This window comes from Capra hircus, chromosome 23 (genome assembly GCF_001704415.2).
Source record: "Capra hircus breed San Clemente chromosome 23, ASM170441v1, whole genome shotgun sequence".
NCBI lineage: Eukaryota > Metazoa > Chordata > Mammalia > Artiodactyla > Bovidae > Capra > Capra hircus.
This window is the reverse complement of record NC_030830.1, coordinates 23643598-23787776: the sequence shown is the minus strand read 5'-3', so window position 1 is coordinate 23787776 and position 144179 is coordinate 23643598. Positions and strand designations below refer to the sequence as shown.

General features: G+C 44.5%; 1 protein-coding gene across 1 annotated transcript; it reads right to left on the bottom strand.

The window, feature by feature from the left end:
• Nucleotides 27832-93834, bottom strand: ELOVL5 (ELOVL fatty acid elongase 5). Its single transcript, NM_001285628.1, is given in 8 exon segments — nucleotides 27832-29713; nucleotides 30989-31123; nucleotides 33370-33494; nucleotides 35303-35474; nucleotides 36215-36292; nucleotides 50651-50838; nucleotides 53937-54002; nucleotides 93715-93834. Coding segments are annotated over 7 exon segments (900 nt in total). The 5' UTR covers nucleotides 53995-54002; nucleotides 93715-93834; the 3' UTR covers nucleotides 27832-29569.

Sequence of the window (144179 nt, the reverse complement as noted above, 5' to 3'; positions counted from 1 at the left end):
ATTGTTTCTGGGGAAGCAAGAAGCAAAAATGTACTTTCAACCCAAACAGAAATCAGACTTTTTTTTTTCCATCTTTTTCGATCTGCCTCATACCACCCACCCCTAGCTCTCCATCTTCTGCCTCCACCTCCACTCCTCTTACTAAAATCATCTCCATTAGGTTCGCAGAACAGTGGCTTGTTTGGGAGAACCTGGTGAGATAAACTTTTGATTATATCTAAAGTCCAGTGATGAAAATGCAGAGGCAGGTGAAGTCAATATTAAATTATAAATCTACAAAATACTTAAAAAAAATCTAACTTCATTCTGTAGTTTGTTTTTGTTAAGTTATCCTTTACTAATGTTTTTTATTTTTTTCCTTTGCCTCACCACGAGGCCCACAGGATCCTAGTTCCCAGACAAGGGATCAAACCCGGGCCCTTGGCAGTGAGACTGTATATCCCTAATCACTGTACTGCTGGGAAATTCCCTTTACTAATCTTAAAAAAAAAAAAAAAATTCTCAGAATGGGAACTAGGATTTTCTGTCATGGAGTTCAAAATCAAAAAAGATCATCTTTCAGATAAATTTTCTTAAGAGAAGACTCTACACATAAATAGAAAAAAAATTCTCAGAATGGGAACTAGGATTTTCTGTCATGGAGTTCAAAATCAAAAAAGATCATCTTTCAGATAAATTTTCTTAAGAGAAGACTCTACACACAAATAGTTACATTTTGGGAATGTTCATACCTACAACATGAAAGCACACTCTATGTGAGTAATGAACAGTTCCTAATATCAACTTACTGGATAAAATGTATTGTTTCTTTATTTTATTTTTAAAGACTCTGGTGATCAGTAAGAAAACCAAAAATGATATTTGAGGTTGAATGCAACGAAAAATGGATACATTTGGTGATCTTGCTAACATCAGCTGTTGTGTTTTAAAGTTGTGCTGAGTCCTGTGATGGTGGTTCTTCATATGTAATGATTAAAATTTTAAATAAACAGAATTTGCCCTTGTATGCACTAAAGCAGAGTTTAAATAAAGCCTGAATCTGACAGGAAATCTTATTACTCATCCTTTACAAGGTTCCAAGGAGTCAAATCAAAAGAGGGATTTCTCAGTTTCTTTAGTATGGCTCATGCAAGTGATAACTGGCACCTAAGATGTAAAGAACACAGTGTTAAGCTCTGAAATACAAATGACTTTAGGCAGAAGCACAGATGGGTGGGAAGAAAGGAGACAGAGTTTTTTTTCCCCATGAACATACTGTCCCCCAAAGCTACCTTTTGTACAGTTTATTTTTAAGGTCACATCGACAGGATGATTGTTAAGACTTTGATGAAAAAGTTTGAGGCAGCCAGTGTGAAATGCTGGGATGAAGCATCAGTGGTGAAACCATATTTGAGACAAATAGAGGTCACTGAACAGAGAAAGATAAATATTATATGATTTCATATGTGGAATCTAAAAAAACAAAAAGCCATGACAAAACAGACTCAGATACAGAGAACAAACTAGTGGCTGCCAGAGGGGAAGTGGGTGGGGACAGGAGCAAAATAGGATGAAGAGGGACACACTTTCGCTTGTAAAACAAATAAATCACAGGGATGTAACACCCTGTGGGGAACATAGTCAGTAACACTGCAGTAACTTTGTATGGTGATGGATGGTTACTAAACCTAGCCTGGTGATCAATGCGTCATGCATATAGGTGTCAAATTACTATGGTGCGCACCCGAAACTAATAATGTACATTATACTGCAATTAGAAAAATAAAAAAGCAGAACTTGAAATCTCAAAAATAAAATGAAATGAAGTTTAAAAAGAATGTCATTGAAGTTTGGCATCTCTTCTATTTGCCCTCTCTCTCACAAAACAGTGACTCTGCTCACATGTTGGAGAAAAGGAAATATTCAGTGCAAGTGCATTGATCTTCATGTCCTATGTGAATGAAGAGAATGTTGCAATAGTGTGTTGGCACTTTCCATCTTGGGTACCTTGCACTGTATTTGTATTTACCAAGTTCAACACACACAGGCAAACACCAACCTCCCTACTCTGCCAGTAAACCCAAAATAAATACGTAAACAAATCTAAAATAAATAAATCTTATCTGCTTGAAGTGATGTCTTCAATAGTTCTCACTGCTCTCAGCATTCAGTCTGGTCTGGTGAGGCATATGCAGCTCTGCAGCAGCCAACCCCTGGACCCCCACACCCATCATCTCCTCCCTCCCCAATCCACCCCCCGTGCCTCTGTGATACTGACTCTCAGGTCCTGGAACCTGCACCCTCCCCCTCATGCCTCCAAGGTTTTATTTTTCCTGCTCCCTTTACCTCCATGTCTGCCTAACACTGACCCATCCCTCCACCTTTAGCTCAATGTCATCTCCTCCTGAGAGTCTTCCTGGACTATCTCTTTGCTCAAATCAGGATTGGTACCTCACCAGTATGTTCCCATACATGCTCTACTACAGTGCTGCTGCTAACTCGCTGCAGTCGTGTCCAACTCTGTGCATCCCCAGAGACGGCAGCCCACCAGGCTCCCCCGTCCCTGGGATTCTCCAGGCAAGAACACTGGAGTGGGTTGCCATTTCTTTCTCCAGTGCATAAAAGTGAAAAGTGTTAGACGGAATCAAGAGTCTGCCTTCCCTGCTTACAGTTTCTTTTATAGTAGCAAAAATTCCTATCTCAAGCAAATGTCTGCTGTACATTTGATGAGTGAATTTTTTTTAATATTTGTTTATTTGGCTGCTCTAGATCTTAGTTATCCACTCTAGTGGTCTTGCCTGGAGAATCCCAGGGACGGGGGAGCCTGGTAGGCTGCCATCTCTGGGGTCGCACAGAGTTGGACACGACTGAAGTGACTTAGCAGCAGCAGCAGATCTTAGCTGCAGGATATGAGATCTAGTCCCCTGACTAAGGGCGGAACCCAGCCCCCTGCATTGGGAGCCAACAGTCTTAACCACAAGACCACCAGGAAAATCCCAGTGAATGAATTGTTTAATCAGGGTTTGTTGCTCATCTTGTTTGTAGCCCACCTTTGCTCATTCACTTATGTGCCTAGATGCTGCTGCTACTGCTGCTGCTGCTGCTGAGTTGCTTCAGTCGTGTCCGACTCTGTGTGACCCCATAGGTGGCAGCCCACCAGGCTTCCCCGTCCCTGGGAATCTCCAGGCAAGAACCCTGGAGTGGGTTGCCATTTCCTTCTCCAACGCATGAAAGTGAAAAGTGAAAGTAAAGCCGCTCAGTTGTGTCTGACTTGCAGCGACCCCCTGGACTGCAACCTACGAGGCTCCTCTGTCCATGGGATTTTCCAGGCAAGGATAGTGGAGTGGGGTGAGGTCAAATCAATCTTACATAGTCTGCTTGATTAAAAATTTTTTCCTGATAGTCATTTGGCAACCTGAAAATTAGTAGGGGAAGTAATGATAGTTACTGACAAACTGCCTTTGTTTATCTGTGAATCAGTTATTTAACCTGTGAATTGAATGCTTTAAATTATTCTACTTGGGATAATAATACCTAAAACGATGAAGATGCACATTAATTATGGGTGTACACTAAATCTCCTCTTTTGTTCCAATTGCAACTCCAAAATTTATCTTCTTCCCAACTCTGCCTACCCTGAATAAACACACACACACACACACACATGCGTCCCCTAGAGCCATCTTACCAGCTTTGGTTTTTATTAGAGTCCCTTATGACAGATGTTACCGCAGTTCCAGAGTCATAATGAATCTTGTAAAAGGAAGTTATAGAAAATGATGAAAAAAAGACCCACTCAGTTGGCATATGAAGCTTCCCTTTGACTTCTTCAAACAACAAGAAACCAAGAGTGAAAATCGTCAAAGAAGATAAAACTTGGAATATTCTCCCAACCCCATTAAGTCCTTCACACCCAGTTATGTGGATCTGAGTACAAAGTCAGTTCTGCAAGTCAGCTGTTAATAGAGAAGAGTTATTTTAGAAAGATCATCCCAGGAAGCTTATTTACACTCTCTTTGAAGTAATGATTCCAATGAACTCTTGAACTGGAGACTTGAAGTCCCTAATTTTGCCTGTCACTTGGAAAAGTATTACTCTCAATAACTTTCTATGTAATTTATTGGAGAGCAACTTAAGTGGATGACAATATTATTAGCTGGATTTTTGACCTGTTTCGGTAAACACCAGATAAAACGCTTTAAGGGTGGCGTTTCAAAGTCTAATTAGACAACATTAAAAATCAAGGTCTCAATAGCAAGTATAGTTCTTATTTCCAAACAGACATGAAGGACTGTTAGAACATTTTAGCCAACAATTCTGTGTTTCAGAAAATGAGGTTATAGATATGGCATAGTATTCGGCATAGAAATTTTTTCCACGGGTGTAATAACCGTTATTAGGGACTTCACTGGTGGTCTAGTGGCTAAAACTCCAGACTCCCAGGGAATTAGATCTCCCATGCTGTAACTAAAGATCCTCTGTGCAGCAACTAAGATGCTGTGCAGCTGGCTCCAAGGTCGCTTATACAGAAGATAATGTACCCAAGTCATTCACCACTCCAACCTTTCTGCAACATCTTCCCTGTTGCCAGAACTCTGATTTTGTTCAAGGGTGGCCCAGACCCCAGATAGCTTAGTGAAGGTCTCCAAAGGTCTCTCATCCTCAAGCAGAAACCCTTGAGAGCCAGTCACTACTTCTGTCTCCTTCTGTCCTCACTGGTGACTGGTTCAGGCAAGGACAAGTACTGCAGCTCTAACCAATGGGGGTGGTCAGTTGAGAGACTTCTGGGAAAGAACATGTTGTCATGTCTGCATGCAATGCCATGGGGATGAGAAAGCTGAACTGATGGGTGGAATGGCTGTATAGATATTTAGACGAGTCATCTGGGTCATAGCTGATGAGTTGGTGATGTAGCTGAGTTGCTTAATCAACCTTGGAACCCCGCTACCTCTTGAATCCTTGCTATGCGAGGTAAAAACTTTTGTCTTATGTTTTGAATCAGAGACCAAAAATATCTTACTGTAGCTTATGCCTGCTCCCAGGAGAAGCAAGGAGGAAAGCCCCAGCTTTAGAGTCACGAGGACTTGGTTTCCACTCTCACTTCCTATAAGTTGTTACTGAGGAACAAATTATCTCAAAAGTTAGTGACTTAAAAACACCAACCATGTATTATCTTTGGCAAATTTGCAAGTGGCTTGGATGGACAGCTCTGGTTTAGATTGCCTCCTCTTGTGAGACCACAAAACACAGGGACAGGAGTTTTTATTGTAGTTTCCACAAGAAGGAACAGCCAGCTAAGGTAAACAGGCTTACCTGTGACATGCCCTACATACCAGTCCTGATTCAGGGTGAGAGAAGAATACACAAAGGCGTGAACACCCAAGAGGTGAGGATTATCTGGACCGTCCTGGAGGCTGGTTAGTCACCACATGTTTCAGAAGTAGATAAACCTCTGCATCTCAGTTTCTTCAGCTGAAAAAGATGGTAATAATGTATTAGTCACACTTCTTGGTTGCAAGCGTTAGAAGATGACTCTGCCTTACTTAGGCAAAAGGGGGAATTTATTGGATGAATTTGGGGCAACTCACATAATAGAAAGGAGGCTCACATACTGAGGCTCGTAAAATGCACAGAAATCAAGGGAGGTCTGGTAACAAGCAGTATCAAGCAAAACTGAAGCCTCAGGATATGTTTGGTTGGGAAACTGGGATTGACATCATCTCCACTGCACCCTGGGCGTTGGCATCAGAGCTGAATTCTCAGCATCACCCCTGCTGCTCTGGGCTTCCCAGGTGGTGCTAATGATAAAGAACCCTCCTGCCAATCAGGAGACATAAGAGATGCAGCTTCCATCCCTGGATTAGGAAGATCCCTCGGAGGAGAGCATGCCACCTGTATTCTTGCCTGGAGAATCCCTATGGACAGAGGAGCCTGGTGGGCTACAGTCCATGGGGTCATAATGAGTCAGATGTGACTGAAGCGACTTAGCCCGCTGCCGCTCTGAGTAACTCTCAACTGCTTCTGTGTCCAGAAAGTTCCACAGTACAGGGACTTCCTGTCCCCTCTGCTTTCAAGAATTCAACAAATATCCACCACCAAGATCAGCCTCCTGGGATTCTCATTAAACAAGAGTATGCGTCTTTGGGAAACTAAGAGTGATCGGTATTGTTGGTTATTCAACTGAAGGGGGAAAGCAGGCACAGAATGGGTTTAGAGATTTCATGTTTAGAGTGATCTCATCTTAGACCCTGAAGCATCTTGGCAACATTTCCAGACACACTGATTGTTTCTAATCACACCCTCATCCCACCCCTGCTTTCATATATGTATGCAAAGTTTAAATTGCTGAGCTTGATGGCGAAGGACAGAGAAGCCTGGCGTGCTGCAGTCCTTGGAGTTGCAAAGAGTTAGACATGACTGAGCGGCTAAACAACAACAGCAATGTGAATCCTATCTGCCCTCTGATCTGGTTGCCCTGTGACCACAGTTGGAGGCAAGAGAACAAACTGTGACCAACTGAGGAAAGTAAGGGGAAGGTTTCCTGTCCAAATTGCAGCTGGGCCCCGAGGAGCCTTGACATGAACCACGATTAACCTCGCTGTCGAGTGGTGGTGCTTTCTCTTGTTATCATCTTTGCTTCTGTCTCAGTTTGAGTTGTCAGGGCACGACAAGACGCCTCTTCCCAGAGAGCTTTGTTGGTTGTTGGCATGGCTCTTCCTGTTTGGACCCAATTCTTTTGTTCAGAGTGTTTCCTGCCTTGGGTCTGAAGGCACTGAGGCTGTCATATTTAACTTGTCAGGGACTCTCAAGATCAGCGCACCTGAGAATCACCAAGTGGTGGTGGTTTAGTCGCTCAGTCATGTCTGACTCTTGTGACCCTGTGGACCATAGGCCGCCAGGCTCCTCTGTCCCTGGAATTTCCCAGGCAAGACTACTGAAGTGGGTTGCCATTTCCTTCTCCAGGGGATCTTCTCAACTCAGGGATCAAATCTGGGTCTCCTGCATTTCAGGTGGATTCTTTACTGGCTGAACCTCCAGGGAATCATCAAGAGGGCTTGCTAAACATAGATTGCTGGGCCCCGTCCCCAGAGTCTCTGACTCAAGAGGTCCGGGGTGGGGCCTAAGAATGTGTACTGTTAGTAAGAGGCCAAGTGGGGCTGATGCAGCCCATCTGGGGTGCACTTTGAAAACCGCTGACTGGGGTGACCTGACGCTGGTGCTGGACTGCTTTGTAAGCTTCTTATACTCTCCCCAGTAATTAATTGCCTTTCATAAAGAAAGCCAACACAACACTCACAGAGCAAAATTCTATGAGACTCCGAGATAAATATTGAAACCTGATTTCAGTTAAAAAGACATTTGACTACATGGAACAGAAACTTGACCACAGAAGCTTAAGCCGGTAGCAGCTTCTTATTTTCTCACATTCTCCAATAGGCCAGAAGCTGTCCAAAGCTGTTGAGATGATTCCACATGATCAGGGGCTCAGGCTCTTGCTAACTTTCTTCTCTGCCACCCTTGGTAAATGGCTATTGACCTCATGGTCACAAGATGGCTGCTGGAACTCCAGGTATTGCCTCTATACTCTAGGCTGGAAGAAGATGAAAGATAAAGAGGATATGCATGTGGGAGATTTTCTGGCAGTCTCTCTATAGACTGTTCCCATCTCATCGGCTGGAACTGTGTCTATGGTCACATTTAACTTCAAAGGAGCTTGAGAAATCAAATAGTTTTAGTTCAATACTTGTTGAGCCCAATAAAATGAGGAAAAAAAGGTAATCAGCAGTCTGTTTCAGCATTCACTTGCTTGACTCCCAAAGGATCCCACACTGTGTATTCAGGCCAATTCCACATACTGAGTTAAACCAATTATGCAATAGCTGAAGGGCCAAAGCGGGGTATCCCTATATGAGAATTTCTCATTGCAGGTAAACAGGTGTGATATGAAAGGGTAAACTGGCTAGATATGAAAGGGTTAGAACTGGTTTCTTTTTACAAGTTTTATTATGCTTATGCATATATTAATTTTCCAAGACAAGGCTAAACATGTTGGGCTTCCCAAACTATTTGACAGCAGAAGCTTTAAACAATTTTCCTAGAGTATCTCCCTGAACTAATTTCCGTGGGTCTTTTGCCAGGAAACCGTGATCTATACAGTATCAATGGTAGGTTTATTTTTAGAGCCTGCCTATGCAGAAGAAAGTGAAAAGGAACTAAGAAGCCTCTTGATGAAAGTGAAAGATGAGAGTGAAAAAGTTGGCTTAAAGCTCAACATTCAGAAAATGAAGATCATGGCATCTGGTCCCATCACTTCATGGCAAATAGATGGGGAAACAGTGGAAAGAGTGTCAGACTTTATTTTTTTTTTTGGTCCCCAAATCACTGTAGATGGTGACTGCAGCCATGAAATTAAAAGACGCTTACTCCTTGGAAGGAAAGTTATGACCAACCTAGATAGCATATTAAAAAGCAGAGACATTACTTTGCCAACAAAGGTCTGTCTAGTCAAGGCTATGGTTTTTCCAGTAGTCATGTATGGATGTGAGAGTTGGACCATAAAGAATGCTGATTATTGAAGAATTGATGCTTTTGAACTGTGGTGTTGGAGAAGACTCTTGAGAGTCCCTTGGACTGCAAGGAGATCCAACCAGTCCATTCTGACAGAGATCAGCCCTGGATTTTCTTTGGAAGGAATGATGCTGAAGCTGAAACTCTAATACTTTGGCCACCTGATGTGAAGAGCTGACTCATTGGAAAAGACCCTGATGCTGGGAAAGATTGAGGGCAGGAGGAGAAGGGGACAACAGAGGATGAGATGGTTGGATGGTATCAACGACTCGATGGACATGGGTTTGGGTGGACCCTGGGAGTTGGTGATGGACAGGGAGGCCTGGCGTGCTGCGATTCATGGGGTCGCAAAGAGTCAGACACGACTGAGCGACTGAACTGGACTGAACTGATGCAGAAGAAGCAAGTATGCTCTTCTTGAACCAGTGGAATAGTCTTATTTTTTCTAAGGGGAAGGAAATGAAAACACGAGCAGTTGGTGTGTCAGGACGTGGGATGTGGTATTGGTCTGGAAACTGCGTGAATTTGACAAGGGCTTGCCCGCACTGAAGTTCCCGCTCTTATGTGCAGAATGGGATCTGTAGGCTGTCACTAGGCTGCATCCCAACAAACTAAAAATCTGCAACTTCACAGCTCTCAGAAACATTAGGGAGGGATGTCTAGATAAATCTTTGCTAATGGGAGATGGAGGCTTAAGAAAGAAAAAGGCTTAAGAGAGAAAAGCCTTTTAAAAGTCAATAATAGTTTTAAGAGAAAAAAATACCTTACTGAGTGTGAAGGATGGCAAATGTTTCCCATGGCTGCCTAAAAATCACCAGAAACTTCGTGGCTTAAAAACAACAACAAGGAAATTCCCTTGTGGTCCAGTGGCTAAGACTCTGCACACCCAGTGCAGTGGGCCTAGGTTTCATCCCTGGTCAGGGAATTAGATCCCACATGCTTAGCTCAGCCAAATAAATACAATAAATTTAAAAATAATAACAAACTTAATTATCTTCTAGTCCTGGAGGTCATAGCTCTGACATGGGTCTTACAGGACTCAGCAAAGTTGTCAGCAAGATAGTGTCCCTTTCTGGAGGCCCTGGAAGAGAATTCACTTTGTGCATTTTCCAGTTTCTAAAGGCTGCCCACATTCCTTGGCTTGTGGCTCCCTTCCTCCATTTTCAAAACCAGCAACACTGCATCTCAGTGACTATGCTCTCTGTCACATCTTCCTCTCTGACCACAACTGGGAGAGGGTCTTCCCTTTTAAAGAACTGTGTGATTACTACATGTGTCTAGGTTGGGCCCAGCGAGACACTCCAGGATTACTCCCCCTCTCAAGGTCCCTCACTTAACCACATCTGCTGAGTCCCCTTTGCCATGTAAGGTAAAGCATTACAAGTTCAGGGATGAGTGTGTGGACATTTTTGGGAGTTGGCGGGGGGTGGGCATTATTCTGCCTACCACATGGATGAAATCTATTGTTTACAGAAGTATATGGGTTGAGAAACTAAAGGAGGTCACAAAAAATTGAAATTAGGCTTAATTTGTGGGGTACAAAGAGGAAGGGAGAGTTGATGTGAAAAAAAAAATCCAAGAAAGAAGATAAGTTACATTAATAAAAATAGGGTAATGCTAGTTAACAGTGTTAGAAGCATTGAACAGAGGGGAGGCTTAGTGTAAGATTACCTTTCCTCTGCTGTGAATCACCCTTTCACAAAACGGAACTAAATATCTTAAAGTCACCCCATTTACAAAGCAAGCCTGTATTATTAATAGCATTAAGTTAGTCTTACAGAGCCTTGCTTGGCTTTTAGGGGTGGAAGGTCACTGAGGAGGGTCTGAAGTCATCACAGAGCCCCAGACAGCATTTGAAAGAACTTTTAGGAAACCAGGGAGATGAGGGCAGCCTTGACTGTGTTTAGTGGCTTCAGGCTGTGGAATGGAAAGGTACCTGGCATTTACTTCCAAGCTGAGAGTGGGCTTATGACTAAGGGTGGCTGACATGTCAGTCCATCAAGGATCAGTAAAATGGGAAGAACTGAACTCTAATAGAGGGATCCGAGTGCAGGGTGTACAAGGAGGCTAGCTCAGCCTTGGCACTGTTGGCATTTGGGACTGTGCTGTAGGAAGGTTGGCTGCGTCCTTGCATTCTACCCATCTGATGCTAGCAGCACCCTTTCCTCAGGTTGTCATAATCAAAAATGTCCCCAGGCATTGCCAAATGTCCCTCGGGGGGGAACAGTGCCCTAGTGGAGAACCACTGGCGTAGACTGGGAAAGGAAGTGGTAAGCCAGTAGGTGATGCCCAAGAGCCTGCATATGCACAATGAAACACTGTTGCTGTTGTTCAGTCGCTCAGTCATGTCCCACTCTCTGTGACCCCATGGACTGCCACCCACCAGGCTCCTCTGTCCTTGTAATTTTCCAGGCAAGAAGACTGGAGTGGATTGCCTTGTCCTCCTCCAGGGGATCTTCCCAATCCAAGGATCAAATTCGCATCTCCTGCATTAGCAGGCAGATTCTTTACCCTTGAGCCACCAGGGAAGCCTACAGTGAAATATTACTCAGCCGTAAAAAAAGAATAAAATAATGCCATTTGTAGCAACATGAATAGACCTAGAGATGATCATACTCATCGAAGTAAGCCAGACAGAGAAAGACAAATATCATCTGACATTACTTACTTGTAGAATCTAAGAGAAAGGGTACAAATGAACTTATCTACTAAACAGAAATAGATTTACAGATATAGAAAATAAACTTACGGTTACCAGAGGGTAAGTGGGGAGTAATAAACTGGAATATTGGGATTGACTTATATACATTACTATATATAAAAGTAGCTAACTAATAAGGACCTACTGTATAGCCCAGGGAACTCTACTCAATACCCTGTAAAGGTCTATATGGGAACATAATCTAAAAAGTGGATCTCTATCTATACATGCATAACTTACTCACTTTGCTGTACACCTGTAACACAACAGTGGAAATCAACTCTACCCTGAATAAAAGATTTTTTTAAAATACACATTTAGAGAACTTAGGCTGACGGTGCACTCTGTGAGGGAGCCTTTCCCAGGACCTCTGGCTGGAGCCCGTGGGCTGGTAGGAGCCTCCAGGGGCATCCAGCTGGTGTGCGTACTGGTCTCTAAGTTGGCCTGCAGGTCAGGAGAGCTCAGGATCATTTGTTCAGGGGCGGCACTCTGGCTGTTGTTCATTTGTTATGGAAGCACAGGTTTCAAAAGGCAACTCACCTGGGCAGGTGACAGGCTTGTTTGCAGTATAAGCAGCTTGTGAGCTATTATCTTATTCTACTTCATCTAGGCTAAATGCCACCCCCTTCTGACCCCAGGTTTGTAGAGGTGGGAGAGGAGGACAGTGGAGGCTCTAAATGGAAGCCTCTAGATGGGCTACCTCAAGCTGACACAGATGAGTTTGTCAAGATCAAAAAGAATGCATCCTTGGTGGGTGAATTAGAAGAGTGTCCCTCTGGGCTGGTCAGGAGCAGGGCTAGGAGACCACCTGGTGGTATATGATCAGCCCTGACCCCTCTCAGCGGAGGGCCCAGCCAACAGCTGCCCCATCGTGGGGAAGCCAAGCTCCACCTCCCACTGCATCCCACATGTCCCAGGAGACTGACCTTCACATGTGAAAACCTCGGGACTCAGGATGCGACACTGGGGAGCCTCCAACCAGGAGAGACCTCAACTGTATACCAGCAGAATTAGAATTTCACACAACACATGGTCAGAAATGAAGGCAATGATTCTGTAGGAGTGAGTGAAAGGTAGTTTAGAAATAAGGAAAGGGCTAGAAGAGGCTGTCCATTTATAACTTTAGGACTAGGTGATGAGGAGGCTGCAGAGGTGAGTGAAAGTGGTGCACTTAAAACAATTAACTAATTTGTTTTAATTGAAGACTAATTATTTCACAATATTGTGGTGGTTTTTGCCACACGCTGACATGAATCAGCCACGGGTGCTCATGTGTCCCCATCTCGATCCTCCCTCTCACCTCCCTCCCCATCCCATCCCTCAGGGTTGTCCCAGTGCACCGGCTTTATTGCCCTGTTTCATGCATCAAACTTGGACTGGTCATCTGTTTCACATATGGTAATATACATGTTTCAATGCTAGTCTCTGAAATCATCCCACCCTCGCCTTCTCCCACAGAGTCCAAAAGTCTGTGCGTTATGTCTCTTTTGCTGTCTCGCATATAGGGTTGTTGTTACCATCTTTCTAAATTCCATATATATGCGTTAATATACTGTATTGGTGTTTTTCTTTCTGACTTACTACACTCTGTATAATACGGTGCACTTTTATGAGTGAGGGCAGACCACTGAGGGTGCTCCTGCGTTTCAAGTTCCGATGGTCCGAGTTTAAGAGATGCTGTTCCCCAAAGCTACCCATGGTCTGCTGTGTGCATTCTGTGAATTTCCTTCGATGAGCCTGGAAAACCAGGAGTGCTAATCCTCTTCTTGGATGAGTGAGGTATCATTCTGACGAAGGTCCGGAGAAAGACATTCTAAATCAAGAAAACTCTCAGTAAGTGCAGGGGCTTCCCGGTGTTATAGATGGAGACTCAGAAGCACAGTCAGGCCAGCTGCCAACACTTGTAGGGCCTGGGGTAAGAGAGGACAAAGGTTCTTTATAAGACAAACAGAGGAGACAGAGGGAGAAGGTGGGGAGGCCAGAGGCTAGAGCGATGCAACCACAACCCAAGGAAAGCTGGCAGCCATCGGGAACTGATTGAGCAAGAAAGAATTCTCCCCTGGAGACAGCAGCAGAGGCAGCACTGCCCTGCTGACTCCAGACTTCTGACCCCAGCAGTGGGAGAGGCTGCTTTCTATGGTTTCAAGTCACCACATTTGTAGTAATTTGTCATGACAGCCCCAGGAAATCAGGGCTCATTGCAATAATCATTAATCACGTTGAGCATTTCTTTGGCCTGTTATGTGCCAGGCACTCTGCTAAAGAGAGATTTTCTTAAACCAGCATTATCTCATTTAAGCCTCATAAGATATGTGCTTTTATTATCCCCATTTTACAGATGAGGAAAGTGAGGTTCAAACAGGCAAAGTAGCTTGCCAAAGGCTGCATGGCTTATAAGCTAGGTTTGGACCCAGTTCTGACTGACTCCCAAGTCGTCCTTTAAGCATTCGGGGAAGCCTCCTTGCCTGGTTCATCCAGCTGTCCTGGAGACAGCGCCCTCGTCTGGTGGCTCCTGTTGAGTGTCACATATTCTCCACCCGCGCTGCCACCCCCCGCCCCGCAACTCCGTACTTAAAAAGAGGCCCAATTCTTTAGCACCCTCTCCCCGAACCCTAACCCTCTCCCGAAGCTCTTTGTTGCCACCCCAAAGTGCGGTGTAAATTACAGCCAACTATTATGCTAAATCACGGGAACACCATTTCCTGTTATAAACAAACATTTAAGGCACACACATAGCTCTTTGTACCTCTTTAACTTCTAGGTCATTGGGGTTTATTCGCAGATGTTGCCAAGATGAATCAGAGATCTGGAGGAACTAGCTTTCCTTGGAGAAGGACAGCTGTCAGGATGGTTTCTTGTGAGTTTCTTTTTGTTGATTTTGAATTCATGCGAAGACTATCTGTATGTCCCAGGAGACACAGTTAGTTTAGACAAGTTTATTTTCTTAAGGCTTAAAATATGTTCTTTGAGCTCGCTATGCTATCAGAACGTCAACACTGGACACTGCTGATGCCATGATTTAGAAGGCATTTCTTTCCTTTTCTGCTTTTGCCCTATCTTTTGGGAATTAGAGTTTTTCCCTCTATCAGCTGATGACCCCAATAACTGTGTGTGTGTATGAGTGTGTATATGTGAGTGTATGTGTATATATATGTATGTTTGTGTAAGTATGTGTGAGAATGTGTCTTGAGTGTGTATGTATGAGTGTGTATATGTGGTGGTGGTGGTGTTTGGGGGAAGGGGATCTGGATAAACTGGCCATTTTTATTTTGTTGCCTTTTCTTTCTTTTCTTTCACCCAAAGCTACCCCATTTTACAGGTGGAAACATTGAATCTTGGTGAACCAAAAGAGTTTTCTCCCAGATGACACCTCCAGACAGACTTCATTACAAACGCTGTGCTTATCCTCGCAGGAAGCCTTCCGTTTAGTGACAGTGAGAGCTGTTGTACAATGAGTTTTGAGGTTAATTTTAAAGTAAGTCATGTGCCCCTCCTGGTGCTCTGACCCAAATATGAGGCAGAGACTCTAAGCCGTGCACAGAGGAAACTGCAATCCATCAGGAGGCCCCACAGGAGCAGTTTGCTTGATTACGGGAATGCGAGCCTTGGTCTCAACCTCTGCAAGGCTCCATCCTTTGGGATTCCTGTGGTGTCCAGTTAGGGCCCTGCCTGGGGAACAGTGCAGAGGGGACCCCAGTCAGAGCTAGGCCCAGAGACTGACCCTGGGTTATTTCTGTACCCAGATACCCAGAGCCATAAAGAAATGCTCGCCTAACCTCTTCTATGCTCACCAACAATGTCTTCTTGAAGCATTTGAGGGGCTGAGGGTGAGAGGGAAGGACAGAGCCAGGGTTGCCCACAATCTTTAAGCCGACCAGGAGATGAGATGCGTTAGTGCAGACAGAGGGCTCTGGTTTCGTAAAATGAAAGCTTACCCTTGATCCCACCTTTCTGAACCTTTTTTTGAGGCTCTTGTACACAATCACCAGCCCCAGGACCTTCCATCCTCTTTTGCTTCTCTAAACTGAAGCCTGCTTCCAGGAAAGCATCTGATAAATTCACTTGCATCAAGCAGGATGTTTTTGTGCAGTTGCTAAGTCAAGTCTGACTGTGACCCCATGAACTGCAGCATGCCAGGCTTCCCTGTCCTTCACTATCTCCTGGAGTTTGCTCAAACTCATGTCCATTGAGTCAGTGATGCCATCCAACCATCTTATCCTCTGTTGCCCCTTTCTCCTCTTGCCCTAAATCCTTCCCAGCATCAGGGTCTATTCTAATGATCTGGTTCTTCACATCAGGTGGCCAATGTATTGAAGTTTCAGCTTCAGCATCAGTCCTTGCAATGAATATTCAGGGTTGATTTCCTTTAGTATTGACTGGTTTGATCTCCTTGCAGTCCAAGGGACTCTCAAGAGTCTTCTCCACTGCCACAATTCAAAAACATCAATTCTTCAGCCCTCAGCCATCTTTTATGGTCCAAATCTCACATCTGTACATGATTACTGGAAAAACCATAGCTTTCACTTTGTTGGCAAAGTGGTATCTCTGCTTTTAAATACACTGTCTCGGTTTGTAATAGTCTTTCTTCCAAGGAACAAGTGTCTTTAAATTTCATGGTTGCAGTCACCAACTCCAGTAATTTTGGAGCCCAAGAAAATAACATCTGCCACTGTTTCCACTTTTCCCCCATCTATTTGCCATGAAATGATGGGAGTAGATGCCATAATCTTAGTTTTTGAATGCTGAGTTTTAAGCCAGCTTTTTCACTCTCTTCTTTCTTTCACCCTCATAAAGAAGCTCTTTAGTTTCTCTTTATTTTCTGCCATAAGAGTGGTATCATCAGCGTACCTGAGGTTATCGATATTTCTCCCAGCAATCTTGATTCCAGCTTGTGATTCATCCAGCCATTTTGCATGGTTTTCCCTGCATATAAATCAAGTAAGCAGTGTGTTGATATATAGCTTTGACATACTCCTTTCCCAATTTTGCGCTAGTCAGTTGTTCCATATAAGACTCTAACTGTTGCTTCTTGACCTGCATACAGGTTTCTCAAGAGGTAGGTAAGGTGGTCTGGTATTCCCATCTCTAAGAATTTTCCAGTTTATTGTGATCCACACAGTCAAAGGATTTAGTGTAAACAATGAAGCAGAAGTAGATTTTTTGTGTGTGTGTGTGGAATTCCTTTGCTTTTTCCATGATCCAACTGATGTTGGCCATTTGATCTCTGATTCCTCTGTCTTTTCTAAATCCAACTTGTACATCTGTAAGTTTTTGGTTCATGTATTGTTGAAACCTAGCTTGAAGGATTTTCAGCATTACCTTGTTAGTATGTGAAATGAACACAATTGTATGGTAGTTTGAACATTCTTTGGCATTGATTTTCTTTGGGGTGGAATGAAAACTAACATTTTCCAGTTATGTGGCCACTGCTGAGTTTTCCAAATTTGCTGGCATAGAGTGCAGCACCTTAACAGTATCATCTTTTAGGATTTGAAATAACTCACTTGGAATTTCATCACCTCTACTATGCTTGTTCATTGTAACGCTTCCTAAGGCCCACCTGACTTCACCCTCCAGGATGTTTGGCTCTAGGTGAGTGATCATACCATCATGATTATCCAGATCACCAAGACTTTTTTGTATAGTTCTCCTGTGTATTATTGCCACCCTCGAGCAGAATGAACAGCTGTTTTCTTCTGGAGAACATTTGCTTTGGGAAGATTTCAAGCAAAAGTGATGGGTCTCTGTGCAACTTGAGAGAAGTTAGATAAGAAGGAAGGGACCTGCCTGGGGGCAGCCAGGGCTGGGGGGAGGAGGGAAGGTAGGCAGAAATGTGGGCAGGAAAGCAGGGCAGATGGAGAAACCAAACAGGTCAAGGGAAGATGGGGAAAGAATAAAGGCAGGAAATTTGAGGGTGCTGGTGTCAAGTGGTGGTGGCTTGACCAGTTGGCCTACCTGTGACCCTGAAGCTGAGTGTTGGCTAAGTAGAACTACAAAGCAATTCACTCCTTATTTGTTGAGATGGCCAAGAATCTCTCAGAAGAGATGTTCAGAACCAGGCTGGCTGAGAACTAATACTGCCAGATGGTACAGCAGCCACAATATTTACTGTGAGGCCCACGCTGTTTGGGAAGAGGCTGAACTTACATTCCTGCCGCAGACCTTGGTGGGTCCTGCCTCCTCTGCCGTTGGCCTCCGTGTCACCGAGTGACTCACGGCTTATCTCTGCAGGGATTTATCTCTCTGAACCAGCCTCCCCTCTGGCATTCCAGTGAGAGATCCCTTATGTTGCAAGAAGCCCTGACTGCATTTCTGGGAAAATGGCCCTGTCTTACTTTCCATGTAATGTGAGGAGTTGAGACTCAAAAATAATCTTGTGAGGTGAACAGAAAAGCAAGCATGCTGTTTATACATGGGGAAACTGCGAAGGACCGTCATGTCCCAGGTTTTCAGGAACCTGGACCTTGAACTCGGGTCTTTCTAACACAGTAGGGACTGTCAGTTCGCTGGAAATTATCTAATGACTCATGCAAGATCAAATAGTTTCTTGCTGCCTCTAAAATCAAGATGTTTTTCTATAAAATCACAATTTAAACATCAAAAGAAGCATCCTCAAGGGGAAGGAGGATTTCTCCCCCCCACCCCACCCTTCACCCTTTTTTTTTGTTGCAAAGCACTCATTTTAGTTAGATACTTTGAATCTCTGGGTGATAGACTGATTCTGTCAAAAAAAATTTAATGACTTTCTCATTTTACAAATAATGTTTATTGCAGAAACTCTGGAAATTTTAGAAAAACACCAAGGGGAAGATAAAAATCACCTGCAATTTCCCATTCAGGTGTAATTGTTATAACAATGATAACAGTATAATTGCTGTTGACATTTTGATATCCTGTCTTTTTTCAGGCACCTAGAACCATCTTTTAAGAAACTGAAAAAAATGTGGTATAAACTGATTAATAACTTGCTTTTTCATTTATCATTTCCATGACCATTTTTCTCACGTGATTCAGTTTTTCTCAAAGCACGTTTGATCCACTGCATACTATCCTATGAATGATGCACCTAATTCATTTAGCCCATTGGAGGGACTTTTAGATTGTTACTTTTTTTTTTAAACTTCCACAATGGACATCCTTGATCTTATAAAAATCTAGTGATGTTTTCACCCAGTGATTTGTGAGTGTTGGTTTGCAAAAAATTTTAAATGGGGGCGGATAGAGAGACAGGTATTAGGCATTAGCTTGACTTTTGTCGGTTGGCGAGGGAGAGAAGTGAGGCCACTGCTTTTGAGTGTCTCCTCTGCAAAGGGCCCCTTTCTGGTGTGCTCTCACTTCTACTCCCTAACGTGGCCTTCACACTATTCATCATGTCAGACTCCTCCGTAGCTGCCACTGCTTTCAGCTGTCAGCCCCTGCTCCCCCTGGTCCCTGCCTCGTGGGGATGACTCTCATCACAGCCCTCCTGGTCTCGCCGGCTGTTGATGAATGTTTTCTGTGTCTCAACTCAGTGCTTGAAAAATTATTTCCAAGAGCAGCACGTCCTTGAGGCATCCTTGTCACGGTATCTGAAGTCAGGTGCACAAAACTCTTCGGCAAATCACTGTATGGTTGGTTTTCCTATGGGTGCAGCCCGCTGCCCTGCCAGAGCCACTCTGGCAAGTGGCGGGAAGCCCGGGGGTAATTAACAGCGCGTGACCTTGGGGTTTCCTCTCATTCTCTCGCTGGACCAGGCTAACATCTTCTTCTCATCAGGCACTATTAGTTGGTGAGTTCTAATAACAACAACAACTGGGTTGATCATTATTTCCAAGTTATAATTCAAGAAACAGATGAAGAGAGGTCATAAAATCAAATAAGGCCTAACTGAGCACCTTTTAGGAGAAGGCAATGGCACCCCACTCCAGTACTCTTGCCTAGAAAATCCCATGGACGGAGGAGCCTGGTAGGCTGCAGTCCATGGGGTCGCGACACAACTGAGTGACTTCACTTTCACTTTTCCTTTTCATGCACTGGAGAAGGAAATGGCAACCCACTCCAGTGTTCTTGCCTGGAGAATCCCAGGGATGGCAGAGCCTGGTGGGGTGCTGTCTATGGGGTCTCACAGAGTCGGACTCGATTGAAGTGACTTAGCAGCAGCGTCAGAGCACCTTCTAAAATGAAAAAAAAAAAAAAGAATCTCTTGGGTTGCAGGCTTCTAAAAATAGTTTCCAGTGCCGTCCTTCACCTTCACAATTATTTTTGTCTTCACTTCTAAATCTGAACAGCACAGAGCAGCAGAATTTATACATTAAGTTCATAAGAGAACAGACAGCTCATTTATTCTTAACAGTGGTGGGATTTGACTGTTTACCATATATTTGATTCCGAAATACATTTGGGCCCACTTTGCTGAGATGACATAGATATCTTATTGATAACCACAATGCCTTTCTTTTCCTGAACTTTCTTTTTGCGTTTGTTTAGCTCAGGGACCTCCCCCTTTATTTACCTTTATTTATTTTAAAATTTAATTTTTTAATTGAAGGATAATTGCTTTACAGAATTTTATAGTTTTCTGTCAATCATCAACAAGAATCAGCCATAGGTACACCCATGTCCCCCCACTCCTGAACCTCCCTCTCGTCTCCCTCCCCATTCCACCCCTCTAGGGTGTTACAGAGCCCCGTTTGAGTTCCCTGAGTCATACAGCAATTCCCATTGGCTATCTATTTTGCATATGGTATTGTAAGTTCCCATGATGGTTTCTCCATACATCTCATCCTCTCCCTCCCCCTCTCCCCACCGTGTCCATAGGTTGGTTCTCTATGTTTCTCCATTGCTGCCCTGCAAATAAATTAATCAGTGCGATCTTTCTAGATTCCATACATACGTGTTAGTGCCTTAAAAAAATTTTTTTATTGAAATACAGTTGATTTACAATGTCATGTTAGTTTCAGGTATATAACATAGTGGTTCAGTTACACATATACATAAATATAGACATTCTTCTTTTACATTCTCTTCCAGGATGGTGTCCTTCTTGTGAAGGACAAGATGACTACAGCCCCCCACCCCACTCAGAGATGGTGTGAGCGACCTTCATGCTAATCATCTCCTGTCCATTCATTCACAAAGTCATTTATTCAAACATCTGAGACTCTCCTATGTGCCAGGCAAGAGAAAAAGCCCTCAGTCTTCTAGGTGGGAGACAAAATAAATACATAACAATGAAACTCTTACAAGGGAAAATAAAGCCAAGTTAAGAGACAGGCCTGTGTGAGGAGGGTCTGGGGGAGGTATTTTAGAGCTGCTACTTAGGGAAGGGCACTCCCCTGGTGGCTTAGTGGTAAAGAATCTGCCTGCCAATGCTGGAGACCTGGGTTTGATCCCTGGGTTGGAAAGATTTTCTGGAGAAGAGATGGCTACCTACTCCAGTATTCTTGCCTGGAAAGTCCCATGGACAGAGAAGCCTGGTGGGCTACAGTCCATGGGGCCGAAGAGAGTCAGATACGACTGAGCAACTCAACAACTACTGCTTAGAGAAGGCCTCCAAATTTAGGGAAGTGGCATTTAAGGTGGCAAGATCATGTCACAGAAATAGCTTATCTGGATGAAGAAGCAAGGACGAGGCCTCAAAAAGGTAAGGGCTCTGAGAGGGAACTGGAGAAGAGGAGTGTGGCTGAAGACCTGAGCAAGAGTGTGGCGGGAGGCCTGAGGGAGTTTGGCAGGTCAGGGAGATCCTACAGGCCATGGGAAAGATCTAGGTTTTTATTGTTGGTGAGCAATTGTTTCGAGGTAGCCCTGAGGCAGGGGGAAGCTGGTGATCCTGAGGGGACCTTGGTCAGCTCTACCATGCTGTATTCCAAATGCCATTCACTGCACACTCTGGAGTCCCTGAACCCAGTGGTGACCACCTTGAGTTCCAACAAGCTGGGAGCATTTAGTGAGTTTTTTTTTTTTTAATTGACCTGTATAGTTGATTTACAATGTTGTTACTTTCTAGCGTACTGCAAAGTGATCCAGTTAAACATATACGTGTATCTATTCTTTTCCAGATCCTTTTCCATTATGTTATTACAAGGTATTAAATAAAGTTTCCTGTGCTATACAGAAAGTCCTTCTTATCTGTTTTATGGATAGTAATGTGTATCTGCTAACCCCAACCTCCTAATTTACCCTCCCCCACCTCTTTTCCTTCCTGATAAACAAGTATTTCTCACAGTTCTGGAAGCTGGAAGTCTGAGATCAGGTGCCAGCACGGTTAGGTTCTGGTGAGACCCTCTCTTTGGGGCTGCAGGCTGCCAACTTCTCCTAGCATCCCCATGTGACGGAAAGCAGAGAAGCGAGCTCTCCTGTGACTCTTAGAAGGGCAGTACTCCCATAAATGGGGATTCCACCCTCAGGACCTCATCTTATCTTAATCGCCTCCCAAAGCCCATCTCCTAAAACCGTCACATGGGGTAGAGGGAATAGGGTTTCAACATATGCATTTTTGGGGGTCACACATTCAGTCCATGACACATGATGTAATGTAAACTCAGATCGAATTGGCTTGAAAGCCTGTTTTTCTTACTGTACATCATGTTGTCCAGTCCTTTCTGAGTCCTCCGTTCATTCATCAAAACACTGAACGTTTGTTGTGTCTGTTGCTACGCTAGGCACATAGCAGGGATTAGACACAAGAAACAGTCAGTTCCTCCCCTCAAGTGTCTTACAATCAAATGGGCTGTTCAGAATCCATATTGCATCTCCCAGAAAGGAATGAGATTATAACATAGCCTCTACCACCCATACACGCACCCACACTCCCACACACCATTTGAGATTTTCTGAAATGGAGATTGTTTTATTCTTCTCATTAAAGGATGCTGGCAGCTGCCAGGCAGCATGAGCCACTGCCAGGCATGAAAATCACCCATTGCCCCATTTGTCCTCAGATGACATTGGTACTAACATTCAGTGGGATGTTGCTTAAATTTGGATCCTTGTCACTTAAAAAAGTCTTCTAAGAGCTCATCATATGGTGCAGGGCTGAAATGATAAGGTATCAGTGTGGAAGCCTGCCAATCACGTGGAGAGCAGCAGGAACCCTGGGTGCTCAAGGAAGTGTCAGAGCCCAGCATGGGGCTCACTCACCCTCTGCAGAGAGCCACCGTTCAGGTGGAGGACAGACAGCTCTATCAAGACCTTCCAGATGGCTTCTGAGAGAATGTGGGAAACTTCCAGTGATCTCTTATTTAGCTCATGAAAATAAGAACCACCAATTTAAACACATAGGCAGACACCCCAATATCCTTCCATATGCCTCAACACCATCTCAAGTATAATAGCAATCGAGATATTCTCAGGGTCAGTACCCCGCTTGTGTCCTTCAGAACAGTCACGATAATATGTAATTATTCGGTTTGCTTGTTTTCGTCTTTCTTCCAAAATGAGGTTATCTTTTCATTGCTGTTTCCCCAGCAACTGGCAAAATGCCCGGAGCAGAGCTAGATCGTCAGTAAGGGTGGGGGGAAGGGCATATTTCTGAGACGGCATTTACTTATTCAGTTCAGTTCAGTCGCTCAGTCGTGTCCGACTCTTTGTGACCCCATGAATCGCAGCACGCCAGGCCTCCCTGTCCATCACCATCTCCCGGAGTTCACTCAGACCCATGTCCATCGAGTCCGTGATGCCATCCAGCCATCTCATCCAGTGACCAAAGCAATTTGGAACGGTCTTCAGTGTCTGAGAAACTGACTCAAAAGTTTTATAGTAATGCTGATGAAATAAGTGCTGTATTGATATCTAAGTAAATATATGCTATTGTCAGTTCTTTAAAAAACAGTAATAATGCAAAATGTGATTTTTTTTCTGACAAAAATTTTTATTAAAATTTATAGGTATGATTTGGTATTATCTTTTAGAACTTGGCAGTTTTCTTTACTCAATGGCATCACAGAAGGAAGAAATATACATAATAAGCGTAAATCAGATAGTTTTAAATCAGATAGTTTAATATTTGGGGATCTTTGTACAATTCTCCCAGAATCTCTAATCCATTAAGTGAAACCTCTCACTAGACAATGTGTATGTTCCGAATAATTTAAAATCACACCAATGTAGCATGGAGCTAAACTATCACCCTGGTTGGAAGGGAAGCAGCCAGCATGGGAGTAACGCAGCTGTAATCCTGTGCTTTAGGAGCTGGTCTGAGGGGCTGCCTTCTGGGCAGCTCCTTGCAGGGTGAGTGCATCAGCTTGGAACAGGTGGGTCCATTAGAGCTCTGATGTCATGCTTACCCGGGCAGGTCACGGATGCTCTCTGGGTCTGAGCTTCCTCATTGTAAAGCGGGGATGATAGATGCCAGTACCTGACATGAGGAGGAAAGCATGTGTGTCTCATGCTTGGTGGACACAAGGTACAGGGGGCAAGTTTCAGCTGGTTGGTGCTGCTGTGACACCACCGCAGACCAGCAGGGTTAGGACAGCAAACGTTTCTTGCTGGCAGTTCTGAGGCTGGAAAGACTGAGACCAAGGTGCAGATTTGGTTATCTTCTCCCTATAACCTCACCTGGCATAAGGGATGCTCAAGCTCTCTGGGCCTCTTTCCTTTATAAAAGGCGCTCATCCCAATCACAAGGGGTCCACCCTTATTCCCAATCCCACTGCCTTAGGTTTCAACACAGGACTTTACAGGGACACAGACATGCAGATCACAGCGGTGCTCCCTCACCTGACTCCCTTCTAGAACACCTGAACCACGCTGTGCGCCTTCAGTGATTTGAAGCATCAGACGGGAAGAGAAACTGATGCATCTACAACCGCACTCCCTTTCTGGCGCTTTTATTCCATCGGTGCGTCTTTTCTTTTTTAATCTGAACTTTGTACTTTCCTCTTCTCCTGCCTCTGCATCTTCAGAAACCTCATCACTGATGCCACTGCAGGTCTTGGGACACAAGACACGTGCGCTTCGATCTTGGGTCAGTGTGGACACTTGGCAGGTACTTGAATCCTTGACCTCCTTTCATAAAGGGCCACATTTAAACCACTGCCCATCTATTCTTTTCTGTACTGAGATATATTTAAAACATACTGTAAGTTCTTTCTCAAATATATTCTCCAAACATCAGGCCCATGACCTAAGTTTTCAGACTCTAAAGCCCTGTCTTTGGTTTGGAGGAATTCTTCAGAAGGTCCGAGTCCTCTTTGAGTCTGCTCCCTCTTATGATTCCCTTCAGGTTTTTTTTTTTTTTTTAATATTTATTTATTTGGCTGCAGTGGGTCTTAGTTGTATATGTTTTTTTTTTTTAAAGTTGTGGCATGTGGGATCTAGCTCCCTGACCAGGGATTGAACCTGGGCCCCCTGCATTGAGAGCACAGAGTCTTAGCCACTGGACCACCGGGGAAGTCCCATGCATGACTCCCTTCATTTTATGACATAAGTGCCAGTTCTTGTTGTAATCACCCTCTTGTTCCTCCTTAGCTCTGCTCGAAAGGGAGAAGAGGAGGTGGGCATCTGGGCAAGAGGCATGGCTACCGATGGTTCTTTTAAGGCTAATTACTAGGAAGGAAGGAAGGCGTAATTCCAGAGAAAGAGCCCTGGGAACTCTGAGTAACATTCTGCACATTTATCAATGGGAACACCCAAATTACACTCTCCTCCCACTTTACCTCTTATTTTAAAAATAAGCTGTTTCTCCCACACATGCAATAGTTCTGTGAAATGTGTTGTGTCTCTCCGTACTTGTTTCCTGAACTTGCAATGCTGTCTCCCTAGCAACTTTCAGCCACCATCTACTGAAAGCCAGGTCATCTCTGAAGACTTGGATTGGACGAGCTCTTCTTAATCACCTTGCTAAAAAGATTCTCTCTCCTGGGTCTCTCACGGCTCCTGTCAACATCATGCTCCCAGCACAAACCATCCTGTGCGGGAGTCATCTGTGTGTATGTTTGATCCCAGTCTAGAAACGGCTCCTCTGGGGACTGACGTTTCTCACACATCCCTGTTTGCCCAATACCCCTCAGTCCTCTGCACTAGGTGTTCTCCCAGTGAACCAGATGGTCAACACAAAACACACACACGGGAGACACAGGGGATGGCGAGCACTGGGCAGAAGGGTTTGGATGATCTGAGAGAGTGGATGCCCACTGACCACCACAATTGGCTCTCTGTCACCACTGCATCACCAGTCACGGGGGCCCACTCTGCCTGTTCCTACAACTTCCAAGCCGTCTTCATAAGCTGGGTGCAACATCTCACACAAACTATGGCGAAAGTCAGCCTGGGAACTTTCTCGCTTTGCCATAAATATGTTGGGAAAGAGAGAAAATGAAGCTCATAAAAACGTCAAGGACGACACAGATGAGTTTTAAATCTACGCCTGGAATGAGAATTAGTGAGAGCAGAGAGCAAACTGAGGCAAACACTATTCTGCTGCCATCTCCACTGAGGGCACTATTCTCCAAATTGATGCTGAAGAGGAGAAGCTATTAGTATTTGAAATCCTGGACTGATAACGGAAGAGTGTGAGACATCTGTTTAAAATCAGTTCGTATGAAAGATACCCATGTCTGTGGATGGATCACAGAACTACCAGCAGGGCTCTGCAGGAATGATGCGACAGACCAGACACCATGAACCTGCCGTTTCCCCAAGAGGGAATAAAGCAGATTCCAGAAATTCCACAATAGTAGTGTAATGTAAAACTCGGACAAAATTTGGAATAATACAGTCGTACTCCCAACAATTGCTGGTTTCTTTTCAACTTTTATAAATTAAAAAAAATACTTTTTATTTGGCTGCATCAGATCTTCATTGTGGGCATGCAGACCTCTTGGGATCTTCCTATACCAGGGATTGAACCCACGTTCCCTGCATTGTAAGACAGATTCTTTACCACTGAGCCACCAGGGAAGTTCACTTTTCAGCTCTTTGGATTCAACAAAGTATCCTACCCAAGAACTTCCTCTCCTTTTTGATAGGATTGTTAGAGCAACTAGTCAAGGAACGAACAGTAAAACAACAGCTAATCTTTAGAGACCAGTGGTATGGCCTGAAGGTAATAGATAACACAGAGTTCATGCTTTGCTGGATGTGGCTCCAAGAACTGTGTATACTTTGTTCATCTATTTAACCCTTGTAATGAGCCTGTAAGGTAGGTACTGACTTTATCCCAATCGGGTAGATGGGAACACTGAGGCCAAGTTAAAGCAATCTGCCTAAAGGTCATACAGATAGGATTGCAACCAGGCAGTGCGGCCTCCAAGCTGTGCTTCCCACGCTAGGCTACACTGCCTTTCCTGTAAATGGCAAGGCTGCTCAGAAGGGTAACTGGGAATCCTCCCTTTTCCATACGGGTGTGTGAACTTGCCCTTCCATTTCCATACAGATGACAGAAAAGGGTGGAAACCATCTGGAAGAGGGTGACTTTCTGGTTGCTAAAGTTGGAGATACTATTGAGCATCATAGGCATCAGAGCACAGCCTGACACAGAAAGGGAGCTTGCAGCTAAAGTTGCGTAAATTGCAGGGCAGATGTTCAAAACATCTTAATCATCAGTTCATCACCACACCAACAGACTAGGGCAGCCACAACCACCAGTGAGCTGGAGGTGACCATGGTATGTCAACAGGGTATTCGGAGAGCCCTACTGCGGTCTTTGTCACCAGCCAGCCTCCTCAGTGACAGATAAACTATGCTGATTTCCATCAGTCTGGTTTTGATGTCTTCAATTTGTTCTGGACTCAGAGGGGAAGGACAAGGATGTAAGTAATCATTACCACCAAACCCCAATAGTCCTCTGCACTTTTCAAATGATATCCCCAATACTAAATTCAGTTTCTGATGACATCTTGAAGGTGATATTGACAAACCAGAACACACTCAAAGCCAGGGTCAGGCCTGCACTAGTAACCGCGTGGTATGAAGTGGAGGAAGGGACTCTCCTTACTTCTATGATGGGTATGGATGGACTCAGTAAGTCAGACTGGGGAAGGTGTGGGGAGTGGGGGTGTGTGGCGTGGGGCAGGACCTGGGACATGAAATGGTCTTTGGCAAAGAAAGTGACAGAGGTGGGCCCTTGTTACTCTAAAATGGGGGTCACAGAACTACAGCCACAGGTCTTCTGTTTTGCAAATAAAGTTCTACTGGAACATGGCTAGGGCCCACTATTTACATATTATCTGTGTAATTACTTGTGTAATAGGCTGCTTTTGAGCTCTACAAAAGGTGGTTGAGCAGTGTGGTCTGCAAAGCCTAAGACAGGTAGTAGCTGGCTCTTTCCAGAAAGGATGTGCAGACTTCTGGTCTAGATCTAGGAAAGTAATTCTAACAGCTTGGGGAAAGGAAGGGGGAGGGGAAGGGAGGGAAGAAAAACGAGTGGGCTCAGAGCTGGGGTCTTCAGTATGGAAACCAGGGAAGGCTTAGAGAAAGGAACTGGGATGCAGCCGCCACCATGCCTAACAATGTGGGGATCCCTCCTAATGTGAGCTGAGCCACAGTATAACCTTCCAAACTGAATTATTTACATCATTTCTTTGGGTGACTTCCTAGATGGTGAAGAAAGCAGGCTTTTCTCCAGTCTTTCAGAATTAGCAGCATATTTACAATGTAAATCCAAGCACAGGTAATCAAAAATGTTTTAATGATTAATTTTAGACATTATTTAACATTGTGGGTATATCCAGATGAGCTTAAGCACACTTTGACAGCACACTATTGAATGTTATAGTTTTTGTGTTGAAATATGTAAAGACATTCTCAAACTAGTACCTAGGAAGACATACATTTACAAATATACACGTTCTAGATTTGATAAGGTAAATGTAAACAGATGCCGTGACTCCTTCCAAACAGAAAACCCACAAGACTAATTAAGAGAACCCAACTGGCTCCCTGTAATATGAATGTGCAAAATTAAAGCATGATAAACTGATATTTACATAAATATCAACCCATTCATTTATACATTGTCAATGACCTTCTCAGATGTGTCACGAGTGGTTCAACGAATGTATTTTTCCTCCAGTGGAGAAGGTATTCAGAGGCTAAATTCCAACACTTTAAAATGACACACACACAAAACAGTCTTTTTCTGTTTGACCACTGCTTCTAGGGTATGAGACATGATTTTATGATAAGCAGTCTTATTTTTAAACAAGCATTTCTAAACAAATCTTTAGAGTTGGAGCAGGAGAAAAAAAACCTTACAGGTGCTATTAGATTCACATTAACCAAACCATCTCTACTCAGTTCTCTAGTTTTCTCATGCTGCAGCTATCTGTTTAATTTTACCTTGAAGTTTTTCTAAGGTCCTTCCCACCCCACCCTTCCCCATTCATTATGGTAAGCTAGGCACATTTTCAAAGGACATTTGTGTCAAAACAGATAGATAGCAGTAGAGAAATCAATCCAAATTTGGACCCTGGCAACCAGTTCCCCCACTGCTCATCTATGGGCCTCTGTCAAATGGCTAACTATTCAGTCATGTCTCTTGAAAAGTATATATCTTCTCTAAGTGGAAAGCAAAATGGGCTTTGTTTCTTGTATAAAAACACTTACACTTCTGAAATTTAAAACGGCCTACTCATCCTACACACTTCCTGAAATCTTGAAGACAAAGAATATATATTTAAGTTTCAAGACTGCTTTAGCTCCTCCCTCCCTTTTTACATTATTAATAGTGGCACTCAAAATAAAAAAATAAGATCTGTTAAAAAGTTAAACTGACTGTTCCACTAGATCTGAACCTGCCTGATTTAAAGCCAACATTACAAAAACTGAAGGTGCCGATTTCACACGGACAAGTCACCTGAAGTCCTGTGTCACACGTTAAGTTTCATAAATCATGGTTGTTGATTTTTCTGAACGGAGCTATTAGAAATGAATAAAAACTTGAAACATACCCTAATTGAACTAATAAGCTTTGGGCCCCGCTTTTTCAATTTTAAGGCATGTGTGTTTCTCTACTTTAACAACATTATACAAATTTACAATCACATGCATGATCTACAGTTAAAAAAAAAAAAGTTTGGATTACAGTGTTATTAAATTGTGAATCACAATTCAGCACCTATCATGTTATAACTAATAAGGCAACAGCAGTGTCGTGTACTACAATAACACGCCCTCCACAGTCTAGCGCAGGGGTCGGTGAGAGCCCAGAAATGTTAAAAAATCTTATGCCTACTTGGATAATCTGTCTACGTTTTCTAGGGGTTTGGAACTGATGGAAGAGGTCCTACGTGAGTCACACTATTGTAGGCTGACTAGTTACAGCAGCTGTTAACGAGCATCGGGCACAACTCAGATGTGCTTACAATCAGACGATGTGGTTCAGAGACTGCCAGCCCTCGGACCTCAGTCCTTCCGCTGCTTCCTCGGCTTCACATTGTTCTCCAGGGAAGAGAAGCTGCTGGTGTGGCCATTCACGGCGGCCACGGAGCCGTTCTGGTGGTCCTTTTGGTGCTCTCTCCTCCGGGAGATGCCCTTCTTGTTGTAGGTCTGCAACACATAAGGGCAGATGGGAGCCACGGCGGGGGTGGGGGTGGGGCCCGGCCACATCCCTAATGCCAGGGCTAGAGCCTCTGGGGACCAGTGCTACTGTATTAAGAAGCAGTGTCTGTGCTCAAGTGATCTGGAAAATGTTTTGGGTCTTTTTTTTGCCACTGGTTTCAATCATTCTTTCATTTTCTGAGGCTCAGCCTGGGTATGTTCACTGAGTCATAGGTGGAGGTATGGCTGTTATTTGACAATTAGACTGAAAATACAAGTTACACTTCACTTGGCTCTGCCCTGCTGTCTCCTGCTGTCACTCACATCCTCTGCCTTCAAAACTGTCTCATGGCTTTAGCAACTGTCTTGGTCTTTTACTTACGAAAGCACTCTGCCATGAATGGCAGTCAAAACAGGTGTGACTTCAGCTTCGCTGGGCCCCATCTTTTCTTTAACCTCCCCTGTCATTGCCCTGAAGTGCAGCATGAGCTACCAGCCAGGCAGGAGGAAGATGCAACCCAGAGCCGCCACCCCAGGTATGTCTGGGAAAAGGTGTCTGTCTGGGGGGGGCGCAGGGAGGCGCAAGTGTGCTGGGCAGCCCCCGCCCTGGCATGGAGGGGGGTTGGTGCTGCTGCATGTGATCTGGCTTTCCTGCCTCTGCTCAGAGCCTCTTATTTTGCTCCTGCCCAGCCCCTGTGCCTGCCCGGAGCCAGGCCCAGCTCACGGAGCAGGGACACACAAGACGCAGGGGTAATGGGAAGTAGGAGAGTCAACAGTGACCACACAAGGTCAGGCTCCCCCAAGGCATCAGCCCTAAACAAACCCTTCCGTGAGCAGAAATCTACACCACATCATACACTTGGGAACGATCTGCGCCCCCAAACCTGAGCAGTGGGGAGAGGAAGTGTAAGGAAACTGGGAAAAAGGGCTGATTTCTATCTGTAGCTGGGGACTGTAATGGAAAATTCTTCAGATGTTTAATTTAGCCCTGGCGTTTAGGGCAGTGGGGCTGAGAGACTGAGATTGAGACTCACCTATGCCATGTCTGCAGCAGCCCCAGGGAAGCAGAACGGGACAGCTCTGCTTTCCCACAGGGACCTGGAGCTGCTTGTGCCAAAGCCCCAGAACTCCAAGGTCTGGCCACACTTCAGCACCTTCCACAGTGGCAGTGACCCCACCTCCACCCTGCTCCCGCCAAGGCAGGGGCTCCTCAATAAAGGAATGAACGAGGGCCTTGGCTGCAAGGACCCCAAATCCCAATCACCACCGAAGAGTGAGATTTACCTGAATGTAGAAGTTTGTGAAGAGGGCGATCAGAGAAATCATGTATCCAATCTGGAAATACAACCAACCGAGAGGGAAGGTGCACGGCCAGATGACCCCACAGCTGGTCTGGATGATGGTCAGCACAAACTGAAGCTGGGTGGGGAGGAGACATAGCTGAATATGCGGTCATGGCCCACGGTCAAGGCGTCTGCCAAATGGGTGCTCTACCCTGCACCCCCGAGTTTGGGAATGAACACTTACTAACCTTTCTGTAGGTACAGAGGCCATTTCAAAATCATGAGGCATATGCTAAATGTATCTCAAACCTCTTACGCATCTGTGTTTATCTTATGTACACACTCCTCCCTTTCCAACTGCTGCAGTCACCTTCTCTAAAGCTCGGGGAATAGCCAGCAAGGCTTTCATTGTATATTTGGAAGTTCTGGGAGTAGATTTACAACATACACACATCAAAATCCTTATGCTGTACACTGCAAACTTATACAGTATTATACATGAATTAGCTCTCAATGAAGCTGGAAGGAAGGAAAAAAGAGAAAGCGTTTTAAAAAACCCAACACACACTTCAGGAATACAGTACAGGAGATGCAACAGTACTTTTTGTTTATTCTTCATACAGGAAAGATAGGCATGGAGTGTATGTTTAGAGGGACCAGGAACCTCACTGCAGGATGTGCAATCCCATGGGGCTCTTTCCCCATCCTTATCCGAGGACCTTCTGATCTGGTGAAGGCTGAGGTTGGGAGACAGACTTACTCTCTTCCTAGGATATAATACTAATTCCATAGATTATTTGTGACAGGTACATCTTGAGAAGCAGGGAAATGGCGAGACGGGGTTAAGATAAGGGACAGCTGCTGGACGGGCATCTTTAAGGAGTGAGTGGAGGATGAGGCCCCGCCCACGGGATTTCGGGCCACCTCTCAGTGTTTCTATGTAGGGAACTGTTTTTTGTTGTTGTTGTTGCTGTTGTAACTATAAGTGGTGCATAGAATACATACAGGGAAACTGGGGGCAATCTTCCACCTCAAAGGGCAGAGGTCAACAGGAGACCAGCTCTCCAGCCTGCTCTACATTTGGCTTCAGAAGAACCACACTACGTGCAGCAAGTCAACCCTGGCATCACTTCTCATGTGTAATGAGGAGGCTGAAGAACAGTGACCCTTCCTCACAAGTGGGTGAGGCAACATAAGAAGGATCGTCCGGCAGCCGGCAAAGAGGTGCTAATGAAACACCAAACACAGAAGCAGCTCAGAAGGTCTTCTTAAATCTTTTTTCCCCAGATAGTTATTTTTCAATATTGAAGAATCACAACTGACTCAGAGGATCTAAATCAGCTTAGTTTCCTTAGAAAAGAATGTGTTAAGAAGGCAAGACCAGGGCTAAGAATTTAGTATCTAATGTCAACAAGTCAGCAAGCCCTGGCCTATCGCCTCCGCATCCTCCTCTATAAAGTAGGGATAATAACATAAAATCAGGCTACTGGAACAATCCCTATAAAACTGCTCGCTTGACATGAGCACGTGGTAAGCTCAAGGAATGTCAGCATTTGAACAGTAGTGATAGTATTATTAATCAGTTTATGAAAGAAATCACAAGGGGAGAGGAAAATGCTCTATAGTATACTGACATGGAGAAGGAAATGGCAACCCACTACAGTACTCTTGCTTGGAGAATCCCATGGAGGGAGGAGCCTGGTAGGCTACAGTCCATGGGGTCACAAAGAATCGGACATGACTGACAACCAAGGAAAGCTTTTACAAGGACGGTGAGAAATAACCACCAAGTGCAAACAGCTGCTGGGACATGGGCCCAGGAAGGGGGCTGCCACCCGGGGCACCGCAGTGCCATCCCTGCCACCATACAGGCTGAGACGTCGCTCGACACCTGCATCCTGGGCTCATCTGGCGGGCTACAGTCCATAGGGTCGCAAAGAGTCGGACATGACTGAAGCGACTTAGCACACCCTGGACCTGGGCTCCTCCCAGCAAATCCTGGCACTCCTGGAAACACAGGTACGCAGACTGCACCTTGGATTTGGATTATAATTAGAAAACACGGACACACATGGATGTTCTGTGCACAAACTAAGAAGAAAGGGCTGAACTTAACAGTCTGAGGATTAGGTTTAGTCTTTGTTCCCCAATTCAACTAGCTGCCTGCCCACCAGCGTGTTGTCTCCATTGACTGAAATGGATGGAATTCCCCGCTCTGCTCACTTCAAGGTGTTTAACTGGATCAAGAGAGGGAGGATGGGAAAGGCACCTCTCAGGAGCTAGTCAACAACACTGACGCCAGGAGGGCAGCAAGGGCAGCCCAGGAAGAGCTCGGTGTCTCCCAGGTGGCGAGTCCTGCCAGAAAGAGGCTGCACTACTCACCAGCTGCCCCTGCGTGATGTACTTCTTCCACCAGAGGTACGGCCGCATGGACGGGATGGACGACAGACCATAGTACGAGTACATGAGGACGTGGATGAAGCTGTTAAGTGTGGCGCCAAAGTAAGCTGTAGGAAAAGAGGGAATTGGCGAGGAGGATGCATCACTGTTCTGTATGTGATGGGTAACAAAACCCAAGATTCTTTTTAAATTCAAAAATTAAAAAAAAATGTTTTTGAACAGGTAAACACTGCAGCAGCAAGCTGGCACTGCATGGGCGTGTGACCAGAAGTCAATTGCCATCCGGTCAGGCAGACGTCAAGAGGCTTTAAGCCCAGGGTCAGTTACCAGGTGGGCATCCAACCAGGAGTCAGGAACCACCCACCCCACTCTGGCATCTAAAGGCTTTGCTGCCAGGCCCCCAACCACTCCCAGAGGATGCTGCCCAAGTGCCTCTGATATTGCACTGAAGCCTAAGGAAAGACAGCCGCAAAGGGTGGGAAGCTCAAAGCTGGCCGTCTCTACACATTTGCTGAGGTCTGGGGAGGAGGGCTGTGGTGCAGAGGCCATATATTCTTATCAGTAAGAGAGAGTCTAGAGCCCAGTTCCTTAGAGATGAGAGACCCATTATTTACACCACAATTTGTCATTTCCAGTAGAATCACCTGGTCTTTTTTTAGACTCTCTGTCCTCTGCCCCCATAGCCAGCAACCAAGCAAAGCAACCAGCTTTCTCCTCCCTCTGTGGTCAGGCTGGGCTATGACAGTAACCGGGTGTATGACCTTTGACGAGTCACATCCATTCTCTGGTTGTTTCTCATTTGTCATTCTGAGGGATCTGACATTTAAAGCCTTCTTCCATTGGGGGCTTTCCAGGTAGCTCGGACAGTAAAAGAATCTGTCTGCAATGCAGGAGACCTGGGTTCAATCCCTGGGCCAGGAAGATCGCCCTGGGAAAGGGAACGGCTACCTGCTCCAGTATTCTTGCCTGGGAAACTCCATGGACAGAGGAACCTGGCAGGCTACAGTCCTTGGGGTTACAAAGAGTTGGATAAAACTGGGTGACTAACACACTTTAAAATGTGGGCAGGTGCCGTTTCTATTAGAAAGGTACGTCAGATAACCTGCAGCCAGGGGGCATGAGCTCTACTAACCCTGCTACTGTCTCAGGGTTCTCCCAAAGTGGAAGGAGCTGTACTTGGAAAGCCCTTGCTGGTTCTAGATTCCTCTGACTGTGAGCATCCTGGTGGGCCAAGTTAATCCAGGGTGGTGCTATCCTGGGGGGAACACGTGAGCAGACCGAGAGGATCAAGCTTGTTGGTGATGGATATGAGGAACTCTGACTGGGACTTATTAGCCCTCCTGGGCTGAACCCGACAGGGACAACCTAATTCATGGGACACTTCCAGACCACAAGCTTTGCACATCCTGCTTAGAAAATTTACTTCAAATGGTGGTACTTGTCCCAGAAGCTGCCCAGCTAAACACGCTTCAGGAACGTGAGGGTCACTATGTCAGAGGCTGTGCAGACGCCCTGAAGTACTGCAGGGAAAGCTTGTTCCCTGGAGCCCACTCCTTGGCGCGATTCCATCTTCCTGGTCTGTCCCTGCCAGTCAAACACCTTCCAAATGGGTACAGAAACAAGGATGAACAAGCTGGAACAGAGAATTCTGTCCAGATTTGTTCAAGTGCCCCAGGCTGGGAATCTGGTTTTTCCCTTATCCTGCCACATCAGCACAGGATGTACCCCAAACCAGAGAAAGGATCTGTCAGCCTGCTGGGTGCACAGGCCACGCAGACTGTCATTAAAGGCAATCTGGACATCACGGTCAAAGGCCTGACCTAGAAACCTGCAGAAGCAGCACCTTTCCTCTCAAAGCCTTAGTTTCAACTCAGCCTCTCTGCTCACACCTGTCCCCAAAGACGTTCAGACTCACAGTGGCCGCAGGGGACCCAGTTCATCACGAACCACCAGATGTTGAGCATGCTGGCGTGGTGGTACACGTGCAGGACCGTGATCTGGTGGTTGTTCTTGCGGAGGATGAAGAAGAAGGTGTCCATGAACTCGATGAGCTTGGAGAAGTAGTACCACCAGAGCACACGGATGATCTAGGACGAAGGGGCCGTCAGCGTCTCCCGCCGGGTTGTGCACCCACCCCGGGACCTCACCGCCCCACTAGCCCCACTGAAGCTGGCCTCTCTGCAGGGCCCTTGACCAGAACACCGGGGGGCTGGGGTGGGGTTGTGAAGGGCAAGCTCTACAGGGCTTCATGCCCTTCACGACTCTTTAACAAATCCCTGTAGGCTGCCTGTTCCCTCTGGAGCCATCGGAGGAGGAAAACCACGAGAAAGGCACGTCCGATTTCAGGGGCTGGCGTGGCGCAGGTGGCAGGATACACGGCAGAGCGGGAAAGAAATCTGGACGTCCAGTGCTGTGCTGTGCCCAGTGAAAGGCCATACAGGGGGCTCTGAGGAAATGACTGCCAGGCTGAGGGTAGACTGCAGCCTTTTATTAACAACAAAACCCTGAAAAATACTCCAGTGTGGAAGCTGGATCACACTCAGAGGTGATGACTAAAGACATCATCTGATGAACCTGTTCATGGAAACAGAGAGCAAATACTGGCAAGGGCATGCACTCTGTCTTCCCCGGAAGTTGTTAACAGGACTCACTTTTGCAGACAGGGAGACTTTAGTTTCCCTCCTATACTTTCCAGGCTGCTTAATTTCCCTGACCATGGGCACACACCGCTTTTAAAATTCTTTTTAAAGAATGTCCACAGGGATTACCTGGACGGCCATCTTGTCTCCTGTACAATTTCTTTATTAAGAAAACAAAGAGCCAGTACCTTCATGTCCGCTTCTCCTCCACTGCGTGTGCCCTGACAGAAGAAGTTGTACTGGCCTTCCCATACTCCCGTCACTAACTGGGGAAAAAAGGAAAAGAGAGGAAAAGCCAGTCACCAACAAAATCAGAACCAGGAAACGCCCTATTCAATTAGACTTCATCGTTTGAGAATCCATGCAGACTGTGGGCTGTGCAGAGTCAAGGGTGCTCTGGGCAAGAAAACCGTGATGACAGGGGGAGTTCAAAAGCCTAGGGACTCAATTTCCTGAAGGGCGGGCCCAGAGCCACTGCAGCCGCCTCTACAGGCCCTGCTTGGCCACGCTGCCTTTCTTCAGAACCCTCCGTCACAAGCACCTCCCCAGTCCTGAGGCCCGAGGAATCCAAACATGTGTGGGCTCCTGCTCTGATCCGATCAGAGTCCTGCCCTGCCACGGCCTCGGGGGAAACCACTTGGCTTTCTCAAACCTGAATGCGTAGGTCCAGAATGAAGTTAAGGACACGTCGAAAGGCAGATGGATAGGCATCCAGCAGGTCTGGGGTGGGGCCCAAGAATTCCTATTTCTCGTAGGTTCCCAGGTGAACCTGAGGCTGGTCTAGAGCCCTCACTTAGAGAACCACTGCTGCCAGCTTGGGGCAACTGAGTCCAGCCTCAGCCTCTTCACTGTTTTCTGTGTCACCTGCAGATCCACAGATCAGACCTCTGAGAACTGAGCTGTGCCCACAATGCAGAATTCATCTGCGGCAGAGTGGGCACTGCGGTGCCACAGAGGACCCTGATGTGGGGGGCAAAGTGCAGGGTCGCCAGCTCTCCGTGGGGGCCACAGCTGCCACACCAGGTCAACCTGCTGGGGAAGACCTAAGGACCTGTTCCAGAGGGAAGGTGTGATCTGAGCCCCTGTGCATGTCCACACTGTCTACCCACTGCATCCCAGCCAGACAGACACCCACGAGATCTGCCTCTTTCTCCACGTAGACTGCAGCTCACCACCTCCTTCTGAAGCTTTGGCGTCCTCAAGTGTTCCTGGTGGCCCTCCCTCTGGTGGTCAGCGGGGTAGAGGAGGAGAAATCAGAGGTGGTCTACCTCATGCCTGAGCTCATCCGTAGATCCCACACGAGGAACCGGCCCCTGGGCCTCAGTGTGTGGTTCGTGGCCTGTTTCCAGCCCAGATGCATGAGCATCACAAGGGAACTCAAGCGACATGCAAATGCCATGGCCCCAGCTGGACTGTCAGAATCAAAACCCCAGAGAATCTAACACTGCGGTTTATAAAGTGTGGTTCCCACCCAACAGCAACCTCTCCCAGGAGCACCCAGGAATTTGCTAGACATACAGAATCTCGGGCCCAACCCTAGACCCACCAAGCCAGACATTGCTGGGCGTGAAGTTCCGTGGTGTAAGAACAGGCTGTTTAGGTGATTTTCGAGGCAACTGATGTTTTAGAACTGGCTTTAAACAGTGGTTCCCATCCCAGCTATACGACAGGCTCACCAGGGGAAATTTTAAAAATGACTAATGCCTGGCCTCCTCCAGGCCATTGTGGGGCCTTTCACAACACACTCAAGGCAACTAGAATGTGCAACCAGGAATGGGAGCCACTGGTTTCATACTATCTGATACCAGTAAGAAACAGTTCGCCTACCAGTGTTGTGAGAAAGATGTGCCTGAGACCCAAGAGAACCTCAAGGTTCTCCCACAGAGCATGACTAGGGGCGGGGGCTGCATAGAGGGAATGTCAGCTGATCGCAAGGGTCTGAGGACAAACAATTCAACTTCCATCCAGTCTGACCTCAGAGACAGAAGCCAGCAGTGGGTGTAGCCACTGCGCTCACACTCAACACCCTGCTTCAATCTGACTTTCCTTCTGCTAACTTCCTTTCTGTTATTTTTGCTTTGCATTATCATCTTCTGCACCTGAAAAAAGCACGAGTTATGTGGCCAAAGACAAGCACAATGATTCAGAGCACATCACTTTATAATGCAAATAATCCAGGAGTAGGGAGCAGAATTTAGCAAGTCACCTAAATTCCCCTAGTCCTTGATCATGTTTTACTCTAAGAAGGGGAAGCTGGATTAAATTATTTTCAAAGGTTCTAATTTTTTACAGTACTACATTAAGATTTTTTGAAAACAGGTCACATGTAAGCTATAACTCTACTATTTTCAAAAAACCAGACCCATAGAGAATTTATTGGAAGGTGTATTATCTTTCTGGTCTTTCTAAAGTCATGCCAGTTAAGCATACTGCATACAGACCTATTAGAAGTCCTAGCAATCAAGAAATAAAGCCTGAGTCTAAACTAGAGAGAGAAAGAGAGAGAGAGAAAGAGAGAGAGAGAGAGTGTATGTGTGTGTGTGTAGCACTTGTGCTAGGGTGGAAACCTGAGGGGAGAGAGGTGTCACCTCAACTCTGTTCTTTGCTCCCCTTCCTTCTGTCCTATAAGGAAACTGATAAATTATCTTCTGTGGCCGGAGGGTACGGAAAAAGAACTTTTTGGAACTCTATTGGATTAAAGGATGGAGACAAAAAAGCCCAGATCACAGGCATGATCCTCTCCTAGGTGGGATACATAATCCAAGGGCAAAATCTGTTTCTCATCTACAAAGTGCACCCCCCCCCCCCACCCCTGCCCAATGCACCTTGAGCCCAGTGGGCTGTTTCCTGAATTGATGTTTCTGATCACAGGAGCAGCGAGTAGAGAGAGCGTAGAAACTTCAACGCAAACTCGACACCACTTCTCGGCATCTGCTCTAATTACGTGCATTTTTTCCCCTTGACAGTAAGAAGGGGCAAATGTTTTCAAATACACCAGAAGAGAATGTAAGGTCTTTGTTCACGGAAGCCTTCTCTTAAAAACAGAAACTTGAAGGACTTCCCTGGTGGTCTAGTGGTTAAGACTCCTCCTTGCAAAGCTGGCGATGTGGTTCAATCCCTGGTCCAGGAATTAAGATCCCGCATGCTATGGCCCTCAAGTCATGTGAAGAGCTCTCCCAACCAAAGAAATTTTAAAAAACAATAATAATAAAGGTTAGTTAGTGTTTGTTCTCAGTAGTATCTGGCTCTTTGCAACCCCAAGGTCTGTAGCCCACCAGGCTCCTCTGTCCATTGGATTATCCAGGCAAGAATACTGGAGTGGGCTGCCATTTCCTCCTCCAGGGGATCTTCCCGACCCAGGGTTCAAACTTGAGTCTCCTAAATTGGCAGATTCTTTCACTGCACCACCTGGGAAGCCCCCAAAATAAAGGTAGACTTAAAAAAAAAGAAACTTGTAGTTCTTTCATATCACCAATGGCGGAGGGGCAGGGGGAGAGCAGTGTACTTAAATACCATAAAACAGGAAACCAATAAAACTTTATTTACAAAAACAGACAGCAGCTCTTTAGGTCTTAGTTTCCTCACTCCTCAAATAGGATAAAGACTGTCTCTTGTTCAGGTTGCCATGGGAAGTTAATGAGATGAAGTGTGGACGGATTACCTCACCCAGCCTGGTAGAAAAGATAAGCACAGTAACTGCTGCAAACAACCATTACTTTATCCTTTTCAATTGCAATGCTCTCCGTCTCCAGCTCTCAAAATTTTCTCTATCCTTCAAAGGTCAGCTAAAATTCTATTTTCTTCATGACTGCTCCCTTGAGCACTCCAGGTCAAGCCCAGTCTCCTGCCTCTGGGCCTACCCTACCATGACTTACACCTATCTGCTCACGTGGTCTTTAAGCCCTGTGTCACTGGCTCTGTCTTAAGCTCTGCTGTCTTAAGCTCTTGGCGGCCCTGGCTGCAGCTCCCTCAGCCACAAAATCCCATAGAGGGAGGACTCATACACAAGAGAGGCTGAACAAGTATCTGCTCAACTAACCACAGAGTTCCAGGTGCTGCTTCTTGTCCCTTAAATCTAGACCTGCTGTTTTATTTGCAGGAAAACAAAAAAGTCTTCTGTTCACAAGATGAAAATCAGTCCTCATCAAATGTCCTACTGGGGACGTGGAAAGTTTTAATTCTTGAATATCCTTGGCTTCAAAAGAGAGAGGATAAAAAAAAGGAGGTGGGGAGGCAGGGAGCAGGATGACTTAACACAGGAGGATCGAGCACTGGAGTTCGAGTTGATTTATCTGAGCCTCTCTGCCACCTTTTGTAATAGTGGCCAGTATCAGGACCCTGGTCTCTCTGTTCCCATCAGAAGCAAACAGTGTGTCTGAGTAACGCCCAGAGGCTCTCAGAGCCAAGGCCTGGCCTCCCCTCCAGCCTGCGAGGAGTGCTTCAGAGAAGACAATGCTCTTGCCAGGCCTGGCTTCCTCCCAAGAGCCACTCTAGTCTGTCCCTGAACGTTCAGCACACTGCAGCCTGGGGGAGGACCCGGGGGCGGGGCCAGCGGTGAGGTACCGGAAGTGAGGGCAGCAGGGCTCAACCTTGACTTCTGAGCATCACCTAGAGAGGGCAAGACCGTGCTCCAATGGAAAAGCAGGCCATAGCGAGCAGCTGGCCACCACCCTCCCCAGCCCTTGATCCCGCCGGCCACTCCAAGAGCAACCGAGGCAGCGCCAGGCACCCTACATCTGGCTTTTCCCAAGTAACCAAGACACACACAGCACCACGGCAAAGCACTGCTCCTCTTCTCTGGAGTAAAGCAAACTTCAATTAGGCCAGGAGCACGTACAGAGCTATAATTAAAGCCCAGCTAGAAGCTTTCTTCTCTCCTTATGAGACAAATTCAATAAGCAAAGGGGGTTTCATGCCTCTTTTCAAAGAAGAAAACTGAGGGGAACATCACTGCTGGGTCTGGATGACGCAGTTCATGGAGAACCATTTCAAGTTGATTTTCTGGGTGAGAGATGACTTTTCTTATCTAATACCACAATTTAACCACAAAAAGGACACATACCCTGTAGTACGATAACCACTTCCACGGCACTTACTGAAACGCTGCCACAGCAGCTTAAGAAAACAAAGTCACCTGAAATACTAAGAAGAAAAATGTCATCCTGTGTGGCCCTTATCAGGCATGCACCCGACATCCCAAGATCTCAGAGCAGCAAGATGATCCCTTTTGAAAAGGGGCTAATGGTTTTAGTGATGAGAGGTTCATGACCTGTGTGGTTATATCCATCCTAGCAGAAACGGAATGAAAGGTAACGAGAACAGACACCAACCATGCTGAAATTCAACCATCCTAGGACCCGAGGGACTTTGCTAAAATGAGCAACACCACCGGTAGTGTGTGAGGCTGACGTCTTCACAGATTTGACTGTCCCTGTGGGTGTGTACAAGTGTGTACTTTTTAGACCTGGATCAAGTTCATGTTTTTACTAAGGAAACATGAGTAGCAACGTGTGTGGTCCAAAGTCACTCAACTTCTCGATGGCACTGGTGGGACCAGCACCCGAGAAAACCTGACTCTGGGTTCAAATGTAATCTCCAACAGCACTTCCGAGCTCCTCTGACTTTCTTTGTCTGTTCTGAGTCCTTAATAAGAACACAATGGAGATACTCTAACCATGAAGAATTTTATAGAAAAGCAGACCTTTCACTAGATCTTTACCTTCAGCAGATGTTTGGTTTAAAATGAACCATAAGACCTAGAGAAATCTATGCAGGTCAGGAAGCAACAGTTAGAACTGGACATGGAACAACAGACTGGAAAAGGAGTACGTCAAGGCTGTATATTGTCACCCTGCTTATTTAACTTCTATGCAGAGTACATCATGAGAAATGCTGCGCTGGAAGAAGCACAAGCTGGAATCAAGATTGCTGGGAGAAATATCAATAACCTCAGATATGCAGATGACACCACCCTTATGGCAGAAAGTGAAGAGGAACTAAAAAGCCTCTTGATGAAAGTGGAAGAGGAGAGTGAAAAAGTTGGCTTAAAGCTCAACATTCAGAAAACGAAGATCATGGTATCTGGTCCCATCACTTCATGGGAAATAGATGGGGAAACAGTGGAAACAGTGTCAGACTTTATTTTTTGGGGCTCCAAAATCACTGCAGATGGTGACTACAGCCATGAAATTAAAAGACACTTACTTCTTGGAAGGAAAGTGATGACCAACCTAGATAGCATATTCAAAAGCAGAGACATTACTTTGCCAACTAAGGTCCGTCTAGTCAAGGCTATGGTTTTTCCAGTGGTCATGTATTGATGTGAGAGTTGGACTGTGAAGAAGGCTGAGTGCTGAAGAATTGATGCTTTTGAGTGGTGTTGGAGAAGACTCTTGAGAGTCCCTTTGACTGCAAGGAGATCCAACCAGTCCATTCTGAAGGAGATCAGCCCTGGGTTTTCTTTGGAGGGAATGATGCTAAAGCTGAAACTCCAGGACTTTGGCCACCTCATGCGAAGAGTTGACTCATTGGAAAAGACTCTGATGCTGGGAGGGATTGGGGGGCAGGAGGAGAAGGGGACGACAGAGGATGAGATGGCTGGATGGCATCACCAACTTGATGGACGTGAGTCTGAGTGAACTCCAGGAGCTGGTAATGGACAGGGAGGCCTGGTGTGCTGCGATTCATGGGGTAGCAAAGAGTTGGACACGACTGAGCGACTGAACTGAACTGAAGACCTAGAGACTGTCATACTGAGTAAAGTTAGTCAGACAGAAGAAGAAATATCATGACATCCCTTACATGTGGAATCTAAAATGAAATGATACAAATCAACTTAGAATGCAGAAAGAGACTCACAGACTTAGAGAATGAACTTATGGTTGTCGGAGGAGGGAAGGATGGGGGGAAAGAGATAGTCAAGGAGTTTGGGATGGACATGTGCACACTGCTATATTTAAAATGGATAACCACAAAAACCTCCTGTATAGCACATGGAACTCTGCTCAATGTTATGTGGCAGCCTAGATGGAAAGGGAGTTTGGGGAAGAATGGATGCATGTATATGGATGGTTGAGCCCCTTCGATGTTCACCTGAAACTATCACAACATTGTTAATCAACTATACCCCAATACAAAAAGTCTAAAAAAATTAAAAAAATAAAATGAACCATGAATACTCCCAAATGAAAAGTACCTTTTCTCTACGGTTTAGCTGATCAATCTTAGCAGTGCTATTATGGAACAGGGTCAAGTTGAAGCATGTGGGTTTGAATTTCACATCTCTCCTGTCCAGAGCAGAAGGATGCCCGTTAAGATAAGTTCATACCCGTGACCTCCAAATGTGCTTTTTTCCACTTAGGACCAGGAACACCCCTGGGTTACAGCTGACTGCAATATTCTTGGTTACGTCATAAGGGCAGGCTCTGTGCACTACAGGAGGCTTCAGAACAAAGCAGAAAAAAACAGCTCGTCCTCAGACCAGCCTGACACAGGTATGTCTGGCATTCTCCCCCAGCCTCGGGCCCTGTTCTCTTACGCTGCAGTTTTGTTTCACTCACTGTTCAGTCTCCTGAGCGGTGGTTTCCGGTAGGCTGCTTCCACACGTCCCACAAAAAACACTCATTTTGTATTTTATGGGGCTGCTGGTGGCTGGGAGAGAAAACCCAAGCTGAGACAGTGTTCTGAGAAGGTGATGCGCAATGGCCTGAATCTCAGATTCCAATCCCAGGTCCAACCAGGACTTTGCCTCTGCAGGATGGAGTCAGTAACCATGTGACGAACACTGAGTGAGCAGGACCAGTACCAGGCACAGGCAGGTACTGTATATGTCTTTGCTGTGATTCCAGACAAGTGTCCGCTCTTCCTGCCCAAATACTTGAAGGCTCGTGACTAGGTCTGTTCCTGCTGTATACAGAAGCCTCAGCAGAGCATCCTCTGTGTAAAGAGAGATTTCCAGCTTACCTACTGACTCCTGCTTTGCAAACTGAGTCTGCTTTAGCTGAGCATTTGTAGACTGGTACCTTGTTATACTGGGCTTCCCTGGTGGGTCAGCAGTAAAGAATCTGCCTGCAATGCAGGAGATGCGGGCAACCCTGGAGAAGGAAATGACAACCCATTCCAGGATTCATGGAAATCCCATGGACAGAGGAGCCTGCCAGGCTATAGTCCATGGGGTCACAGAGCGTTGGACAACCCAACCGGCGACTGAACAACCCACCACCACCTTGTTAACAGTAGCTGCAAGGCCGGGTTAACAGGTCTGCAGGTCAGTTAAGAAGAGTCTAGCCTGGCTCTGGACCAACGCCAAAGCTTCGTCTCTACTGAAAGGCCTTCCCTCCCAGTCCCCTGGGTATGTAGCTCAGGCAGAGGCTGTCTGGGCTGCAGCCTTCTCTAGGGCAGTGCCAGGTGAATGGATGGGCAAGTAACTGAGGCAATGCTTCCCCTCGAGAGAGGTTTCTTTCTGAGAAAGGAATTTCAGCTGTCAGGGAACTGTGAGTAAGAAGTGTTTGAGGCAACAGTCAGGCCTTTCCTGTAAGTATTAACCTCACCAACATTTCAGCCTCTCTATACCTCTGCTCAATAGGCAAAAGCAGAAGAGTACTAAATGTCGTTTTCAAAATATTTTTGTAAACAAAATCGTTTTTAAATAAAATGCAATAATTACTCGCCAGGTCTTTCAAGTGTTTTTCCAAATCTGGTTTTTCCCACAATAACCTAGCTATTTTAGGAAAGCCTGACGGGAAAGAAAAACAAGGCTGTTTAGAATATAATGTTTCCAGAGCAACTGCTCTGCAGCTCTACTGAGGACCTTCAAAGCCAGAGGCGGGGAGGCAGTGCTGCAGGTGCCTGGGGAGACGTGTCGACGGCACTGACTCCACAATTACAGAGAGGCTGGAAAATAAAACACCTGTCCTGTCAAATGCTCGATGTCTTTCATCTTCCCTATAAAGAAGTCCCGGACGTGTTGATGAGAAGATTCAAATGAAAAAATGACTACTGTTCTCACAGTGCAGCCAACCGGACTAAAGCACGACCATCACCCCCACTGTTAATGCACAAATGCTACGGGGACCAGCAAAGGAGCTCCAGCACCACCGATGCCTAACTGTAAGGTGAGTATCGCGTCAACTGCTCAGTCGTGTCTGACTCTTTGCGACCCCATGGACTACAGCCCACCAGGCTCCTCTGTCCATGGAATTCTCCAGTCAAGAATACTGGAGTGAGTAGCCATAGCCTTCTCCAGGGGATCTTTCCAATTCAAGGATCAAATCTGCGTCTCCCACATTGCAGGCAGATTCTTTACTGTCTGAGCTGCCAGGGAAGCCCTGATATAAGGTGCTGCTGCCCTGAGAAAGAACTCAGAAAAGAGGAAGTGAGCTTATATTCAAGTCCTTTAAAAAAAAATCTCTCTTCTCTGGGGCAGACACATTTACCTGAGATGACCCCACCGATATCAGCTTCAGATGCTTACACGGGACACCCAACAAACCGTCCAGTTTTTGTTTTTAAAAAGAAGTTTAACATAGATATAATAATTATCCCAGACGCATGACCTCACAGATACAGCTGAAAGAACACTTTTTAAAGACTATTTTAAAAAGTAATACAGCAAATGGTTAAGTTGGAGACCCAGTTATCTCCAACCACGGATGAAAAAAAAAGTTTCCCGGTTATGGAGTGGAAGAAGGAACAAGCAGTGAATTTTTAGAGATATAAGATGCATAGTAACTGAAGCTAGAAATGGGTGAAATAGCAGATTAGACACAACTGAGAGTACAAGTGAATTAGAGGAATGCAGAAGAGAAAGAAAGATGCAAAACACTCGAGAGAGAGTACGCAGGTGTGAGAATGTCCAGCACACGTCTAACAGGAGCTCCAGACAGGACTGATGGAGGAGGAGGAGGAAGTACGGAGACGATAATGCCTGAGGACTTTCCAAAACTAAGAAATATATGAATCCTTGGCTTGGATGCATACAATCCTGAGGCAAGAGTGAACTGCTATTTAGGTACATTTTGTTTTTATTCTTAAACACAAGTTTAGAAACATCTTGAAAGAAAAAGGTTACCTACAAAACAAACAAAAAATGGGACTGCAGCAGACTTCTCCGAAATAAATCTGCAATGTGCTGGGGGAAAATAACTGCTAATTTAGAATTCTATGCCCTGCTAAAATATGTTCAAGCATATACACACATACGTGATACTCAGGGACTAAGAGCTTAGCTTTCACAGAAAAGGAACTACTTCAGAAGAAAACTGAAGCTCAAAGCAAAGAATGGGTTTTACAGATGAACAGTGCACCAAAAAAAAAAAAAATCAGTAAGCACGGACTGTAATGATGACTGTTTAGGGTCTCAGAAAGAGGCGGAATGAAACCCTGACAACAATATCATGGATGATGGGGGCTCAAAGCCCAAATCATCTATGATCCTTGCAATGTTCAGGAGTAGAAACAGCAATTCACTTTAGAATTTATTAAGTCAAAGGTGCATGTTGAAAATTTACAAGTAACTACTAAATAATATAATAAGTAGCTTTTAAATCAGCAAAATGAAAAAAAAAGTTCAACAGAAAGCAGGAAAGAAAGCAAAAGAGCAAAGAAAACTTACACACAGAAGGTGATAGATATCATTCTAAAATAATAATGAGCATACTAAGTGAAAATGGATTAAAATTTCCCCATTAAAAGTGTCAAGATTCAATCATTAACTCCTAACTGTATGCCTGGCGAAAGTCACTCACTCACTCACATTGGCACAGGGGACACATCCAAGAACATTCAATGCAGCATTGTTTTTTGTTTTGGGGGGAGGTTTCTGATCAGAGAGAAAAAAAGTACGTTTTAATTCCTTCTTAACTGCAAAAGCCCTTTACCTCAAATGCCAACATATACATTTATTTCTAGCTAGTAAAGCACATGAGAACCGCAGCCTAGGAGAATAAATAGGAAAATAACAAAACTGTGCTTCTGTACTATATAAAAAAAATACAAAATGCAAAACAAGAATGAAGTTTCTGTGAAGGAGAAAGATAGTGTTGGGAGATAATTCTTCAAGGATTTCAACACTGTTTAATTGGAAACAACGTACATGTCCCCCCAAAGAAAAATGGATCAAATGACTTAAGAAATTCTAACAGTTAAGTAATAAAGAGGAGTTAAAACTAATGAATGAAGTCCCTAAGATTCAAAGTATCAAAGTCTCTTCTCAAAACATAATGCTGACTGAAAAAAGCTACTTGAAAAAGAGTATATATAAGCCATACATCGCTCATGTAAGTTTAAAAAAAAAAAACCTGTCCTCAGATAGCCTGTAAGTTGTCACATATATACATACACATGTGGAAAATGTATAGAAACATAGCCAGGAAAGAAACATGCCCTTCAGAAGAAAGTTACATCTGTGAAGGGGCTACACTTCTGATGCCTTTCTGTCATGTTTTCTTTTTAAACAAAAAATTCAAACCAGTAATGTCAAGCTTTGTTAGGTACCTAGAGAAATATTTGCGATTTTATTTTCCATATTCTGAAGTAGTTTCAAACTTACAATTCTAAGTAAAAATTGAAAAAGGAAAGAAAAAAAAATAAGTTCTGAATCTATGCCAATTCAGATCACCGATCCAGTTGGCAACCAAAAAAATTACATTTTAAATGTTCTGAATCTTTGCTGTATGTTATTGAATTTTCTCACACTACTTTACCAACACACAGTTCTTACTGCAAGGGAATAAACTAACACTCAAAGAACAATCGTGCTTTTAGTCTGTGATTTCTCTTTGTTAAAGTATTGATGAAACATGGTTCCAACATTTGCTTTTTTCTGTCTCAATGCTGGCGCCATGCTAACAAGAGGACAAAAAAAGATGTGGAAGGAACATTGTAACCACAGCCAGTGAGGTGCCCGTGAGGGACACAGGCTGGAGGGCATACCCCCAGGGCACCGCGATGGGGGAGAAGGCATCAGGCTCCTTGGGACCACGAGGAGGCAGGAGGGGCTGGGATCACTGCTTCAGAGCCAAGCCCTCAAGAGGACACAGAGGAACTGACCTTGAGACAGGTCCTCAGAAATGAGACAGGGACTGTCAAACTAAGGCAGGTTTGGGTTTGAAGAAGTTGGGAGTTTCTAGGGGGCAGAGACCCCTAGAAAGGAAGAACCTGGTCTTGGGGGTTTGAGTGGACGGGGTACAGGAAGGCAGCCAGCAGTTCTCTTCATTCAAGTTCAAGGTCTACGTGCTGACTCTGCTTCCCACTGCTAGTGCTGAGTCCTACGATTCCTGCGCGGGACGTTCCCCTCTGGACTGCGACAAACCAAGCAATTAGATCCTCCTGGCTTTGGTGACAAGAGCCCAGAGGCGAGGAGAGCATGGCGACACACCAGAAAAGTCCCAGGTCAGGACAGAGCAGCCACCTGAGTGAATCTATGAATTTCACAGTTTTAAGATAGTCATTTGGTTACTTTCCTTCTTCGGGTCATCTTAAATGGCTCTAACTCTTGGCACATTTCCCTGAAGTGAGGGGCCCAGGTGGGCTCCAGGATCCCTTTAATTTGTTCGGTTATAAAACTCCATAATTGTCCTGTGTTTTAGTATTCACTGGACTATAAGTGCTAAGAAAAGAAAAAAGGGAAAAACCAGTAGCTACAATAAAATTTAAAAGTTGACAAAAGATATGTTATCAGGATATTCCTGAAGGGTTTATGTAAGTACAGGAAAAAAAAAAGTCAGACAAAATAATCCAAAGTAAATATCATCTAATGCGGATACTAGGGTTAATTTTCAACTTGCGAATATCTGCTCTGGCTCTATTTTTATAAACTTGATTTAAGGATTATTGTCCCCTTATCCATAACTTCTCTATCTAAGTTGTGAGTTAAACATATTTAACCTCCTTTGTATATTTCCTACATCTCTATATTCAGGGCTTAGATACTGCTCAACATTTTCTAATGTTTCCACCAAGCTGTCGCAGAGGAAAAATTGGTACTTCCTATTACAACGCTCTTATTAATAGATCTCCCAAATTCAGTCACATGCAGTTGGCAGCAATTTACCCAGCACTTTCCTCCCCTCTTTACCAGTGAATTAGCTGTTTGAGAGGTTAAATTATGAAGCTGTGATTATATCTCTAGGGCTTGAGAAACATATATGGCAGATAACGTAAGTTCTATAACATTCAATAGTCTTAAATACTTTTTCTCTAGAATATTGCTATGTGTAATAATTAACTCTATAGGAGCCTTCGTAAGGAAATGGCTCTCTTATCTATCAAGTATGGGATAGTATGCGGTTCACTCAGACACCTGACAGCTCACTGCGGCTTTGTCCCTGGAACACAGAGATGAGCACAGGGCTGGGCCCAGGCCTGTCACTGCCCCTGCCTCCAGGCCCGCAGTCTCCATCTCGGAGGCTAATTAAACTGCTTTCACTCTAGAACAGGACAGAAAAGAAGCAAAAAAAGGAGTTGTAAGCATTTCACAGACTGTTGGCATAAAAGCAATGAGAACAGCATCTATAAATTCTTAATCATAAAACCTTTACCTTGCTTTATGAGATTTACGTGGGGGAACCTGACCCAGGCCTCCCTCTGTGGCTGTGTCTCTGACCATCAGACACAGTGCTTTCCACCAGCCCCTGCGTCACAGACCCCTGCACATACCCACACAGACAGACCCCCTCACAGCTCGAGGCTGGTGGGGAAATCACTGTAAGAGTCATATTAATTTCTCTCCTTTTCCTCTCCTTGGAGAATTTAAGTCACAATGAAAGGGTAACAATCTAAACAGGAGTACTTGAAAGTGTTTATATATGGCGTCATTCTCCGCCCCAGAGATTTAGGAGTAGTTTTATGCTATAAACCTCAACAGTGTAGTTCTGCTCCTAAAATGCATATAAATCGTGCTTATCCCAGAGAGAGCTTTCCTCTCCTACTTTAAAGCCTGACTGTACTGTCAAAACAGGAGGCTTATGTGCCGATCTGATGTTATCTTCCACTCTTACTTAAGCCTTTGAGATCATCAAATTTGGTTTTCAGCATCTTTGTTTTATAGCAGAAACAATCTGGCCTGAACTTACACAGACCATTCAAACCCTAAACACTAACCTATCTACTCTTCTCAGCTTTTTATAAAAATAACTTGTTCAATCTCCAAGCTGTTGACAGTGATCAGATCAAGATGGAGAGAGGCTGGCTGACCACAAATACACCAGACGCAGACTCTGCCCACTTCCTCCCCCGACCACCTCCCAATAAGAATCAGGCATTTATTAAACGCTTCCTAATAAAATGCTCACAGATCTGTTTTTTTGCATTTTGTTCAATTTCTACTCTGTATTTTGCTTGCATGAGAGCATTTCTGAAAATGTTTAATTTTGAGTGTAACACAAAACATACATAACAAAAGAATCAATAGCAAAGGTTTCTATTTTAGATATTCCAGAAGGCACATTTGTACAAATAACTCTAGTGTTTTGAAAAATCGATTTTAGAACATCCTCAAAACGCATTCCTGTACCCGTCCTCCCCTCCCCCACCACATCGCTGGCCTTCTCCACTCAGGCCTGAGATTCAGGACAGTGACCCAAGCACCCTGAAGCAAGAGGAAGCCGTGTCAGCCTCTGACTTACCTCAAAGAACATATAGAGAGACAGCAGAGTGAGTCCGAGGTTGTACACCACTAGAATCCCCCGGCAGGAGAACGGTTGCCTAGTCTTCATATATTTTGGTCCCAGCCACACGATTAGCAAGTACAGGATGGAGCAGACCAAGGTGGGGACGTAATTGTCCAGAAGAAACCATCCTTCTACTCGAGTATCTGGAAAATTGTAAAAGAAAAAACATTCAGTGATAATAAAGTAGATATAAAAATAATAACAATGCGCTTCGAACATGAAAACACTTTCTCTAACCACAATGTTCCCAAGCCAGAAAAGCAACTTGAAGAGGAACTGTGAGTCTTCAATACATAGGCTCAAGGCGAGGCTCGCATTCGTGTTCTAAACAATAATGTGCTACTATCAGGGGCTTTGCTAAATGACTTTTATAAAATCTGTTCTTAAGAATCTTAAAGAAAACAAGGAGAAAGCTCAGTTTTTCACTAACTGGATTGATTAACCAGGCTTGCTGAATTACGCATGGGTCAAGGAAACCCTAGAAGTGGCAATCTTTGAGCTCCGAAGCTCGCCATGTCAGCCCAGTGTCAGCCAGTCTGTCTGGCATGTGCAGACTCAGAAAACGTGCCACTCGGCCAGCTCAGAGATTGTCTCTGATTCAACAGGCCTCGTCTGCGGAATGCCATGGTCAACAGCAGCAGGAGCGATAACCTTTTAAAAAGTGAGAGTGAAGCGGCAACGACCGGATAAGAGCAGAGCAGAAGCGTGAGAGAGAAGACCTGCATTACTGATTCAAGGACATTACTGATGCTGGAAAGACCTCCTGCCTCCCCAACCCCTCCCCTCGGCAGGAAGGAGGGGGAAAAGGACAGTTGACCAGCCCTTTCTTTGACCTCCTGGCTCAGCTATCTTGCTACTCTCTCTCCAGGGCCCTCTCCCTTGACCTTGCAGGACAAGCACAGCTTAAGGAGAACATACGCCCACTTGGGGAACCACTGTCAGTCTCCTTTCTGGCAGACACCCTAAACTCTCCCAGTGTCTCTTTTTCTTGGCTTCAGAGGGAGACTCCCTCCATCCTCTGCCCACTGATGTTAGCGTGGTGGTGATGGTAGTTTCACTGATCCGTGCTTCTCAGAAGCCCTTTAGGGAAGTGGCTGCCCTTGCGAACTTATTAGTAACAAGAGGATGCTTAACACCTAATGTTCTCAGCTCTGGGCCTAACGCTGTCAATTCTGAGAACACAAGTTCCTATTTAGCAACTAACATCAGATCGTCATATATGTTTATGTGTACATAACAACACAAACACAATGATTGCACCTACGAAAACCTCCCATTTCCTTTTATTTAAAGCTGTTTTGCATCTTGCAAATTTATTTTAATTAAATTTAATTTTCTAACAGATCTTCATTTTCCTATGTCACCAAGTATCCAAGTATTTCCTGGGTGAAGCGAAGTTGCTCAGTCGTGTCTGACTCTTTGTGACCCCATAGACTGTAGCCTACCAGGCTCCTCTGTCCATGGGATTTTCCAGGCAATAGTACTGGAGTGGATTGCCATTTCCTTCTCCAGGGGATCTTCCCAACCCGGGGCTCGAACCCAGGTCTCCCGCCTTGTAGACGGACGCTTTACCGTCTGAGCCACCAGGGAAGTCCGTTTCCTGGGTGGCCGGCCCCAATCCCAGGTGGTAAATCCTTAGGGAGGCTAGTCAATCACGAAGCCCTAACCCACCCCCAGGGGACTGGTTCAGATGAGAGCATGTGGAGCCACTGTGGCCACTGAGCTCTGAGGAGACGACAGTTTGTGAAGTGCTCTGAGGAAGGGTTTTCTGGTTCTTAAAACCATGCAAAAGATTAGACTTTTTTTCCTCCTCTGGAGGTGCAGCCTGGAGCTTCAGCAGCCAATCTGTAACCACAAAAGATGGGGGGCCTGACCTGAGCACAGAGCTGCTGACACACTGAGGATGTAAGGTAGGAAATAGGAAATGACAAGAACAGGGTCCTTGGGTAACATCATAGAGCCCCTAGAATAACTCAGATCTCATGATGTTACTATTGCTGTTGTTTGGTCGTTAAGTTGTGTCTGACTCTCTGTGACCCCATGGACTGCAGTGCGCCAGGCTTCCCCGTCCTTACAACTGCTCAAACGCATGTTCACTGAGTCAGTGATGCCATCCAACCATATTATCTTGTCATCCCCTTCTCCTCCTGCCCTCAATCATTCTCAGCATCAGGGTCTTTTCCAATGAGTTGGCTCTCTGCATCAGGTGGTCAAAGTATTGGAGCTTCAGTCCTTCCAATGTAAGCTAATAATTTTTATTACAGTTTCAGCCATTTAAAATTAGAGTTTTGATCCCACAACACTGAAAGAAGGCATCATCCCAACATGAGCACAGACAGATGGATCTGGCTTGTTCTTTTCCAGGGCCACACAGTAATTTAGCTTGTTTCCCATGGAGCAAGTTTTGACAAGCAGTGCCACTAAGCAGCGTCCTTATACACATCTCTGCTGATTCAAAGGGCACGTGCATTTTAATTTCAACAGAAAACACAACTGCCCTCCAGAGAGGTTACCCCGTTTCTCCACTTCCTCACTATTATCACAGATGGCATAAGCCTTATTGCATCTCTGCCTGACTAACAGATGAAGTTCCTTTTATTGTTTTCTTTGTATTTTAAAAACCACGAGTCAAATGGAGATTCTAGCTGTTTAAAACCCTCTGGGAGCTTTCCTATGAACTGTTCTGTGAACCTCCCAAGTTCCCTCTTTACAGGTGAGATGTTAGAGATGACATTAGAGGAAGGTGTACTATTTGGAGCTGGCTGACTTGTCCTGAAGGACAATGAAAGATGAGGGTAAGAAGAGAGCTCAGGCACATATACTTCTCCAGTGATGTGACACACCACAAAAAGAAGTTAGAAAGCCCGTAAAACTATAGAACGGGAAGGCTTTTAAACCCCTATTGCAGCAGTGTATTTTGAAAATCAGATTCAGCTGGAGACTCACAAGAACTGAGCAATCCGTGCCACCAACAGTGGTGAAATCTGTGGTATGCTCAGGCTGCAAGCTTGCAACACAGTCCAATCTCCACTAAAGTCAGCAGAGGTTCCCAGCACCTGTGTCTCTGCCCCAGCAGTCAGGGGACATTGCACCTGTTCACGACTTCAGGACTCCAAGCCCCTGGTATCTAATCACTGGAAAATGAGCATGGTTTCTAGACTGTCTTCATGCAATATTCACAAGTTGCCTATAACAAGGAGTAGCAGGAAGGATGGGAGAGCAAGACTCAAAACCACCTTACCTCGGGGGCCGAGCCATGCCCGGAAATAGGTGCTAAGTGATGCATCGAAGTGCTCCATTTTAAAGCCTATTAAGAAAAGGAGACATTGATTAATCTCTACTCAAAATGCTTTCTGTAGTTTTGTTTTGTTTTGTTTTTCATAAAACAAGAACAAATTCTTTTCAGAGAAGACACTCTGGACAAGGTTAAGTTCCTCATGTTCAAACAACAACTTTGTTAAACTCACAAAAGTAATTTACATGCTAAGTTCTCATTTGAAAAGCAAAAGGAAAGACACAATCCCGTGAATTCATAAATAAGCGCCAGTTTTCTGTGCTTCTTTTCTCAGCTCCATAAAAATTCTCTCTGTGAAGCTGAAATCTCAGAGGGGAGAAGGACAGAAACGGATAGAGAGCAGGCAGGAGGAAAGTCCATCAGGGCAAACAGGACTGCCATGGGGAGGAAATGGTTCCTCTGTCGGGTGTTTTTATTAATTACTGTCCTAACATGCTTCACGTCCACAGCAAAAAATTCACACATTTAAAATGAAAAGAGGCAGTAAGAAAAATCTCATCATTCTGCTCCAACACAACCCCTCAGACCCACTGTCAGAACGAGCTTACTGGTCTCATTTCTTGGATATACTCCTGGAGGTCTCTCTCCTCTAAGCACAAAAGATGACACATGCTGAATGAGAGTTTCCGTAACTGTTGGTTGCAACCCATTAATATCAATACATGATCAAGCCAACTTTGCATTAAAAAGAACAAACTAATTATCATCATCAGAGTGCCCTGTCCTTAGGTAGGATGAATAAATGCTGCCATGAATCTTCAGTGTTACTGTACCATTATTTATGAGTGTGATGCAAACTACATTCTTACTGAGGTAAGCACAAAAAGAAAAAAGTTGGGAAAACATGTACGCTGAGTACTACGTGTAGTACGACATCCTGGAGATTGTCTCGTAACAGTGGTTAGAGACCTACCTCCATCTTCAAAGATTCTACAACTCACTACTTGCCCCCCATTTGAGGTTTACATTTACAAGTTAGCGAAGCATCTTTTCATCTGTGCATTTATTTACTATACGTTCTATATGAAAGTCAGGAGGCACATTTTTAACTGTCTTGGTCGTCACTATTATAGAAACAACCACAAGTGTTTTTCCTTCCAAGGGCAAAGGCAAAATTGGTCTCATCAACCAGCAGTTTAATGCAACGTCTCTCCCTTGGCTGGCCACACTGAAGCCTACGTCTTATCCTTTGCCTAATTTCACGGATAACTACCTTAAAGTAGTTTGGAATTGCCTAATGGATTCTAATAGTTACAACAACTGAGTCAACCCAGCCTGGTTGTGGGAGGTGCAGGCGTAGCCATCAGTGACATTTTGAAAGCCACAGGTACTAGTGTTCTGGCCCAACATCTGTCCTTCCCTGGGGGTGACTCAGGAGGTCACCTGGCAGACTCCTTTCAGCCAAGAAGCCACCAGCTCCCCACACAACCAAATGCCAACAATTAGACACGCCACCTTTGCCCCTCAGCAGTTACACAACCAGAGAAGCACAAGAGGCTGGCAGGGGGTTACGTGGTTCCATGTGGGCTCTTTATCGGACAATCTGGGCTTGAAACCCATTGTCTCCACTTACTATAATATGACCCTGGACCATAGGAGTTATTTAACCTCCAACCCGCTGCTGTTGCTGTTTAGTCACTCAGTTGTGTCTAACTCGCCTGCAACCGCACAGACTGTAGCCCTCCAGGCTCCTCTGTCCATGGAATTCTCCAGGCAAGAATACTGGAGTGGGTTCCCATTTCCTTCTCCAGGGGATCTTCCCGACCCAAAGACTGAACTTGCATCTCTTGCACTGGCAGGAGAATTCTTTACTGCTGGGCCACCACAGAAGTCCCTCCCATGTTCCTACCTGCAACATGTGGGAAATAATAATTGCCCCTTGGGGGCAAAAATTCCAGGCTGGGGCAGGAACACACATGCGTAAAATATGTAAAGTAATTGTTGGCATGAAAAAATAAAGCACGGTAAAGGGGATGGGATCGTGGAGCAAAAATTTCCTTTGGAAAATGAAGTTGCCACTTGCAGAAGGTAACCACAGAGCAAAGAGAAAGGGCACTCCAGTTCAAGGGCCGGCTGGGGGCAGTGGCCCGGAGACATCTGCCCCCCTCCTCCTGCCCACCAAGGTTCACAGAAATCAACCCCAAGGCGTGGGGAGCATGTGGCCACAGGCTGGCAGGAGAGGCGGCACCTTAGCTGTGCTCACAGCCTGTCCCCACATCCCCTTCACAGCGAGCTCCCCAGCTGCCCAGCCACTGCAGAACAGGACAAAAGGTCCCAGCGAGTGAACTCCTCCCGCTGGGCGGCCCGCCCCGCTGGATGAACTGGGCACTTGCTGAGTGGCCTGTGGGCTGAGCTGTACTCTTTTGTACTTTTCTAATAGAACAGGAGAGGCACGGGGCCCTGCCAAGCCCTTGACACAGTGCCTGGTGATTGGGGATCACGGGAACGGCATGACCCACTTTGCACAATCCAAGTGCACGGCCAGGTCTGCGGCCCACCCACCCACGGCAGATTCCCATCTTCTGAGCCACTCGTGGGCCGGGAACGTCACTTCACCACCAGAGTCATCCTACTGGTGGCTCCGGGCGAGCTGGGCCACGCAGGCACACAGCTGCTCTGGACAATCGTACTGGCAGGGACCAAGCCCAGGCACTGGGCCCATGCGAGAGGAGCTCTGGTCCTGAGCTCAGCAAAGAATAAGCCATTCTTTGATGTGACTGGTTCCCCACACTGAGATGGGAAAAGGGGATGTCAGTCCTCCCAGGAGGCTGACCATGCTGACACCAAGCCAAGCATCACCTCCCCACCCTCTTTAACCAGGAGTCCCTGGCACCCACCCAATCTACAGGGGCTTCCAGAACCACAGGTCATGACGGGGAGGGGTTGGATCCATTAAAGAAAAAAAAAAAAATCTAACCACGACAGTATCCAAAAGTTCTTCACCAGGTCAAGGGCCACACACACAAAATGATGATAAGGAAAACACGCTAAGGGTCGAAAACAGAGGTGGGTACATTAGAACAGATTTTGAAGAATCCCTCTTTTACGCACATTTTCCAAAAGACACTGTTGAACATTACTTCCCACTACCAAATTCTAGAGTGTTTCTGGTAACCATGTGGCTGTATTACCATTGTGTCTCACTGTACGTGCCTCACTAAGAAAAGAAATTACTAACTGGGGCTAGGAATTACTCTGTATTAAAAACAGGATGCGACAGAGTTCAGTGCACCTTCACCTAAATCGAGCATTAATCCTGTGACCCCGGGCAAGTTCCTGGCACACCAACTACGCATTTCAGGATTGAGGTTAGCCTCAGGCCTAACTTCAGGAGAAGTGTCAAAACTGCCAGAGGTCAGAAAATAAAAAACCTGGAAACAGCAGAGTACAAAAGGCCAAAATCCGAACCCCCTAAAGAGAGCCGGGCTCCTGTGGACGATCCATTTGTCCAGGAGTCAGCTCTGCCCAGGAGAAGTGCCAGGTGAGTCACCTGTGTGAGGCTAAACAAGCATTCTTTTTTCACTATGATCCAGAATCACACAGAATTTGCTGGAGGCTTGAAATAAGATACTACAAGTTTCCCAGCAAACCAGTCCGCGCCCCCCCGCCCCTCACTTTCCACTTGGCCCTGGAGAGGGACAACAAGCTGTGAGCAAACAAGGCGGAGGGGGTGGCCACAAGGGAAGGTGGCTGGGCTTAAAGAGAGCTGCTCCTGTCATGGTTCTTGAGATGCAGTTATGAGTCTCAGTTAGAGTGCAATTGCTAACCATCTTGGCCATTTACACCAGGAGCTGGAGAAAGCGAGAAAGCTGCTGAGCACACGAAAAGTACCAGGATCTTAAGGTAAATCTGCTTCAAAAGATAACCAAGATTTTTAAAAATTACTATAGGAAAGGAGGTTAATTTTCATAAACCCACAACTAGGCTTCTTGGTGACTCTAAAGCTTAGCAGTGAAGATTTATTTTCAGGGTCAAGCCTTGGTTTCTCTTGCTGCCAGGACAGTGGTACCAGGGAGCAGCTAGTCTGCTTTGAAAGCTCCCTTTTCTGTAAGAAATCAGTCAAGTCACACTGCTCTCGGCAGACACTTAACTACTGTTAACTTCCTCATCATGCCTTGTTCTACTTGTTTACTCATTTAGAATCTCACAGTCCAGCTAAAAATGAGTCAGCTAAGCCAAGCTTCCAGCTCCCCGGGGTCAGGAGGAAGTCTCCCTCCGCTTTCTATTCTCCGACCCATTCACCCCCTTAACAGTCCACTCCTGTTAAGCAGGCAGGGGAATGCTGTTCAGGTCGCTGCCAACAACACAAAACATTAAATGGTACTTTAATTTGGTAGTCACAACACTGTTTCTTGACTTTACAAAGGTTTTTCTCAGATGGAGAAAATCAGCTCAGGAGTGAGAGGAGGAAGCTAACCACACCTGCTCAGAATGTTCAAATATAAAACTATCCTAAAGACCCTCAAGGGGAAAAACATCCAAGTACTTCCAGATAGGAAAGCAAGTTGATGAGAGAATCCCTTCAGAAAGCCGGCACTTAAATAGATGTTAACTCCAGATTACATCCTGGCTTGGAAGAAATTATCCGCCACATCGACAGCAGCCTCCTCCCTCTGACAACTCAGGAATCTGTGCCTTTCCTCCTTCCCCCACAGGTTTCTCATACTTTCTTACCCTCGTTCTATGGGCACGTCCAACTCCTGTTAATGTTCTGATGGAGTCGTTTTCTCTGGCTGTGAACTGAGAAAGGACATGGCTCTGTCTGGGCTTCAGACAAGTCACTGCAAAGCTGGGGCACCACCAATTCCAGCTGCAGGTCAGCAGTGTGGTTGAAGGCTGAGGCCCTCATTCTGGTGCAACGGACAATAGAGGGGAAGCTAAGTGCTGCCACACTCAAGTATTCCCTTATACAAAAATTAGACAGGTTAGGGACTTCCCTGGTAGTCCAGTGGTTAAGAATCTGCCTTCCAATGCCAGGGCCATGGGTTCGATTCCTGGTCAGGGAACTATAATCCCACACGCCACGGGGCAGCTAGAGAAGCCGGCACACTGCAAAGAAAAATCCCGACTGCGGCAACTAAGACCCATCTAAATCAGATAAGTAAATAACTATGAAAGCTTTTTTTAAAATTAAAAAAAAAATTAGGTTAAAAGGGAAGCCCCCTCCATTGTCTCCAGCTCCTTGGCTGGCCACCAGTTAACTGAAAAGCACTATTCTAACCATTGCTGGAGAAGGATATTCCATTCTTTTAAAGTGGTGGAGGATCACCCAGGGGCTCTGTTCTTAAATGAATCATCTGTGGTCCTTCCTCCCCATTCTGTGTTTATGCTCTTTCCAAGGCCCAGGTTAGACGTCAAATGATTCCCCCCCTTGGCCTCTGGTAGCTTCCAGGGGGTATTCTTATTCACAACTAAAGAATACAACATATTATCAAAGTTCTTCTCCTACTAGAAACCCCACCCACCAACCCACTTACCCCACAAGCATCTGGAGAAGGGTTCACTGTAGAAAATTACTCTTGGATGACTTAATTTTCATTTGAAATCAGAATAAGACAGGTGACATTTGGCTTGGGTTGAAGCACACTGTCATTTAGAAGACAAAGCAAATCTAGACACAGAAAACCCCCTGCCGGTGGATACAGACCGGACTGCTGCAGATGGGTGGAGAGCTCCGCTCCCCTGAGGAGCTTAGATAACAGAAACTCATCAATCCGCACAATGCTGAGGGGAGACAAGGCAAAAGGTCAAGCGTCGGGATCAGGTCGTCTGGTGACTGATTTTATTTCTGTGTTCCCGGTGATGCTGAGAACGACTGCCCTTCATGCCCCCAGTCACTGGAAAGGCAGCTGACTCACTAAGTTAACAGATATTTAACAAGCACCTACTGTGTGCTAAGCAATGTATGCTTGCTAGGAAAACGGCAGAGATGGACATCCCTCTGCCCTCCTGAAACAAAGTGGTAAGCAGTGTATTCACCCATGATGCTTGGATAAGAGACCCTAGAAATTTCTGGTGGCTCAGATGATAAAGAATCTCCCTGCCAATGCAAGAGACCTGGGTTTGATCCCTAGCCTGGGAAGATCCCCTGGAGAAGGGAATAGCAACCCACTCCAGTATTCATGCCTGGAGAATTCCACGGACAGGGGACCCTAGAGGGCTAGTCCACGGGGTTGCAAACAGTCGGACACAACTGAGCAACTAAGACACAAGACCTGTTTGGGAAGTCAGTGGGAAAATGGTGGCAATTCACCTTGGCCTCATCTTCAGATGCCCATCATTACTTTCACTATCTTAATCAGTGATAAAATTACAGGCTGACGTTTAAAGTGCTGTGACTGTCAGTCACCCTGTAATTATGTGCTCATTTGTTCACAATCCCCATTAAACTCCAAGCTCTTCAAGGGCAGAACCTCTGGCCTTCTCATTTGTATCTTCAGAGCCTGGAGCTATGCCTGACAGACTGCTAATTCCTGGCTGAAAACATGAATGAATAAACCCACATCTCAGAATCACCTAGAAGCTTTAAAAAACAAACTTTTCGGGGACCCACTTCTAGAAAATGATTTAGTGGTCAAGGGACTGAGAAATTTTTTTTTTTTTTTAAGTTCCTTCAGTAATTTTGATGAGTAACCTTCTCTGGGAACCACTTCTGTGTATATAAACTGGGCTTTTGGACACTAATGAAATCTGCAGCCGACAGTATCCATATTACGTATTACAATGATAGTCTAGACTAGGACAGTAGTCAAGGACAAAATGTTTTTGATTCCTACAAATTAAGTTACAACTCCCTGTTTGTTCTAGCTCTACCAGCAGGAGCAGGGGATGGGGTGGGGAGGTCATCTCTAAGCCCATTAAGTTAGAGGTCAGTTATATTTTAAAAACACAGTATCACGTAGCATATATACCATATAGTCAGCACATATTAAGTAGTGTAAAATCCTTGTCCACTCTGGAATGCTGTTATAAAGAATACTCCCCGGTAGTAGTTGGTGGTTGTGGTTGTTCATGTCCGACTCTCTGCGACCCCATGGACTGTAGCCCATCAGGATCCTCAGTCCATGGGATTTCCCAGGCAAGAATACTGGAGTGGGTTGTCATTTCCTCCTCCAGGGGATCATCCTGATCCAGGGACTGAACCCAACTCTCCTGGCAGTGGATTCTTTACCACTGAGCCTCCAGGGAAGCCCTTAACCAGCACTTCCCAGGCTGACAGGTGTCAATGGTGGCCAGGTCTGCAAAGCTCAGCCAGGGAGCATCTGCCTTGCTGCCTGTGACCCCCAGCAGCTGTTCTCGGCACAGGATGTATTCAGTAACCACGTGCCTGGTCACACTAATCTGGGTAATACCAAGGTGTCACCGAGTGGCTGCCAATGCCAGAACTCACGGCACATACCTGCCCTCAGCCGACTAGACATACTACCTGGAAGGACGAAAGGTGGACAATGGGAAGAATCTGGACGCTGGCCGAGTGGTGGGCTCAGGCTCCCTTATTGTCAGTCCTATACTCAGACACTTCTGATCGGTGTCATTTCCTGGATTAGAGGACTGAGGTGTCTTCACATCAACTTGGCATCTGCGGAAGGCAGCCCCTAAGATGGTCCCCAGCGATCCCCTCCTGCACTGGACCGGGGCTGTGGGTGTGACCAGCGGAATACAGCAAAAGGGATTGTGTGTCCCTTCTGGGATGAGGTTATAAGAGCCACTGTGACTGGCATTGTGGTCAGCACGCTGCTCAGATGACTAGCTGCTCCGGGGGGCGCCAGCTGCCCTATCGTGAGCCATTCTGCTCGGGGGCGGGGGGTATGCACAAAGAAACCGAGGCCTCTCCCAGTGACCGCCCCATGAGTAAGGAAGTGGACCCTCTGGCCTGGGCCTGCTGGTGACTGCGGCCCCACAGCCAACTCATCACAGAGCCTGAGCCAGAACCACCCAGCTCAGCCTCTCTGGGCCTCCTGACCCTCAGAGACTGTGTGGGATAATAAATGTCTGCTGTTTTAAGCTGCTGAATTCTGCAGCAACCTGTTACTTAGCAATAGAGTAAACTAACAGGTCAGTGGGGGTTAGAGGGGGTGTTTCAAAGCCAACTCCCCTTTCCCTTGCTGATTTTCCTTCTGGTTACCACACTCAACTGAGGCACCAACTAGAAACATGGCCCTAACACACACACACCGACACACACACACACCTTGATTTAACTAGAACCTGGAAGGAAATGAAAAGGCTTGTATACTCTAAAGCACAGAATCTGGTTATGAAAAGAGTATAAAACTTTCATTGCTAGTCTGAAGCTTGACAGACAAGGAATCTAACATTTATTATCTATTACACACCCAGAATTTCAAAGGCTCAGTGGAGACTTATCCCCATTTTTTACATGAGGAAATTAAAGTTCAGAGACTTTGAGTAACCTGGCCAAACAACAAACAGATCCATTTAGTTATCTGCAGGTTTATATGACTTAAAGCAGCCAGGTGTCCTAGTTTATTGGAACTTGGTTTCCTGGGACTCAATATGAGGGAAAGAAAAAGGCACATTAGGATAAGAGTCAGTTACTCTACTATGTATGAATCTTGTGCTCTCTGCAAACCACCACACAGCTGAATTTTTTTTAAAAAGTACTTCTTAAAGCTATCATTTTGACAGCTTGTGATCTGCAATGAATTTTGAAATGTCACCAGTGAAAATGAAAACCACAAGCCTTTCTAGCCTTTAATCTCACAGGATCCAAGAAAGACTTTTTTCCCGCAAAAAAGTAAAACAATTACTGTTATGATAAAAGCCAGCAAGGAAAATTTTCAGCCTGAGTTTCTGCAATTGGGTCCACAGAGGATGAGTAGGCAACGAGACTCACCACATCCAGCCTCCTGGGCCCTTGAAGATATGCACCCAGGTCAGGTGCTCTGGCATGAGGTGCAGGCAGGGCCACAGTCTCCTCTTCCTCTACACAAGCCCAGAGAGAGCCTGCTGACCCCACTGGCAAGTCCTCTACTAGCAGTGCCCAAGGGATCCCCCTACGTGGTAGGTCAGGGGCTACCAGTCAGCAAGGCAGTACCATCCCAATAGCTCTGGTCCTTTCACTTTTAAAAAGATCCATGTAACACCCACCAGAATGCTGTAATCATAAACAAAGTTGTCGGTGAGGACATGGAGAAACTGAACACGCATACATCATTTGGGACTGTCAAATCATACATCTGATGTGGAAAATAGCTTGGTGGGTCCTAAAAAAGTGAAACACAGAGCTACCATATGACCCAGTAATTCTACTCCTAGGTAAGCGCAGAAGAAATGAAGACAGATGTTCACATAAAAACCTGCACACAAATATTCACAGCAGCGATATTTAAAATAGCCTCACCAAAAAGGTGAAACCCCAATTTCCACCAACTGATGAATAAATAAAAGGCGATATTGTATGTTTTTCATTCGTAAAAAGGAATGAAGTACCGATGCATGCTGCAACACAGACGAACCTTGAAAACATTATGCTAAATTACACAAGTCGGACACAAAAGGTCACATATTATACGATTCCATTTTGTAGGCAATGTCCACAATAGGCAAATCCATACAGACAGAAAGTGCACTAGTGGTTGCCAGGGGCTGGGGAGAGAAGGATGGGAAATAACTGCCCATGTGTATGGGGTTTTTGAGGTAATGACAATGCTCTGGAATTAGATGCACTTAAAACTAAAAATAAACATTAAAAAAACAGAGATATTTTTAAAAAGCCTTAAAATTCTGCATTCTCAAGCTCACTTGTAGAAATCCTTATACTAATAAAATAAAAGCAGAAGTGCATTAGGATTTACTTATACGATTGTCATCAGTGATAGCAGCAGCAGAAAAATTGGGGGGACCTTTAAATTTAAATATCCATCTAAAAGAAATTTGCTAAATTATGGGACAGGCACACAATTAAACAGTATGTTGTTATTAAAATGAAGCTCCCGGGCATTTATCCCACAGAAAAGACTGACGCTCCCACAAAAGCCTGTACATAAATGCTCAGAGCAGCTTTATCTGTAACCGCACCAAATCAGAAACACCCAAGGTGGTCCTCAAAAGGTAATTAAACAAACCCTGGGTACATCCACATCAGGGAATACTTCTCAGCAACAAAAAGAACACATTGCTGATACACGTTAACAACCCAGATGAATCCCCAGAGAGCTAATGTGAGCGGAAAAAAGCCAACCCCCTTATATAACATTTTTAAATGACAAAATTACAGAGATGGAAAAAAGATAAGTGGTTGCCAGGGGTTAGAGATGGAGTGAAGGCAGGAAAGAAGCGGATGTGACTATAAAAAGGCAACATGTGCGGATAGAAACATTTTACTTCTTTTCTCTAACAATGTCAGCAACCAGTTGTGGTACCAAACTACAGTTCTGCACCATGCCACCAGGTAGAAGGAATTAAGCAAAGGGTACTTGGGCTCTAGAATCTCTGTGTTATTTCTTACAACTGCTTATCAACCTGAAATTACCTCAAAATAACAAATCACATTTTTTAAAAAAGATCCACAAAAGTGAGCAAAAACAACAACAGCCCAGTAAGCAATCGACGTTTTAAAAAATTCAAACACCTCCCTCGCACCGCCCACTGACACAGAGTTGTGACCTTCTGGCATCCTAAAAGTTTCTGCCAGAAGGGAACAGTGTGAATTATGACCTCATTCATGAAAACTTAACCTTTCACCTAAATGTTGGAGTTCCCAGTACTTTAATTTTCATATCTGTCTAATTTAGTTTTCCAATATGATTTACCCAGACTACGCAGGTGATGGGAGTACTATTTGAGCAGTTTAATGTTTTTTTTTTTTTTTTTGGCAGTGCCTCTCGGTATATAGGATATTAGTTCCCTGAGCAGGGATTGAACCTATGCCCCCTGCCATGGAAGGATGGAGTCTTAACTACTGGACTGCCAGGAAAGTCCCCAGTCTAATGTTCCGACTAACTTCAAGGGACCATACCTCTCACACAGGGTTGTTTTCCGAGAGTAAGAAAATCATTAAGCAAGCCAAATAAAATCTTCCCAAATAAAATCAAAGCTTTGATGATTTGGGGGCATTCTGTGATCCTGAAGAGTTCTAGAGTCCAAATTCTGAACATCCCATCAAATCTAACAGAACCATGGATGAAAGCAGGCATAGATATAACTAGGATACATCTGTAAATCTATTATGCTTGTCTGGTTTAAATACGAACTTCATGTCCTCCGTTACTTCTGTGCCATTTTCTATTCTCCTACACAGAACACAGAAAACTTTAGGTATCAATATAGTTTCGAGTTGTCACATTCTAGATGCTTTTTGATTAAAATATCAAGAAAAGCTTATTCCATTATGAAAAATAAAAACTGCTTTCTTCTATCTCTGGGGCCATTTTCTTGTCAATCCAGTGAAAAGCACAAAGCGGTGAAGAAGCACTTTTATCAAGTGGAGGAGTCCTACCGTTCTGGGATCCCAGTTTCCTGGGTGTGTGCGGTGTAGGTGGCAAGCCCTATCCTGCAGGGGGCCCTGGTGTCCCTGGATGGGAAGGAGGCTTTGACACCCACAACTGCCCAGAGCACAAACACCGGCGAGCAAGGGCTGTGGGGACTTCTGTAACCCTCTCTGGAAATTCTCCAGCAAGATTAGATCTCTTCCGAGCAAAGCTTTTCTCCTTTTCACCAAGTGCTACTTTCAACGATTGTGCCACTGTGTTTAAAACCCCCTTGGCGACCATTAAAAGTGAAATACAGAGAATGAGGCCCTAAGGTGATTCCATTTTAGTGGAACTCCAAGTATTTCAGCAAGTCACATGAGTGTAACTGAATATTCTGACTGGCTAAGAACAAGATTTTCCCTTCATTTCAATTCTCCCCAAGTAACAGCATTCAACTCCAAGCCGTCATAAAAGTCATTTTGCTGTAACAAAATGAAGATTCAGAAGCCAGTGATTGGATTAGCATGAAGTCAATTAGGTGCCCACCTACAGCCAGAACATGGAAAGCGAGGCACTAACAGGTCTGAAAGTGAAAATGAAGGACACAGTTAAGGAGGAGAAAAACATATTTATGTATAGAACTTGCAAGACATCTTTCCAGGAGAGCTCAGTCAGGAAATTTCAAGAAAAGAATTTAGGCGGTAAAATGGCACACATTACTATTTAGCAACAGGCCTTTCATGGGCATCAAATGTGTTTAAGGAATCACGGTAAAGGCAGCGATAGGCAATGTGGTCCGTTGATCAGAAATCGAGCTATTGTCTAGCTGGAACTCAACAATCTTAGCTCATTTAAAAACACAAATGTTCCAAGACAAGACATTTAACTGGGGGGGAAGGGACAGATATAAAAGAATACATGATATCCTACTTTGACCTGGGAAAATTATCACATATTCCTAGAAAGAACCAAATAAATGCACTTGAAGAAAATTAATAGGACTACAGAAGCAGTGACATGTTGAAAATGTATTATGGCTTTTTCCAATGATGATCTTCATATACATGAACAATTTAATATATACCCTTAGGTTGGAGAAGGGAAGGGAGTGTGTCTTGTTAGCTCAGACTGCTATAACAAAAATACTATAGACAGGTGGTTTAAACAACAGACCTTTAATTCTCACAGTTTGAGGCGCTGGCAAGACCAAGGTCAAAGTTCACTGAAACCTTTCCCAAAGGCCTCACCTCCAGATACCATCGCACTGAGAGTTAGGGTTTCAGCATATGAACCATGGAAGGGAGGGCGGGGGTGGAACGGAGGCACACAAACATTCCGTCTGTAATAACAAAGAGGTGGTTTTAAGAGATAAAGGGAATGACTGTTTACAGAGTCTAAAGAAAATTGCTACTTTTAAAAAACCTAGCCTCTAAAGTGAATCATTTTCATTCATTCACTCCCTCAAGTTATCAAAACACATAATCTCTACTTTACAAAAGGGCTGCGTTCCAGATAGTTGATGTTCTTGCGTGCATCCTCAGTCGTGTCCAACTCTCTGAGACCCCGTGGACTGTAGCCTGCCAGGCTCCACTGTTCATGGAACTTTCCAGGCAAGAAAACTGAAGTGGGTTGCTATTTCCTTCTCCAGGGGATCTTCCCAATCCAGGGATCAGTCTGTCTTTTACGTCCTCTGAATAGGCAGGCAGATTCTTCACCACTGTGCCACGCTGAGCAGCCCTGTGATCCAGATGTTAATTTATAAACTAGTCATCTGGCATTTGGAAAATTCTATTTTCTGTATTCTATTTTCCATAGAAATTGTGGTATTTGTAGCTCTAGACCTTTTGGGGATTCCACTCCAATTGTAAAAATATGATTAAAGCAAAAGTTAAAAAAAAAAAAAAAAGGTGACCTCTCTATCCCCAGATGACAGAGAGTTTGGGTAAAACTGACAGAGTCTCCCCACATCCTAGGAACCCTCAATTCCCAAATTAGGAGCCCTAGCTGTAAACAGATCTCCAGATGGGCCCTAAACTAATACTGAACTGATAATGAAGTGCCAACTAGTCCTACAAGAAAAAAATCTCATGAAATGTGTGTGTCATGTGGGTTATTACCTTCTGGGTTCTGACACTTTCACACTATAGTATGATCTTCGGTAGGCTGTACAGACTTCAGTTTATTGATCTATAAACTTATGCAATAATGCCTTCATCCCACAGGATTCTTGTGAGATTATAAGAGACACTTGGGGGCAATGCATGGGCATCTCAATTCAACTCCAAGCTGTCAAGACACACGTGGCAGCTGTTTTTATGATCATCAAACATACATTCACGGCATTCTGGGAGGGACAGGGACACGGACCATAGGACAGTACAGCCGCCTCCAGATAAGTCAGAGTCTCACAGGAGAGAGAAGAGGTAACTAACAAGCTGAAGGAGATGCCCTGACAAAGGATGTGCAGATTCTACGCAGGGACCAGTGGGTCACAGGGGCACGTGTGAGGCTTGCCAGTGGGAAATGGGATGGGAGGAGGAAAGAGGAAAGTGAAAACCTATGTTGGAGAAGCAGGTAAGAGTGCTAGTGTTTGCTTTTAAACTGGGGGTGGGTGGAAGGCTGGAAAGAGGGTGATTATCAAGGCTGTCAGAAGACTGCCACAATAGTTCACGCAGGAGATGGAGGCACCGTGAGGCCATGGCAGGGGAGGGAATCAGGCAGGGGCCACAGGAGAGATGGCAGGAAGGCGAGGTGAGGGAGAGGAGGAAACCCACGGGTTCTGACTCTGCACCCCACAGGCAGGATAGTCAATGAGTCAGGGAGCACAGAGTCATAGGGGCGGGGGGAAGGGAAATAGGGAAATTCTGAGGATCTTAGAAATGTGCTGTCAGCTACTAATTATATTCATCACAGACCCATCGTGCCTGCTGAGTCAGGAGGCAGGCCGCGCACTGAGTTACTGAGTGCAAACTAGTGAACATTCTCTGTAATGACATGTTCTCTTGTAAGAAAAGTCTGCAAGATGAACTGGGCACTGAGTCTGTCATGTTAAGTATAAGAAGTTCAAGGTTAAATAAGCTAGGACCTAAGCCACACATGTGTTTAGGGATTTGTGCTCTTGCTAAGAAAACACTAAGCCAGCTATGCTCTAACCTGAATTACACACTTGAGGGAGGTTGAATTATTTAGCAAATTGCTATTTCACTCCACTAAATGGTGTGCTAATGACTGCTAACGAAAAAGTTTTCCAAAGTTACTCCCCCATCCCATCTCTCCAAAAGAATCTGAAAGCCACTTAGGACAGCCCAGCCCACCTTTTCAAATGATTTTTCTTATTTTCAAGTCCTTTTCTCTGAAGAGCAGCATGATGATACTAATGGCAACTAACAGTCCTTACTATGTGCCAGTCATTCTGCTATAATTGTACGAGGATGGCCTCACTTGACCCCCACCAGCATTTTCCACATCCCCTTCTCACAGGGGAGTACACTGAGGCGGAGGGCAGTTAAGTCCTTTATCCAAGGTCACGTCCATAGCAGGCAGACTGACTCCAGAGGCTGTTCTTTTAACCATCACTCTAGTTTCTATGTTACAATAAAAATAAAAAAGGGACGTTTATTGCAGAAACTTGAAAAAAATCGAAGAGGGCTTTTTTTGGGGGCGGGGGAAGGGGTTTATTTTAAAGTAGAAACAAAAAGCCTCTGAGAGTGTAGCAAAATCTACATCCCTCTTTCTGCCATTTACAAACAGAGTGACCTTGAGCAAGTCAACCTCTGAAAGCCTCAACTGCCTCACCTGAAGTATTCCCTTCAAATGGAAGTGCAAATAATACCTAATTGGATGAAATGGTTAGTGTATAGCATTTAGCACAGAGCTATGGTGTTGGAGAAGACTCTTGAGAGTCCCTTGGACTACAAGGGGATCAAATCAGTTGATCCTAAAGGAAATCAGTCCTGAATATTCATTGGAAGGACTGATGCTGAAGCTGAAACTCCAATACTTTGGCCTCCTGATGCGAAGAACTGACTCATTTCAAAAGACCCTGATGCTGGGAAAGATTGAAGGTGGGATGAGAAGGGGATGACAGAGGATGAGATGGTTGGATGGCATCACCGACTTGATGGATGTGAGTCTGAGTAAGCTCTGGGAGTTGGTGATGGACAGGGAAGCCTGGCGTGCTGCGATCCATGGGGTCGCAAAGAGTCGGACATGACTAAGCGACTGAACTAACACTACATAATAAATATAGAAATGAAATACAAATATATTTCACTGTTTTCTGGGCTTTAACAAAGCATATACCTGTATAATCTTGCATTTCAACACTGCAGCAATTACTTTCTTCATAAATCTAATCTAAGCTTCGGAGTAATGTTTATATAAATGCTTTCATTATTCCATTATCAATCATTTAGTCTGTTTCCAAATCTTTAGCATTCTTAAATAACATTGTGACGAACATCTTTGCACATAAAACTTTAATTGTGTATTATTTTCTTGAATGAGATTCCCAGAAGTTGGCCAATTATGTCAAAGAGTCTTCATATAATATATCTTGCAAAATTTCTTTCCAAAACACTTTCACCTATTAATGTTCCCACCTGCAGGGAATTTGTGAGTAGTCTATAAAACTGCATACTGGCCAGGACTAGGTAATGTTATGAAGGAAAAAGAGGTGTTTTTTTTAGTCTGATACAACATGTTCTATGTTATTAAGAATATAAATCATACAGAAAGCCCAATAGCTGAAGAAACATCGAATATATGTATGTAGTCACTTCTGGCGAATGGTTGTAAAGGAAAAATAATAAATTCTGTGCATCATCTACTTTCTGAAAGATTGATTTGTGTATGGAAGCTGGTATTTAATTGGTCACTTAAGTTTTTCTGGGCTTCCCTGGTAGCTCAGTTGGTAAAGAATCTGCCTGCAGTGCAAGGGACCCAGCTTCGATCCCTGGGTCGGGAAGATTCCCTGGAGAAGGAAACGGCAACCCACTCCAGTATTCTTGCCTGGAGAATCCCATGGACAGAGGAGCCTGGTGGGCTGCAAGCCATGAGGTTGCTAAGAGTTGCACATGACTGAGCGACTCACACAGGTTATTAGTAAATGGAACTTGTCTGCATTCCACAAAGATCCCCCCTTAAGGCCAGGAATTCAGTCTAGCTAATAATTTTTAAACCAAGGAAGCATGCATCTTACACACACAATAGTAATCTTGCATTTAACAAAGTACACACCAAGTGTTTAAGTATCTATTTTGCCTAGGGACATGGGCTATTTCTTAAAAAACAGAATCTACAAACCCAGTCACAAAGGAGCCCTACAGAATATCAGTAAACCCAGTTCTAGTAACAGAGGCTCATAAAACTAGCTTTTAAAAAGCCAAATGTTTTCTGTGTTTAAGAACTTTAAGTAAGATAGTGCTTCCAGGTGGTTTTTAACTGTGTACATAACATTCTGGAGAGGACAGGCCATTGTTTGCTCATTAGTAGCCAAGCCAGCCAATTCCGTTTATGTCATTAGTATTATTGTCAGTAAAAAGCATCATAATACAGCTTTTTTTTTCCCAAATCCCATGTGGAGGCACTGAGTCAGCAGTCAGAAAAATAGCTTGACTTGCTCACAGAGAAAGTCCCCATGCATTTCACAGGATACAAATGAGAAGCCCCAAGGAGTCCCCTTACCCACACCCAGAACAAAAAAGTTGAACCCAAAGCTTCAACTGAGAATCAACCAACTGCTACTTGCATCGTAAAAATCCTCCTGACGATAAGTGGGCCACCCTTGGGGAAAAGGAAGCCCCAGTGAAAGAAAACTTCGACCCACAAAATGTCAGGCGGGCATTGGGATAAGCTACCCCAAGTCTAATAGGATGAAACAGCATTAACTCTGGCCTGATTTGTTCCAGGATCAAACAAACCTTGGATCATCACAGACTGTAATGCCTCACTAATGAGTTAAAAGGATTTCATTACAAAAATCATAATATTCTTCCTTTAGAGAATCCCCGCCATCAGGGTGGTAAGATCATTAAAAATAAAAAATACAATGATGTTCATGAGAGTAGTAACTGACACTGAATACTCAATGTGTTTAAGTGTCACTCCAGGCACCCTGACATGCACCACCTATTTCAAATTTTTGTAACCTTGTAAAGGGTCTTTTGCCCATTTTACAGAGGAGGAAACAGAGGCTCACACACTGGAGGGTACTATACATGATGACAGAGCCTGTACTTGCTTCAGAGGATACAAACTAAGTTCTTAACTACTGCTCAAACTAAAATCAGACTAAGTTTACCTTGGCAAGGAAAATACAAAAGGGCATCCAAAAGCCACCTTCAAATACGTGTAACACACTGCTGGGTTCTAAGTAACAAACTAAGGTTTTGTAAGGAATGATTTATGCCCGAGGCATCCTAACCACCAAGACAGAGGTGTGCAAAGCAGAATGTCACTGGGCCCATGGTTACGACACACCTGATTTTGTTTTTCCTCCCCATTCAAATGAACGAGAAAGAAGTTTGGTGTCCTGCACGCAGCATCAGTGCGGTCCTATTAAATCTTATGTAGCAAACCTGCTTAGAAATGATAGAAAAGCAAATAAAAGTGATAAAGTAATTTCAGTGAGGCTATGACTGAAAAAAATCTCACATGGAAACTTCTGGTTTGAGTGCCCTGAGGGATAACATAATATGGAATGAGAAATGTGTCTGCCATGTGCAGCCCTGGTCGGTTTCTAGAGCCAAGATGAGTAATGAATCCTCAAATTTCTTTAAAATATTTTTCCAGTAGTCATGTACAGATGAGTTGGACCATAAAAAAGGCTGAGCAACGAAGAATTGATGCTTTTGAACTGTGGTGTTGGAGAAGACTCTTGAGAGTCCCTTGGACTGCAAACAGATCCAACCAGTCCATCCTAACGGAGATCAGTCCTGGGTGTTCATTGGAAGGACTGACGCTGAAGCTGAAGCTCCAATACTTTCGGCACCTGATGTGAAGAGCTGACTCACTGGAAAAGACCCTGATGGTGGGAAAGATTGAGGGCAGGAGGAGAAGGGGACGACAGAGGATGAGATGGCTGGATGGCATCACCAGCTCAATGGACATGAATTTGAGCAAACTCCGGTAGATAGTGAAGGACAGAGAAGCCTGGCGCACTGCAGTTCATGTGGTTGCAAAGAACTGGACACAAACTTAGTGACTGTGTGTGCCTAGACGCTCAGTCATGTCTGACTCTTGTGACCCCACAGACTGTAACCTGCCAGGCTCCTGTGTCCTTGGGATTTTCCAGACAAGAATACTGGAGTGGGTTTCCATTTCCTTCTCCAGGGGATCTTCCTGACCCAGGAATTGGGTCTCCTGCATTGCAGGCAGATTCTACACTGACTGAGCTATAAGAGAAGCCAGACTTAGTGACTGGAGAACAACAAACAAAAACAACGACACATATAATCAGTTATGGATCTATCTCTAGATATTACACCAACTGATGCAATTAAAAATATGCTCGATTCCACAACTGTCCAGTCTACTAGAACAAGGATATACAGGTAGAAGATATAAAAAATAAAGACACCTACAGCAATGAGTTTGGGATAATGATCTAGTCTTAGACCAAGAGAAAAAGCTGAGGAATGCTCTATTGTCAGATCAGCATGTTTCCATCTACGAAGAGGATCAAGAAACAGTAGAAATAGCTTGACACAGAAGAACTTTCAGAGACGTGCAAACAGCAGAGATAGCCCGTGGGATATTACATAAATAAGCACTTTCCCTCAAAGGCTGGGAGTACAGATTAACCTGAGGCCAAGGACTATTTTTTGGACACTAATAACCCCATTCCCTTGAAAAAGGTAGAAAGGCACTATGCTAAAGGTTGCCAGGTCTCCTGACTCTGTTCTGCCCCCAGGCCCAGTTTCCAAGGTAAAGATCCCAGCAGGGGGTTGATTTCTGTCAGGAAGTTTGGTGCCCAGCTGGTCCTTCAGGATGCTATGTGTGTCGCTCTCTATTTACTCCTGACCAACCTCTCAGGGGTTTAGGGTCCTGTCCAAGAACAAAACCATGCATGGAGAAAAACTACAGCACCGAAGAATCATTCGGGTATTACTCTTCAGAACAAATTCTAGATTAAGATAGCCATTACTGCATCACAAACCAGGCATATGATACTTACATCCAAATGTCAAACCTTATCTATTCCAGTGCCCACATCTTATTTATCACAGGAACTGAGGATAGGAGCCCCCTGTGGATTGGACAAGCATCCCAGCCATTTATATACACTCTTCTTGATGGAGGGGACTGGGAGGAATCCACAACTGTCCAGTCTATCTGGAATCACATACATGTAGAAAATTAAGACCACAAGGAGCCTGGTAAAAGAGAAGCAGCACCAGAGGGGTGAGCACAGAGGGGAGGAGGGAGAGATCTGGGGCTGGGGCACCCAGGGAGACGTCCGCAGAGGAGTGGAGCTAGGACCCATCCTTAAAAGAGCAGTGGGAGTGGTCAGGCCAAGGGATTTGGGAAAAGGGCTTCCCTGGTAGCTCAGATGGTAAAGAATCTGCCTGCAATGGAGCAGACCCGGGTTTGATCCCTGAGTCGGGAAGATCGCCAGGAGAAGGGATATGGCAACCCACTCTAGTATTCTTGCCTGGAAAATTCCATGGACAGACCATGGGGTCGCAAAGAGTCGGACACAACTGAGTGATTAACGCTTCGCCTCACTTCATGCCAAAGCAAAGACACGATCCAAGAGCAGAGGGGAAAGGGGGCTGCGACGTCCTGAGAAGGATGAAGCGGTCACATGGGCTATGATTCTGCCTTCACCTGAAAGCTGACAGCAATGATTCAAAGCATACTGAAACATGTGAACGCTCTGTAAATGTTAAAGGAATTGATTCTCGGTGGAATCGGGGCAGACTTCATACAGGTGGCATGGGGCCAGGTTATTAAGGGTTAACAAGTCAAAGACCTAGGAGGCCGAATGTGGATAGCTGTTTCAAGCTGAAGCACAGCATGCAAGGAGGAGTGGAAGGATACAGGGGGTGAGTGGCGGTGCACCTGGGCACCACCACCATCTCTGCGTGCGCTGATGCTTCCCCCTGCGCCTCACACACATTTACCTCTCCCAGCCGCACGACCACCCCTGACCGTGTTCTTCCACCGGCTCTCCCAGATGGCCAGTCTCAGCTATCCACCCTGTTCCTGCCGCGCCCTGCCCCCTATCTCCGCACTGCACCAGAGCCACCAAAACCGGCAGGCCAACTACTGCCTGAAGCCTCTCAACGACTGTGCCCCTTGTTCTCTGCAGACAACCCACAACCCCTCATTTGCTTAGGGCCCCTGCATCACTGGCTCACCCCGGCTTCCAGCCCAAGCCTGCCCTCCCCGCCCTGCCCTGCCCTGCCCACGGCCCGACCACACCCACCTCCCGCCACCTTCTCCTTTCTGCAGGCAAGCCCTGTGCAGGGTAAGTTCCCTCTGCCTCCTGCCCTTCGGACCCCTACACTCACCTCTACATAAAAGTCCTCACTCAGAGAAATCTCCCCTGACTCCTCTCCCCCAAAGCCCCAGGCTTGGTGAAGCTCCTCTGCACTCGAATCACTGCCCAGATGCGATCAGCCCTCGAGGGCAAGGTTCACATGGAGGACAGCTTGGCGCTGGGCCCATAATAAGGTGGGATGGATGAGTGGTGCATGGTCGCTGGGCTCAAGAGCAGACTGGGGACAAGATGGGAAGATTTGAAAGTCCTCTGACCTTCATGTCATTGGGCAAAGACAGCCTGGTTCTGCGTGGCCTCGCTGGCAACACTGTGGTCTCCATCACTGCTCCCAACACCAACCAGGGCAGCTGACTCAGCTTTAAGACCTTCATCAAAGGGCAGCAGCAAAAAAGGCTGGGTCTGCTTTCTAATCCCCTGCTTCTGGGTGTGTGAGAAGCCCCCAAGCCAGCAGAACTGCTTCGTCACCCAGCTCGGAAGGGAAGGCATGGCTTCCACCTCACTGGCTCAGAAGTGCGGTCTGTCCACTGGTTCACGCAGCAGGCGGGACAGTGCCCTGGTCTGTATGTGAAAGACGGTCCCTTGCTACAGATGGGCTCTGACTTAGGTTCCCAAATTTATCCCGGTTAGAAACAGGACACTCCTGCCCCTCTCAAGGGAGGTTCCTCCCCACCCACTCTTCCCTCTTTACCCCACTGGCAGCCAATTTACTGGTGGCGATTACCATCACCAGATCCAGAACTTCGATGCCTGCCCCCTCCATCCCAGTGCTGGCTCCTGGGGTGTGTCTTCAGTCAACCATCCCACAGATACTCTTGCCGCCACATCTGCCCCTGTGGAGCCTTAATCTGGACAATCTAACTAGCTGACATGTTCTGCTGAGATTCAGGCTTGTCGGTATGCATTCCCTGAAACTCTCTCCTTCAAATGTCAAGGTGCTTGTTACCTGCTACAGGTGGATGAAACTCCAATTATGCCAAGTGAAGGAAAACAGACGTCAAAGGCTACATATTGTATGATTCGCTTTATATGAAATATGCAGACTTTGTTGTTCAGTTGCACAACTGTGTCCAACTCTTTGCAACCCCATGGACTGTAGCATGCCAGGGTTCCCTGTCCTTACAGCAGCTCAAACTCATGTCCACCGAGTCAGTGATGCCATCCAACCAACTCATCCTCTGTCACTTCCTTCTCCTCCTGCCTTCAATCTTTCCCAGTATCAGGGTCTAAAGACAGAAAGATCAGTGTTGCCCAAAGGCTGGGGGTGGGGAAGGGCAGGGCTGAGAATGGCTGATGGGCACAGGGTCTCCTCTGGGGGGTGAAAATGATTTGGAATTAGACAGAGGTGGCTGGGGTACCACAGTGTGGGTGAACTGCATGCCACTGAATTGTCCACTTTAAAATGGTTAATTTCAGGGGCCTTCCTGGCTGTCCAATAGTTAAGACTGTACGCTTCCAATACAGGGGGCACAAGGCAGGCTTGATCCCTGATCAGGAAATGGAACTAAGATCCCATATGCCATGCTGTGAGGCCAAAACATTTTTTTAAAAAAGTTAACATTATATGACTTTTGTGTCAAAAAAAATTCAAATACTTAAAAAAAAAAAAGCTACTCTTTCCCTCCCAACCCATAAAAGGAGGCTCAGCATCTCCTACTTGCCTGCGTCCTTCAAGAAATGACTGCTCAACTCTGCTTCCCCCTTTATCTTCAATTTTTTAGTAGCTGATAAGTCTGTTCAAGTCTCCCCAACCTAAAATCCTTCTCTTAACTTTATTCTACCCTTGAACGTCACCTAGAACTGTCTCAAGATTTCATAAAAAGCAGCCAACTTCAAACAGCCTTTGCTTTCTTAATTCTGTTTCTGGTGGTAAAACAGTCTACAGATGCTGAAACCTATATGCTACAAAACACTTCTAAAAGTGACAGGTAAGATATACACAAAACTCCTATAAAAATGAATGGGTGCTTGCAAGAAACTCTTGAGGTCAAGATGGAGGCAGGCATGAGTCAGTAAAAAGGAAGCTCTCAGATTCCCTGGGAGTTGTATCCTCTGGAGAGATGGGAGCCACACAGGGCTATTTAAAGGTAAATTAAAAGTAAGTGGAAAACCTCTGTTGCATTAGCTTCCAAGTGCTGTAGTAACTACTACCCGTGACTTGTGACTACTATACTGGACAATGCGAAACGTACCCCATAGAAACACTTGAGCACGTGGAAGCGAGCAGCTCCCTCTACAGTGACACCTGACTCAAGACATCACAGAAACCGAGGGTATAAACAGCCTCAAAGAAGTCCCCAGAGTAAAGGACAGGGCAGGCGGATGTGTGTCGACAGTTCCCCAAAGCAGAACGCTACATGATCAGACATACAAAAAGGCCAGAAGGACCTTCTGGTAACAGAAGAAAGCGGTAAAGGTTAAATGGTTAAAAAGAACAAGGTGGAGATGTGGGGATGCGACGCTCGGCTTCCCTGATAGCTCGGAGGGTAAGCAAAATCATTAGTATTAAAAAAAAAAAAGTTAAGAAGTATCAATCAAACAGACATGAACACAAAAGAAATTAGCTGTTTTTACAACTATTCCAAAAGACAGCCAATCTGAAGGCCCAATACAATAATGTACAGATGGCAAAGAGAATGAGATTTAAAAAATAAACAAAGTGAACATCTAAAAAGGTATTTATACCACACTGAGACCTTCTTAAGTTACTCCTTTCTGCTCTGGATTTTTATTTTAAAAACTGACAGTCCTCCAGTATGGTATCTATGCAAGCAACCAGCATTGTCAGAGGACATAAATTTACTTTGAAATATTACCCTACCTAAGGTACTTACAGACCTTAAATTGACCAAAACCAGTATACCTGAAGTTCACATATGAAGGTAACCTTCAGAGATCCAAAGTGATTTCAAAATCAATGTCTAACAGGATGAATGTCAACAGGCAAAACCCATACAAACAGAAGCTCTCTGAGTTTCTCAACTTTTAAAAGTGCAAGTCCTAAGAACAAAAAGTCTGAGAGCTGCTGTATTAAAAACTGCATACAGCATTTCTCCTCCTCTGTAAGGTTTCATCTCTAAACTGGCATTATAAATTTGGCTTCTCAACTTAAATGCAAAATTCCCAAATATACCTCAAAAAGCACCAGCTAGCAATAATGAATAAAACATACAATATATATAAGTTAAAGCACTCTGTGAAATAAGTTCTTACCAATTTCCCAGTAAATCAGACTGTATATAGCAGGCTGGGCTGATTTTCATATTAGCATGTGGGTGAAAAACTCTGAATGTTTCTTTAGCACAATACTAACTTTCCTTTCAAATGAAGATACTCTTCATGGAAACTCAGTCACCCAAACCTAAAATTTTAAGTAATAAGAAGACCTAAGCATCCTGTGGTGAAGTCACATTAGGTAGTACTACAAACAGAATGGATTAACTCATCAGCCAGTATACAGATGCTAAAGTGCTTAAGTACTTACATATGTATCATATATATATGAGAGAAAGAGAGAGCTCAGAATCAGCATTTTTCTGCCACAACAAAACCACACTTTCCATTTGCCTATCACCTCAGTTGTCCAGTTGTCACCGGGTCTTCAGTTCTCTGATTCATGATGCTAATGGGCTCAAGGGAGCTTCATGCAGGAGGTTTCCCAGCCTACTCAAGGGAGCCTGTCTTCCCTGTCCAGGGTTCACTTTCTTCTTCCTCTAAATGGTGTGTCAGTGGCAGTATGTCCCTGACATCACCTGGGGAATGTAATCACCAACAGGAAAGCAGGGTCCCCACTGAATGGAGAAAAGCAGGTCAGCAGAGACAGACAGAATAAATACGATTAAGAGGGAGAAATTTACAGGACGCGCCCTTCTCTCCAAAATAAGAATCTGAGAGTGACATTTCAGAGCTCCAAGCATAACTGCCATCATTTTTCCTTTGACAGAGAGCAGTGCTAACGAGAATGAAATCCATGTGCCGCTGAACACTCGGTTGCTATAAAGGTGCATCACGCCCTCCCATCTGTCTGTGAAGAAACCCAGGGCTTTCAGACCAGAGCTCAGGGCATTTACCGCAGGTCACGGCCACAGAAGAGCTATTTGCAGGTTCCTCTATAAAATGTTCTTTCTGTTTGCTTTCTGAGATTGGAATACATCAGAGAAAATGACTGCATGCCAAGCTGACCGTCTCATTAAGGGAAACAATTTGATTTCAAGAGAAAAGAAACAGCATGACTGTTTTGAGGGGACAGTAGCTGAAATGTCAAGAAGGGGCACGTCCTCTCCCACCTCCTGATCAACGCGGCTTACCTCTGCTTTTCTTGCTTACACTTCCCGGATACTGTGGGGGCTCTGTCTTACCAGGGTACCAACTGACATGAAAGACAATGAACGAGGTAGCACCCACGAGTCTTATTTAACCAAATCAACGGGCAAAGGGAAGAAAGAGAAAGTTTACTTGGTTAACTTAGAAAGAATGGGATCTTCATTCTAAGAATAAGGAGGAAATAATCTTATTTCCTTTTCTGGAGAATGAAGTGGAACTCTCTGAAATTAAACTCATTTTCTTCACATGTGGTTTACAGACACTGTGCATGGTAACTCACTTCAGTCATATCTGACTCTCTGCAACCCCGTGAACTGTAGCCCGCCAGGCTCCTCTGTCCATGGGATTCTCCAGGCAAGAATACTGGAGTGGGTTGCCATGCCCTTCTCCAGGGCATCTTCCTGACCCAGGGATCGGAGCCAGGGATCAAACCCGCTGTCTTATGTCTCCTGAACTGGCAGGTGGATTCTTTACCACTAGCGCCACCATTATTGGTCAATTCATCTTATAGGCTTTAAACTTTTTTCAAAGTTGAATTTAGTACAATCTTCACTGAAAACTTGTAAATGCAAATTACATGGTGCAACTGCCACCAAGTAGAAGGTCAGTGATCAGAGAGCGAAGACGGCAGCAATTGACAGGTAAGAAGGCAATGAGTGTGGTGCTACAGGAAGACACCTCTAACGTCAATACACCTGTAACTTCAATCACTACAACCAAGTTCATTATAAAGAACAAAGGAATTCAGAAATCAAGAACTTTCAGGACGTAACCAAATCTAAACCAAGTGTATATATAGTTCAGTGGCAAACTGATATTAAAAAAGGAAAAGATGTGGAAATGTTCTAGCAAGTACCATCCATTTTCCTTTTGCTAGGACAAGCCAAGTTTTGTTTAGGCTCCATCCTCCTCAGCTCAGCAGGTGAGATCTGATAGGGTCAGAACCCAGGGTGTGTGTGTTGGAGGCGGGGATAGTAACCATGTGACCACTAGTGACTGGGTGGGTGACAGACCAACGGGAGCCACAGAGGCTTCTGGGAAGATGACGTGTGACACCAGGTGAACTATGCAAGGGTCATATGATTATGTTATTTCTAGTTTTTTAAAACAATAATTTAGTATTAACATTTTTATTTACTAAAATTTTTTAAAGGTTCATAGAATTCAAGCGGCAGAAAAAAAATGTAGGCAAAAAACACTAGGAAAAACTTCTTAACGTTAAGGAATCTGAGCTATTAAATCCTTCAAAAGAGCTGCTGAGTTTCTTCACCATAAAAAAAATTTAAAGAAAGGGAACAGATAAGTCATGACCAATGACACCCAGTCCTGTATCCCCAACCCCACACTCAAGCGCTGTTTCCACATGTTCGTGCCACCTACAAACACATGGTGTGTTTGCACCTCAGTCCCAACAAGCCAAGCCTCCCTGCCTCCTGACTCCGTCCAGGTGATTCTGTTCTTGCCCAATCACCTTCCAGGAACCCAGTCCTGAAAGCACGCTCCCCCCTGCACGGATCCCAGGCCAGCCCTATGACTCCAGTCACCCTACCCCCACCCTGTCCTGTCCTATCACCTCTTTGCCAGAACCATCTCCTATGAACTCCTTGGCCTCCAGAACCTCCCCACATCCAATGCATCTAATACATACAGCTTTCATACTGATCTCTTAAAGCACAACTCATTCACTCAGCACACACTGACCGCTGTGTCAGGCAACCAAGGACCACAAACTTAGTGGCTTGTTGTTGTATTAGTCGTTCAGTTATGTCCAGTTGTGTGACACCATGGACTGCAGCCCATCAGGCTCCTCTGTCCATGGAATTCTCCAGGCAAGAACACTGCAGCAGGTTCCCATTCCTTTCTCCAGGGGATCTTCATAACCCAAGGATCGAACCTGGGTCTCCTGAACTGCAGGCAGATTCTTTACCGTCTGAGCCACCGACGAAGCCCCAGAAGTTCTTTTAACAACACAAGTGTATCTTATAGGTCAGAAGTCCAAAACGGGTCTCACTGGACTAAAATCCAGGCATGCGCATTGCTGCTTTTTGGAGGCTTTATGGGAGGATCCTTCTCCTGGCCTTTTCCAGCTTCTACAGGCTGCGATCTATCGCTCCACTCACAGTTGCCTCCTCCGTCCTGAAGGCCAGCAACATTGGGCCCAGTCTCCTCATACCCCACCCTCTCATTCTTTCCCACCCCCCTCCTTCCACATTTAAGGACCCTTGAAAAGTGAAAGTGAAAGTCATTCAGTCATGTCCTACTCTTTGTGACCCCATGGACTGTATAGTCCATGGAATTCTCTAGGCCAGAATACCAGAGTGGGTAACCTTTCCCTTCTCCAGGGGATCTTCCCAACCCAGGGATTGAACCCAGGTCTCCTGCCTTGCACGTGGACTCTTTACCAGCTGAGCCACGAGGGAAGCCCCTTAATGATCCTTGGGGGTTGGTTACACTGAGCCCACTTAGATAACCTAGGACACTACTTCAGCTGGCTGGCAGCCTTAGTTCCATCTGTAGCCTTAATTATCCACATAGTCACAGTGATGGGAAACTGGGACACATCTTTGAGGGACTTTATTCTGCTGACCACAAGCACCTTATACGAGGCCCTGGGCATGGCCAACATTAAACGCAGACTGTGCCGTCAAGCTCAAGTCAGTCCTTCAATACCAAATGTTAATTGGTTCCCAGTGCTTAAAGAGTTCAGCCTAAACCACTTAATCTTACAGGAAGCCTTCCTTGATTTCGAAACACTCCTGAGCGATTCACCTTACCCGACCTCCCTGAAGTCCCCTACCACTGATCTCAACCTGCAGAACTGGGAGCACCCAGCTCACCCACTTCTGCTCCACACCCGCTGCAGCGCCGCTCCCAGTGTCTGCACCGTGCTCGCCCCAGCAGACGCGCGCCACGTTCCAGCTCACACACCACCTGCCCTCTCCGACGCCCAACAAAGCCCTGTGGCCCCAGCTGGCCATTTGGCAGGGACACAGAGAGTTCAGGCAGAGGGGTGACCCAGCGCCACCGCCAGCTGACTGTGCGGCCCGGCCCTGCCATCTGACCTCTCCGCCTTGCTTTCATCAGCTGTCAGGTGAAGAGCAGCCCAAACTATTTCTAAATCTGCTCCCAGTTCTAGGAAATCCTCGATCCCGAAAGCCACTGTCTAATCAAGGTCAGCATCATGTCAGCTGAACTATTGCACTCCCTTCTGACGGAGGGTCCCTGCCTCTGGTCTTGGCGTTGCTTCCCACTTCCCAAAAAGCATCTTTCCAGATTACTCCTCTCAAAACCAGTTAAAGGCTCTTAGGACAAAGCTCAGATCCCTCAGTGCGGCCTCGGGCCCCTGCTTCCTCCTTTGCTTCTCCTTAGAATCAGTTCCTCATGTGCTACCTGCCTCCTCCCTCACAGCCTCTGCCTGAACGCCTGCTTCCTCTCTCCAGCAGGCAGATGTCTGCTCAGTCTCCAGGCACCCTTCCCCGGCCTCCTGGGTCTGATTTAGGGGGTCCCTTCCTGTCTGCCCACAGCACCCCACACTGCGCTCTCGGTGCTCATCACTGTGGCACCAGTATCTGTTCCCTGTCGGTCTCTTCCACAGACTCCAACTTCCACGTGGGCAGCACAGTCACTCTCATCCACCCTAGTACAGGCCGGGGGGCGGTCACCAGGATTCCGGGTACAGCAGCAGGACTCTGAGCTGCCCACAGCCACTCAGAATCAAGATGAGATTTCTCAGTCTGTCTGCGGATTTGTGTGGCTGTATGTTTAAAGTCCTGGCTAAGGGAGACATCGGAGAAGGCAATGGCACCCCACTCCAGTACTCTTGCCTGGAAAATCCCATGGATGGAGGAGCCTGTAGGCTGCAGTCCATGGGGTCGTGAAGAGTCGGCCACGACTGAGCGACTTCACTTTCATCTTTCACTTTCATGCATTGGAGAAGGAAATGGCAACCCACTCCAGTGTTCTTGCCTGGGGAATCCCAGGGACGGGGGAGCCTGGTGGGCTGCCGTCTATGGGGTCACACAGAGTCGGACACGACTGAAGCGACTTAGCAGCAGCAAGGGAGACATAAGCGACACTGTCGGGGGTTGGTTTCTGGGAACGTCCCTTAAGAGAAAACGCAACTGAATCCTCAGCCCCTTCTACTCTGTCTCCTTCTCCATCCTGCTGCCTCTGAGCCCAACATACAGTGAGCTAGGAGCCTGCAGCTGGTCACCCCGTACCCTTTCCCCAGCCCTCTGTGCAAAATACAAGTAACACCTTGTTTTGAGATGCCATTAGTGGGGCCGTGATTATTTTGGGATCTCTGTCACTTGCACTCAAACCTAATGGCAACACACAGCCCTACCCACAGCACCAATAGCGATCTACTGTATCAAGTTCACACCTCACCTCTCCCACTGGGTTACGATCTGTCAGTAGGTGTACTGTCATAAGTCTCTGCAGGATCCTCGCACTGGAGCAGAGGGCAGCAGAGAACACAATGGGGAGTAAGTGCGTATGGTCAGTGAATCAATGACCACGTGGCAACTGAAGCAGACAGGCTCCGCCCAACCTACACCGGCACCCTTAACCTTGGCTCAGCATTGGTACTACTGCTGCTAAGTCACTTCAGTCATGCTGGACTCTTTGCGACCCCACAGACGGCAGCCCATCAGGTTCTTCTGTCCATGGGATTCTCCAGGCAAGAATACTGGAGTGGCTTGCCATTTCCTTCTCCATGGCTCAGTGTTGAGGCCAACCAAAATTAGTTTAAAAAGAGAGTGTCAGTTTCAACCATTATTTGACCAGGGAATAGCCGAGTGCTTAGACACCAGTGTGGGTTCTCTTCCTTCCTTGGGCACAGTGCCACAATAAATCCCTGGCTTATTCCACCTAAAAGCTCTACAAGGTAACATGCAAATAAGCAAGGCCCTTTAACACAGCACACTGAAACAGCATCCTCTGCTCCTGGCAGATGGCGGGGGGACGTTTCGCAATTTGCTCTACTCCCTCAGCCTGGGTGGGAGAACAGCAACCCTAAGCAGAGAATCCAGCCCCCTACGGCTGCTATCTCCCAGAGCTGGCTTCCCCGCGGGGGCTCCTCATCTGTGCAGTGTTACAAACGCTCAAGCTTCTCAGGCTACTGAGGCATACTCACCTTCACAAAGCCATAAGCACAGATTACAGAGCTGATTATACCCAAAAGGTACACAGAGAGAGAAACATTCATGCAAATAATTGCCAGATACCTACCACATGCCAGACAGCACACAGGTACCAAGGATACACAGGGAACACGCCAGACCTGGAGCAGAGAGGGGAGGAAAGCACTAGCTGTCCTCCCCTGATGAGGAGGCTGACGCACACAGAGGTCAGCTGGCTATAACCAAGGTTACAAGAGCCAGAAGGGGTAGGAATAGCTAATTGAGTAAATAGCATCAGATTCCAGGGTGTGTGAGTCTGACTTACAAGGAACAGGGCCTTTTCTGTTTAGCTGGCTTTGCTTTCGTGTGTTTTTGTCAGTGGGGAGCAATCAGGGAAGCATCTGGACACAGACGGTGCAGAGCAGAGATGGAGCTGACAGGGCAGGGGTGGGGAGATGTGGGGTGTTCAGAGTGAGAGGTACAGGCAGGAAGTGAAGCGGGATCAAGGATGGCTCTAAGTGAAAGTAAGCGAAGCTTTCAGTATGGAGTGCGCGGATCCCACTGACATGTCAGAAGATCTCCGTGACAGCCAGTTTGGGACCTGAACACAGAGAGGCAGGAAGGAGCTGGGGAAAACCAGGTACCCTGCAAGGGCTGGCATGCTGTGCAGGCAGGGCGGCAGCAGACACAGCAGAGCCTGAATAGACAACACTTGGTGAGTGACGGATGGAGGAAAGGAGGAAGGATGTGGTTGATGGGAGAAGGACCCTGGCACTGATGGCCTGGGCAAACTGGTGATGGGGATGCTCCGGGTCACGCTGGCAGACAGGAGACAGGTTTGGAGGGAGACCAAGTGAATCAGCTGATGAGAAGTTGGAGCTTCTGATGAATCTGGAGCTCAGAAGACAGAAGTGGACTAGAAATAAATGTCTGAGATGGACAGCAGGTGGATACGTGAATCTGTGGGCAAGGCAATCACCCACTGAGATTGGGTTTCCAACAGTACTTTGCAACGATTCACCTACATTTTGAATTTTGGAAGTCTTTTATAACACGCCAGTTCCATTTGCAAAACGATGTTAAACTCAAGCACGGAGCTTTGTACCAGGGCCCGATATAGGGAACCCACCATCACTCTGCATTTGGAGCCACCTTCCTCTGGGGTCACTGAGCCTCTTCCAAACCTACCATGTCTTGCAAAGCAAACAGAAAGGAGCTGCCATAACAAGCAGAGTATATAAAGCATTCTCCGGGACATGAAGTCCCGAAACACTGTATTTAAGGGGCTATTTGGAGAAGCTCTGACCTGTTTCACAAGGCAACCACCTTCTTGGATGAAGCAGACTTGCAGACAATCAACGGCTGCACTGATGAGGACAGGTGATCCTCTGCAAGTCTCTAGCTGGTCCCTTAAAGACCCTACTTCAGGAGACTGAGCTCTACTTCAACCCCATTTCTAATATACAAATCAGACTGCGATTGCACGTGGCCAGGAGACAAACATTTAAGAGGCTTTTAAGCAACATCAGCTGCTGTGAGCAGCTGCTTGTAATTCTTAATCTGACTGCAGCCTCTTATCTGATGTGATTACTTGAATATTCAAAATAAATTATCATGTTCTCCAAGATAATTCATACAAAATATACAAAGGCAGTGTTATAGCCTCAGCTGAAATGAAGAGAGAATGGAGGGACATAATTAACAAAGATAAGTTATGCACCCTCTCGAGAGAAAAGGTCTTAGATTTTAATTCAAACAGTGTAACATAAATAAAGATATGACAGGAAAACACATTTCTTTTTTATAAAAAAAAATTCAATCTAAACTCCCACATTTTATAATTGTTCGGGTGCAGGGTGCGAGGAGGGTGATAAGAGGAACAGGCAGAGTTAAAATGTACTTTAAAAAGCCAACTACAATGTGGTATATTCAAAAGCAAACACAACCCAGTAATTATCTATCATCTCCTCTACAGCCAACAGTTATTTCACCACCTGGTTACATTCCATGCTAATATATAAACCACTCTGAATTTTGTGATCCTCATGTTTTAGGAATTATGGTACTTAGAGCCACACCCAGAAAGAAAACTAAGAAGTCCTAAAAGAGAAAGAATCCCAAGAGAACTAAAGGGGTGGGGAAGGTGTTAGTCTCAATAACCTGAACAAGCAGCCTTTAATCAGGCCTGTGTCAGAAGGACCTAGATGTTCTCAAAACACACACGATGTACATCTCTACCCAAGGGAAAGCAAAACAATCTGGAGGCTCCCTAGAGGATGAGGGTGCCCTTCCCTCCCAGCCCACACCCTTCAGGTTTTACACACCTTATAGATCAAACCCAGGTGGGCCTGGGGCCAGACAAGGAAACTGATGCTGGATGCCTTCGACCAGGCTGGATCTGAACCCTGCCTCTGCCACCTGGTAGCTGGGAAGCCTTGAACAAGTCACCTAACCTTTCTGGGCCTTAATTTCCTCATCTGTAAAACTGGGGGTACTGACCTCATGGGGGGGCCCTGGAGGTGAAGCACCTTAGAAAAGCACCTAACATGTAGTATATTTAGCACCCCACAGATCAGCCTCATTCTCTTCATAAGCCCCAAAGTATTACACTGCCCAACTGTAGCATCATTCATTCTTCTGAAGAACATCATTCATTCTTCTTACTCAGCTGACTCAATCTTCTATTAGAGACAATGCTTCAGTGAACATCCTAGTCAATAGAGAGATTTTTTAATGATGCTCATCAAATTCAGTCAGTCCCCTACTTAACTTTTAGGTAGAATACTAATAGTCTCAACAGCCCCTCTGCCCCAAAGTAGGCACGGAAGTCTCAAAGAGGTGGAGTGATTGGCCTACCAATGCCTGTCCGGCTCTCAGGGCAGAGCTGGACCCCTGGTTCCCTGCAGCGGCTAACCTGAAAGGCCTCTTCTCCAGTCCCCTTCCTACTAGTTTGCTAACTTTTAAAAGTGTGTAGTACATACTTTTCGGAGAAGGCAATGGCACCCCACTCCAGTACTCTTGCCTGGAAGATCCCATGGACGGAGGAGCCTGTAGGCTGCAGTCCGTGGGGTCACTAAGAGTCAGACATGACTGAGCGACTTCACTTTCACTTTTCACTTTATGCATTGAAGAAGGAAATGGCAACCCACTCCAGTGTTCTTGCCTGCAGAATCCCAGGGACGGGGGAGCCTCATGGGCTGCTATCTATGGGGTTGCACAGAGTTGGACAAGACTGAAGCAACTTAGCAGCAGCAGCAGTAGATACTTTTAATAAATGCACTTTAGATCCATAGTAAACATTGTGAAGTTTTGTAAGGGGAAAACTCAAATTTTCACAGACGTACATATCAGCTGAAAAACAGGGTAGATACAAGTGTCAACAGCTCCTATAAATATTAAGGTAATGTACTTTTTCTGCCAAAGCCTGAGGCAGAGGTACCCTAAACGCTACCCCCAAGGGCCATCAGCACATGGCGAAACTTCCCAGTGAAGCAAATGAATAATTATTGAATTTGGTGTCATGAGAACTATTCTTTGGGGAAGGAGAAATTGACAACAATTACTTTATAGGAGCATGTGCCGTGCCAAGACAAAAGGAACAGGTACTCCAGGGTTCTGGATAACTCAGATAAAGACCAGAGTGGCCAACTCTGCAGTGTGGCTCTAATTAGGTCTGTTTAGTATGCACGTATCAGAGGTTAGCTCTGACACGGTGAAAGTGTTGACAACGGGGGAAGAACTGTAACATAGAGATGGAACCTGTAACCAGCATGTGCTCACAAGAGAGTGTGAACTTAGTATCAGGATTGTCATTTGAAGCTGCAGTTGTTTCAAGAAAACAGTTTTCTAATCAGAGAAAGCATGAGAGTCCCAGCACTAGAAATCTTAAGTGAAAAACTATTCTCTAAACCCCAGTCAGCAAGAAGACATCAAACAAAAGGTACTGAAGTCTAACAAGATACAAGGAAGACTGAAGTTATCACACATCACTGTGCTCAAATGGGACAAGAAGGGGAGCGGGCAGGGAGGACAGGGTTCAATCTTCCTAAAACCTCAGCAAGTATGACTGTTTTCAATCCAGGGGCCACACAATTTTAAAAGCAAATGTATTCGAGTCAAATAAAAGTATCCTCATGGAGCAAACATGCCAGAAGGAACCAAGCAGCTTGGTAATGGTAACGTTTATGGGTTGAAATCAGGGTGGGGTGGGAAGGCGCTTCTATGACACAAACCCCAACATGAGAGGGTCTACCTCTCTGAACAACTAACTCTGCTAGGCCAGAGTAACTCCAGCGGTTACGTTTAACTTCTTAAAGAGAAAACTGTAATTTCCATCCCTGATTTCTGACATCTACCTTTCAAAGACCTAAAGGATTTCAACTTTCATTCTCTATCCCTGATCAAACAGAAGCAAAGGATTTGCTCTCTGCAAAAGCAAAAATAAAAAATTTTCATTCTGAAAGGCTCCTGAAATTCACCTTGGTATAACTGTTTGAAATAAAGGACCAAGGCCCAGAGTTGATTTCAGGTTGAAGGCAGGTTTAGGATAACAAACCAGGGCGGCCGGGTTCCATACAAGGACAGGGCACCCTACCCAAACCACTGTACCTTCCAAACCTCTCAGATTACTGCTGCTTCAATAAACAAAGGAATATGTGTATGCTTTACTATAATCCTGTATTATGAGGCAATGTTCATTTTATGTAAGTTTAGGTAATTCAGTGGATGAGAGGACCTAGAGGCCTTGGTTCTTACTCTGCCAGCAACTGACTCCATGAGCTCACCAGTACTGAGACTTTCCTTTTCTCATCCACAAGCACCCTGATTTCAGTAATATTAAAATGAGAAAGAGGGCTTGTGATTTTACCATGCCACTGATTACAAGCTGCATCACTACCCAGGTATGTTAAAAGGTGAAAAACTGCCTGAAAATGGATGAGATGCGGTGGAAACACGTTTTTCAAATGTGGCAGACAAACACTGGCTGCAAAGAGGAATGGGGACCAGAGGGGGAGAAAGGCCCTGTCTGGATGGATCATGGGCCCTTGAGATGTTTCCACTGGAGTACAAAGCCTCCTCTCCCTCCCTCTATGACACTGCAGTTCTTCTAACCCCCACACCTGAGAGCACCCTTCCTCTTGCTGGCCCTCAATCCGGCTGGTCTTCAAGCTGCGTAGATCTTCTCCTAGAGACATTCTCAAACGATTAGCTTGCTCCAGTGTGTGCTCATGGCCGTGGCTCCAGGTGAGGCCTCACCGCTGCCTGGCCTGCTCCAACAGCCTCCCAGTCTACCCTCATATGCCCCATGTCCATCCTCACCAATCCATCCCACGCACTCTGACAACACTCATGTCCTTGGAGCACAACATTCATGATACACTCCTTCCAGTCCAAAAGTCTCAGTGGTCTTGTGACAACATCTCAGGAAAGACACTAGCCTAGCAAGTCAAGACCACCCAGGCTAGAATGCTTTGTGACCTTGGGCAAGCATCTAAACTTCTGAGCCTCCATCTCCTCACTTGTAAAGTGGGAATGCTTAGAGTACCAACTAATAGTACTTGAGAAAAATCCATGTAAGGGCTCAGTGCAGAGTCTGACACGTAGTAATGGTTTAATAAAAGTTAACCTTTATGATCAACAACTTGTCATACTAACCTTTCTTCTCACTTCTGCCTGTCAGCTTCATGCATCTGGGCTACTTGCTTTAATGTCCAATGATGCACTTGTCTGCTCTCTAAACTTTCTCTCCTAGAATGCCCGTCCTCTGTGCACCTGTAAGATTCCTCTATGATGGGTAAGGTGAAATTCAAATGTGGGTTCCGTTCTGTTTCATTTCATTTAATTCAATCCTCTCTTTGATGGGGCCTGACACCCTTGGTGGCCCTTATAGCCGATACTGGCACACCCCTATATCCACAGAGACTTTCCCTGAAGGTGTAGTTTAGCAGCCAGGTAGGTGAGGTGAAACTTAAATGCACTTCCTCAGTTTGGGATAGGTCCCAGGATATCAGATTTCCACTCTTCTAGTTATTACTTCAAGTAACCAAGGCCTAAACCGAGGCCAAGGACACTCTCTGGAAGGTGGTGGCAGTTTCCATGTGTGAATATGGCAACAGGCGGCCTAGACTGTAACTGGCAGTCATCTTGCAAGATCAGCCTGCAGACCTAACAAACATCTGAGAAGGCTTCAGAGAAACAGAACGTAAGTTCTGCCTTTGGGACTTTTCAGGTCAGGTGGTCATTTAAGTCCATCTGGCACTGGGTTCTCTGTCTCTTGCACAAAAAGCATCCTAACCAACTGGGCAGTGCGAGGCGCTGATGACCTGGCAAGCTCTGCCATAAAGCTTTCTCAGATACAGTGAGACAAGCACCCCCCCCCCCCCTCAGAAATCTGCTTCTGATCTCCTTCTAGTATAAGGTGCAGATTAAGTTCAGGTGTAAAAGAATTAAAGTATAAGCTACTTCAGAAACTGTGTTGTTCAACAACCCTAAGACACACACAGCGCACACTCAGTAACTGACAAGCCAATTAAACTAATAGAAAGAGTGAATCAAATGTGGGCTAAAAGGAAGGAACAGACTTTACAGATGTGAAAGATGGCAAATTGTTCATAGTGGAAGGCTTGAAGATGGACCTTTAATCATGAGGTTAGATTTTTAAGTTACAGAGTAAGAGAGTTACATAAACGGCAGAGCCCACTGAACAAATCCGAGCAGCACAAGGCCAGAGGACGGGGCAGGTAAGTTGCAGGAGGCAGATCTACATGATTTGGACAAGTCACCTGGCATCTCTAGGCCTCAGTTCTCAATTCTTTATAAAAGAGATAGGGGATATCACTTCCCACAGGAAGGCTGTAAGAATCATCTATGGAAAGCAACTATTAATAGGAAGGTGCCCACATCAGTAATACCTCAAACTGAATGTATGCAAAGAAAAACCCACTGGGTAACTAATGGAAACAGTAACTGTTCCCACCAGTAACAAAGGAGTTGGTAGGCATAAAGGAGGGCTTAAAAATAATTAGAAATTTTCTTAGGGGAGAGGGACAGGATGTGGCTGAGTAAGGGGCTGAGTAAAAAGTAAAACCATCATTCATACTCTCTACTATCTACTTAGGCATCAAAGTCACCCTAAAAGATGGAAAACAGCTTTGTCGTGATTTCTGTAATTCAAGTTGGAAATAAGACACCCAAGGACTGATACTCACTTCTACAAACAGGAGGACAATCAACAGTTATGCTGAGAGAAAATGAGGAGGTAGTGGCAAAGAGATCCTTGCAAACACCTCCAAATTAAGAATTCTGACACCCCTCCCCCCAAAGAAAAAGCTCAGTTGATCCCAGGGAAAGAGATAACTCACCTCATTTTCAAAAGCAGCTTTGCTGGAATACTGGAATTAGTGTCTATGAAAGCCTAATTTTAAATATTTTCCCAGTTATTTGAGATTCTCCAGCTTTATTCCTGGCCACATCCCCTAAACCTCACTTCCCTTCCCCAAGAAGAAAAATAAGTGAAGAAGAAACATTTATCAAAGCACTATTTGGCAAGCCCCCATGCTGGGCACTTTCAACTATATCATCTCATGGAATCCCTAACAATTCTGCAACATGAAACCCTGAACAGAAATGATTTCGAAATTGAGTCAAGAAGCTGAGGACAGAGTCTGAAGTAATGAGGGTCTCTTCTTGAAAAAAAAAAAAAAAAATCGGACTTTCAAATTGTAATACACTTTCACTTTCAGCTAAGTTCTGTTCTATATTCTGTAAAACTAGTCATCAGTTACCATCAATAACGTTCCTCCTTTTGTCTTCAGTTAGAAACAAAAAAGAAAAAGCGAAAAAGAGACTCTGTCCAGAAAAACTTCCTGTCGATGAGAAGTTACAATCTAGGGTAAGAATGCAAGAGGGACACGAATGACATTTCTCTTTCAAGTGCTGAACTTTCCCTGGAGAATCCCGGGCAGCATCCAAGCGGACTGAAACAGTGATGCGCTTGTCCCCTCACCGCGGATGTAAAGTTAAAACTGTTCATCCACAGCCACCGAATGCCAAACCGGTTGTGTCCGTATCTCTAGATTCTGCCCCAAGTGCTGTTGGCTGAGCAACAGCAAAACAAGTGCAACCAACAGGTTATCTACTGAGTGGTTAGGGAAACACGTTACAAAACCTAACAAGCAACACGAGCTCTTCCGTGCCACCCAGTAAAGAAAGCACTTCCTGCCACAGGTCCCGCTATTAAAGAATTAAGGCTCCCCACCACTCTCCCGTCGAAACACCAGGTTCCGCAGCCCAGTTCGTAGGTCATGCACTGGATTCTTCCATTCGGGACTCCCCACCCCCACCCCAAAGTGGGCCAAGTGCATTATCCAAATTTGCAATCAAGAAGCCAAGAGCTGAGCTCAACTACAGTCGTGAGCAGGGGAAACCATCACCCATCACCCTAAAAGTGCAAGGGCATGGAACGCTTGGTGGCAAGACACAATTCTGAAGAACAAGTCTTGCTCCAGGCACGACTCCCTCCACCCCAAGGCGGGCTTGCGAACGCTGGGGTACGGTGGGGGGCGAGTCTTATCTGCGTTTAAACTGTAAAAGAGGACTTTACCTTGCTACTCGCAGCAGACACGCCCGGCCGCGAGCCGCTCCAGCCCGCGACCCCACCGCCCTCGCGCCCCGATTCCCTCAAAAGTAGCCCAGGTTGTTCCCGAGTCCCCGCCCCCGAGCTTCCCCACCGGCCTCATCCTCTCCGAGGACCGCTGGCTACAGTTACCTGGTTTCAATAAAACCCAAAGTGTTCCGAGGCTAGCGGGCTCGCCTCCCGGTCGGGGGCAGAGACGGGAGGGCAAGAGAGAAAACGAAAGGCCCGAGGGGACCGACCCACGCCGCGACCGCCCGGCGGTTCTCCCGGCTCACGGGGGTTTTGTTCTCCGAGGAAGCCCGATCGCTCTCGGGGCTCTTCCCTGGATCTCCGGCCGCGCGTTCATCTAACCCGGGCGGGTGAACCCGAGCGCAGAGCCCACCCGCCCTGCCTCGCGTTAGGGGAGCCGGGTGCGTTCCCGCCGCGCCAGTCAGTGGGCACACTGCCTGCCGGCGGCTTCCACCGCTAAACAGGTGAGACAGCATCTCGCAGAAACGGCCAGGGCGCCTGCCGTCGCGCCCTGAGACCCGGGTCCGGCGGGCTCCTTCGCCACGCGGGCGCAGCGCGGGCCGGGCCGGCAGTCGCTCGTGCGCACCGGGATCAGAACCCAACAGCGGGGTCGCATCCCTCGGTGCCGGCCGCGCGCCGGCGAGGGTGTCATGGCCGAGCGGCGGCCAGACGAAGTTTTCCGGAGCCGCCCGCTTACCTCTTAGGCCGAGGGCAGCGGCGGCTCGGAGAAGCGGCTAGGCGGCGGTGGCGGCGGAGCCCGGGGACCAGCCGAGCCGGGAGGAGGCTGGAGGGAGGCACCGGCCAGCAGGAGCAGCCGCGATGGGAAGAGGAAGGCGCCGGGTATCTACAATCAGAACGTGGGCTGACCGTGACGTCACAATGGCGCGGCCAGCCAATCGCCGCCCGGAGGCCGAATCTAGCGCTATGATGTCATGCGGCCTGGGAGCCAATCGTGAAACAATAGAACTTTCGTGATTGTAAATTCCAGAATCCGATGCAGTGGAGAGCAGTGGTCCGGGTTGGTCCCCTCTGGTTCACGTGTCTCTGGACAATTTTATCCGCTTTCTTCCTAATAAGCCTGCGTGGAACGCAGAGCCTGCGCAATAGCACCGGTGAAGTTCCCGATGCCCTGAACTCTGTTTCTCTCAGTGCCAGGCCTGGCAGGGTTGTGTGGCTGTGTTTGGACGGCAGACGCCCACTGTGGTGCTGCCTCCTCGCGGGTTCTGGAAGGGAGCCAGTTCTTGGTTTTAGATGAAAGGGTTAAATGCCTAGGGAGAGTACTAGAGCTAACGAAATAGGACAGCAACAAAAAAAGCGCTGGAAACTGATGCTATAGCTTAACTCCTTGTTGGTAGATTTACCGTGATTTTTCTTAAGGATCCTGATTCTCCCTTAGTGATCACTGCCAACTCCATTTCTCCTCAAGACTTTTTGTAGGAAATAAGGTGAGGGAGTAAGTGACATCTTTTCAACTAGACAAATACAAGCACATAAGACAAAGTGCTTTGTGTTCGGGGCATGAGTAGACCCTTGCTGTTTCATTGATATTTGGATAATTTAAGGCCTTCATCATCCTAGTATCCTATGCTTTCTTCATGTCAGGTCTCAGAAATTAAACCTTTCTCCCCGTGCACTCTAATTGTATTTCTGTTACCCAAAGCCCATGGATCCGACATAGCCAACTATTTAATGCAGGTAAATTTATTTTACATACTTACAATGTGATGTTTATCACTTTCCAGGTGTGTTCCAGGCACTGGGCCATTGCCCATTGCCTTAAGAATTCAGATGTTGAAACTATACACAAATTAGATAATGTAAACATACACAAAATAACTAAGATTTTTAAATATCTGATTGCCATTCTACTCCACAAACACTGACTGCAGTTTGCAATGTTATGCTTGGTGTAAAAATCTTCAAGAATTCCCTCCCCATGTAAAATGATACAGTCGGGAAACAGCTACTGTGCAGAACGGTAAACTGCTTTGACAGAAGTCAAGATACATAAATTGATGAATACCTTTCTGTCAAGGGGTATGTGAAAAAGCATCTGTCAGAGGCATAGAAGAGTTGAGCAAAGATGTCTCCCTTACTCTTCACTCTTCAGCTGGAAGTTCAAGGCCAGAGCTGGTTCAACTCTCTGTCACCCTATCCGAATCTATCTTTCCAGGTTTTAAAATTTTCAAATGTAACTTGATATTCCAAAAATCTCAAGTTTTATACCACACAGAATTGTTTTTATTGTGTTTACCTATCAATAAAATGTTTTAAACCCATACTATCAAAATATCTGTTGTTGGTTCAGTCATGTCCAACTCTTTGAGACCCCATAAACTATAGCCTGCCCAGCTCCTCTGTCCATGGAATTCTCCAGGCAAGAATACTGGAGTGGGTTGCCATTTCCTTCTCCAGGGGATCTTCCTGACCTAGGAATCGAACCCAGGTCTCCTGCATTGCAGGCAGATACTTTACTATCTTAGCTATTGTCTGTGTATCCGGGCTTCCATCAGGGCATTTTTCACTGTGCATTGTAGCTTCCTGATTGCCACACCTTGTTCAGTCTGTGGGGTGCTTGTACCTCCACTTTGAAGACCCCTATTTTAGACTGCAAAGTCTATTGGAAGGGAGTTTACTATGCGTTGAATTTTGATCATTATTTATTCTCAGATATTACTACAGTCCTGATATATAATAAGAGCTTAGTAAATATGTTTTTAATAAGTATGTGAGCTCTTATCCCTGCCTCACCATCATCACACTGGTACTTCTATTTCCTGCTCCTGCACTCCAAAACTCTGTCAGATAGATCCCAAGACTGTTGACTCCTCTCAAACTTAAGCTAGTAAGGTCATGTTCTCATTCTCTCCCTATCCAGAGACTTAGGGCTCCCAATACATATATAATTCAGGGAGGAACTTCTGCCCTCACCTAACTCATCTTATGCCGTGCAAACTGGCTACCATGACCTCATTATGAGTTACTCCATCTGGTTGCACCACCACATTCATGGATAAAGTTGCAAGAAATGGCTCTCCAACTTAACTGTGGCTGTATATATATTTTTTTAATCAAAAGAATGGCTAGGACTCCATGCCAGGGTTCAAGAAAAGTATGTTAGTGAGTGTCAGAATCAACTTCCCGGTCAAGTTGGGTCCTACACCCTGTGGTGAAGTCATTCCAAACCTGACAACCAACTTGTCAAAAATGAACCTAAGTAGGTGCCATACAAAGCCCTGTATCTCTTGCTTGGTTCCATAAAGCATCCCTGGAGTCCCCCAGAAAGGGATTGTTGAATTACCTTCATGTAATAGTTGGCTGTTTTATTCCTTCTCTTCTTCCTCCTCCTGCTTTTCTCTATTTTTTAAATTCTGGCAACATTTTTCCTTCAGTGATCCCAGACCTCCTCCAACCATACACTTCCATTTGTATCAGAAGGTTGCTTCAGTATTGCGAAATACTGGACATTTTTTTTTCTATTGTTACAACATCTGAAGTTGAATTAAGAAATATGATTGAAAGTTTCACCAGCATACCATTCTAAGGAGTGTTGTTTGATTTAAAGATGAAATACTATATATGCTATGAAGGTATTTGTACAACTCAGTGAAACCTGTCCTTTGTAATAAAATGTAAGCCCCTGTTTGCCTCTGGACATTTGAATTCTGATTAAAATATAGGCCAGGTATAAGCTAGTTAACTGGTAGCTCAGATGGTAAAGAATCTGCCTGTAATGCAGGAGACCTGGCTTCAAGTCCTGGGTTGGGAAGATCCCCTTAAGGAGGACATGGCAAACCACTCTGGTATTCTTGCCTGGAGAATTTCATAAACAGAGGAACCTGGCAGGTACAGTCCATGGCATCCCAAAGAGTCAGACATGACTGAGTGACTTATACTTTCACTTTCATAAGCTAGTTTATAGCTAAGGTTGAGGCTATTCAATCTCTGCCTTATGTTTTTCTTCCCTGTGATCCTACTTTTTTCTTCTTTTCTAATTTGTGTTTTCTGTTATCTTGTTGCTGGGGTTCCCATTGGCCTGCTTTGTCTTTGCAGGAGAGAGAGATTAAAAGGAAGTTTCCTTTCCTTCTCAGACCTTGGAATTAGTTCGTACTTCCATTGTTACTTTGCTGCCACTCCTCTTTATTGCTGGTCAACATGTACCCAGATTTATCTCTATTCCTGTCATCTTGATGGATGTGAGCTACTGGAAGGCACTGCCCATGCCTGGCTACCAGGTTGCTCCCCAACAACTAGCAGAACCTCTGGCAAATAGCAGATGCTCATAAATATCTGCCGAATGTAAACAATTTGAACTATTTCTGGATTCTCTGGTCTTGTCTTCTCCACTTCATTTTAGAGTATTTAGTATTCTATCTAGGAGCAACTGGATAATGAAAGAAAGGATCTATGTCCTCATCTCTATCTTTACTTCTCAGGTGATGTTATCACTCCCCTTTTAATGGCTTTAGATTCCATCTATAATCTACTAACTCTCAAATGTATTTTCTCCAGCCTGGACCTTTCCCCTGAATTCCAGACTTATATTCTTAACTGCCTATTGTGACTCCTTCTCTTGGTGTCTGTCTAAAAGGTATCTCAAACTGAGAATAATAAAAAAAAAATGAGCTCTTGATTTTTCCCCAGACTTGCTCCCCCTGGGGTGTTTTCAAAACAAACACCTTAGAGTTATGTTTAACTCCTCTCTCTCTTTCACATCTTATCTCCATGCATCAGCAAAATTCTGCCCAGAATAATCTAACCCAGAAATCTCCGAGGCTTGAACCCTGGCTTCACTCTGATCTCTTTAAATGTCCTCTTTTTAGAGAGTTCTCCTTGATCACTCTCTAAATTTGTAAAATCTCCCTCTTTGCCTCCCCCATTCTGGAAGCTTTTACTCTGCTTTTTTTTTTTTCTCTCCCTAGCACTTATTGTCAGACGTAGCATAGGTTCACTTTTAATATTTATTTATCCTCATCCCCCCCATTAACTTACTGAGAGCACAGACTGTTCTCTCCACCACTGCTTGAAACCTCAGCACTTGGAACACTGCTTGGCACCTGGTAGGACCTCAGGCAATACTTACACTTATTCAGTGGATAAATTGAGGAACAAATGAATAGAAAACTGAAACGCAGATCAGTAAGATATGTTTGTACTAGGTACCACTTGGCCAAAAATGAAGTCTAAGAGAAAAAAAATACCAAGTACAATAATTTTAAAAATTACTATTGATGGGTATTATTTTTCTGTTCCCCATTATGATGTTTTTTTCCTGCCACCTTTCTGAAATGTTAAAATCTGAAAAGTTAGGGATTTCCCTGGTGGTCCAGTGGTTAAGAATCTGCTTGCCAATGCAGGGGACATGGGTTCAATCCCTGGTCTTGGAAGATCCCACATGCCGTGGAGCAACTAAGCCTGGGCGTGCACCCCAACTATTGAGCTTGTGCTCCAGAGCCCGTGCACCTCAGCTGCTGAGGCCCACATGTCAACAGCCAGTGCTCCACAATAAGAGAAGCCACCGTAATGAGAAGGCCGAGCACGCAACTAGAGAGTAGCCCCTGGGGCTCTCCACAACTAGAGAAAAGCACGCACCCACCGATGAAAACCCAGTGCAGCCAGAAATAAGTAAACAAATAAAATTTTAAAAAATCTGAAAAGTTAACACATTCTAAGAGAATACCTAACCTTTTAAAAGAGGATAAAAGACTGTAACTCTGGTTGTGATGAAAAAGGCACACTATTGTCTTAAATTGGTATGAACGTCTTAACTGTGGTGTTGAAGATTCTTGAGAGTCCCTGGACTGCAAGGAGATCATACCAGTCAATCCTAAAGGTAATCAGGCCTGAATATTCATTGGAAGGACTGATGCTGAAGCTGAAGTTCTAATACTTTGTCCATCTGATGCGAAGAACTGACTCATTGGAAAAGAGCCTGATGCTAGGAAAGATTGAAGCCAGGATAAGAAGGGGACGGCAGAGGTTGAGATGGTTGGATGGCATCACTGACTCAATAGACGTGAGTTTGAGCAAGCTCCAGGAGTTGGTGATGGACAGGGATGTCTGGTGTGCTGCGGTCTATGGGGTCACAGAGTCAGACATGACTGAGCGACTGAACTGACTGACTGACTGATTCTTCTATAAATGTATCAGTTATCTTGAATATCAAGTGCTTTCTTTTGAAGTAGAGACTTATGATAATTATTTAGATGATGAGTCAAATTTGGTACCAGTTCTTTTTCCTTTTACTACTCATAAATTTCTAAAACCTTTTCCATTTACACTCTCCTTTTACCCTTTTAGCACCATAATGAGATGAGAAAATTGGGCCACAGAAGAGTTAAGTGACATACCCAAGATTGCAAAGCCAGTTAGTGCAGAATTAAGATTGAATTCAGGTCTCAGTCCTCAACCTCTTTACAAGCTGAGCTATGCTAAAGACACGATCTTGTACCAGGAAAGCTTCTCAATGTGTCTTTTACTTTTCTGGTTATCGAAACAGAAATTTCTTAATTGATATATTTCATTCTACAACATATGAAAGAGCTAAAGAATTCTAGAAAGTAGACAAAAGCAGATGATAACCACACTTCTAGCTAAAAACGATGCGCAACTGGCAAAGAGCAGTGACGTGGTTCTGTTGTTAAGAGCATGCTTATGTGGACTATGTCCTACTTTAGCTGTGGGTTCTAGATGGCTTGGGTGCTAGTGATATAGTACAGTATGTGCTTTGGTCTAATTCTGACATTTATAAAACAAGTTTCCCAAACATTAGCCATAATTGGTTTAATTGTTCTAGGTTATGCAATATATTAGTTTTAGGCATAACGTGTCCTAAAATTTATTCCTTTGTGTACCTGCAGAGCTAGACGTGTTCTTACATGTCAAAAATGGGCAATGCCATTTCATTTCACAATCTCAAATTTCCTTGAGCGTGAATGTGGCATCTTAAGTCTCAAATTAAATCTATAAGTATATGTTGCTGTGCAGTTATGTCTGTAAACTATTGCTTGGCATCTGGTGTTGAAGAATATATATATATTTTAATTTCATATATTTCTTAATGTGAGATTTACTCAGTCAACTCTCTTTCAGGTTTAATGGTTTTGTAGTATTGTCTTCTGATCTGAATGTTTAAATGATGCATTGACTTGCATCAGATGTATTTCAATAGAATGAATACATTCTATTGTCAGATTGATACCCTATAGACATAAAGTTATTTAAAGTCTAGAAAATTAGAAGTACAATAATATCTTGTTATTTGTGTATTTTGCTGATCAGTAAGATTAATTTCTACATAGTCTTAATCTGTATCTAATCTTCTCACTTTTCTCTGCAGCTTCCTGCACCCTTTTTACTTTCTGATGTGACCTAGGACAAAATGTCTCTTTCCTATTCTCCCTGTAATCAGAGCATTCTGTACAGGCCTTTGTTTTATCACTTACAATGTTAATATTGCAATAATTTGCTTATACTTCTCTTCCTTAACTTAAGGCCAGAAGACATGTCATTTATCTTTGTTCTCTAGCATTATGCTATGCCAGATACATAGCAGATATTCAATGAATGTTTACTGAACAAGATTTCCAAAGACTGTTACTTTCTTCATGATAAAGACATCAAATAAAACATAGTAGGCTGTTTCAGGATATTCATGAGAGACTTTGGGAGGCCCAAGTTTATTTCAGCAGTTTAATGTTCTTTCATAATGTAGTAGGCAGCTTCTGAAAGTGCCTCCAGTAATCTCTGGCACCTGATATTCACGTCTATGGACTAGATCTAGTAACTTGCTCCTAACTGAAATACCTAGTAACTTGCTCCTAACAGAAAGAACATGGCAAAAATGATGGAATGACATTTCCAAGATTAGATAGGCAAAAAGTGACTTCTGGGATTTCCACAGTTGTCTGGTGGCCAAGACTGCAAGCTCCCAGTGCAGGGGCCCCAGGCTTGATCCCCGGTCAGGGAACTAAATCCCACATGCCACAACTAAGAGCTTGCATGCCAAAACCAAATGATTCCATATGCTGCAAGGAAGATTGAAGCTCCTGTGAGCCACAACTTTGATCCAGCACAGCCAAATAAATAAATATAGCTTCTTGACTTGCAGGCTTTGTTGAAATAAGTACCATGTTGGAAATGTTCACATAATAAGAAGCTAAGGGTCACCTCTAGCCAATAGACAACTAGGAACTCAAATCCTCAATGTGACAGTCTATAAGGAACAGCATCCTGACACCAACCACTTGGGTGAGCTGGAAAGTGGATTTTTACCCACTGAAACTTTGAGATGATTACAGGCCCTGAGGGCATCTTTTATCCTGACTTGTGGGCATCTTGGGTATAGTCTGTGAAAAGCCCTGGAGAAGAGAACCCACCTAAGTAAGCAACACACTGATTTCTCATATATAGAAGCTTTGAGTTAAAAATGTGAGAACTCCCTGGTAGTCCAGTGGTTGGGACTTGGCGCTTTCACTGCCATATTGTTGTTTTTGTTCAGTTGCTAAGTCATGTCCAACTCTTTGTGACCCCATGAACTGCAGTACGCCAGGCTTCCCTGTCCTTCTGTATCATCCAGAGTTCGCTCAAACTCATATCCATTGAGTCGGTGATGCTATCCAGCAATTGCCTCCTCTGTCACCCCCTTTCCCTCTTTTCTTCACTGCTCTGGTCTGGGTTCAATCCCTGGTTGGGGAACTAATATCCCTCAAGCCAAGTGGCTTGACAGAAAAGAAGGAAAAAACCAAACCAAACCAAAAAACTGTTGTTTCAAGCCACTGTTTTGAGATAATTGTTACAAAGCAATAGGTATGCATCCTACGGTGGTGCTAGCTGTAAGGAATCTGCCTGCCAATGCAGGAGCCGTGAGACGCAAGTAGGGAAGATCCCCTGGAGGAGGGCATGGCAACCCACTCCAGTATTCATGCCTGGAGAATCCCCATGGACAGAGAAGTCTGGCAGGCTACAGTCCACGGGGTTGCAAAAGAATCAGACACGACTGAAGCAACTGAGCACGTACACATGAAGATAGCATCAGTAGTTTACTTTTAAAAACAGAAATCAGAGACAGAAGAATAGAGATAAAACCTATTTACTTTACTTGTCAGAACAATCTAGATATGCCTAGTATTTTGATAACTAGGTCAATATTCCAGCTGCAAGAGCTTGCCTTTCCCATTATGGTTTTCTGTTATCACACAAAACAATTTTATACATATGGGGAGAGGCTGCCCCATTTGAAAAGGAGGAGATCAAGACAGGCCATCCTCGAATCAAATTAAACTGCTACTGCATTGAATGAGGGCTTACTGGAAAGAGACCCTCATTTTCATTCTGACATCAATAAACATTTTTTCAAGTCAGGGGGTTAGTCAAGTGCTTCCAATTTTTATTTATTACTTTGAATTAGTTTTTATTCCAATACCAAAGAAAGGCAATGCCAAGGAATGTTCAAACTACAGTGCAATTGCACTCATTTCACATGCTAGCAAGATAATGTTCAAAATCCATCAAGTTAGGGTTCAACAGTACCTGAACTGAGAACTTCTAGATGTACTAGTTGGATTTAGAAAAGGCAGAGGAACCAGAGATCAAATTGCCAACATCTGTTGGATCATAGAAAAAGCAAGGGAATTAAAAAAAAAAAAACCCAGCTACTTCTGCCTCATTGACTCTGCTTAAGCCTTTGACTGTGTGGATCACAACAAACTGTGGAAAATTCCTATGGGATGGGACTATCAGACCACCATACAAGATCAAGAAGCAACAGTTAGAACCAGACATGGCACAAGGGACTGGTTCAAAATTGGGAAAGCAATATGTCAAGGCTGTATATTGTCACCCTGCTTATTTAACTTATATGCAGAGTACATCATGTGAAATGCTGGGCTGGATGACTCACAAGATGGAATCAAGATTGCTGGGAGAAATGTCAACAACCGCAGATATGCAGATGATACCACTTTAATGACAGAAAACAAAGAGAAACAAAAGAATCTCTTGATGAAAGTGAAACAGGAGAGTGAAAAAGCTGGCTTAAAACTCAACATTAGAAAAACTAAGATCATGGCATCTAGTCTCATCACTTCATGGCAAATAGTTGGGGAAAATGTGGAAATAGTGACAGGTTTTATCTTCTTGGGCTCCAAAATCACTGCAGATGGTGACTGCAGCCATGAAATTAAAAGACACTTGCTCCGTGGAAGAAAAGCTATGAGAAACCTAGACAGTGTATTAAAAAGCAGAGACATCATCTTGCCGACAAAGGTCTGTATAGTCAAAGCTATGGTTTTTCCAGTAGTCATTACAGATGTGAGAGCTGGACCATAAAGAAAGCTGAGTGCCAAAGAATTGATGCATTCGAATTGTGGTGCTGAAGAAGACTCTTGAGAGTCCCTTGGACAGCAAGGATATCAAACCAGTCAATACTAAAGGAATCAATTCTGAATACCCACTGGAAGGACTGATACTGAAGCTGAAACTCCAATACGTTGGCCACCAGATGCAAAGAGTCAACTCATTGGAAAAGACCTTGATGCTGGGAAAGACTGAGGACAAGAGGAGAAGGGGTCGACAGAGGAGGAGATGGTTGGATGGCATCACCGACTCAATGGACGTGAGTTTGAGCAAATTCTGGGAGATAGTGAAGGACAGGGAAGCAGGGTGTGGTGCAGTTCATGGGGTTGCAGAGTCAGACACAACTTAGCCACTGAGCAACAAAAACCTTGAATTGAGGCATTACAGGTTACTATTAAAACACAAAAACAAACACAATTATACAGTAAGAATAATGCATTGTACTTTCATCACTAATGAGTGTACCCATTTATTTCACTGGGTCAGCCAATTAAGAAGTAATTAAGCTCTGAAAGCTGAAAGCCTGGAAAGTTGGGTTGTGGTTAAGTAAATCAGGAAAAATTCCCATAGACTAGGGATTAGGGGTGCTATAATGAATGTATGGAGAAGGCAATGGCACTCCACTCCAGTGCTCTCGCCTGGAAAATCCCATGGATGGAGGAGCCTGGTAGGCTGCAGTCAATGAGGTCGCAGAGTCGGACATGACTGAGGGACTTCTCTTTCACTTTTCACTTTTATGCATTGGAGAAGGAAATGGCAACCCACTCCAGCGTTCTTGCCTGGAGAATCTCAGGGATGGGGGAGCCCGGTGGGCTGCCGTCTATGGGGTCGCACAGAGTTGAACACGACTGAAGTGACTTAGCATGCATGCATAATGAATGTATAGCACAAGTAGGAAAGAACAAAATGAATATTCAAGGTACATTCATGAATAGCCTGCTCACTTTTTAAATTAACCGGGGCATTTATTAGGGTATCTGAAAGTCAGTGGATACTAAGTTGATACTTACTGATTGTTTCTAGGGGACATGGTGTGTGCCAAAAATTGAGATAATAAAACTACAACACTTGGTTAAAAATAAAAGGTGATGTACCTTAAGAAGTGCATAAAAAGGTGCCACAGAAATTCAGATATTGGAGAGAATGAGAAAAGGGTCTTGAGGCAGCAGAGCCTTTGCAAAGGCTGTAGTTAAGAGACTGCCCATCTCCCCTTTTCCTGTCTCAACTTAAGAGTCCCTTTTTCAGATAGATCTCTCCTATTACGCCGGCTAAAATCAGTCCCGCCTCAGGAGTCGCTTTTCCCTCGGCCACTAGTTTACACTCAGTTCACAGCTCTTCACACAACCTGCGATTGTTTTGCTTACTAATTTTATCCCTACCTTCCCAATTAGCCTTTAAACTTCGGGATGGCAGAAACAAGTCCGCCTTGTTCACTGGGGTGTGCCGGGCATAAAGTATGTGCTCAACAGACACTTGCTGGATGGCCCAGTGTAAAATGTGAAGTCAAAACAGGGTACTGGTGGAGGGATGGAAAAACGCTGCGTGTCCGGACATGGATTCCTAACGTAGCCCTTCCTCCGAAGAGCTCCGTCCGAGCCATATTTACACAACGTGCTCCGAGCCTCCAGGAGGGATCCTCGGCGGTGGACAGGCGCTGTGTCGCCAAAGAGGGCGGGCGCGGCTTTTCCTCGCTACTCCAATATCCCGCCCCCAAGTCTGGACCGCACTCCCTCCAGATCCTCCATCACTTCCGGGCACCCACACCCTCGCCGGGCCCGGGGACCAGAGCCCGTCCCGGACCCCTCCTCCACTCGCAGGGCGTGGGGACCGTTAACTGCCCGCAGCGGCGCAGGGCGGTGCCGCCCCCGCCCGGCGCCCTCCGCCCTCCGCATCCCCCGCCCAGCTCCGCCGCCACGGTCACCCCATTCATCCAGCGGCAGTGCCGGCCAATCACCGCGCACCCATGGCGCCGCATCTGGCGATGGGGCGGGGCCGCGCCCGGCGCGCGCTCTCGTCCTCTCCCCGCCCGGGCTCGTGCTGGCCGGGGTCATTCCCGGGCAGTGACCAGCCTCCGCCCCTCGGTGACCCTGCGGGGACTTGGGTGGGGGTGAGGAGGCGGAGAGCTGCGCTGCTTGGAAGGTGGAGTCTTAGTTCTGAGGGTAGTCAGGGCCTCGGAGGAAGAATGGAAAGTGGTCCTGATCTCGCAGCAGCCAGCGCCTCAAGAGAAACCCTAGATCCCTTCTTAGGAGTTGAACATGGACATCCTGGATGAAAGCCAGGAATCCTAGCCTCTGGACCGCCAGGGCTGGAGGCTAGAAACAGTGGCTCTGGCTCTCTCCTGGCCTCCTCTCCGCACCCCCGCCCCCGACAAATCAAAAAATGTTTCAAAAAGGCAAACACTGTAGACACAGGTACAGTTTATTATTAGGGACACAGCGTAACATATGCGAGAGCACACAGACAAGCAGTTTATTTAAGTCAGAAGCAAGACAGAAATAGATACTGTGAGAAAAAGGGCATGGGCATCCTCTCTGGTGAGGAGGTGCATAGTAAAGAGACGATTTTCTTTTCTTTTCTTTCTTTCTCTCTTTTTTTAAGGATTTCATTTTCCCAGTTAAACATTTGAAAAAAAGAATTTTTTTTTTTTGGCTGAGACACATGGTTTGCAAGATCTTAGTCCCTGTCCAGGGATGGCACGAATGCCCCCTGCAGTGGGAGCTCAGAGTCTTAACTAGTGGATCTTTAGGGTAGTCCCATAAAGAGGTTGGAGAAGGCAATGGCACCCCACTCCAGTACTCTTGCCTGGAAAATCCCATGGACAGAGGAGCCAAGAGTCAGACAGGACTGAGCAACTTCACTTTCACTTTCACGCATTGGAGAAGGAAATGGCAACCCACTCCAGTGTTCTTGCCTGGAGAATCCCAGAGACTGGGGAGCCTGGTGGGCTGCTATGGGGTCACACAGAGTTGGACACGACTGAAGCGACTTAGCAGCAGCAGCAGCAGCAGCATAAAGAGGTTGGAGAAGGCAATGGCAACCCACTCCAGAACTCTTGCCTGGAAAATCCCATGGACAGAGGAGCCTGGTGGGCTGCAGTTCATGGGGTCGCTAAGAGTCAGACAGGACTGAGCAACTTTACTTTCACTTTCACGCATTGGAGAAGGAAATGGCAACCCACTCCAGTGTTCTTGCCTGGAGAATCCCAGGGATGGGGGAGCCTCATGGGCTGCTGTCTATGGGGTCGCCCAGAGTTGGACACGACTGAAGCGACTTAGCAGCAGCAGCAGCAGCATAAAGAGGTGGTTTAAATCCCTTATATATTATAATCCTTCTGGGTCTTTGTTTATCTTTGACCAACTATCTTACTACTTTTTCACACATGACCAGTCCTAGGACACTTGCCAACATGAGTGTGAATCTTTTTGCTAAGATGAATCCCACTACAGAAGCCTGTGAAGGTATGTCCACCATTATTATGGGGTGGTGTCCTCTCCCATGTTGATCCCCAAGGAGCTTTCCTGCGGATGTGTGCCTAAGGAAGTTTTCCTTGACCTCAGGAGTGGTGATCTTATCTCTTTACTTCAGCAGAGCTGGGCTTCTGCCACTCTCTTTGTTCTTGGAGTATCTGGGTGAGGACAAAGTTTGTTTTACTCCACTTGACTAAACACCAGCTGTCCAACCTAGGGTCCCATTTGTTTCCTACTTCAGTCCTGACTGCAGTGGTCCCATGCCCCTGGGACCCAGAGAGCCCTGAGGAACATCCAGACTAGCACAAAGGATGCTCCCCGTCCTGAGACCGGCCATTGGGTGGAATTGTGTGGGGCAGGAGAAAAAGGGAAGATGAATGAACAAGAAAATGTGTCTTTGGGCCGCTCAGCCCAAGTGTGATGCTAGGGAAGGGATGGAAGAGAAGCCTGAAGTCCTTAGGCATCTTTCACAGTCATCTTTTGTAACCCAGGAATTAGTCTGCATCGTAGACTTTGCTAATGTTTGTCCAGGCTGCTGAAAGTGGGGGTAAAACAAAAGGCTGCTTCTGTTCAGGTAAAGTTACATTAATTTTTGTATCTTCAAAAATTGGTGTTGACAATATCTCTCCTAGTATGTTCATAAATGGGCTTTTGTTTTTCTTCTGAACTATCTACCATAATGTCTTATTCACCATTAGGTGAAGAATTAAGAGGGAACCTAGTGGCTTTTCTGTTGGTGGCAAAGGTCACTCCCTCCTTCCTCCCCCTCTCTCCTCCCTCTCACCCAAAACCTTAAGGCACAGAAAGCAGTTTGACCACAAATGCCACCAGATATTTTAACTTCTCACCTAATGCCCCTAACCAGTCTGTAGTAATAGATATTATCACCTACTTTAGACATCAAAACAGGCTCAGATATTAATCTGGCTAAAGTCAGTTTGTATGTCACAAAATCTGGCCCTTTTCCACTCTTCTTCAGTCCCAGATGATGGAATCCATAATAAATGGAGGGTAGAAAGGAGTCTAATGCTTTTGGTATCCTTAGCTAAGGTTGGCACATCTAGCCCAGTGCCAGTGCTTCTTAGAGTTGGGTTTTCATTGCTTGCAAAGTCTGTGAAGTACAGTTTCTGTGTCAGAACTTTGAAAGGTAGGAGAGTTCGTTGAAGCTCTGAAATACTGGGTCACATGTGGGCTGATGTCTTTTATGATCCAGCCTGACCTGAAACAAAATCCCTTTCATAATTACGTATTGCCAGCCTGGATACGGGAGGACTGCCCAGATCTTGCTCAGGAGCTTCAGTCTTTGTGGCAACCGGAGTACAGAAAAGTTGGATCAAAGAGTTAATTAGGTCACAGAATGCTTTTTGGAGAAAGTAGCAAACTATGATTCGATTTTGACCTCAATCCAATTTAACAGATTGTCGGGGGGAGCGTGGGGAGCTGACTGCTTCACATTCCAGGCTACGGATACACAGAAAATGGGTGAGAAACTTTTCTTGCCAACTGAAAAAAATTGCAGTTAGAGTGAGGTGTATTAATGAGCTGAGCATATGAATAACAGTAAACACAGGCAGTACATACCATTACAATAGATATATATGAGGCAAGAATCACAGTTCAGCTTTGACCAAGCAGTGTAGGTCAAAAGGTTGAAGAAGGAGAGAAGGTTCTTTAGGCTCAAAGCTAGAGAGTCAGGACTTTTCTTCATCAGTCAGGGAGGGCTTAAGAAAGAAATGCCAGGGACTTCCCGGGTGGTCCAGTGGTGCACCTTCCAATGCAGGGGAATCAGGGAGTTAGGATCTAAGATTCTACATGTCTCACACCCAAAAGATCGAAGCATAAAACAGAAGTGGTATTGTAACAAATTCAATAAAGACTTTAATAATGGTCCACATCCAAAAAAAATCTTAAAGAAATAGAAAGACATGCCAGTCCAACAATTTAACTTACATGCAACCCAATTCTTAAACACTTTTTTTTTTTTTTTTAAACAGCTTTCCTATTGCATTTGGTACAAAATCTCAACTCCTTACTTTGATATAAAGACCTGTACAGGCTGGGTCCTGCTTACCTCCCATCCGCCCCACTGTCTTCACTGGGTTGAGCTTACCTCCCCATTCAGGGCCACAGAGTCTATACTTGCACAGTTCTCATCTCTGTTTCTTGGAGCTGAAACTTTCTCTCCACCCCAGGCCTTTCACACATACTGACCCCCTGCCTGTCACCTTACTACCTTGCCCTCTTCTCTTCCCTGTTCCCAACTCATCCGTCCTTCCTTCTCAGCTTCACGTTTCTTCCTCTGAGAAGTTTCTCTTCTACATAAAGCCCACTATTATAACTCCTATCAGATCTTTTTTTTTTGTTGTTTTGTTTTCTCCAGGTACTTATCAAAACTTTTAAGATATTGTTTTTCATGGGACTTTCTTGACATCTGCTTGTCTTGTCATCACATCTTTTTTTTTTCCCCCCATAAAGCTTATAACTATAGCTTGTTTTTGACGTCTGCTGGCCTCACCTGTTTTTGGGCTCTGTACAGACATGGATTTCTTTCCCATTATATCCAGTGGTTAGCACAATGCTTGGCCCATTGTCAGTGCTCAATAAATATTTCTTGAGTTAATGATCAGGATCAGTTCTTAGGAAATAGTGGGAAGAAAGCTGAGTAAGGTTGGATGGAGCAGACTGAGTGAGGCCAAAGAGAGGCGTTTCTACTCAGTTGATTAGACCTGCAACTGTTCAGTATGGGAGCCACTGGCCACATGTGGTTATTGAGCACTTGAAATGTGACTGAGGAACTGAATTTTAAATTCTACTTCATTTTAATTAATTTACATGTTCTTAAGTATATTTTGGGCTTCCCAGGTAGCACTGGTGGTAAAGAACCTGCCTGCCAGTTCAGGAGATGTAAAGTGATGCATGATTGATCCCTGGGTCCAGAAGATCCCCTGGAGGAGGGCATGGCTACCCACTGGAGAATCCCTTAGACAGAGGAGCCTGGCAGGCTACAGCCCCTAGGGTTACAACTGAAGCGACTTAACACACACACAAAGTATATTTAGAACAATGTGGGTATGTGAATCTTACTTTTTCAGCTATATATTTTATGAAATCTAAACAGAGATCAATTTTTGCTGAAAATTTTGTCTTCTGAATTGAGAAGTATGGTACCCTGGATTTTGAAAACCCCCCCACACAAAAATACTGTAAAGTATCTCCTTTTTCCCTATTGATTACATTTTGAAATTGTAACATTTTGGATATAGTAGGTTAAGTAAAATATATTTTTAAAATTGGTTTTAAAATTGGTCTTTTAGGCATATTCTAATTCTGGAATATGCCTAAAGAATTGAAAATGGGACCCAGACAGATACTTGTATACCAATGTTCCCAGCAGCATTATTCATAATAACCAAAAGATGGTCACACCCAAATTTCTATCAACAAATGACTCAATAACCAAAATATGATGTATGTAATGAAATATTATTCAGCCTGAAAGAGGCATAACGTTCTGACACATGGTACTACAGAGATGAACCTTGAAAACATGCTAAGTGAAACAAGCCAGCCACAGAGGGAAAAATATTATATGACTTCACTCACATAAGTAGTCAAATTTATAGAGACAGAAAGTAGAATAGAGATTATAGGGGTCTAGGGAAGAGGGAGATGGGAGTTAGTATTTAATGAGTATATAATTTCTGTTTGGGATGATGAAAATGTTCTGGAAATGGATAGATGATGGTTGCACAACACTGTGTACTTTAATGCCACTGGACTGTACATTTAAAAGTGGTTAAAATGTGAATTTAACTGCATTTTTAATGCAGTTTGAAAATTTAATTTTACTTTTTCCTTTGAAAAAATGTGGCTTCCAAAACAATTATCCGCCAATTGCAATTAAATTTGAAAACACACGCACAGAATATGACTTCTAGAAAATTTAAAATTATGTAAGTGGCTTTGTCCTTATGTTCTATTAGATGGCACTAGGTGAAACAATTGGGAACCCTGGGGAGGATGAGTAAATTTATGCAATGAGGGTCTCACTAATGTCCATGACACCAGGAAGTCTTTTTTATAAGGAGGGCGGGAGGGTAGCAGATAGTGATGAACCTAAAAATTTAGAATTTGGTGGAATATGCTATGTATAAAAAGGCGTATGAGGAAAAGCCTGGGTGGAAGGAGAGCGTGCACAGTAAGATTTAATCTAGGTGGGGCTTCCTTTGTGGCTGCAGTGAGAACCTTCTACAGATAGTATTTCCTTTACTGTAACAGGATAAGTTGACAGTAAGCCCAGTGCAATGTTCCTTAATTGTTATGGGATCAAATGAGTACCTAGGGTGAAAGAGCTTTCTAATCTGAGGCAAGAGGCTCAAGTGAGGTGAGAGATATAGGTGAGGCACAGTTAATGTTAATCACAAGCATGAGATTCTTTTTCACTGTGATCATAGGGATGCTTTCTATCTGTTCTGGCTTCTGAAGAGAAGTGTAAGCTTTGGGGCTATTTATACCAGTGCCACATGTTTGATCTTTTATACAAAACTGTGAGAAGGTTCACTTGTTATGACTCCTTGATACTTCAACTATAGAAACCCACTTTCCCAAACTTCTCTGGTGGTCCAGTGGTTCAGCCTACATGATTCCACTGCAGGAGTCACAGATTCGATCCCTGGTTGGTGAATTAACATCAGGCTTTCTGAGTGGCATGGTCAAAATAAAAAGACAAAAGAAACCCACTTTTCAAAACATTGCACTGTTTTAAGTTAAAGAATGTTCTTGGAGAATGACTGTCTTCATGTGTCCAACATTGTCCTGTTTGTGAGATTTTCAGCCACCCAGAAGCCAGGCAAGTACGGACCCAAACACAGAATGGGCACTAGGCCTGAGGATAAATGGTATGGGAGAAGATGGAGAGACATCAGTTAAGACAAATTCCACTGTTGGACATTGTCTGACACTCGAAAGCCACTGTGAGATCCAAGACCCAGAACTGATGCAGGGCTGATCTTGTGGGTTCTCAGGGATTTGAGCCTGACCCCAGCACGTGCTTTTGAACTGTGGTGTTGGAGAAGGCTCCCGAAAGTCCCTTGGGTCCCTTGGACTGCAAGGAGATCCAACCAGTCCATCCTAAAGGAAATCAGTCCCGTTATTCACTGGAAGGACTGATGCTGAAGGTAAAGCTCCAATACTTTGCCACCTGACTTGAAGAGCCAACTCATTGGAAAAGATCCTGATGCTGGGAAAGATTGAAGGCAGGAGGAGAAGGAGATGATAGAGGATGTGATGGTTGGATGGCATCAAAATGGACATGAGTTTGAGCAAGCTTTGGGAGATGGTGAAGAACAGGGAGAACAGGGAAGCCTGGTGTTCTGTAGTCCATGGGGTCGGAGACAGTCAGACAGGACTGAGCGACTGAACAACAACAACAACCAGGACATCCTTACAGCCTTCCACACAGTTTAGGAAACAGTCCAAGTCTTTGAGCTTGCCCCAGATTAAGGATGGCCATCACTGGGGCTGGACACCAAGTCCAAACTGTGCAGAATGATGTAGGCATCTACAGAAGTAAAATTTCATCTGAGTTGGGCTGAAACTGACTCTAACCCTGGGAATATAGGGGGGAAAACCCAAGTTCACAGAAGAAAAATCTCTACATCTAGAATATGAATTCAATACTCTACCAAAAAAAAAAAAAAAAAGCAGGGATATTCTCTGTGCAAATCAGATGCATGGTATATGCTAAACTGTACCAAATAAGTTTTTATCTTCTCAATTTATATTTATTGCTGTTTTTATTTTTTAAAATATTTTTATTTTAATTGGAGGCTAATTACTTTACAATATTGTATTGGTTTTGCCATACATTAACATGAATCCTCCACTATTGCTGTTTTTAGATTAGTATAGCTTAGTTCTTTTTAAAGATCTCTTAAGGTCTAAGACTATATTCTTGTCTGACTATTTTAGTAATTATCAAAATTCAGTACCTGGACCAACATCTATAGCGTTGTTTTGTTGCTGGTATGGAGGGGGTGGGTAAGGAGTATATTTTTAATACTACCCAAATTCCCACATCCCAATCTCAATGAAAACTGTGTCTTTGATGGGACTTTACCCTTAACTTCTATTGTAATGGCCAGATCACGGCTAGCACTTTGCATTATGTTTTTAGATATCACAAGTCCTTGAGTTACTAATATGAGTTATTCCTGTTTGTCAGTTCTGAAAAGAAAGCTATTTCTGTCCATTATTTAAGACATTCCATGGCTGGTGACTCAGATGGTAAAGAATCTGCCTGCAATGCAGGAGACCGGGTTTCAATCCCTGGGTCGGGAAGATCCCCTGGAGAAGGGAATGGCTACCCACTCCAGTATTCTTTCATGGACAGAGGATTCCATGGACAGAGGAGCCTGGTGGGTTGCAGTCCATGGGATCACAAAGAGTCAAACACAACTGAGCGACTAACACTTTCACTTTCATGGCTGTTTGCTCTTGACCATGTGAGAATTAGAGGTAGTTATCTGAAAATAGAGAAGCATCAACTTTGGCTGGAGTCTCTTAAGTAACAATTGGTTTAATTTAACTTGATAATGATTCTAGCATCCATCACCTCCCACTGCAATGGAAAATGTGAGCGTTACAGGGAAACAAAGAGGCATGGGGAAGAAGCATTCCTATTAAATGCTTCTATTGTCTGAGATTAACTTTACAGATATGGTGCCAAACAGGAGACTATGAAAAATCACTATTATATAAATTAGCAAGTTTCTTGACTCATTTCTTCTTATCTGTAATGCCAGAGAATGCATTTCAACAAGAGATGCTAAGGGACTATGGAATAATCTAAACCTTTTATTCTAGTAATAACTACGTCATATAAATGTCAAGGTTCCTTAGCTTTTTAAGTGGCTCTGGGAAAGCGCTAGTGATGTTATATGTAATGTGATTATAGTGTCTGCACACTAAATCGTCCTGGTGTGGACATTTCTGGGTTCTAAACTTGTGGTAGTAGTTACTGTAGTTATTGATTTTTATGAGCAAAATTAATGGTTATAGTTTTGTATTGTTTCTTGTGTCTTTTGTCTCTTGACAAGAAGCCATCTTCCTAAAATCATGTGAATATTTACATAACAATGTTAATTAGAACTTTAATAGGAAGGGCAGAAACCATTGTTTGTGGCTGTTTCTATTTCCTAAAGTGTTCATGAATTCCCAAATCCACATCTGTTTTAATGAATACAGATTTTAAATCAGCGAAGCAGGGCTTCCCTGATGGCTTAGTGGCAAAGACTCCACTGGCCAAAGCAGGAGACATGGGTTTGATCCCTGATCTGGGGAGATCCCACAAGCCTCGAAGCAACTAAACCTGGGCACCACAATGAAGAGTAGCCCATACAGCAATGAAGGCCCAACACAGCCAAAAATTGATAAACGAATAAATAAATAAAATTATTAAAAACGTCTAAAAAAATCAGCTAAGCAACATTATAGCCCTCGATATAAAAGGAAGACAATGATTTGCTCTCAGTATTATAGGTTAACAAATCAAACTGTCCTTTTATATTGATCTTGCACCTTTTTTGTCACCCTGCTTATTCAACTTATATGCAGAGAACATCATGTGAAATGCTGGGCTGGATGAAGCATAAGCTGGAATCAACACTGCTGGGAGAAATATCAATAACCTCAGGTATGCAGATGACACCACCCTTATGGCAGAAAGCAAAGAAGAACTAAAGAGCCTCTTGATGAAAGTGAAAGAGGACAGTGAAAAAGTTGGCTTAAAATTCAACATTCAGAAAACTAAGATCATAGCCTCCAATCCAATCACTTTATGGCAAATAGATGGGGAAACAATGGAAACAGTGACAGACTTTATTTTCTTGGGGTCCAAAATTACTGAAGATGGTGACTGTAGCCATGAAAGTAAAAGGTGCTTTCTCCTTGGAAGAAAAGTCATGACCAACCTAGACAGCATATTAAAAAGCAGAGACATTACTTTGCCAACAAAAGTCCATCTAGACAAAGCTATGGTTTTTCCAGTAGTCATGTATGGATGTGAGAGTTGGATTATAAAGAAAGCTGAGCACTGAAGAATTGATGCTTTTGAACTGTGACACTGGAGAAGACTCTTGAGAGTCCCTTGGACTACAAGGAGATCCAACCAGTCCATCCTAAAGGAAATCAGTCCTGAATATTCATTGGAAGGACTGATGCTAAAGCTGAAACTCCAATACTTTGGCCACCTGATGTGAAGAACTGAGTCACTAGAAAAAGACCCTGATACTGGGAAAGATTGAAAGCGGGAGGAGAAGGGGATGACAGAGAATGAGATGGTTGGATGGCATCACTAACTCAATGGATATGAGTTTGAGTAAGCTCTGGGAGTTGGTGATGGACAGGGAAGCCTGACATGCTGCAGTCCAGGGGGTTGCACAGAGTCAGACACAACTGAGAGTCTGAACTGAATCTTTCTTTTCAGTTTGAACATGCATCTTTTACACAGTTGTGCAATTTTGGTTCCACCTTTTGTTTTTGTTTTTTTGGCCTCACCACGTGCCATGTGGGATCCTAGTTCCCTGCCTAAGGAGTGAACTTGTGCCCCCTGCAGTAGAAGCTCTGAGGCCTAACCACTAGACTGCCAGGGATTTCCCTGGCTCTACTTTTTCTTAACCTTCTAGTTAACAGTAATGTTTTTCCATCGCTACATTATCTTTTTATAAAATTTCTGTTAAATGACTGCACCACAGTCATTGCCTAAGCCATTGGTGCTCAGTGCAAATGTCCAGGCATTGAACCAAACCTATTGAATTCAAAATACAGCTGACCCTTGAACAGGGAGGGAGTCAGGCATACCAATGCCCCAAAGTCCAAAATCCAAACATAACTTTACAGTGGGCCCTCTGTAACCTGGCTTCCTATGCATCCTTGGATTCAACCAACCTTGGATTCAATCAACCTCAGATCGGTAGTACTGTGGTATTGACTATTGAAAAAAATCTGCCTTTAAGTGGACCCATGCAGTTCAAACCTGTGTTGTTTGAGGGCCAGCTGCACTGGGAGTTGAGAACGCATTTTTGCTTTACCAAAGGCACTCACCGAGTTTAGGGATCAAGGAAGGAAACGGACACAAAGGCCTGCCCTTCCAGAGTCAAAATGCTTCCGCGCCTTTTCGCTTTCTAGGCGTCTGCCACCACTGTGGAGTATGCCCCAGGCCTGATGTTAAGTGTCTCTGCTTGTAGCTTCAGTCCTGTCCCTTTACTGTGAAAGTAATGTGTGACCTCTAATGGCTAGAGAAGTTTGATACTGCCCTTCTACCTCTTTCTGTTAAACTTGAATCGGCATAAATCTGAGCTTCAGAAGAAGTTTTGGAATTTAAGGAACTAATTAGGCAACAGAGAGTGAAAAAAAAGTGTGCTAAATTTTGACAGCAGGTCACGGAGTCATGTGGCCAGAATGAGGCTCGTGGAGCTGAAAGCTGCACATTTAGGCCTGGTTTGAGATCAGAGCAGAGGGTTTCAGGAGAGGCCGTTTAAGTTTTGGGTAACTGAGAGTGTTTTGAGGTTTCTGAGGAGGAAAAATAAGATTCTACCTGGATTAAGAAGTTACTTTGGCAGTGGTGAGAAGGAATCACCAGACAGGAAGAAGATGAATTAGAGGGTGTTTACACAGAATTTGTAATGAAATTATGGACCCATAGCTAGTAAAAACAGAATGACGTGGCTGCAGAAGGAGAGAACTCATGAAAGTGATGAGCATCTGGGAAATGTTTGGTAGCATTCATTATCTAAAATTCAGGGCAGGGACTTCCTTGGTGGTCTAGTGGTGAAGACTCTGTGCAGGGCACACACGTTTGATTCCTGGTTGGGGAACTAAGATCCTGCATGCTGCTTGGCACAGCCAAAAAAAAAAAAAAATTCAGGGCAATAAGCAGGCTTTTGACAGATGTGAAGAACATAATGAATGCAGTTTTGGATATTTTGTACTAGTTATCTAGGACAGCACAACTCATATCATTTATGCCAAGTAATTATATTCAATTCAGCTCAACATGTATTTCCAGAGGTCCTACCACTTGTTATGTGTTAGAGATCATACAAAGATGAATAAGACAAATCTTGCCTTTAATAGCTTTCATGCTGATGAAGAAAATAAATACAAGCAATGATAAAAAGTGAAATACAATATTTTGTAAGAGAGGTACAGGAGCCAGCCAGACCTGAAGAGGAAAAAGACTATAGTCCTTTGGGGGTGAGACCTAATGGTTAGGATAGGATAGGCTAGGAAAATATTTTTTTAATTAAAAAATGTTTGTTTCTTAAATACCAAAAATATCTATTGAAATCATCAAATTCAGAGACATCTAGCAAGTGTTAACTCAATGTGCACCCAAGTATAATGAATATACTACCAAAATCTTAGTGAATTTATTCCTAGGGAATGACATGAGATGTGTAGGTGAAAATACATGCCTAAAAACAGTGAAGAGAAAGATTGGCAAAGATTATTTGGGATATTTGGACATACTGTAGACTATATTTGAAATTCCTAGGTGGTTCAATGGTAAAGAACCTGCCTGCCATTGCAGGAGATGTGGGAGACTCAGATTTGATCCCTGGGTCAGGAAGATCCCCTGGGAGGAGGGCATGGCAACCCACTCTAGTATTCTTGTCTGGAGAATCCCAGGGACAGAGGAGCCTGGTGGGCTGCCGTCTATGGGGTCGCACAGAGTTGGACACGTCTGATGCAACTTAGCAGCAGCAGCATTTCTGTTTCTGAATGATCTGAAATAACCAAGTCAGTAGGCTTTATCTGGTGCAGTCAATTCCCAGGGAACTTGCCAGTTGAGGTCAGCTTCTCTCTCTCTTTTTTCCCCTTGACTTCATTGCTGGGCATGCGGGGTCTTAGTTCCCAGATCAGGGATCACACCCAAAACATGGAGTCTTAACCACTGAACCTCCAGGAAGCCCCAAGGGCAGCTTCTGTGAATGCTGCAGTGAATAATGGGAGCACTTGCACAAATGTCTTTTGCAACTCCTTGATTTTTTAGTACTGCCTTTTTTAGTTTATTGATAAAAACGAATATGCATTTTCTTCCAAACTGTCTGCGGTAAGTTCTCTGATAAGTGCAACATGAGAGCCAGGCTGTGCAGCAAACTGGTCAGTGTCCATCTCCTCCCACGCGCAAATCTTCCTTTTTTTCCTCCTGGAAAGAAGTTCATGCCTGGTGGACTCTGGTACAATTACAACTAGAGCGTGTTTGTAATTGTAAATGAAAAAATTTTCATTTTTCCTTAGAATATCCAATCGTTGCCCCAGAGGAGGCGAATACTCCTCCAGCATCAACTATCACACCAGCTCCTGCTCTTTCTGACCACAAACGTATGTTTTCAACCACACGCCTTCTTCTCATTCTTTTTTGCAGTTTCCCCTTTTCTTTGCATAGTAACTAGCTGCTTCCTGTCTCCCAGCTGGGCAGTATTTTTTTTTTTTATGTCTCTGGTATCATAAGTGGAGAAGGCAATGGCACCCTACTCCAGTACTCCTGCCTGGAAAATCCCATGGACGGAGGAGCCTGGTAGGCTGCAGTCCATGGGGTCGCTAAGAGTCAGACATGACTGAACGACTTCACTTTCACTTTTCACTTTAATGCATTGGAGAAGGAAACAGTAACCCACTCCAGTGTTCTTGCCTGGAGAGTCCCAGGGATGGGGGAGCCTGGTGGGCTGCCGTCTATGGGGTCACACAGAGTCAGACACGACTGAAGTGACTTAGCAGCAGCAGCAGTATCATAAGAGTTAGGACTATGGCCCATGGATTCTATTGGTTCTTTTTCTTTGTTGTCGATGATAAGCTTTGTCTTGTTTTCATTGTCTTTGCTTTATTTAATAATTGTGAGGTTGGCTTCTAACAGCACATCATCATTAATTGAGGAGTGAGACAGCTCAGCAGGTGTGACTCAGTGTCCCTTCAAGAGAGGTGATGCGTCATCGTTTTCAACTGGAGTGTTCTCTGACTCAACAGGAACACCTGTATTCTGCTTTTTGTCTCAGGACTAGGAGGGTGACTGGAACCGCCAGCCAAAGCAGACTTTCCAGCATCTCAGCCAAAGCCACTGCCCTGTCCCAGAGAGGATGCTCGAGATGACCTAGAGTCAGGATGGGATCTGCTCAACACGGAGTGTTGATGTTGTCTCTCTTATCTTTAAATTTTTTTATTACAGTCACATTGGCTCATAACATTGGTTTATAACTCGTTTCATGTGTACAACATTATATTCTACTTCTGTATGCCCTATAACATGTTTTCCACCTCAGATTTATTGACAGTTCCGTCTGATCACCCACTGTTGGTAGCCCTCCCACTTGGCTCTCCCTCCCCTCCTCCCGTCTGTGCCCCTTCCTATATTGTATTGTAACCACTACTCTATTCTATGTATCTACCTGTTTGTTTCTGTTTGGTTTGTTCGTTTATTTACCTAAAAATTGATTTTGATGTGGCCCATTTTTAAAGTCAGCTTCCCAGGTGGTGCAGTGATAAAGAAACAGCCTGCCAATTCAGGAGATGCAAGAGACTCGGGTTCCATCCCTGGGTTGGGAAGATGCCTTGGAGATGGCAACCTACTGCAGTATTCTTGCCTGGAAAATTCCATGGTCAGAGGAGCCTGGTGGGCTATGGTCCATGGGTTCACGAAGAGTCAGATACATCTCAGCAACTGAACACACACACACATTTTGAAGTCTTTGTTGAATTAATTACAATATTGTTTCCGTTTTATGCTTTGTTGTTTTGGCCACAAGGCATGTGGGATCTTAGCCTACCCACCAGGGACTGAAGCAGCACCCCCTGGATTTGAAGGCAAAGTCTTAACCACTGGACTACCGAGGAACTTCCTTATTATTTTTTTTCATTTTTATGTTTATATTCCACATAAGGGTGAAATCATACAGTATTTGGCTTTATCTGTCTGACTTATTTTACTTAGCATGACATCATGTAGTTTATCCATGTTGTGTGCAAATGGCAAGATTTCACTTTTTCATGCCTGAGTAATATTCCATTGTGCGTATGTACTACAGTTTCTTCTTCTCTTTTATAGTTGATTTACAATGTTGTGTTTATTTATTTTTTCAGCTGCACCTGAGGCATGTGGGATCTTAGTTCCCCAAACAGGGATCGAACCTGCATCTCCTGCATTGGAAGGTGAAGTCTTAACCACTGGACCCTCAGGGAGGTCTTTATACCACAGCTTCTTTTTTGTGGCTATTGTTGTTGTTTTTGGACTTTTATTTATTTTTAACTAAAGGATTATTGCTTTACAATATTGTGTTGGTTTCTGCCATATATCAACATGAGTCAGCCATGGAATACATATGTCCCCTCCCTCTTGAACCCCCTTCTACCTCCCACCCCATCCCACCCCTCCAGGATGTCACAGAGCACCGCTTTACCACTCACTCAATTTCTTTGTCCACTCATCTGTTGATGAACACTCCATATCTTCAGTTCAGTTCAGTTCAGTCCCTCAGTCGTGTCCGACTCTTTGCTACCCCATGAATCGCAGCACGGCAGGCCTCTCTGTCCATCACCAACTCCCAGAGTTCACTCAGACTCACGCCCATCGAGTCAGTGATGCCATCCAGCCATCTCATCCTCTATCATCCCCTTCTCCTCCTGCCCCCAATCCCTCCCAGCATCAGAGTCTTTTCCAATGAGTCAGCTCTTCTCATGAGGTGGCCAAAGTACTGGAGTTTCAGCTTTAGCATCATTCCTTCCAAAGAAATCCCAGGGTTGATCTCCTTCAGAATGGACTGGTTGGATCTCCTTGCAGTCCAGGGGACTCTCAAGAGTCTTCTCCAACACCACAGTTCAAAAGCATCAATTCTTTGGTGCTCAGCCTTCTTCACAGTCCAACTCTCACATCCATACATTCCATATCTTAGCTATTGCAATTAGTGCTGCTGTGAACATAGGGATGATATATCTTTTCAAATTAGTGTTTGTGTATGCTTTGGATAAATACACAGAAGTGGGGTTGCTAGATCATATGCTAGTTCTATCTTTAACTTTTTGAGGACACTCCCTACTGTCTTCCATAGTGGCTGCACCAATTTACCCTCCCATCAACAGTGCATAAGAGTTTTCTTTTAAATATATGCTAGTTCCAACTGTTTGGCTTAAGAATCTAAGTTAAAAAAAAATTCTACTTTCTTTTTGTATGTTTCTGTTTATAAAAGTAATACAGATTCATGGTAGAAAACTAGAATTATAGAATGTTAAAGTTTGAAGAAAATAGCCCAACCTACCTGTCCTATCACAATTCACTATTAATGTTTTATTTTATTGCCTTCCTGTCTTTTTTCTTTTGTTTATCAAGACATAATTTATACATTTACTTTAGTATGTATATATACATATACAAACATATATATATATATATATATATACATACACACACACATATATATATTCATGCATGCTCAGTTGCTTCAGTCATGTCTAACTCTTTGCAAGTCCATGGACAGTAACCATCCAGGCTCCTCTGTCCATGGGATTTCCCAGACGAGAATACTGGAGTGCGTTGCCATGCCCTTCTCCAGGGGATCTTCCCAACCAAGGGATCAAACTCAGGTCTCCTGCATTGCAGGCAGATTCTTTACTGCTGAGCCTCATGGGAAGCCCATGTTTTATAAATATAAAACATACTAAATTTTCACTGTAATTTTGCTTAGCAAATTTTGTGTATTTTTAATGTTTAAACAATAAATGCCTTGTACTTTGGAGTTGCCTGTGTTTCCCTCTGTTACACATTTACTTGATACAAGAACCCTAGCGTCTGGTCAGCATGGGACCTTTGGCCCCATTTCATTAAGCACAGCAGAGGCCTAGGAGGGAGAATTATGCCACTTTTCCAATTTTGTTTACAGTATCCTAGTGCATATACATTCATTTCAATAGTCTAGTGTGTAGTTTGATTATTCTAATGCAAGACTGGATAGAAATGAGCAATTCTAAGTTGTGCCAGAAGCTGTTTCATATAAGACTTGGATCCACCTGGGGCCCTCCCATTAAATATACCCATGCAGTGGTCTATGCAGGCCTTAAAAATTACTTTCACAGAATTTATCCTCATTTGATCAAATGCTCCGAATCTCCAGTTGCTGAAGTCGTATTCATATAAACCCAGCTGTTTCTAGAGTTCAAGACTGGCTGCAGCTAGGAGTAAAGACTAGTGCATTCAGGGAGTAGGAAATTAAAACAGTGAATTACCCACCATCTCTTCCACCTTCTTTCTGTTTTGAAACATTGCTTGTGGCCACGTCAGTGGAACCTAGACCTACAACTTCAATTGTGTTTCTAGAAAACCATATATAAGTGGCCACTCTGATAGGTTCTTATCAGAGTCAGCTGGGAAGAGAGAAAAATCATTTCTAAACTTTACTGACATCTGTGGAATTCACTAAGTAAGGTGGGTCAATAATTAAAGACAAGTGTCTGAAAATTCAGAAAAGACTTTTTTTTGTCCTCTAAATAACAGCCTAATTAGCTGAAATTAACTCTGATGTCAACTACCACCATCGCCAAATCCATAGCTACCCCCCAACCCTGTGTCAGTTCAGTTGTCAGTTGTAGACATTAAATACTCTTACAGCTAATTTAGGCAGAAAAGCTTGGGTGTGTGTTTTAAACATTTCTTGTTTTAATCACTGTTTTGCTGTGTAGTGTTTTCTCGAAAGTGTTTCAATTTCTTCCAGAAAAATATGTTATTGTAAGCATAGCAAAGGGAAATGTTCTCTAAAATTGGAAACTTCTGAATCTGAATGCCTTAGGGCTGAATCTGTGACCTGCTTCTTGAGATATGTTTAACCAAGGTGAGTCAGAAGATGAGGGCATCAGCACTTTGGGGGTAGGGGTAACTACAGCTTGTGGATTTCCGAGTTCTTTAACGTTACTTTAGATGGTTGTGAAGAAGAGTAGCAATAGCTGTCTATTAATCAGCTATTAATAGTATTATAGCTGATTATAGTATTAATCAGCTATTATAGTATTAATAGCTGTCTATTAATAGTAGCTAAATTAAGCAAATATGTCAACATGCAGGGTGCCTTGTTAACCACTGTAATGTTCTTTACCGTGTTTCATCTTCATCACAGTCCTGTAAGGTGGCTAGAGTGATAATCCCCATTTTGTAGAACAAGAAAGGTTAAGGGCTTTTCCAAGGTCATGGAGCCCATAATGGCAAAGCCAAGACTTGAGCCCAGGTCCTCTTGATTACAAACACAGGCTGTCAAGCTTTATGCTGTGTGCATTACTTCTCGGTGATTAGCTCTTGTTTAGTTGCTAAGTTGTGTCCGACTGTTTGCCACCCCATGGACGGTAGCCTGCCAGGCTCCTCTGTCCATGGGATTTCCCAGGCAAGAATTCTGGAGTAGGTTGCTATTTCCTTCTCCAGGGGATCTTCCCAAGCCAGGGGTGGAACCTGTGTCCCCTGCGCTGGCAAGCAGATTCTTAGCCACTGAGTCACCAAGGAAATCCTCAGCATCTATTTGTAATAGAAGTTCTCATATTCTTGTTGTTGTTCAGTCGCTCTGCTGTGTCTGACTGTAACCGCATGGACTGCAGCACGCCAGGCTTTCCTGTCCCTCACCATCTCTTGAAGCTTGCCTAAGTTCATGTCCATTGAATGGGTGATGCCATCCAATCATTTTATCCTCTGCCACATTCTTCTCTTTCTGCATAATTTGGTGCATGTTTTGAAATACTTGGTGAATGAAGTGAAAGTCGCTCAGTCATGTCTGACTCTGTGACCCCGTGGACTACACAGTCCATGGAATTCTCCAGGCCAGAATACTGGAGTGGGTAGCCATTCTCTTCTCCAGGGGATCTTCCCAACCCAGGGATCGAACCCAGGTCTTCTGCATTGCAGGTGGATTCTTTATCAGCTGAGCTACCAGGAAATACCCAGAGAATAAATAAATATTAAGTCAAGAGATATATGCATGTTTTTATTGTAACACTTATCTAACATGCATTATCTCTTGACCCAATATTTTCACTATTAATATCCTCTGGATATTTCATGTGCCAAATTACATATATAATTACATATATGTCTGCAGAAGGAAAGGTGTCTGTGAATGTATGTTTGTACAAGGGTTTTTTTTTTAGCCTTGATTCTTTTATTGTTTAAACAATTATAACCAACATTTATTATTTTTTAATGAAAAAGAGGTATTAAAGTTGGTGTTACACTCATGTGTTGTAAGCATGGATACACATACATGTTCACACACATGCACACACACACACATAGGACCTTATCTATTTCTGAGAATTCTTCCTGAAACCACCTTACAGGGCAATTGTTTTATTTTATTTTTTTAAAGGCTTGTGTTTTGTTTTAAGATATATTTTAGCCCAGATCCTCTGGAAAGCAGTCAGAGGCAAAAAAAAGAAAAAAGAAAAAAAGTGCTGACTCTTTATTTGGAATTGCAGTTCCCAGGACTGGAGGGTGAGGAGTAAAGGGTAGGTAAGGCCAGGAAAATTGTGAAGCAACAGAGCTGTTCTCACTGGCTGATCTTTTGCAATAAAGTGCAAAGGGATTCAGCTGGTGGTTGGGCTGGCATTGGGGCTGGAGGAGGAGGAGGGAAGGGAAGGGAGAGGGAGGAAGGAGCTGGGCCTCTGAGTCATCTGCAGGAGAGACAAAGTTGGGGGAGTTTTCTTTCCAGTTGCTGGGGGCTTCCCAGATGGCACTAGTGGTAAACTTGCACGCTCATCTCTCGCTTCTTAGTAGTTATGATTCATCCCGTGCCCCTGAAGTGCAAGCACAGCGTCCTAACCACTGGACAGTCAGGGAATTCCCTCCGCTGACATTCTTGGCTGCTTTCCCTTTATCAGACACACAATCTCGTCGGCCCCGTCCTTGGCCATGCTCTGAGCTCTAACTATACATACTGTAGAGTCTTCCTCTTAAGACAGTGGTGAGGATGGTCTCAGGGACCCCCAGCAGAGTTTCCGGCACACGTTAACAATCCCTTGGAGAGGCCTCTCTGATTGCCGTTTCTAAATATCACTGTCTTTCATCACCCTGTAGCTCCTTAACCAGCTTTATATCATCACTGTTATTGTTAAGAGTGGGACTGTGGCACTTTGGTTCTTAGCATCACTGCCACTTGATGGTACCATATACATCTTGTTTCCTGCCTCCTCACTTGACTGCAGGCTCCGCAGAAGGCAGGCCTTTGTGTGGCTTTGTTTTCTGTTGTATCCCTGGTGCCTAGATCAGTGTTGGGCACTTAGTAGGTCATTGGTAACCAGGAGCATGCAGGAGGAGGATCTTCATTGATTCTATGCCCCTTTCCTGCTTAAAAAGGGTAATTACTATTCAATTTCTAAATATTAACACCACCTAAGCAGCCCTTGTATAATCAGTATAATGTATTTCTTGGGTTCCTATTGTTTGTTTTTAGAATGACCAAATGTTATATCAAGATACAGGACCCATTCAGTTCAGTTCAGTTCAGTTCAGTCGCTCAGTCGTGTCTGACTCTTTGCAACCCCATGAATCACAGCACGCCAGGCCTCCCTGTCTATCACCAACTCCCGGAGTTCACTTAGACTCACGCCCATCGAGTCAGTGATGCCATCCAGCCATCTCATCCTTGGTCTTCCCCTTCTCCTCCTGCCCCCAATCCCTCCCAGCATCAGAGTCTTTTCCAATGAGTCAACTCTTCACATGAGGTGGCCAAAGTACTGGAGTTTCAGCTTTAGCATCATTCCTTCCAAAGAAATCCCAGGGTTGATCTCCTTCAGAATGGACTGGTTGGATCTCCTTGCAGTCGAAGGGACTCTCAAGAGTCTTCTCCAACACCACAGCTCAAAAGCATCAGTTCTTCGGCACTCAGCCTTCTTCACAGTTCAACTCTCATGTCCATACATGACTACTGGAAAAACCATAGCCTTGACTAGACGGACCTTAGTCGGCAATGTCTCTGCTTTTGAATATGCTATCTAGGTTGGTCATAACTTTTCTTCCAAGGAGTAAGTGTCTTTTCATTTCATGGCTGCAGTCACCATCTGCAGTGATTTTGGAGCCCCCCAAAATAAAGTCTGACACTGTTTCCACTGTTTCCCCGTCTATTTCCCGTGAAGTGATGGGACCAGATGCCGTGATCTTCGTTTTCTGAATGTTGAGCTTTAAGCCAACTTTTTCACTCTCCTTTTACTTTCGTCAAGAGGCTTTTTAGATTCTCTTCACTTTCTGCCATAAGGGTGATGTCATCTGCATATCTGAGATTATTGATATTTATCAATCCTTTACAGATAAAAGGATACCTTAGATTCATCACAAGAGATGCAAAAGTTAAGGAGGAATAGAAGGATTTGATTCTTTAAGGTTACAATCTAAGATGGAAGGAGAAAATATAAGAAAAAGGGAAATAGTCTGAGGCAGTACATTTTTATGTGTCGAATTATATGTGTAACTTCATAGTTAGGGTTTTATAATCTCATAAAGGGTTTCCCTGGTGGCTTAGATGGTAAAGAATCTGCCTGTAATGCAGGAAACCTGGGTTTGATCAAACCTGGGTCGGGAAGATCCTCTGGAGAAGGGAAAGGCTATCCACTCCAGTATTCTTACCTGGAGAATTCTATGGACAGATGATTATTTAAGCAAATGATATCTTTACAGGGTTCAATAAAGATCAAAGCAATGAGAATTATGGTAGGGGGATGGGCCTGGGGAGCAGACTGGAGGGAAGGATTTATTTTGTCTTGAAAAGTTGCCATAGTTTCTGGAGGAAGGGACAGTTAAGCTCAAGTTGAAAGTGTGCAAAGAGTGCTGGTCAGACATGGAGGTGTAAGGACTGAAGGCATAATGCAGAGGGAACCATACAAATAACGATATGGAGAAATAAAGATGCTGAGCACAATTGAAACATGGCAATTCTCTGGAATCTCAAAGGCAGGACAGGGACTTGGGCCAGAGAGAGAAGGAGGCAGAAGAAGGTCTTGGGGCAGACTGTGCCCCTCTGTGCTGAGGGTTTGGACTACTTTATCAGTTAAAAAATGGGGAGACTCAGGAATTTTCACTGGGGATGTGAAAAGATCACATCTTGTCTTAGGTGATTCTGATAGAAGGTCAATGACACATTGGATGGAGGTGGAGGGGAGAGCTAGAAACAATGAAGAAACTTTTGAGGTTGATGGCTATGGTGTGTGTTGCTGGAGATCTGAATTAGGAAATCTCTGGGAATGAAGTAACACTTTTAAGGCGTTTAGAGATATTTCAGAAGCAAATTGATTGGAAGGACTCAGGGATTTGGGAAAGTGCTCAGAGGAGTGTTTATAGATAACTACAGATTGTATTGTCAGGTCAGTGACAATGTCAAGACCACAATTTTCAGCTTGTGGTCTTAGCCAGGCAAACTAGGGGAGGAACAACAAAAAAACACATGCACAATGCCTCCCCCCAAAGATAACAAAAAACCCTGAAAAGTAAAAAAAAAAATTTAAAAATTGCATCTCTACCTCCACCCTCATCCTCAAAGTGACTCAAGTCCTCTGTGTTCCAAGGGTCTCACACAGAAGCAGCGTGTGGATGAGCCTGGTTATGCTAATTCAGTGTTTTTAAACTCCCCTCTTCCTGATGCAGAAAAGCCTTTTGGGGTTTGCACACAGTCACCTTGTCGCGCTGGACTGGGCCTTTCCTTGGCCAAGTTGGAGAAGAGGCCATTGCACCTAAGAATGGCAACTTAACCATCTGTGACTCAACCCAGAGTAGGTGATTCCCTGGGTTCCGTGCATGCGTGTGTAGTCACTTCAGTTGCGTTTGACTCTTTGTGATCTTATGGACTGTAATCCACCAGGGTTCTCTGTCCATGTGATTCTCCAGGCAAGAATATTGGAGTGAGTTGCCTTGCCCTCCTCCAGGGGATCTTCCCAACCTGGGGATCAAACCCACATACCCTGCAACTCCTGCATTGCAAGTGGATTCTTTACCTACTGAGCCACCCAGGAAGCCTGATTCCCTGGGTTACTGACTCTCTAACCATGTGGATTAGTCTCAGTGCTCCCTTTGTTTCTTTGCGATCCTCACCCCTCCACTCTCACTAAACTTGTCACTAAAACAATGTCGGTGCCCACCACTGATTTCCAACCCTGACAAGACTGCTTCAGGCTGAACGTCAACTTCCACAAGACCCTGAACCTCAGTATATGCTCATTGTAATACATTAGCTGGAGAAGGCAATGGCGCCCCACTCCAGTACTCTTGCCTGGAAAATCCCATGGATGGAGGAGCCTGGTAGGCTGCAGTCCATGGGGTCGCTAAGAGTCGGGCACGACTGAGAGACTTCACTTTCGCTTTTCACTTTCATGCATTGGAGAAGGAAATGGCAACCCACTCCAGTATTCTTGCCTGGAGAATCCCAGAGACAGAGGAGCCTGGTGGGCTGCTGTCTATGGGGTCTCACAGAGTCGGACACGACTGAAGCGACTTAGCAGCAGCAGCAGCAACACATTAGCAAGCTAAGTGACACACCCACAGGTGCCATGACAGTTCCAAGACATGGACCATGGTTTCATCAGATTCTCAAAGGGATCTGTTGTCCCAAATAGATTAAGTGGAAAGAATGTGGGAAATGGAAGCAAAAGAAAATCACCCAAATCTTTCCTGGCTGTGTGATGGGGTTGAGGGAGACTTGGTGGCTGACTGCTGCCCAGCTCCTCAGCAGAGTGGACTGAGTTGGTCCGGCTAATCTGGTTTTCCCTCCTCTGAAGGACGGGAAAGGTATGACCTACACCAGGCTCAGTCATGTCTGACTCCTTGTGACCCCATGAACTCTAGCCTACCAGGCTCCTCTGTCTGTGGAATTCTCCAGGCCAAGGAACTGATGCTTTCAAATTGTGGTGCTGGAGAAGACTCTTGAGAATCCCTTGGCTTGTAAGGAGATCAAACCAGTCAATCCTAAAGGAAATCTAATGAATATTCATTAGAAGGACTGATGCTGAAGCTGAAACTCCAATACTTTGGCCACCTGATGCAAAGAGCTGACTCATTGGAAAAGACTCTGGTGCTGGGAAAGACTGAAGGCAAGAGGAGAAGGGGATGACAGAAGATGAGATGGTTGGATGCATCACCGACTCAATGGACATGAGTTTGAGCAAACTTCGGGAGATAGTGAAGGACAGGGAAGCCTGGCATGCTGTGGTCCTTGGGTTCGAAAAGAGCTGGACATGACTTAGCAAGTGAACAGCAAAAACACCAGGCTGGCCCAGGGAGAAAATAACTCAGCCGCTCCCTTGGTGTCCATCACCGTGTCTCACAGCTTGAGTTGGAATGGTTGTGGTGCACACACTTTCTCCGTCTACGCTCCTTCACCCCTTGTTGTTACAGATTTGCACCTGAACTTCACCAGCTTCTCCTGCGGAGACTCCTCTCTCAGATCTGACAGCTGCCTCCTCCTCACAGAGGTCTTGGCTCAAGTGTTGCTGCTTCCCTTGGTTCCTCTAGTTAGCACCATTCAAAGACCTATGATGGGAGCCACAAACGTAATTCTAAGATTTTCTATTGCTGTATAAACAAGTCAAAAGAAACAGGTAAAATTGATTTTAATAATCTATTTTATTTCATCCAGTATGTCTAAAATATCCCTTCAACTTTATCTTGTAATCAAGATAAAAATTATGATTAGGATACCTTACATTCTCTTTTGGTACTAAGTCTTCAAAATCCAGTGTGTATCTTGACTTATGACTTATCTCAGTGTGTCTGAGCCATATTTCAAATGCTCAATAGACACATACAAGCTAGTGACTACTGTATTGGAACACCCTAGGCAAAGCCTCCCCCACTTCCCAACTCAAAAGCCCTGTTTAATAGCTTTCGTAGCACTTACCACAATCTAAAACGAGCCTATTAATTGTTCTTTATTGCTTACTGTTTGTTTTCACTCCTAAAATGTAAGCTTCAGGAGGGTAGAGATTTTAAACAGTTCACTGCTGGGTGCCCGGTCATCAGTACTCTGTAAGTACTTTTTAAATGGTTGAATGAGTGAGTGTTTCCTTGCTACAGAGATGAATACATAATCAATAATTTAAAAACTGGATGAAACTGCCTGGTCTCTAGAGGCATTTGAATATGTGACCCCTTCTTTAGCCAATCACTTGACTTTTCTGAGCCCCTACAAAATGGGAATAATTTTATCAATTTCATAGGGTTCAGTCAGTTCAGTTCAGTTGCTTAGTTGTGTCTGACTCTTTGCGACCCCATGAATCGCAGCACGCCAGGCCTCCCTGTCTATCACCAACTCCAGGAGTTCACTCAGACTCACGTCCATCGAGTCAGTGATGCCATCCAGCAATCTCATCCTCTGTCGGCCCCTTCTCCTCCTGCCCCCAATCCCTCCCAGCATCAGAGTCTTTTCCAATGAGTCAACTCTTCGCATGAGGTGGCCAAAGTACTGGAGTTCCAGCTTTAGCATCATTCCCTCCAAAGAAATCCCAGGGCTGATCTTCAGAATGGACTGGTTGGATCTCCTTGCAGTCCAAGGGACTCTCAAGAGTTTTCTCCAACACCACAGTTCAAAAGCATCAATTCTTTGGCACTCAGCTTTCTTCACAGTCCAACTCTCGTATCCATACATGACTACTGGAAAAACCATAGCCTTGACTAGACATACCTTTGTTGGCAAAGTAATGTCTCTGCTTTTCAATATGCTATCTAAGTTGGTCATAACTTTCCTTCCAAGGAGTAAGCGTCTTTTAATTTCCAGGCTGCAATCACCATCTGCAGTTATTTTGAAGCCCCCCAAAATAAAGTCTGACACTCTTCCCACTGTGTCCCCATCTATTTGCCATGAAGTGATGGGACCAGATGCCGTGATCTTTGTTTTCTGAATGTTGAGCTTTAAGCCAACTTTTTTACTCTCCACTTTCACTTTCATCAAGAGGCTTTTTAGTTCCTCTTCACTTTCTGCCATGAAGGTGGTGTCATCTGCATATCTGAGGTTCTTGATATTTCTCTTGGCAATCTTGATTCCAGCTTGTGCTTCCTCCAGCCCAGCGTTTCTCATGATGTACTCTGCATATAAGTTAAATAAGCAGGGTGACAATATACAGCCCTGATGTACTCCTTTTCCTATTTGGAACCAGTCTGTTGTTCCAGGTCCAGTTACAAGTATTAAATAATAATGGGTGAGAAATTGTTTTATGAAATAAAATGCTCTGTGTAAATGGCTGTTATTATTATTAACTGACCTGCCCAAATGTAGATAGTAATTGGGCAAATGATAGACTTTTTTATTTATCCAATTATTATCTATGATAGTAGACATCTATGATAGACCGGAGGACCAGATGGTTGGATGGCATTACCAACTTAATGGATGTGAGTTTGAGCAAGCTCCAGGAGATGGAGAAGGACATGGAAGCCTGGTATGTTGCAGTCCATGGGGCCGCAAAGAGTCAGACACACTGAGTGACTGAAGAACAGCAACAAATGATAGGCTAGTAAATGTAGATAGTAAGAGTGTGTAAGAGTGGGGTTTTGGAATCATGGCATCTTGGCTCTGCCACTCACCAGTCACGTGACCTGGACATGCTGCTCACACTTTCTGACCTACTGAAACAGAATCTCCAAGGCAGGGGCCTGGCAAGCTGGATTTTTAACAAATGTCCCAAGTGATTCTCATTATCAAGCAAGTTTGGGAAACACAGCACATGAAATTACTGCTCTGCCAGGGTTATCTGTGATTCCAGCTAAGACACGGTTACCCTGTTAACCCCTTGGATCTAAATTCGTGCCCAGCTTTGGACAGATTCGTGAGCAGCCTTGAGAAAGATGATAGCATCTTATGAGCTAGATCGGCAGTATCAACCTTGTGGTCCTGGGGTGACAGAAGCTGCTGCCAACCACTCCCCTCCTCTCACTAGAAGGCTGATGGCATCGATTACCTGGTGATGGTATGCTTTTCAGATCAGAAACCAAAGTCATGACAGAAGGCTTTAGGAAGGAGCAGCAGACTCTTTCTCCCTTAGAAAGGTCAGATATCTAAAAGAGGGATCCCTGGTGGGGGCTACGCAGAAGGCACTTGCCACTCTTGACAGGCCCCCAAGTAGAATGTCAGGAGCCAGTGTGAAAGCCTTGTGAGTTGTGCCAGTCCTTTTGGGTTGGAGTATAGAACAATCAGAAGCCTGCAAATGGAGCATATAAAATCTTTACTCTCTAAGGTGAATTTTTAAAATATTTATTGCCCTCTTCTAATTTATTTTAGGCATTATTTAATATTCCGTAAAGATTTAATACTTGAAAGTTCCTCCCACTGCCCACCTAAAATGTACCATCCTCAACTTCACTGATAATAAGAGATTTCTAATGTCATCTTTTTATCTTTTCTTTTTCTTTCCTCTCTCCAGTTAACAAGTATCCAAAAGTCAACACACTCTGTTGGCAAGAATATGGGAAATAGATACTCTTTTGCATTGCTGATGAGACTATAAATTGGTCTAAATTCTTCAGTGGGTTGTAGGGGAGGGTGTAATTCAGTTACTGCTGCTGCTGCTGCTAAGTCGCTTCAGTCATGTCCCAATAAACATAAAAATTATGATTGTATATATCCTTGGATCCAGTCATTTCATTTCTATCATTTGTCTGTTAACACATGCAAAATATCACATATTCATATACAATGAAATGCTGTTCAGCTTTAAAAAGAAATGAAGTTCTGATATATGCTACAACATGGATGAACCCTGGCTCAATGGAGTAAGTGACATTAGCCATAAGTAGTTTATAAATGGGCTTCCCTGGTAGCTCAGCTGGTAAAGACTGCCTGCAATGTGGGAGACCTGGGTTCCATCCCTGGGTTGGGAAGATCCCCTGGAGGAGGGCATGGAAACCCACTGTAGTATTCTTGCCTGGAGAATCCCATGGACAGAAGAGCCTGGCGGGCTACAGTCCATGGGGTTGCAAAGAGTTGGACACACGGAGTGACTAAGCGCATGCACACACAGAGCTTATAAATAAATGGCTAAGTGAAATGACATGGTTCAAAAGGGCAAACATTATATGCCCCCACTTATATAAAGTACCTAGTGTAGTCAAGTATATGGAGACAGAAAGTGGAATAATGGTTACTAGGGCCTGTTGGGGAGAAGGAATGAAGAGTTATTGTTTAATGAGTATAGAGTTTCAGTTTGGGATAATGAAACAGTCTGGAGATGGGTGGTGGTAATGGTTGAGCAATAATGTCAGTGTACTCAATGTCACTGAATCGTACACTTAAAATGTAATTTTATGTTGGGTATATTCTACCACAATAAAAAATCCTATGTGCAAGGTTACTCATGATATTATCCACTATTTATGTTACGTCGCATTACAGTACAAGATTGGAGACAACCTAATATCCATCAGCAGAGGGCTGGTCACATGTAGCTCACTGGTATATTCTTACAGTGAAATTCTATGCAGCTGTTAAAAAGGAAGTTCTTTGTACACTGATATATGTATTGAATATGGTATCATTTTCCTCTCCAATTTCATTATTCACCCTCTCTGCCTTGTTTTGGTCCCTGGAAGGCTGCCTTTTTTGGAATGGATCTACTGGGCTCCACTGCCCTTTCCCTCCATTGTCGAGGCCCAGGGGGATTACCAGCAGGAGTTGGTTCCTTGGCTCTCTCTCCCCTGGAGCCCTGGTTGCCAGTGGCAGTGTTCCTCTCCCAAAAACTATAGCTCCTACGGGGTAGGGTTCTGGCAACATTGCCCCCACCCAGGTCCAGTTGTAGAGGAAGCTTCTCACTGTCGCCAGCATTGGCATTCTGCGCCGTCCCTCGTTGGTGTGTGGTGATGATTTATGGAAGCTGGGACTCATCAACAACACGCAGTCACTGAGAATGATACGTTGTAACTTTTGTGGTATACAGTACAGAGAGCCCAAAGGCTTACAGAGAGAGAAATGCTTCCATGGATTGTTTATGTGCAATCCACAAAGCCACCTGTTAATGATGTGTGCGTCCTCAGTTGCTTCAGTTGTATCTGACTCTTTGTGACCCTGGGGACTATAGCTTGTCAGGGTGTTCAGTCCTTGGGATTCTCCAGGCATGAACATTGGAGTGGGTTACCATGCCCTTCTCCGGGGGATCTTCCCAACCCAGGGACTGAAGCAGTGTCTCCTGCATTACAGACGGATTCTTTACCACTGAGCCAGTGAGGAATCTCCCTGTTAATCATATACCCCAGGAAATTTACAGCTTCCTCTACTCCTGGACCTGGGTGGGGGGCAATGTTGCCAGAGCACTATCCAGTAGGAGCTATGGTCTTTGGGTGAGGAACACAGCCACTGGCAACCAGAGCTCCAGGAGGCTTGTTTCCTAAGACATTAGGAAGTACACAAGTGAAAGGAGCACCAGCATCTTTGAAAAGTCCTGAGGTGGCTGTTCTCTGTGGACCGGAAATGAGGGTAGATGATGTTGCAGTGCGGATAATGGAATCTGGGAACATGGAGGACAAGGAGGCAACAACAGACAAGGCGAGTACATTACTACAACAAGCCAGGAGGGCTCTTTACTGGAGATAAGGACCTCTAGGGATCTGTGATGGTGGCCAATTGTGGTATCCTTAGGAGTGAAATAGGTGGACAGACTTCTAAGGTACCGCTTGACCTGATGTGCAGAAAAAGAAAAAATCTTGAAAATGTAGGCAGACATCTGCCCTGGTCTCTTGTTCAGTTTCCAGATCTAAGACAATCCACAGGCTTTGGAGCCGCTTGATGGAGAAGGACCTAAAACCTATCACAGAAGGAATCAGAAATGTGGTCACAAACCTTCCACGGAGAAACCTGCAGTCATTTACTGGGTGATGATGCAACAGAAAAAGTTTATGCCCTGACCTTCCTAGGTTTCCTAAATACTGGCTCTAACATGAGGCTAATTTCTGGAGACTGAAAATGTCATTGTGGTCCCCCTGTTGAGAAGAGACTTACAGAGTCTCGGTGATCAATGAAATCTTGTTCCAAACACATTGCAAAGTGGGTCCAGGATGCCACTGGACCCATCCTGTGCTTATTTCCTTTGTCCCAGGTAGTAGTGTGGTTAGAGATATACTTGGCAAAATTGAGGGACCCTCATATTGACTCCCTGACCCACAGAGTGAAGGCTGTTAGGTAGAAAGGGGTCAAATAAAAGCTCCTAGAACTTCCCCATCTTGACCTCCAACCCAAGACAGCAAATGAAAAGCAGTACCACATCCCTGGGGGAGGGATGAGTAACTCAGTCAAAAACTTGAAAAAACGCAGAATGGGTAATTCCTACCATCTCTCCATGTAACTCACCTGTTTGAGCAATTCAAAAGCCAGAGAGTCTGGGAGAATGCAGGTTGTTTATTCAGGAGTAGTGCCAATCTAAGTTGAGGTTCTGGATATGGCATCTTTCCTGGCGCAGGTGAGCACCTTTTCACCCAGTACCATTATCCTGCTATAGATTTATCATAGATGTTTTGCACATTGCTGTCACCAAAGATAATCGAGTACAGTTTGTCTTTTTGGAGCAGAGAGGTTAGTGCCTTAACTGTTTTACCCAAGGGACTGTCTCCATTCTGTTTCTGTCACGACACAGTCCAGGCAGAACTTGATCATCTTATTGGTCAGCTATATTGATAAAGTTATATTAGTTGGAGAGGGTGAGCTGGGCAGTAGCCAGGACCCTAGACAAATAACATGCATGTCAGAGGATGGGAATTAAATGCAGCAAGGGGCTTGATGCTCCTGTGGACATCCAGAGGACCGGTGCATGTTCAGATAACCCCCTTAAAGAGAGAAAAAATGCTTCATTTTGAACTTCGCACCATGCTTTGAGGGCCTCTTGATTTTGGAGGCAACATCTATCACCTTTGGGTGTGATACTCTGACCCACATGGTGGGTCAGTTTCGTGTGGTGCTCAATGAGAAGACTTGAGCAAGTTGAGGCTATGGTATACAATGCCCTTCCACTAGAGCCTTATAACCCAGCAGACCTGGTGGCTTTGGAAGTGTCCATGGCAGATGGGGATGCTGCAACGAGCCTCTGGTAGGACCAGGGGTAGTATCACAACTCAGGTCCCTAGAGTGACACGGTTGGGCTGTGGTCCCTTTGGACAACTGTTCCCTCTTTAAGAAGCAGATCCTGGATTATTCCTGGGTCTTAGTGAAGGTCAGATGACTATCTGATTGTGGTAGGTAACTCTGTGTCCCAGATTACCTACCATGGATTGCATGTTATTGGAGCCACAAAATCACAAAATTGGATGTGTACAGCAGCCTTCCAATGTTAAATGGGAATGGAATAGGGAAGACCAGGTGGAGGAGATCTGGAAGGCAGCTCAGACTCCCACGAGGCCTAGGATAGTGCGTTGCTACCTACCACTCAGCTTATACCTTGGGCCACCTGGGGATTCCCTAGGAACAGTGAACAGAGGAGAAAAGACACAGGCTGACTTCATATCTGGGCCTGCATGGTGTGCTGACATCGGCAGATTCAGACACTGCTCTTTCAGCCTCGGTTAGAGGTAGCCCTGAAAGTGTGCTCAGGGCAAATTTTCCCAGTGGACAGGAACATCAGGTGGATGTTTGGTCATCCACTTGGCGCAGGAGGAGAAATGATCTGAGGTTTGTATCAATCCTAATTTACAGGCGATGGTTAATGTATGGGTCTGCTCGTCAGGGAAAGAACAAGACTTGAAGACTGGGGACAAAGAAATCCAGGGGAAGAGTTATCCGGGGTGAGTGGACACAGGATTATTTTTGACCCAAGGCGAAAGCTCTACAAAGGTCATGCATTGCAGAGGAGTTTCTCAATAATCCAGGGGACGAGATGCTCATCCCTCCTCCCCAGTCACTCCTGCGCTTGCTCAAGGGGGCAGTGTACAACACCACCATGGCAGCGGGGACTTTGCCCACCCAGGTGACGTGGTCACTATGGCTTGAGTGCCCAGCCTATTGATAGTGGACATCAGGTGAGCTCCTCACATGGTCCATTCCCAAGGGGTCAGCTAGGTACCTGGTGCAGGCTTACATGAGCCTCCTTTCATCACAGAGAGGGCAGCAATCTGTTCCTAATGAACAGATACATATTCAGGCTACGGATTTACTTTCCCTTTTCACAATCCTTCCCCCAGCATTTGTTGGCTGAAAGGAAATTTTATCAGTTATCACAGTACTGATTTAGCATGGACCCTGACTGGAGTCACATCTTAGGGCAAAGATATGCCACGCTGGGCTCATGCTCTCAGAATGCACCGATCTTATGTGGTTTATCACTCAGAGAGGCTGCTGCTGCTGCTAAGTCGCTTCAGTCGTGTCCGACTCTGTGCAGTCCCAAAAACGGCAGCCCACCAGGCTCCCCCGTCCCTGGGATTCTCCAGGCAAGAACACTGGAGTGGGTTGTCATTTCCTTCTCCAATGCATGAAAGTGAAAAGTGAAAGTGAAGTCGCTCAGTCGTGTCTGACTCTTAGCGACCCCATGGGTTAGCTTGAAAGAATGGTAGGAGTTCTACTGAAGGTCGAGGTGCTGTATGTGGTGCGCGCCTTGACCCAGGGACCACTCCACCGTGGTGTCTGCCTTATAGTCAGAAACCAGGGCTCAAAGAACCAAAGGGTAGACATAGACATGGCCTCTCTCACTATTCCTTAGAACTCACCTTCAAAATTTTCTCTATCTCTGTAACCTTAGATTCAGGATTTTGGAGGCCCAGGTATCCAAGGAAGAAATGCTTTTCCAGGTCACATAGTCAGGCAGTCTTGTTAAACTGAAAATTGAGACCTCTTCTCTCTGGCCCATTTTTGGCTCTTGTTTTTTTTTTTTAATTTAATTTAAATAAATCATTCACTGAATGAACCAAAAAACTTTATTTTTTAAAAACAGAAAGCATCATGAAATGCTAGTTATATTGATTAATGTTTGAGTGCTAAATCTACCTTGGGTTCCTGAGATAAATCTTACTTGATCATGAAAGCTGTGTATATTTTATTTCCAATTTTTCATGGAAACTAAACATTGTTTTCAGCTTCTAAAAAAATTATTGAAGCATATTTGAGTTGCAATGTGTTAATTTCTGCTGTACACTACAGTGACTCAGTTATACATACATACATATATATATATATATATATATATATATATATATATGCTTTCTCATATTCTTTTCCATTACGGTTTATCATAGGATATTGAACATAGTTCCCTGTGCTATACAGTAGGACTTTGTTGTTTATCCATCCTATATATACCAGTTTACATCTACTAATCCTAAACTCCCAATACTTTCCTCCCCTACCCCTTACCGCCTTGGTGACCACAAGTCAGTTCTTTTTCTTTATTTATTTTCAATTGGAGGGTGATTGTTTTACAATATTGTGTTGGTTTCTGTCATACATCAACATAAATCAACCATAGATATTATACACATGTCCTCTCCCTCTTGACCCTCCCTCCCAGCTCCCACCCCATCCCAACCTTCTAAGTTGTCACAGAATACCAGGTCTGAGCTCCCTGCATCATACAGCGAATCCCCCCTGGCTATCTATTTTACATATGGTAATGTACGTGTTTCCACGCTACTCTCTCCAACTGTTCCACCCTCTGCCTCCCCCATTGTGTCCACAAGTCTTCTCTACGTCTGCATCTCCATTGCTGCCCTGCAAATGGGTTCATCAGTACCATCTTTCTAGATTCCATATATAAGCATCAATATACGATATTTGTCTTTCTCTGTCTTACTTCACTCTGAATAATAGGCTGTAGGTTCATGCACCTCCTTAGGACTGACTCAGATGCCTGCAAGTCATTCTTTATGTCTGCGAGTCTGTTTCTGTTTCATAGATATGTTCATTTGTGTCATTACACATTGCTTTTAAAATTGGGTTTCTTATAAGATTTTACCTCAATGGCAAATCGCAAAAGCCACTGAGATTAGCATTCTTTCTTCTGTTATATAGAGTTTCACATTAAAATATAAATTCTGTAAAAGTAAAAGGAAAACCAGGTAACATCAAAGTACTAAAGTTCTATGTAGTATCCATATTCATTGCAGAAATAATTACCGGAATTTTCAAAACATCAAATAAATAAGCCAACTCAATGGTTACAGCTATAATTTCCAATGAATATACAGAATTTTGTTCAAAGTCTATGCTTGATTTCTTTGATTTCTGTTTACTGTTATTCACATATATTCCCTATGCCTGTTTATCATCAAATGGGGCTACTTGAAAGTCAAATTAGGCTATGTCTTGATTTCAAGAAGACAGAGAAGAGGTGATTCTACCATCTGGGGAGATGACTCTCAGTTAGTAATGAGAATGTTGGTTGCTGCTACACAGTGGAGATGAGGAAGACTCTATTTGAAACCCAGGGTATTCACTTGAGCAATCAATCAAGATAAAACCCCCAAAGACCAAAGTACTATAGGAATGAGGTTTGGCTATTTCCTATAGCAAAAATACCATGAACTAGATGGTTTATACCAGAGAAGGCAAATGACAACCCATTCCAGTACTCTTGCCTGGAAAATCCCATGGACGGAGGAGCCTGGTAGGCTGCAGTCCATGGGGTCGCTAGGAGTCGGACACGACTGAGTGACTTCACTTTCACTTTTCACTTTCATGTATTGGAGAAGGAAACGGCAACCCACTCCAGTGTTCTTGCCTGGAGAATCCCAGGGATAGGGGAGCCTGGTGGGCAGCCGTCTATGGGGTCTCACAGAGTCAGACACGATTGAAGCAACTTAGCAGCAGCAGCAGCAGCAGCAATGGTTTATACAATGAATACTTATTTTTCACAGTTCAGGGGACCAGGAAGGCCAAGATCATGGCCCCAACATATTCAGAGGCTGGTGAGGGCCCACTTTCTGGTTCATACACAGTGTGTTTTTGCTTTGTCCTCATGTGGTTGAAGGGATGAAGATATCTCTGGTGCCTTTTTCATGAAGGTACTCATCACTTTGTGACCTAATCACCTCCTAAAGGCTCCACCTCCCAAGACGGTCACCCTGGAGCTCAGAATTTCAACATATGAATTTTAATCAACTGATTAACTGATAAACAAAATGTGGTGTAGTCATGCAATGGAATGAAATGTTGATACATGCTACAACATGGGTGAACCTTAAAAATGTTATTCTAAGTAAAATAAGGCAGACATAAAAGGCCACATATTGTATGATTGCTTTTATATGAAATGTCCAGAATAGACAAATTAATAGAGGTGGGTTGTCTACATGAAAAGTAGGTAGTGATTGAGAATGGTTGGAGAAAAGGAGAAATTGGGAGAAACTGCTAGCAGGTATGAGATTTCTTTTTGAGATAACAGAAATGTTCCGGAATTAGATAGTGGTGATGGTTGTACAACACATGAATATACTAAAAACCGCTGAATTGCATACGCTGTGTGTGTGTGTGGCTGGGCTGTGCAGCATGCAGAATCTTAGTTCCTCTACCAGGGATGATACCCAGGCCCTGCTGCAGTGAAAGTCTTAACCACTGGACCACCAGGAAAGTTCCTCTCTGATGACTATTGTTGAACATCTTTCCATGTGCTTACTGACCACTTGTATATTTTCTTTGGAGAACTGTCTAGTCACACCCTTACCAATTTTTTTAAATGGAATTTTTGGTTTTTTGTTGTTGTTGTATCATTAGAGTTCTTTATGTATTTTAGATACTAGACCCTTATCTGAAATATGATCTACAGATTTTGCTTCCCTTTCTATGAATTTGTTTTCCAATTTCTTGATGGTATTGTTTGCCACACAGCAAAATTTAAATTTTGATAAAGTTCAATTTATCTATTTTTTCTAAAACTGGTGCTTTTAGTGTCATATCTAAGAAGCTGTGGCCTACTCCAGAGTCACAGAGATTTAAAGAAAGGATTCTCTGAGTTTTATAGGTTCAACTGTTTTGTTTAGGTCTTTTTTCTATTTTGAGTTAGTTTTTGTATATGGTGTGATGGAGAAGTCTAAATTCATTCTTTCCATGTGGATAGTCACTTGTCTCAGGATCATATTTTGAAAAGACTATTCTTTTCTTATTCTGTGGTCTTGGTACTTTTGTTAAAAGTTGATTGAATACAAATGTGTGAGTTTATTTCTGGGCTTTTGATCTACTAATATTCCATTGATCCATATATGGTCTATATACCTGTCTTTATGCATGTAGCATTATATTTTGATAACTATTGCTTGGTAATGAGTTTCAAAATCAAGAGATGTGAGTCCTTCAACTTTAGTCTTCTTTTTCAGTGGTTTTCTTTCCTCTTTGGGATCCTTGGCATTTTCATATGAACTTCAGGATCAGCATGCCCTTTTCTGCAAAAAAAAAAAAAAAAAAAAAAAAAGTTGAAATTTTGATAGAGATTGCATTGAATTTGTTGATCACCCTGTGGATTATTTAAATTATTTAAATTGCTCATTTAGGAGAGCAATGTAGCGGCTAAAGTTTAATGTATTGGAATATGACTGAATAATATTACCTTAAGAACGCATGGTAGCTGAGGGGACTTTGTATGTTCCCTGTGTTGGGGACACAGTTTTTCTCTTCTAAACAAAAGACACTGCTGAGGAGTAACATGGGTGAGTAGCACTGTATATTTCATTTTTCCCTCCTGATGCACTCTGACTTTCTCCATACTGCTCTGGGCTCCAGGGTGGTGAACTCTGTGAAATGCATCAACCAAGCTTCTTGGCCCTCAAGCTTTTGCTTGGATTAAGGAAATAGGAGGCACCAGCAGGAGATTGGAGAATAGGAAGAAAGCAATTAGGATATTCCTCAGGCTCCCTCCCTGCTGAGGTGAAGGTTGGAAGCAGCTATTTTTTAATCAAAAGCCATACTTCTGTTGGGTAGCCCTGTCCTGTAGCAATAAATCCTAGTTCTTATAACCAGTCCGTTGACTTATCTTTTCAGGTATAAAATTATAGTGGCTTTCCACCATGGCTTCCTCTTCCCTTACTGATTTCTCCTAAGCCTGCCCAAATCTTTATAAATAGTGCTTTTATTTTTCCCTTAACACCTGTTTGTAGTGTGCCATCTGTCTTGTCTTCCCTGGCAGTACAAAATGGAAAGACCTACAAGATAAGTCCTTAAGTCAAAGAAGCAAAATATGGAACAACGTAATATTGAATTAGGTCTTCTATTATTTTGGTAACAGAAAGGGTAAGGGAGACTTTATCTTCATAGTTTTAAAAATATTGTATTAGTTAGGAATTAGATTGAGCTTCAAGGGATAATATTCAAAAGGAACAGTGGCTTAAAAAAGTGGTTAAGACTCTGCACTTTCAATGCAGGGGGTGCAGTTTCGATCCTTGGTTGGGAAACTAAGATCCCACTTGCCTTGCAGTGTGACCAAAAAAAAAAAAAAAAGATAAAAAACCATCTCTTCCTGTAAATATCTGGAGGAAAGTATTCCAGAATGGAGATAGGGCTCTGATACTTGATACACTCACAGGGCTAGTTTCCTTCTAGCTCACCTGCCCTCCATTCTTGGGGCATGGCCTTGTCCTTTGACCAAGGGAGCATCCCCTTTTAGGCAGTGGGATGGAAGATGAGAAGAAGAAGAGAAAATGGGCAAAAAAGATTCCTGGAAGCTGCCACGCCTGGTCACACCTAGCTATATTGAACCTTGTGCAGTGTAGTTTTTATTCCTGGCACCCATTTGCTCCAATAAAAATTCTACTGCTATCTGAGAAGAAGAGAATTGATATCGGGAGTAATTAGCAGCTTTTTTGGTCACATATATACATTTAAAATAACTCAGCGAGGATGTTAAGAAACTAGTAGCAGTGGTTCCCTGGGGAGAGGGTTTGCAGGTGACCACCTGCAAAGGGCGATGAGGGGTAACAGTGGCAGAGAGAGATGTACACATGCTCTTACATAGTTTGATTTGTGAACCATGTATACATATTACCTATAACAAACTTTATAGATTGATTTAAAAGTTCCTCCCTAAAGATAAGTAAAGAGAGAGGACTTCCCTGGTGGTCCAGTGGTTAAGAATCTACCTGTCCATGTGGAGGACATGGGTTTGATCCCTGGTCTGGGAAGATTCCACATGGCTGGGGAGCCTAAGCACATGGGCCACAACTGCTGAGCCTGCCCTCTAGAACTTGTGAGCCGCAACTGCTGAGCCCACGCGCCACAACTACCGAAGCCCGAGTGCTTAGAGACTGTGCGCCACAAGAAGAGAAGGCACTGCAGTGAGAAGCCGCTGCACTGCAGCTGGGGAGCAGCTCCCGCTTGCTGAAACTAGAGAAAGCCCGTGCGCAGCAGCAAAGACCCAGCACAGCCAAAAGGAAATAAATAAATGAAATTTTAAAAAGAGAGAGAGAGAAAAAAAATGCTTCATTCAGTCTCAACTTTGGACAGGACAAACGAGCCATAGAGTCCAGTGATTAGAAAGACCTCATTGAAAGAGGAGGGTGTGATCAAGGTGTATTAGTTTTCTCTTGCTGCGTAATAAATACCATGAATTTAGTAGCTCAAAATAGCGGAAATTTATTATCTTGCCATTTCCGTATGTCAGCAGTCTGAAAAGTTTTGACTGTTGAGGGTCTCATGAAGTTGAAATCAAGATGGCTGATGACTGGGGACTTCTCTGGTAGTCCAGTGGTTAAGAATCCACCATCCAATGCAGGGGACATGGGTTCGATCCCTGGTCAGAGAACTTAGGCTCCACATGCCTCAAGGCAGCTAAGCCTTGTGCTCTAGGGCTCCCATGCCACAGCTAGACAGAAGCTCATGTGCCACAGCTAAGATTCAGTACAGTCAAATAAATAAATATTAAAAAAAGAAAAAGAAAAAGTTTTGGAGATTTGTTGCATAGCAACATGTATATACTTAATATTACTGGACTGTTCAGTTTAAAATTGTTAAGATGGTAATTTTATCTAATATAATTTTTAAAAGTCTACTGTGCCATATAATATAACCTTATCCCAGGAGTAATATCTCATCATATTCACAGACTCTACCGTACTCCAAGGAGAGGGGATTACACTCTGTTCAGGGATCATCTTAGAATTCTGCCTACCACATGGTAGGAATAACACAAGTCACTTTCCTTGAGACCTTTCCTATCTGGATTTTCACTTCCCAGCTGTGAACTTTAGAGGTTCTGGATTTTATTTAAGAGAGACAGGATTTCCTTCTTTTATAATATTGGATGATGCCTGAGTACCACTGCTCTTGGTAGGAATTTATTTTCCAGGGTAGAATCACCGCTCATTTGTGGTATGTCCTTTGTGTTAAGACTGACCTGCTTGTGGCTACACTGGGTTTGTCCACCTTGGATAACCATCAAAATTTATCTGGGG